This window comes from Artibeus jamaicensis, unplaced genomic scaffold, assembly GCF_021234435.1.
Source record: "Artibeus jamaicensis isolate MK-2021 breed Jamaican fruit bat unplaced genomic scaffold, CSHL_Jam_final contig_1085, whole genome shotgun sequence".
NCBI classification, from domain to species: Eukaryota; Metazoa; Chordata; class Mammalia; order Chiroptera; family Phyllostomidae; genus Artibeus; species Artibeus jamaicensis.
In genome coordinates this window covers 1,834,909-1,970,705 of record NW_026521214.1, presented here as the reverse complement: position 1 = coordinate 1,970,705, position 135,797 = coordinate 1,834,909, and the positions used below count along the sequence as shown (strand labels likewise).

At 54.9% G+C, this 135,797-nt stretch overlaps 7 protein-coding genes and 1 pseudogene across 38 annotated transcripts in view; 6 read left to right on the top strand and 2 right to left on the bottom strand.

The window, feature by feature from the left end:
- Nucleotides 1-8,646: 8,646 nt before the first annotated feature.
- LOC119035147 (ubiquitin-conjugating enzyme E2 C-like) lies at nucleotides 8,647-12,394 on the top strand (annotated as a pseudogene).
- Nucleotides 12,395-34,826: 22,432 nt separating this feature from the next.
- Nucleotides 34,827-65,045, top strand: FAM193B (family with sequence similarity 193 member B). Of its 13 annotated transcripts, none has more exons than XM_053663610.1 (12): nucleotides 35,028-35,105; nucleotides 40,856-40,916; nucleotides 43,922-44,098; nucleotides 48,935-49,177; nucleotides 49,966-50,203; nucleotides 51,466-51,853; nucleotides 53,644-53,842; nucleotides 54,703-54,942; nucleotides 60,857-61,868; nucleotides 62,002-62,077; nucleotides 62,876-62,973; nucleotides 64,653-65,045. In XM_053663610.1, the coding sequence occupies exons 4-11, from the start codon at nucleotides 49,064-49,066 to the stop codon at nucleotides 62,970-62,972; spliced, it is 2,364 nt and encodes a 787-aa protein (XP_053519585.1). In that variant the 5' UTR covers nucleotides 35,028-35,105; nucleotides 40,856-40,916; nucleotides 43,922-44,098; nucleotides 48,935-49,063; the 3' UTR covers nucleotide 62,973; nucleotides 64,653-65,045. The 13 variants fall into 13 exon arrangements, 12 of the variants coding, with proteins under 12 accessions (XP_053519574.1, XP_036982294.2, XP_036982293.2 ...); XM_053663601.1 differs by lacking the exon at nucleotides 35,028-35,105 and adding an exon at nucleotides 36,095-36,183; XM_053663613.1 differs by lacking the exon at nucleotides 35,028-35,105 and adding an exon at nucleotides 36,098-36,183 and having other exon boundaries at nucleotides 40,861-40,916.
- Nucleotides 65,046-67,282: 2,237 nt separating this feature from the next.
- On the top strand, nucleotides 67,283-72,436 carry DDX41 (DEAD-box helicase 41). Its single transcript, XM_037126447.2, has 17 exons — nucleotides 67,283-67,339; nucleotides 67,426-67,536; nucleotides 67,773-67,932; nucleotides 68,012-68,086; nucleotides 68,216-68,276; nucleotides 68,409-68,545; nucleotides 68,957-69,029; nucleotides 69,130-69,283; nucleotides 69,365-69,501; nucleotides 70,323-70,485; nucleotides 70,593-70,724; nucleotides 70,988-71,059; nucleotides 71,193-71,289; nucleotides 71,422-71,571; nucleotides 71,651-71,722; nucleotides 71,815-71,925; nucleotides 72,094-72,436. The coding sequence occupies exons 1-17, from the start codon at nucleotides 67,316-67,318 to the stop codon at nucleotides 72,228-72,230; spliced, it is 1,866 nt and encodes a 621-aa protein (XP_036982342.1). The 5' UTR covers nucleotides 67,283-67,315; the 3' UTR covers nucleotides 72,231-72,436.
- A 1,141-nt stretch (nucleotides 72,437-73,577) lies between these two features.
- DOK3 (docking protein 3) lies at nucleotides 73,578-78,765 on the top strand. Of its 2 annotated transcripts, none has more exons than XM_037126439.2 (5): nucleotides 73,578-74,313; nucleotides 75,209-75,514; nucleotides 77,428-77,527; nucleotides 77,620-77,792; nucleotides 77,904-78,765. In XM_037126439.2, exons 1-5 carry the CDS (start codon nucleotides 74,065-74,067, stop codon nucleotides 78,513-78,515), a joined length of 1,440 nt encoding a protein of 479 aa, XP_036982334.2. In that variant the 5' UTR covers nucleotides 73,578-74,064; the 3' UTR covers nucleotides 78,516-78,765. The 2 variants fall into 2 exon arrangements, with proteins under 2 accessions (XP_036982334.2, XP_036982333.2); XM_037126438.2 differs by having other exon boundaries at nucleotides 73,579-74,313; nucleotides 77,885-78,765.
- Nucleotides 78,766-85,100: 6,335 nt separating this feature from the next.
- On the top strand, nucleotides 85,101-98,477 carry PDLIM7 (PDZ and LIM domain 7). 6 transcript variants are annotated; one of them, XM_053663573.1, is made up of 14 exons: nucleotides 85,101-85,181; nucleotides 86,144-86,250; nucleotides 89,841-89,992; nucleotides 90,072-90,102; nucleotides 90,520-90,638; nucleotides 90,993-91,013; nucleotides 91,240-91,376; nucleotides 91,505-91,541; nucleotides 92,496-92,557; nucleotides 92,705-92,942; nucleotides 93,879-94,059; nucleotides 97,718-97,838; nucleotides 97,928-98,043; nucleotides 98,147-98,477. In XM_053663573.1, the coding sequence occupies exons 2-14, from the start codon at nucleotides 86,155-86,157 to the stop codon at nucleotides 98,231-98,233; spliced, it is 1,398 nt and encodes a 465-aa protein (XP_053519548.1). In that variant the 5' UTR covers nucleotides 85,101-85,181; nucleotides 86,144-86,154; the 3' UTR covers nucleotides 98,234-98,477. The 6 variants fall into 6 exon arrangements, with proteins under 6 accessions (XP_053519548.1, XP_036982325.1, XP_036982324.1 ...); XM_037126430.2 differs by lacking the exon at nucleotides 90,520-90,638 and having other exon boundaries at nucleotides 90,993-91,009; XM_037126429.2 differs by lacking the exon at nucleotides 90,993-91,013.
- An 8,133-nt stretch (nucleotides 98,478-106,610) lies between these two features.
- Nucleotides 106,611-119,316, top strand: DBN1 (drebrin 1). 8 transcript variants are annotated; one of them, XM_053663778.1, is made up of 15 exons: nucleotides 106,611-106,837; nucleotides 111,214-111,269; nucleotides 111,816-111,928; nucleotides 112,111-112,185; nucleotides 112,283-112,429; nucleotides 112,568-112,645; nucleotides 112,874-113,025; nucleotides 113,114-113,177; nucleotides 115,431-115,490; nucleotides 115,571-115,694; nucleotides 116,426-116,563; nucleotides 116,893-117,063; nucleotides 117,462-118,168; nucleotides 118,459-118,561; nucleotides 118,725-119,316. In XM_053663778.1, the coding sequence occupies exons 1-15, from the start codon at nucleotides 106,752-106,754 to the stop codon at nucleotides 118,793-118,795; spliced, it is 2,145 nt and encodes a 714-aa protein (XP_053519753.1). In that variant the 5' UTR covers nucleotides 106,611-106,751; the 3' UTR covers nucleotides 118,796-119,316. The 8 variants fall into 8 exon arrangements, with proteins under 8 accessions (XP_053519753.1, XP_053519757.1, XP_053519766.1 ...); XM_053663782.1 differs by having other exon boundaries at nucleotides 112,283-112,435; nucleotides 115,431-115,484; XM_053663791.1 differs by having other exon boundaries at nucleotides 112,283-112,435; nucleotides 117,660-118,168.
- Nucleotides 119,317-119,863: 547 nt separating this feature from the next.
- On the bottom strand, nucleotides 119,864-130,326 carry PRR7 (proline rich 7, synaptic). 2 transcript variants are annotated; one of them, XM_037126397.2, is made up of 3 exons: nucleotides 130,205-130,326; nucleotides 120,593-121,252; nucleotides 119,864-120,384 (listed from the first exon to the last, which is right to left on the bottom strand). In XM_037126397.2, the coding sequence occupies exons 2-3, from the start codon at nucleotides 121,005-121,007 to the stop codon at nucleotides 119,987-119,989; spliced, it is 813 nt and encodes a 270-aa protein (XP_036982292.1). In that variant the 5' UTR covers nucleotides 121,008-121,252; nucleotides 130,205-130,326; the 3' UTR covers nucleotides 119,864-119,986. The 2 variants fall into 2 exon arrangements, with proteins under 2 accessions (XP_036982292.1, XP_036982291.1); XM_037126396.2 differs by lacking the exon at nucleotides 130,205-130,326 and adding an exon at nucleotides 129,915-130,092.
- A 2,534-nt stretch (nucleotides 130,327-132,860) lies between these two features.
- The window catches only part of GRK6 (G protein-coupled receptor kinase 6), a 14,892-nt gene continuing 11,955 nt past the window's right edge, over nucleotides 132,861-135,797 (bottom strand). For 3 of the 6 annotated variants that reach the window (XM_053663539.1, XM_053663542.1, XM_053663544.1), the window contains exons 14-16: nucleotides 134,768-134,905; nucleotides 134,549-134,683; nucleotides 132,861-133,906 (exon numbers count right to left, since the gene is read on the bottom strand). In XM_053663539.1, the coding sequence (XP_053519514.1) occupies nucleotides 133,814-133,906; nucleotides 134,549-134,683; nucleotides 134,768-134,905 (366 nt within the window). In that variant the 3' untranslated portion in view covers nucleotides 132,861-133,813. The other 3 variants (XM_037126419.2, XM_037126421.2, XM_053663562.1) reach the window with 2 other exon arrangements.

Here is a 135,797-nt window from a genome sequence, read left to right as displayed (position 1 = left end):
CCCCCACATACACCGTCACAAACCAGGGACTGAGTTGCCCTGCCCTAGTGAACACCTAGGGCTCTTCTGCTCTAATGTAACAGGCACAAACAGACCAAAACATGGCTCAAGAACAGCTTGAAGTTCCAGAGCCAATAACTCTAAGTGACCAGAGATAGCCAACCTCCCAGATGCACAGTTCAAAACACTGGTGATCAGGATGCTCACAGAACTGGTTGATTTTAGTCACAAATTAGAGGAACATATGAAGGCTATACTAAGTGAAATGAACAGAATTGCACAGGACACCAATAGCTATGGGAAGGAAACTGGGACTCAAATCAAAGGAGTGGACCAGAAAGAGGAAAAGAATGGCCAAACAGAAAAGGATGAAGAAACAAGAATTCAAAAAATGAGGAGAGGCTTAGGAACCTCCAGGACATCTTTAAACGCTCCAACATCCGAATTATAGGGGTACCAGGAGGGGAAGAGGAACAGCCACCAGTGGAAAACTTATTTGAACAAATAATAAAGGAGAACTTCCCCAATCTGGCAAAGGAAATTGACTTCCAGGAAATCCAGGAAGCTCAGAGAGTCCCAAAGAAGTTGGACCCAAGGAGGAACACACCAAGGCACATCATCATTACATTAGCCAAGATTAAAATGAAGGAGAAAATTCTAGAAGCAGCAAGAGCTAAGGGGACAGTCACCTAAAAAGGAGTTCCCATCAGACTATCAGCTGATTTCTCAAAGGAGACCTTACAGGCAAGAAGGGGCTGAAAAGAAGTATTCCAAGTCATGAAATCCAAAGACCTACATCCAAGATTGATCTATCCAGCAAAGCTTTCCTTTAGAATGGAAGGGCAGATAAAGTGCTTCTCAGATGAGGTCAAGTTAAAGAAGTTCATTATCACCAAGCCTTTATTATATGAAATGTTAAAGGAACTTTTCTAAGAAAAAGAAGATAAAAAACAGGAACAGTGAAAGGACAGCAAACTCAGTTATTAACAACCACACCTAAAACAAAAGCAACTAAGAGGACAGCTAGATCAAAAGGGGAACCATAGAAATGAAGATCACATGGAGAGTTAGCAACAGGGGAGTGGGAGGAGAAGAGGGAAGAAGGTACAGAGAATAAGTAGCATAGACAGTAGGTAGAAAATAGGGGGAGGGGAAGAATAGTATGGGAAATATAGAATCTAAAGAACTTGAGACACATAGACATTAACTAAAGAGGGGATGGTGGGGATGGGTGTGCAGGGTGGAGGGGAATAAAGGGGGGAATAGAACAACTGTAATGTCATAATCAATATCATTCCCCTCCACCCTGCCCACCCATCCCCACCATTACCCCCCCTTTAGTTTATGACCATGTGTCTCAAGTTCTTTAGATTCTGTATTTCCCCTACTATTCTTACCCTCCCCCTATGTATTTTCTATCTACTGTCTATGCTACTTGTTTTCTGTACCTTCTCCCCCCTTCTCCTCCTCCCACTCCCCTGTTGCTAACCCTCCTTGAGATCTTCATTTTTATGTTTCCACTCCTGGTCTAGCTGTCCTTTTAGTTTGCTTTTGTTTTAAGTGTGGTTGTTAATAACTGTGAGTTTGCTGTCCTTTCACTGTTCATGTTTCTTTAACTTCTTTTTCTTAGATAAGTCCCTTTAACATTTCATATAGTAAGGGCTTGGTGATGATGAACTCCTTGAATTTGATCTTATCTGAGAAGCACTTTATCTGTCCTTCCATTCTAAATGAAAGTTTTGCTGGATAGAGCAATTTTGGTTGTAGGTCTTTGGATTTCATGACTTAGAATACCTCTTTCCAGCCCCTTCTTGCCTGTAAGGTCTCCTTTGAGAAATCCACTGACAGGCTGATGGGAACTCCTTTGTAGGTGACTGTCCCCTTAGCTCTTGCTGCTTGTAGGATTCTCTCCTTCATTTTCATTTTGGCTAATATAATTATGATGTGCCTTGGTGTGTTCCTTCTTGGGTCCAACTTCTTTGGGACTCTCTGAGCTTCCTGGATTTCCTGGAAGTCAATTTCCTTTGCCAGATTGGGGAAGTTCTCCTTTATTATTTGTTCAAATAAGTTTTCCACTGGTGGCTGTGCCTTTCCCCCTTCTGGCACCTCTATAATTCGGATGTTGGACCGTTTAAAGATGTCCTGGAGGTTCCTAAGCCTCTCCTCATTTTTTGAATTCTTGCTTCTTCATCCTTTTCTGTTTGGCCATTATTTGCTTTCTTCTGGTCCACTCCATTGATTTGAATCTCAGTTTCCTTTTCATTGCTATTGGTGTCCTGTGCAATTCCATTCATTTCAATTAGTTTCAGCTTCATATATTTGTCTAATTTGTGGCTATAATCAACCAGTTCTGTGAGGATCCTGATGACCAGTGTTTTAAACTGTGTGTCTGAGAGTTTTGCTATTTCTTCATTGCTTAGATTTATAGGCTCTGGGGCTTTCAGATCTTCTTGAGCCATTTTGGGTCTGTTTGGGCCCTTTAAGTGTGAGAAGCGGTGCCTTGGACTCCCAGGTCGCTGGCTTGTGAGGCTGTATGTGGGGGCGTGGTCAGAGTGGGGAAATGGCGACCCCCTCTGCTGGTTCTCTCCGCTGGGTGAGGAGCAGCGCCTTAGGTGGTTCACCAGGGCTTGGCCACTCAGAGTCGCTGGGTTATGACGCTATATGTGGAGGTGGGGTCAGAGCAGGGAAATGGCAGTGCCCTCCCTGCCGCTTGCTGTGGGGACCTGCTGGGTCCCGGTCCAATCACCCACTCCCTCGCTTGTCTATCCGCACACAAATGCGCGACCACAGTCAACCCGCAGCCCTGCTCCCTCGCTGTTTCCCCGGCGGTTGGTCGCTTGCTCGGTTGCTCACTAGGTCCAACACTGCACCTGGATTCCGCGCACCTGGATTCCGAGCGCCTGAGTCCGTCTGACCGAGTTTTCCTGTGCAACCCGGCTCCACCAGCTGCTGGTTTCGCCCCTTACCGGTCAGGCTGAAGAATTTGTTGTTAACAGACTTCCGAAAAGTTCAATTTTCTGTGTTCTGGTTGTGTTTTCTATTGCTAATATTTAGTTGCCTATAAACTTGGTTGTGTGAGAAGGCATGGCGTATCCACCTATGCCTCCATCTTGGCAGAAGTCCCAATAAAATATATATTTTTTAAATTGAGAGCATTCTTATCAAAGCAGGTTTTACAGGATTTTATTTTACAATATTTTATGTATTCTTTTGTTAGGCCTGATCGCCCTGGGGAACCCACCCTTTCCAGCACAGGGCCGCACTGCCCTCTGTCATTGTTTGAGGCTTAAGTCAGGCAAGGGAAGTAAGGCATCCAAGAGATTAGTAGACTTCTTGCAGACAGAATGAGGGCTCAGGCTATGTCAAAACCGAGGGGCAAGGGTCCATCACCCCCTTTTGCTATAGCCCTGAGTCCTTCCCTGAGGGTCCCCTGTGACCATGCCTGTGTTAGGTCGTTCCTCCCTTGAGGAATCTTACCCATCATTGGCTAACCAATCATGCACTGGGAGCCAGGCAGGATGAAGTAAAGAGGGCAGAGGCAGTGCCCCTGCCAGGGAGATAAGCTTTGTCTCCTTAGTGGCTTAAGGTCCCAAAGTCTCTCACTCAGCCTTAGCCACTGGGGGTGGGTGGGGTACAGCTTCTGAAAGTAGGCAGGGCAGTTCCCAGCACTTCGATTCTAAATGATAGCTTTTCTGGGTAGAGTAATCTTGGTTGTAGGTCATTTTTCTTCAGGTTTTTTTGGGGGGGTATTAAAAATATATTTTATTGATTATGTTATTACAGTGGTCCCATTTTCACCCTTTTATTCCCCTCCACCCTGCACACTCGTTCCCCACCCCCACATATCTTCACCTTAGTTCAGGCCCATGGGTCATACATATAAGTTCTTTGGCTTCTACATTTCCTATACTATCTTTTTTTTTTTTTAGATTTTATTTATTCATTTTTAGAGAGAGGTGAAGAGAAGGAGAATGAGAGGGAGAGGATCATCAATGTGTGGTTGCCTCTTGCTCGCCCTGTACCAGGGACCTGGCCTGCAACCTAAGCATGTACCCTGACTGGGAATCGAACTGGCAACCCCTTGGCTCACAGCCCGCGCTCAATCCACTGAGCTACACCGGCCAGGGCTACTTCCTACACTATCTTAACCTCCTCCCTCTGTCTATTTTGTACCTACAATTTATGCTACTTATTCCCTGTACCTTTTCCCCCATTCTTCCCCTCCCCTTCCCCATTGATAACTCTCCATGTGATCTCCATTTCTGTGATCCTGTTCTAGTTGTTTGCTTAGTTTGTTTTGTTTCTGTTTTTATTTTTGTTTGGTTCAGTTGATAGTTGTGGGTTTGCTGTCATTTCACTGTTTATAGTTTTTATCTTCTTTTTCTTAGATAAGTCCCTTCAACATTTCATGTAATAAGGGCCATGATGATGAACTCCTTTAACTTGACCTTATCTGGGGAGCACTTTATCTGCCCTTCCATTCTACTTGAGAGCTTTGTTGGGTAGAGCAATCTTGGATGTAGGTCCTTGCCTTTCATGACTTTGAATACTTCTTTCCAGCCCCTTCTTGTGTATAAGGTTTGAGAAGTCAGCTGATAGTCTAATGGGAAATCCTTTGTAGGAACTGTCTCCTTTTCTGTTGCTGATTTTAAGATTCTCTCCTTATCTTTCCTCTTGGCTAATGTAATTGTGATGTGCCTTTGTGTGTGTTTCCTTGAGTCCAACTTCTTTGGAACTCTGAGTTCCTGGACTTCCTGGAAGTCTATTTCCTTTGTCACATTGGGGAAGTTCTCCTTTATTATTTGTTCAAATAAGTTTTCGATTTCTTGCTCTTGTTCTTCTCCTTCTGGCACTCCTATGATTAGGATGTTGGAACACTTAAAGTTGTCCCAGAGGTTCCTAAACCTCTCATTTTTTTGAATTCTTGTTTCTTCATTCTGTTCCAGTTGAATGTTTTTCTATTCCTTCTGGTCCACTCCATTGATTTGAGTCCCAGTTTCCTTCCCATCACTGTTGGTTCCCTGCACATTTTCTTTTATTTCACTTTGCATAGTCTTCACTTTTTCCTCTATTTTGCAACCATACTCAACCAGTTCTGTGAGCATCTTGATTGCCAGTGTTTTAAACTGTGCATCTGATAGGTTGGCTGTCTCTGCATCACTTAGTTATATTTCTTCTGGTCCTTTGATCTGTTCTTTCATTTGGGCTTTTTTTTTTTTGTCTCAACATATCTGTTATGTAGTAAGGGGTGGAGCCTTAGATGTTCAACAGGGCAGGACAACCCATGGCGCTATATGTGGAGGAGGGGTCAGAGAAGGAACAACACTACTTGTTCAACTCTCTGCTGGCTTTCAGTCACTTCTGCCACTACCCACAAGCAAATTGGGCCCCACGGGTGCTGATTCCTGGGTGGGTGGGTTTGTGTACTTCTAGAACCCTGTGGGTTTCTCAAAAAAAAACTCTTCTGCGGGCCTGGTAATTTCTCCTGTTGCCTCAACTCCCACAGGTTTTTTAGTCAGAGGCTTTGAGACTTTATTTCCCTGAGCTGGAACCCTGGGTTGCATGGTCTGTCTCCCTCCCAAGTTGTTCCACCCAGGTTATCTGCACACAAATGTGGGTCTGCCCACTCCGCCAGCCACCATCTTGCTGTGAGTCCTCTGCCCCAGCTGCCTGTCTCTGCCCCTCCTACCAGTTTGGATGAATGTTTCTTCTTTAACTCTTTGTCAGGCTTCCATACAGTTTGATTTTCTCTCAGTTCTGGAGTTTGTTTTTAAACTTGTTGTTGTCCTTCTGGTGTGTGAGGAGGCACAGTGTATCTACCTACACCTCCATCTTGCCTAGAAGTCTGGTTGAAAGTCCTTGTTTTTCATCACTTTGAGTATTTTTTGCCAGGCTCTTATGGGAGCTCCCTTGTGCTAATTGACTGCTTTTTTCTCTTACTGCTTTTATGATTCTTTGTCTTTAATAGTTTGCATTTTAGTTTTGATGTGTCTTGGTGTGTCTTTGGGTTCATCTTGTTTGGGGCTCTCTCTGCTTACTAGACTTGTATGTGTATTTCCTTCAAGTTAGGAAAGTTATCTGTCATTTTTTCAAATAGGTTTTCAATTTCTTGCTCTCTCTTCTCCTTCGGGCACCCCCGTGATAAGAATGTTAGTATGCTTGAAGTTGTGTCAAAAGCTCCTTACACTATCTTTTTTTCATTCTTTTTCCTTTTTGCTATTCTAATTGAGTAGGGGGTTTTTGGTGGGATTTTTTTTTTTGCTTCCTTATATTCCAATCACTGATTTGATTCTCTGCTTCATTTACTTTATTGTTGATTCCCTTTCAATTATTTTTCATTTTGGCTAGTGTATCCTTCATATATGCCTGGTTCTTTTTTTTTTTTATGCTGTTGAGATCCTCACTAAGTTCATTGAGCATCCTTATCACCATTGTTTTGAACTCTGCCTCTAGTAGATTGCATCTCCATTTTGTTTAGGTTTTTTTTCTGGAATTTTGTTCTGTCCTTTAATTTGGGCCATGTTTCTTTGTCTCATTTTAGCAACCTCCCTTTTTAAAAAAATCTTTTAGGCAGAGCTGCTATGTCTCCTGGGCTTGATAGAGTGGCCTAATGTAGTAGGTGTCCTGTGGGTTCCAGTGGCACAGCCTCCCTATTCACCTGAGCTAAGCACTCTAGGTGCATCTCCCCTTGTGGACTGTGTACCCCCTCCTCTTGTAGTCGAACCTTGATTGATCTTGGCACATCAATGGGAGGAATTTACCCCCAGGCTGATTGGCTCTAAGGACTGGCTGCAACCATCAACCACTGTGGAGGATCAACTGTGCATGTGCCAACCCCACAGAGCAGGACTTACTTCAGCAGGACTCTAGTACCTGCTGAGTCCACTCCTTGAGTTTGTCACGTGTGGAAGTTGGGTGGTGCCTCTATGTGGTCTTAAGTTGTCCAGCTGGTGTGCTGGCCCTGGAGCATGCTGGGGAGTGCAGGCCAAAATCAGCTCCCACCTGTGTTCTCCCCAGGACCACCTGACATTAGTTATAAAATGATCTGCAGATGGCTGCTACATGTGCTGAACTTGGAGGTGTCCCAGAGATGCCAAGCTATGAACCAAGGCCAGCTACTGCTAGTGATGGGCCTGGGACCACTCAGTGAGAGGTGTGGGGCACACCAAGGCCAGTTGCTGCTTGTTTGAGAGATTTTAGGAAAATCTGAAGCATAAGATAAGACAATCCCTTCTTATGGAAAAGCCACTGGGAACAATTGGGGTGGACTTGCAGGTTGGATGGAGCAAGGTCTCAGGGAATCTCCAGGGCAGGCAAAGAGTGATAGCCAGGTTAATACAGCGTCCACCTGCTGGCTTCACTGGGGGAGGGTTAGAAAAGGAATAATGGCCTCTGCCAGCACTTTTTTCTAGCAGAAACCTGCCCCCAATGCAGTTCTTGCCCTAATGACAGAAAATTCAGTTCCTTCCAGTATGTCCCTGGTGCCTTTCAAGCTGCTGTCCCAGCACTGGAGCTCAGAGGGAGTGAGTCAGAGTAAGTCCATGCTTGGGCCCTTAAAGAGGAACTGCCTGGGACTCCAGAGCCCTCTGTCTCACTCAGCCACAATCCCCACTGGTTCTTACAGCCAGAAGTTATCCTAGTACTGGAACCCTGGGCTGCTGGGACCCCTCACTTCTCAGGAGGAGCCTCTGCAGCTGAGATATTCCTCCTGACTTTCAACCACTACAAGTGAGTGTGGGACCAGCCTGATTTGTGCCTGCCCCTCCTACCAGTCTTTGTGGGGCTTCTTTAAATTCCTAGTTGTAGGACTTCCATTCAGCTAGGTTTCAGGTGATTCCGAACGATCGTTATTTCATAGTTTAGTTGAAATTTCGATGTGTACAAAATTCTTTTTTTTAAAAGATTTTATTTATTTATCTTTAGCGGTGAAGGGAAGGAGAGAGGGAGAGAAACATCAATGTATGGTTGCCTTTCATGCGTCCCCTGCTGGGAATTGGCCTGCAGGGAACTGGTCTGCAACCCAGGCATGTGCCCTGAATGGGAATCGAACTGCGATTATCTGGCTTGCAGGCCTGTGCTCAATCCACTGAGCTACACCAGCCAGGGCCAAAATTATTCTTTTTTTTTTAATGGCTAGAATTTTTCCAATCTTTTAAAAATATTTATTTTTAAAATAAGTAAAATATTTATTTTACTTATTTATTTGTAGAGAGAGGGGACGGGAGGGAGAAAGAGAGAAACAAGGGTGTCAGAGAGAAACATCTATTGGGTTGCCTCTTATATGTGCCCCGACCAGGGACCAAACCTGCAGCCCAAGCATGTGCCCTGACCTGGAATGGAACCAATGATCTTTTGGTTTGTGGATGACGCCCAACCACCTGAGCCACACTAGTCAGGGCCAAAAAATTTCTGAAAGAAGTTATAGAAGACATAAATAAATGGAAGGACATCCCATGTTCATGGCTGGAAGGCTTAATATTGTTAAGATATCAATACCACCCAACAAAGCAAGCTATAGATTAAGTGCAAACCTTATCAAAATCCCAATGGTGTTTTTTGCACAAATCAGAAAACCTGTTCTAAAAGTCATATGCAGAGTCACAGTGGTATTCCCAGAATTCCTGTGCCCCTGCCAGCACTGCCCAGATGGCCTCCCAGAACCGCAGCCCAGCCGCCGCCAGCATCTCCGCTACTTGTGAAGGGGCCGAGCCCAGTTGGTGTGCTGCCCCAGGGTGGGGGTGGGAGGGCCATGGGCAAGTGGTTACAACAGAAGCTGATGACGGTCGTGATGTCTGGCAACAAATAAATTTCTGCCTTCCCTGAATCGGACAACCTTTTCAGGTGGGTAGGAACCATCCACAGAGCAGCCAGCACATTATATGAAGACCTGAGGTATCAGCTCTCCCTAGTTACCCCAGTGGCTTCCCATACAATGCACCAACAGTGATACTCCTCACATCCTGCTACCGCCCCTACATGGACACCCAGGGTGACATCTGCCCGGACATCCTGAAGCACAAGTGGTCCACCCTGTATTACATCAAGACCCTCCTGCTCTCCATCAGGAGCCTGCTCAGAGAGCCCAACATCAACATACATGCCCCTTTAACATACATGCTGCCGAGCTCTGGAAAAATCCCAACACCTTTGAGAAGTATGTGCAAGAAACCTCACGAACCCTGACCTGGGCTGTCCAGCCCCTCTCCTTGCGCTTTTTCTTTTTTTTTTGCTTTAGATGGTCTATCCTTGCCTTGGTTTTTGTATATGACTCTGTATCTTCAGTTGTGGTGTCATATTTGCTTTGTTTCTGTTTTTTAAATTAAGTCTCTGGTTGGACCCCTGTGATGAATATATTAAATAAATATAAAAAAATAAAATAGAATTCATATGAAACCTCAAAGCACACTAAATAGGCAAAAATAATCTTTGAAAAACGTGTTGGAGGCCTTACACTTTTTTAAAAATATATTTTATTGATTATGCCATTACAGTTGTTCTATTCCCCCCTTCATTCCCCTCCACCCTGCACACCGCCTCTCCCACCATTCCCCCCTTTAGTTTATGACCACATGTCTCAAGTCCTTTAGATTCTATATTTCCCATACTATTCTTCCCCTCCCCCTATTTTCTACCTACCATCTATGCTACTTATTTTCTGTATCTTCTCCCCCCTTCTCCTTCTCCCACTCCCCTGTTGCTAACCCTCCTTGTGATCTTCATTTCTATGTTTCCGCTCCTGATCTAGGTGTTCTCTTAGTTTGCTTTTGTTTTAGGTGTGGTTGTTACTAACTGTGAGTTTGCTGTCCTTTCACTGTTCATCTTTTTTATCTTCTTTTTCTTAGGTAAGTCCCTTTAACATTTCATATAATAAGGGCTTGGTGATGATGAACTCCTTGAATTTGATCTTATCTGAGAAGCACTTTATCTGCCCTTCCATTCTAAAGGAAAGCTTTGCTGGATAGAGCAATCTTGGATGTAGGTCTTTGGATTTCATGACTTCTTTTCAGCCCCTTCTTGCCTGTAAGGTCTCTTTTGAGAAATCCGCTGACAGGCTGATGAGAACTCCTTTGTAGGTGACTGTCCCCTTAGCTCTTACTGCTTCTAGGAGTCTCTCCTTCATTTTAATCTTGGCTAATGCAATGATGATGTGCCTTGGTGTGTTCCTCCTTGGGTCCAACTTCTTTGGGACTCTCTGAGCTTCCTGGATTTCCTGGAAGTCTATTTCCTTTACCAGATTGGGGAAGTTCTCCTTTATTATTTGTTCAAATAAGTTTTCCACTCGTGGCTGTTCCTCTTCCCCTTCTGGTACCCCTATAATTCGGATGTTGGAACTTTAAAGATGTCCTGGAGGTTCCTAAGCCTCTCCTCATCTTTTTGAATTCTTGTTTCTTCATACTTTTCTGTTTGGTCATTTTTTTCCTCTTTCTGGTCCACTCCTTTGATTTGAGTCCCAGTTTCCTTTCCATTACTATTGGTTTCCTGTGCATTTCCACTCATTTCAATTAATTTAGCCTTCATATGTTTCTCTAATTTGTGACTAAAATCAACCAGTTCTGTGAGCATCCTGATCACCAGTGTTTTGAACAGTGCATCTGAAAGTTTGGTTATTTCTTTTTTTTTTTTTAAAGATTTTTTAAATTTATCTTTAGAGGGGAAGGGAAGGAGAGAGGGAGAGAAACATCAATGTGTGGTTGCCTCTTGTGTCCCCCCTGCTGGGCAACCCAGGCATGTGCCCTGACTGGGAACCGAACCGCCATCCTTTGGTTCTCAGGCCCACGCTCAATCCACTGAGTTACACCAGCCAGGGCTGGCTATTTCTTCATCACTTAGATTTATCGGCTCTGGGGCTCTGAGTTGTTCTTGAGCCATGTTTTGATCTGTTCGTGCCTGTTACATATGAGGAGCGGAGCCTTAGGTGTTCACCACTGCGGGGCCACCCAGGTCGCTGGTTTGTGACGCTGTATGTGGGGGCGGGGGCAGAGAGGGACAATAGCAGTCCCCTCTGCTGCTTCCCACCACTGGGGCCTGCATGGTCTGTCTCACCGCTCGCTCCTTCACCGGTTTATCTGCGCACAACTGTGTAACCATGGTCAGCCCTCAGTGAGTCTACTGCCTTGGGCCCTCAGTGGGTCCGCCGGCTACTCCACACCTGGGATCCACCCATGGCTGCCTGGGCCCCTGGGTTGCACACCCAGGTCGGTCCAGTGGATCTTTTCTGCCTGACCCCGCTCTGCTGCTGGCTCTGCCCCTCTTACCGGTTTGGCTGAAGGGTTCGTTGTTGTCAGACTTCCGTGGAGTTTAATTTTCTGTGGTTTGGCTGCATATTTGTTGCTAAAACTTTGTTGTTTTTAAACTTGGTTGTGTGAGAAGGTACAGTGCTTCCACCTATGCCTCCATCTTGGAGGAAGTCGGCCTTACACTTCTTGATGTCAAAACTTACTACCAAGCCACAGTAATCAAAACAGTGTGGTACTGGCACAAAGACAGACCTATAGGCCAGTGGAACAGAACAGAGAACCCATTTACCAACCTAACAAGATACCTTGGAACGGCATCTACACCCTAGAGCCCACTGAAGTTGTTCAAACTAGCCAGTCCTAAGCTTGATACCTTGCCTTGCCCATTCCTTCCCATGAAAGCCACAATAATGTCTTACCCCCTCTGCATCCTGGCTGACACTGGTGATTCCCCATGTGGCCTTGTATGTCATGGCATAATGCTCCTGTTGGGAACTGTGAGTAACACATTATGTTCAATGGCAATTATCTCCTGATTTGCTGGTGTCACCACATTTAAATGATAATAAAACCTACATTTTAAAACAGAAGGAGAGGATGGAGAGAGGTGGTGTGGGAGAGCAAGTGAGGAAAAAAGTGGGGAAGGAGAGGAAGTAAATAGAGGACATCCTTGTCACTCTTTGCATTTGTCATCTTCTTCCTTTCTTCCCTCCACCTTGGTCTCCCCATCATGTCCCCTCTCCATCCCTTTCCTTCAGGTTTTATCTAATCATAGATAATGAGAGATCTTTGAGCCTGAATAATGAGGCCTCCCACATGCATGAAAGATGGAGAGAAAGTTTCCCCTTAAGGGCAGGAGAAGTTACAGGTTAGGGAACTTGATGGGAAGGGCAGGTATTCACAGAAGATGGTCTGAGAAATCTGCACCCCATGTCTAGGCTCATCTACCACCCCAGGCATGAGTGGAGGGGACCTGCCCTTGGGGTAGGTGGCTGAGCCCAGAGAGGTGCCCTGGTATATCAGCGAAGTCTGCACATTTCTTTACTTTTAATACTCTGCCCCCACATCTCTTCACACTTCTTTACTCCTCTAGAAGAGATGTTCGGAAACCGGAGACCTCTGAGCAGACTGCAAATGTTGACTGTGGGAAAATGTAAGGGCATTTTGGCTGGAGCAGAGCTGGCACTAAGGTATGCTTGTGTGTGGCTTTTGGCCACACTGCCCCAGAAGTCCTCCAAGTCCTGGGATCAAAGGCTCCTAACTCTCTGAGACTAATGCACAGCTCGGTCACTCTCCTTGGTTTGCCCTACCAAAGGGAAGCCTCACAGTGCAGGAAGGTGGGAGGACCAAGCCTTCTATTAGGGTATAGTCAGGCATAGACCTGTGGTGTGGATGGTCCAAAGCCTCAGGGAGGGGTAGCTATGGTGGAACCATTGAGAAAACTCACCAGGAGTGGAAGGGTTCTGTCAGAGGGGCCCATGTGAGTCTAGAGGGGTGGTGAAGCAGGCCCAGTGGTTGGTTTCAGCTCCAGCAGGATACTGTTTTTGATTCCGTGGATTCAACACACATATCTGCTCCCCTGCACAGAGACCATTCCTAAGTGTTCTGGGACAGAAAGCACAGAAGAAAAAGCTCTCACACAAGGGATGGTCATAAGGAATCAAAGGTGTTTTTACACTCCCAACACCAGAGCAGAAGAATTGCACGTGGCAGCTCTGATTTTATGTGCAGAACATTCTATCCATAATACATTCCCCCATCCCTAGCTCGTGATGCCTAATGGCACTGGGTTGGGAAATCACAAGAACAGCCAGGCATATATATGGAGATTTTTGGCTTTTTCTTTAATTGTGACTCACCATTGCTCTCCTTCTTTCTCTCCTTCCTTCCTCCTCCTTGATTTCTTCCTTCCCCATTCATTCCTTCCCCCTTTTCCTTCTTCCATCTTCCCTTTCTTCTTCCTATCTCCCCACTTCTCCTTCATACTCTTTCTCCTTTCCTTCCTCTCTTTCTTTCTCTAACCAAACATTCACTGCCCATTCATGGTGCTCCTAGTCCTGTTCTAGGCTTTGGGGAGCACAGAGATAAGTATGTGGCAGAAGACCGTGTCTTTATTTCTTCCAGCTATGAGCCCCTGAGGGACTTGTTTATGAATGAACAATTACAATTTGATGTGGTTAACACTGTGATAGATTTACAAAGCCCCGAGGAGCCCAGGGGAGGAAACACCTAAAAGAGTGCTGCTGTACTTGAGCCTTGAAAGGATGAATAGAAATTAAGCAGATGGAAAAGGTGCCAGGGATTGGGAATCAGGGCACCCCTAGGAAAGGGCACAGAATTTGGTAGAGGCCTGCCAGAGTCTGAGATGTGGGGGGAACCACAGAAGTGGCAAAGTAGGTGTAGCTCCCCAGTGTCTCATTTGAATCTCACACATGGAGCCTGTTCAGTGGTCTCAGCAGCCAGTGTGGAATGAGTCTCAGAATGGCGGCCTCACTGCTCTTACAGTTCCAGTCCTGTCATCTGTCATAAAAAGATTGTCCTTTCATCAACACAACACTTGTGCTACTTGGGAAGCCACGTGCCCATCCTCACGTCTGGGTTCTGGGTCTTCAAATCTTATTGTGAAGTCACTGGTGCACTCTCTTCTTACATGCATGTCACTGCTGGGCACAAGGGTTTTCCACCTTTGCCTCTTTCGGGGGCTTGTGTGGGCAAGCACTACTGACTAACTGCCATGGGGAAGTAGCACTCACGGTGTCGTCTCCAGGCCAGTGCTGTTCGTGAGCACTTGTCAGCGGTCTGCAATGAGCTAGGTATAGAAATTGAGTCAGTATTGAGGAACTTTTACACAAATTTAGCATCGATATGACACCCAGGCACGTGAGCACCCCCATTTTTTTTTATTGCGCTTCACAAAAGTATCAGTTCATGAGGGCCTGGACATTTTACTAAAAGCGAAAACAAAACCAGGCCTTTACCACAGGTGGTGCGACTGGTCTAGCAGGCAATCAATTCAGGACCACGGACAGCATCTCGGCGTCGACTCCTCCCGCAAGTGCCCCTGGAGGGAAAAAAACAGCTCTCAAATCTGATAGATGCTTATCACCCCTTTTCTTACCTGACCTTTCTAAAGCATTTGACTTCTGTGAACATCTGCATCTGTCCTTTTGTTTAAAGACCATGCCCACTGAAGAAATGCTCCCTGGGATTATGAAAACGCACACCGCCAAAACAAGGAGACAATTCCCGGGAGCTAAAACGTGTTATTAATACTAAAACCGTATTGACATTGCTCCTTTGTTTTTCAGTGAGTTCTTGGAGGACAGACACAGGTCTTGTTTGTTTTCGTGTCCAACATATTTCATAAGGCCTGGCCCAGAGTTCGTGCCTGCCACTTAGCAGCTGGATGGCCTTGGGCAGGTTATTCCTCAACTTCTGTTTGCTGCTGTTTCCTCAGCAAAAGAGCAAACAGGAGCTTCCTTCCTGTGCAGCTCCAACTGGCTCCAGGCATTCCTTGGTTTGTGTCTACATCAGTCCAATTTTTGCCTGTTTTCACCTTTTATGTCTCTGTCTTCTTTTGTATGTCTTACAAGGACACTTGTCATTTGGGTTTAGGAATCCACCCAGGTAATCCAGGAAGACCTCTCCAAGTCCTGAAATTAGCTATACTGGCAAATACCCTTTACCCAAATAAAGTCTGGGGGTCTGAGGGCAGGACGTAAATATAGCTTTTGGGAGGGGGTGCCTTTCAACCCACAACAGAGAGGAAAAAGTGTACACCCAGCAGGGTACCAAGTGACCTCACAAGAGTAAACAGAGCCCTCAGAATTCAGGGCCAGGAGAGATTCAGATGGATGGATGGATGGATGGATGGGAGCAGGACGGAAAAGGGATGTTAAGGACCATCCCTCCTTTACATCTTTGTAAAGAAGATGGTATTTGAGTGAAATGTTGCAGGACAGTCCTGGGTTGAACATGAAGAATGAGACAAATGGAGTCTACAGAAATGCAAATGTCAGAGGACTTCAATATAATTCGAAACCCCTTAGTTATGGCACATGGCAAGATAGAGGCTTTGAAGAAGAGAGGAATCAGGGAAAATAGGTTGTGTGAGAATGGGCTGAAGCCAAGAGGGAGGTCAGATCGACAACGGATAGACGTGAACACACTTACACCAGCAGCTGTGCAACCCAAGGCCGACTGTGCTCAGAGGCTGCGACAGGAACCAGAGATGTGTTTGCTTGTCCTGCACAGTTTTCGAAACTTTTTCAATTAGTTGCTAACAGTAACAATGCCACGGTTTTTGTAGTGTAAATTTTAGGAAGTACTGGTTAGGCAAACTGATGGAAGAAGCTTGAAGCCGTTTTGCAACACTTCCCGTAAATGGAGGGAAATGACGGCTGTGCACGTCAGGGGGTGGGATGATGATCACAGGAGGGAACGGGCCTCTCTCTGGAGAACGCTGTCTTAGGCGACCACTCACAAACGAAAAGCCTTCGTGGAAGTCCAGGTTTCCAGAGGAGAGGTCCCAACAAGTGGAAAAAAATCTGTTGTGACACATCGAAGGGGGTAAGAGGAGCAGTGATTTTTTTCACCTGCATCATCTGTCCCCCCCCTCCCCCGAAAGGCAACACGACTCAATGCCAAAAATCATTTTCTTACCTGGTGATTTCTCCGGCGGGAGAAAGTGAGAGCATGTGAATGAACACCTGGACTCCCCAGCCATGCAGGACTCTGCCGAAGAAGCCTGTTTCTCTCTTACTTCGTCCAGAGTCCTGAGCCATGTGAGCTACATGACTGGGGTGCGGGAAGAGGCTGGGAGAGCGGCAGACGGGACTGTCAGAGGGCACTAGAGGGGCATGGATTCTAACTGTATCACGAACTGCACAAGCTGCTGGGGACACTTTGCCTGTGGATCCCCTCAAATGGCCCACAGGCACTGCCAGGGCTCTGTGTGTTCACCTCCTCACACGCCACCCCCCATGTGAGCTCCTGATGGTGGCAAGAGAAAGCTTTGGCAGAAAGCTAGTGAGCCTTTGCAGAAAACTCACCTAAACCTGCCAGCCAGGGAGAAACTGCAAACTTGAGCTTTAGCTCCCTCCCTGGAAAAGCAAAAGGGAGGCTATCAGCATCTGGCCTGGTGCACTGCAAGACTGAGAGAAGGCATACGAGCATATGAATTCTGCCACAAGATGGAACAAGAAGTCTGGAGCAGACATATCCACAGAAGCTCTGAGAGAGCCTCAGAACCCCCAGCTGGGCTGATAAAAGGTAATTTTCTCCCAAAATAGAAGAGTAAAGCCTAGAGAAGTTGACTGCTATTTCAAATGTGAGGACAGCAACACAAAACTTCAAGGAACAGACTTCCAGTCAAGATGGAGGCGTAGGTAAATGTAACTCACCTCTGCACAAACACAGCAAAATTCCAACTGAGCTACAGAACAAATATCACTCAGAACCATTAGAAAATGAGCTGTATGGAAGTCCGATAACTAAGGAATTTAAAAAACCACATTAATCCAGATGGATAGGAAGGGAGAAGGAGCGGAGGTGCAGAGACATGAAACGGGCTGGTCCCACACCCACAGAAGGTGGATATATAATATGGAGGGATATCTCAGGAGTGAGGGAGCCCAGCCCCACACCAGAACTCCAGCCCAGGGTTCCAGTGCCAGGAAGAGAAGTCTGCATCACTTCTGGCTGTAAAACCCAGTAGGAGTTCCATTGGCGGAAGAAACAGAAATTCTGAGGCAATTCCTCTTAGAGGGCCCCACACACGCACTTACTCAGACTCACTTCCTCTGGGCTCCAGCACCAAGGCAGTACCTTGAAGGTCACCAGCGGCATATGGGAAGGAACTGAAGTGTCTGGCATGAGGGCAACAGCTGGGGGACAGCTTCCTCCCAGACAGAACTGCAGACAGCAGCCATTGCACCTTTTCTGAGCCCTCCCCTACACAGTCACAATGCAGTGGCACCATACTTGAGTCTCCATCAACCTGGCTCACACGGTTAGCCCCACCCCGCTGACTACCTAGGGCTCCACCCCATCCAATTTATCAGCTCACCCAAGCTCGTAACAGTGGTTTTCCATATAAGACGCTGGGCTAAGTGTAGGCTTCAGCCCTTCCTAATCCACTCAAACAAGGAACAGCTGAGCCCAGCCCCGTACCTCTCACTGTGGGGCCCCAGGCCCAGCACTAGCAGCAGCCACCTGCAGATCACTTTATAGCTCACAACAAGGAGCCCAGACAGAACACAGGTGGTGGCTGACCTTGGCCTGCACCACTTGGGAAACCCCAGAGCCTGCGCACCCAGTGGTCAGTTACAGACCATTTGGGAACCTTACCCAACCACCTCCAAAGACACGGAGGGAGGTAGTTGCTGGCAAGTGATAACAGCCAGTGTTACCAGCTGGCTCATCTGGGTAAATACCTCCCATTGACCTGCTGACAGCAATAAAGACTCAACTACTAGAGGAGGGCGTACTCAGCCCACATGGAGGGTGCACCTCGAGCACCCAGCTTGGGAGGTAGGGGAGTGCCGGGGTCCAGCCTCAGCAGGTCTCAGGGTCCCTGAAGGATGGACGGCACAGGCGAATGAAGAGTCAGACACCCGACTGGATGCCGGAGAACAGCCAGCCTCTGTGGGACTGACTGAACTCATAGAGTTTGATTTAGGCTTTATTTTTATAGAGATTGTTGTATAACATTAAAGCAACAGGTGCATAGCATGATCAGTTAAGCAGAAAAACCAATACAGAGGTAACCAAGAAAAGTACAAGAATTTCCATAGTTTCAGTTATGTTAAACAAAAGTTGTTTTGACCAGGAGAGCCATTAATCAGACAATTTGAAATAGCTCTATGTACAGATTTGAATGTCTTATTGTTTATTAAAGGTCTTAGAATTTGACATGGGGCAAAAAGGTACACTACACCGAGCAGAGATTAGGAAATTCATTATAAGCCTTTGTGATGTCTAACTTAGCTATCTATCTTTCTGTCCAAAATGTTTCTCTATGTACTACGGACTCTAACTCCTTGGTAATTGTATCTACGTGCTTAGTTTATAGTATCTAACAAGCTTCTCCTGTTTCTTTGCCTACTAAATTCTAATTAATATATATTCCTGTTCAAAGTAAAGGAGGGGCTGTTACTCCAACAACTTTTGGACATTCAGGGGGTATTTCACTAGAGGGAACTTTGTTCTCTGGTCAAGAAATTATTTTGTATAACTTCACTGGAATTATGCGAATCAATGAACCTGAAATACAGGCGTCTAACAACCCCAGCACCTTTTGATTACCAAAACAAACTTGTAAAGAGAGATAGATAGGAAATCCAGCCACAGTTGCCTCTGCCTTGCAGATGCATCTCAACCGTCCTGACATCTGGGTGAGGAAGCCATAATGCTTCCACTTATCCTATACTTCCCTAATTTGGTGAAGGAAATAGACATACAAGTTTAGGAAGCACATGGAATCCTGAACAAGATGGGTACAAAGAGGACCACACCAAGACACATCATAATTAAAATGCCAAAAGTTAAAGATATAGGGAATCTTATTTTTTATAGAATTTTTAAAGACTTTATTTATTTATTTTTAGAGAGAGGGGAAGGGAGGGAGAAAGAGAGGAAAAGAAACATCAATGTAAAAAAGAAAAAGAAAAAGTATGTTTGCCTCTCACATGCCCCATACTGGGGACCTGGCCCACAACCCAGGCATATGCCCTAACTGTGAATCAAACCAGCAACCCTTTGGTTCACAGCTGGCACTCAATCCACTGACCCACACCAGCCAGGTGACTAAAGAGAGAATTTTAACAACAGCAAGATAAAAGCAGATAATTACCTACGGAGGAGTTCCCAAAAGACTGATTTCTCAAAAGAAATTTTTCAGGCTACAAGTGATTGTCAGGGACCTACAACCTAGATTGCTCTATCCAGCAAAGCTATCACATAGAATCAAAGGGCAGATAAAGTGCTTCCCAGATAAGGAAAAACTAAAGGAGTTCATCTCACCAAACCATTATCATATGAAATGTTTAAGGTACTTATTTAAAAAAAAGAAGATCAAAACTAAAATTAAGAATAAAATAGGACTTCCGCCAAGATGGAGGCATAGGTGGATGTGCCGTGCCTTCTCACACAACCAAGTTTAGAGACAACTAAATATTAGCAACAGAAAACACAGCCAGAACACGGAAAATTGAACTTTTCGGAAGTCCGTTAACAATAAATTCTTCAGCCTGACTGGTAAGGGGCGAAACCAGTGGTTGGTGAAGTGGGGTGGCACAGGAGGACTCAGTCAGACGGACTCAGGCACGGAATCCAGACGCTCGGAATCCAGGCGCAGGGTTGGACCTAGTGAGTGATGGAGCGACGCAGGGTTGGACCTAGTGAGCGATGGAGCGAGCCACCAGGCGAGCGACCGCAGGGGAGACAGTGGGGGAGCGGTGCTGCGTGTTGACTGTGGTTGCACATTTGTGCGCTGGCGGACAGGCGAGGGAGTGGGCGGTTGGACCAGGACCGGGCGAGTCCCCGCGGCAAGCGGCAGTGGAGGGCACCGCCATTTCCCTGCTCTGACCCCACCTCCACATACAGCATCATAACCCAGCGACTCTGAGTGGCCCGGCCCTGGTGAACCACCTAAGGCACTGATCCTCATCCAGCTGTGAGAAACAGCAGAGGGTGCCGCCATTTCCCCGCTCTGACCACGCCCCCACATACAGCCTCACAACCCAGCGACCTGGGAGTCCAAGGCTCCGTTCCACACACTTAAAGGGCGCGAACAGACCAAAAATGTCTCAAGAAGATCTCAAAGCCCCAGAACCCATAGATCTAAGCAATGAAGAAATAGCAAAACTCTCAGACGCACAGTTTAAAACACTGGTAATCAGGATCCTCACAGAACTGGTTGATTATAGCCACAAATTAGACAAATATATGAAGGCAAAACTAATTGAAATGAAGGGAATTGCACAGGACACCAATAGCAATGAAAAGGAAACTGGGACTCAAATCAATGGAGTGGACCAGAAGAAAGCAAATAATGGCCAAACAGAAAAGAGTCAAGAAGCAAGAATTCAAAGAAATCAGGAGAGTCTTAGGAACCTCCAGGACATCTTTAAACGCTCCAACATCCGAATTATAGGGGTACCAGAAGGGGGAAAGGCACAGCCACCAGTGGAAAACTTATTTAAACAAATAATAAAGGAGAACTTCCCCAATCTGGCAAAGGAAATTGACTTCCAGGAAATCCAGGAAGCACAGAGAGTCCCAAAGAAGTTGGACCCAAGAAGGAACACACCAAGGCACATCATCATTACATTAGCCAAAATTAAAATGAAGGAGAGAATCCTAGAAGCAGCAAGAGCTAAGGGGACAGTCACCTACAAAGGAGTCCCCATCAGACTGTCAGCGGATTTCTCAAAAGAGACCTTACAGGCAAGAAGGGGCTGGAAAGAGGTATTCCAAGTCATGAAATCCAAAGACCTACAACCAAGATTGCTCTATCCAGCAAAACTTTCATTTAGAATGGAAGGACAGATAAAGTGCTTCTCAGATAAGATCAAATTCAAGGAGTTCATCATCACCAAGCCCTTACTATATGAAATGTTAAAGGGACTTATCTAAGAAAAAGAAGTTAAAGAAACATGAACAGTGAAAGGACAACAAACTCACAGTTATTAACAACCACACCTAAAACGAAAGCAAACTAAAAGGACAGCTAGATCAGGAGTGGAAACATAGAAATGAAGATCTCAAGGAGGGTTAGCAACAGGGGAGTGGGAAGAGGAGAAGGGGAGAGAAGGTACAGAAAATAAGTAGCATAGACAGTAGATAGAAAATAGATGGGGGAGCAAGAATAGCATGGGAAATATAGAATCTAAAGAACTTGAGACACATGGTCATAAACTAAAGGGGGGGTAATGGTGGGGATGGGGGGGTAGGATGGAGGGGAATAAAAGGGGGAATAGAACAACTGTAACAGCATAATCAATAAAAAATTAAAAAAACAAAACAACAAAAAACAACTGATAAGTCTCTGAAAAGAAAATAAAGGTTTTATGATTAAAAAAAGAATAAAATAAAAACTTTTAAAAAGGATTTGATGAAATTCAGTATCTTTCATGAGCATGATGCTCAATAAATTAAGTATAGCAGGAACATACCTCCATATAATAAAGGCATATAGGACAAGCCCACAGCCAACCTCATACTCAACAGTGAAAGGTGGAGAACTTTTTCTCTAGATCAGTAACAAGACACAGGTGCCCCTCTCACCACTTCTGTCTAACATAGCACTGAAAATCTTAGCCAGAGCAATTAGTAAAGAAAAGGAAATAAGTCATCCAACTTGGAAAGGAAGAAGTAAAATTGTCTTTGTTTGCAGATATTACCTTATATAGAGAAAATGTTAAAGACTACACACACACACACACACACACACACACACACCTGTTATAACTAATCTGCTATTTCAGTAAAGTTGCAGAACACAAAGTCCACATGCAGAAATCAGTTGCATTTCTATGTGCTAACAATGAAATACCTAAAAAAGAAATAAAGAAAACAATTCCATTCCACGATAATATCAAAAACAAATACTTGGGAATAAATTTAACCAAGGAGGTAAATGATCTGTGTGATGAAAACAATAAGTGTTTAGCCCTGACTAATGTGGCTCAGTGGGCAAAAGGTTGTCAATTCAATTTCCCATCAGAGCACATGCCTGGGTTGCAGGCCAGGTCCCCAATTTCTGGCATGCAAGAGGCAACCAACTGATATACCTCTTGCACATTGATGTTTCTCTCCCTCTTTCTCTCTCCCCCTTGCCCTCTATAAAAATAAGTAAATAAATTACTAGGAAAAAAGAAAACTAAGATTTTAATTAAAGAAATTATGAAAGGTTCAAGTGGGAAAATATTCCAAGTTCATGGATCAGAATAATTAATCTTATTAAAATAGTCATATTAAAATATTCATACTACTTAAAGCCGCTATAGATTCAATGCAATGTCTATCAAAATTCCAATGGCATTTTTCACAGAAAAAGAAAAAAATCATAAAATTTGTATGGAACCACAAATTACCTTAAATAACCAAAGCAAACCTGAGAAAGAACAAAGCTGGAGGCATCACACTTTTTGATTTCTAACAGTACTGCAAAGTTATAATAATTAAAACAGTATGGCCCTGGCTGGTGTAGCTCAGTGGATTGAGCACGGGCCTGTGAAGCAAAGGGTTGCTGGTTTGATTCCCAGTCAGGGCACATGCCTGGGTTGCAGGTCAGGTCCCCAGTAGGGGACACATGAGAGGCAACCACACATTGATGTTTCTATCCCATTCTTTCTCCTTCCCTTCCCCTCTATCTAAAAATAAAAAATAAAATAAAATAAAACCAGTATGGTTCTGGCATAGACACAAAAGCCAATGGAACATAAGTGAGAGCCCAGATATAAACCCCCATATATACAGTCAACTAGCATTTGACAAGAGATGTGAGCATACTCAATGGGACAAAGGATAGTTTCTTCAATGAACAGTGATGGGAAAACTGGAAAATCACAAGCAGAAGAATGAAATTAGATCCCTATTTCACATACTCACAAAAATTAACTTGAAATAGATTAAAGACTTAAACATAATACTAAAAAAGGTTAAACTCCTAGAAGAAAATACAAGGGAAAAGCTCCTTGATATTGGCCTTGGCAATAATTTTTTGGATGTGACATCAAAAGTACATGCAACAAAAGCAAATGTAAATAAGTGGAACTACCTCAAACTAAAAATCTCCTGCACGGCAAAAGAAACAATCAACAAAATGCAAAGGCAACCTATAGAACAGGCAAAAATATTTGCAAATCATGTATCCGATAAGGGTTAAATATGCAAACTATGCAAGGAACTCATACAACTCAATAGCAAACAACAAACTGCGTGAGGAAGGCCAGTTGAAGGCCGAGACAGGCTGAACACTGGGTCTCTTGTGCCTAATAGGCAAGTTGTAAATACAAAGGAAAAGTTCTTGAAGGAAATTAAAAGTGCTACTCCAGTGAACACACAAACGACAAGAAAGCGAAACAGAGTTTCGGTGCGGGATGATGAGAAGTTCTAGACATTGATGGTGATATTAGCTGTACAACAATATGAATGTATTAGATGACACTAAATGGGATTAAAATGGTAAATCTTATGTTATGTATATTTTACCACAATAAAATGACATTCCTTGTCACAATATTATGTAGTTAAATGAAACTGTAAACATGTATTTCATTTTTAAACAAGTTATGGAAACAGTGGTAACTTAATTCATAAAATCACTCAGGAAATTTAGAAAGTTTAAATCGTGAGAAATTTCACTGTGGTCCTATACAAACCAAACTATTGTGTTGACATTACTTTATACTGTAAACTATTTTTTAAAGACTCTCAATCATGCAAAAAAACTCTTTTATCTTGGAATTAAAGCTTATTATTTTGTAACAAAGGCTACTATGTATATACTTTTAAGTGACTACACACATTAAAAAACAAGTGAAAAATCGTTCTTTGTTTGTTTTGGACATATTTTACCAGTTACTTAGGGTTTTTTTGTAATCCTCACCCAAGGATATTTTTTCATTATATTTTTCAAGATTTTATTTCCTTATTTTGAGAGTGAGAGGAAGGGAGGGAGAGGACAGAAACACAGAAACATTGATGTGAGAGAGAAATACTGATTGGTAGCTTCTCTTACACTCCCCAATCAGAGACCGAACATGCAACCCAGGCATATGTCCTGACCTGGGATCCAATTGGCAATCTTTTAGCTTGTGGGACAACACCCAACCCACTGAGCCATACCAGTCAGGGCTCATTGCTTTTGAGAGGGGGAGAGAGAGAGAGAGAGAGAGAGAGAGAGAGAGAGAGAGAGAGAGAGAGAAACAGTGATGTGAAAGAGAAAAATCGATTGGTTGTCTTCTCATACAAACCCCAAGTGGGGATTCAACCTGAAACCTAGGTATGTGCCCTGACCAGGAATTGAACCCATGACCTTTTGGTCTATGGGACAACACTCCAACTATCTGAATCACACCAGCCAAGGCTACTAGTTATTTGGATTAATTATTCCTAGCATGTGAACATAACAAGTGAGGGTTCTAGGTGTTTGGGGTATTTTTTAATAAGTAATGTTTACATTTTAAATTCCCTGAAACAGAGGAACAAAGTGAGAAGCACCTGGTTTTGGATCAGTATGAAGCTGTCATTGTAAAAACTTCTTTACGTTTCTGCTACAAGAAGAGAGAAAAAGTCTAGATCTAGGAAAACAGAAGAAGCCACATCACAGGTGGTTTAGGCAGTAACTTGGGTCCTTAGCAATCTTGTTAAGTCATAACATTGAAAAACCAGCACTTATTAATGCCCAGGGGATGGAAATGAAGGAGTGGGATGCTTCCCACATTAAATAAGTCTCCTTTTCAGGAAGCATGATCTCTTCATGGGGGGTTCTTTGCTTTTTGTTCTAAGGTATCTGTTAAGTGAACAATCTTTTTAGGGTTAAAAGCTCCCCAAAATGGCCTCTGCAATTCCAAATTGTCACTGGTGAAACTGTACCAGTTAGAGAGCCAGGTGTGCAAGTTGGTGGTGTTACAGTTGAAAAACATGCTGCAGTTAAGCATTTGACTGGAGAGAGGCACGGTTTTAAAAGGACCCATGAAACTGAATGGTTCATCAAGATGATGCTTGTGTTATTTCTCTGGAGCTTGGCCAAAGGCCAACCAAATCACCACCCATCAAAGCCAGACACAAACTCCTAACTCTGGGCAGACTAAACTTAACAAAATAGGCTCAAGTGCCCAAGGACATGATTAAGGGAGAAATCCTTATAAGGATTTGAAGTAATGACTGAAGATAAAGCATGTCCAAAGAACAATGAGACCAAGGTTCCAGCCAATATGGACATGTAAATAGAAACGCTTCACTTCCTCGCACAAACAAAAGAAGGACAATAACCAATTTAAAAAATAAGAACAACCAGAACCCCCAGAAAAATCATTTGCATGGAAGTCCAACAACCAAGGAGTTAAAGAAACATTCATCTGGATTGGTGCACCAAGACAAAGAATCATGACCCAAATGAAAGAGCAGATCAAAACCCCGGAAAAAGAACTAAGCTATGAGGAGATAGCCAACCTATCAGATGAAGAGTTCCACACACTGGTAATCAGGATGCTCACAGAATTGAGCTCAATCACAAAATAAAGAAATGAAGGCTATACAATGTGAAAGAAAGGAAAATATACAGGGAACCAACAGTAAAGGGAAAGAAACCGGGACTCAGATCAAGAATGTGGAACAAAAGGAAGAAATAAATATCCAAGCGGAACAGAATGAAGAAACAAGAATTCAAACAAATGAGGAGAGGCTTAGGAACCCCTGAGACAACTTTAAACGTTCGAACATCCGTACCATAGGGGTGCCAGAAGGAGAAGAACAAGGGCAAGAAATTGAAAACATTTTTGAACAAATAATAAAGGAGAACTCCCTCAATCTGGAAAAGAAAATAGACTTCCAGGAAGTCCAGGAAGCCTAGAATCCCAAAGAAGTTGGTCTCAAGGAAACACACACCAAGGCACATCACAATTACATTAGCCAAGATGAAAGATAAAGAGAGAATCTTAAAAGCAGCAAGAGAAAAAACTACAAAGGAGTTCCCATCAGACTGTCAGCTGATTTCTCAAAAGAAACCTTACAGGCAAGAAGGGCCTGGAAGGTATTCGAAGTCATGAAAGGCAAGGACCTACATCCAAGATTAAGATGACTCTACCCAGCAAAGCTATCATTTAGAATGGAAGGGCAGGTAAAGTGCTTCCCAGATAAGCTCAAGTAAAGGAGTTCATCATCACCAAGCCCTTATTATATGAAATGTTAAAGGGATTTATCTAAGAAATAAAAGGTCAAAAAACTATGATAGTAAAATGACAAGAAACACAACTATCAACAAAACCTAAAAAAAAAAAAACTAACTAAGCCAAAAACTAGAACAGGAACAGAATCACAGAAATGGAGATCACATGGAGGTTATCAGTGGCAAGGGGGAGGAGAAGAATGGAGGGAGGTAGAAGGAATAAGGAGCATAATTAGTAGGCATAAAATACAGACCGGGGAGGATAAGAATAGTATGGGAAATAGAGAAGCCGAAGAACTTACATGTACAACCCACGGACATAAACTAAAGGGGGGGTGGAATGCTAGAGGGTAGGGGGTGCAGAGCAGAAAGGGGATAAAGGGGAGAAAAAAATGGGACAACTGTAACAACATAATCAGTAAAATATACTTTAAAATGTTTTTGAAAAAAGAAAGGAAAGAAAAAAAATCCACGTGTCAGTGGACTGGCATGGTCAAACCCATTTGCAGAAGGGTCAGCTGTACACCTTTCTCCTATGGATCTGTCCTAAGTCAATTTAGTTCCCCCACGCAGCCGGAGACCCTAAGGGAACAGAGGTCAAGTTTTTCTTCCCTACGGTGCAAAGCTCTCCATTTACATCTGGAAACCCTGAGACACTGCTGTAACCTTCATTGTCCCAGTCTAGGCAATAAGACCCAGACCCAGAGAAAACAAGGACTTCGCAAGGTCGCATATCCAGTCAGTGGCAGAGCTGAGATTGCAACCTGACTGACTCCCAAGCCTTCCAATTGCCATGCACAGAGGAGTGAGTCACTAATGATTTCAGAGAAAAGCTCCTCGGACTGGCGCTCAAACGAGCAGTACGAGTTTATCAGACCCAAGGGGGTCGGGGGAGAGAATGCAAACAGTGTTGAGCACGTCAGAGTTGTAAGATGGGGCTGAAACCCAGGCTTCAAGGAAGAGACAGACAGGCAGGGAAAGAGGCTGCCACAGGCCCTCAATACCAGGCCTGATCACCTGAAACTTACCCTACAGGTAGGAGCCTCCTGGGTTGTCTTCAGTGGGGGTGACAGGGTCGGACTTGGTGTTTTGGACAATGTGGGACAGCACAGAGCCTCTATGGAAAAGGCAGTCCCCAGTGTCACCATGCTTCAGAATCACATGGGCTGCTTGTAAAAGACACCTGGAACCCCGCTCAGAGTGGGATTCAGGGAGGCTGGAGAGAGGCACAGCAATCTGCATTTCAACAAGCTTTCCAAGTGATTCTGATTCAGACAGTCACTTAAAGAAACATCAGCAAGGGAAACAATTCCTCAGTGGCTGCCAGAGACAAATGATGAGTCCTAGACTCTAGTGGTGGCAAAGAAAATGAATGGACAGCGCCTGACAACAGTGACAGGATGATGTTTTCCTGATGTTCCCCTTCGTTTTTTTTTCTGGTAATTCACCTCCCTCCCGCTTTCAAGTGGCTGGTCCATTCTGTGCTTGTTGCCCCTCATGGTGGGAGGTGACAGGGCAGAGAGCAAAATAAGGAGTCATTCTGGTGTGATGTGTTGGACTTGTTTCACACAACACACGAGTGGGGGGAGGTTGCAGATGAATTCGGACTGGCCATGATTGCGTAACTGTGGAAGCCGAGGGATGGCCGCCAGGGGATGCATTATAGAATTCTACCCACGCTGGTCTATTTTCAAAAGTTTTATTAAGAAAAGATGTTTTAAGTATTTCTGTATTTTGTTTCAAAAAGACTCAGGGAAAAGGAGAGAAATCTCAGACCCAGATGCAAGATGCAAGATGCAAGAGGCTTCTTGATGAGTGAGAGGATGGGGAGAACTGGTCCAGGATTCAGTGAGGAGGCAGGAGAGAGTAGCTCCCTTGATGGGCAGATTTGGGGGAACATGGTACATGCTCTGCTCAGCTCTGCCTTGCCTCCTCCTAGGATCTGCCCTCCTGCAGGGGGTACATTCGCTGCCCCTCCAGGGGCCCTGGGAAGGGGGCCCACCCAGTGGGGCTGCCACGATAGGGGTACAGGGGAGTCCGCTGAACTCCGGGGCTCAGTTATCTATAAGCCCACACTGAGCAAGAGCTTGGACCTGGCCTTGGCAGTGATAAGGTAGTAAGCTGGCCTTCACCTGCCTCCCCTTTGCTCCATTTTTCAGCATGTTTCGAACCTTAGTCAGGAAGACAGCGCCACCTACTGGAGGTCCTCCAGAAACCCCAAAAAAACGAGGGCTTCAAGGGGCCTAGTGAAGAGGAAGAGGAGGATGGAGGGAAGTGATAGGAGCAGAGAGGCGTCTGAGGAAGGGGCAAAGAATCCAAGAGGGAGGGGAATGCTGCCCCCGGAAGCAGCGAAACCTGGTGTGGAGATGTCTCTCAGATGCATCTGGGCACAAAGGCCTTAGGGAACGGCAGCAGGATGCCCACAGGCCAGGGTGGCCTGAGGTGGGAGGAGAGCTGCGGTTCCAGCAGAGAGTGAGTGCAGACAGCCAGGTCTCTCCGGCAACCAGTGGGAACCAACGGCACGTCCACGAATGCCTGTGTGCACAGATCACCTTGGGATCTCTATCCTCCAACACACACACTCACGCCAAAGTACTACGTGAATCCCTGGGCCTTAACTATAATCCCAGGGAGCAGGTAAAACCCTCAATTAGTAGAGATTAAGTTTCTGCCGCTCCAGCAGAATGGGAGCTCAGAATAGAAATTAAGTTGAGTTATGGAAAGCTTTAGTTATATTTCTTACACAGGTGAATTTATGAACAGAGATTCCTTCTTGCTGGAATAAATATTTTGAAGGCAGAATCAACCAGACTTGGAGGTCAGGTGCATGAGGGGGTGGGGAAAAACAGAAAGTCTCTCTTTCCTTTAAGAGATTTGTTTCCACCTCCCCAGCCAAGTTCAAATTCTTTAACACTGTCTGCCAAGTTTTCACTCCTTCTCCTGATGGTCTTCCCTCATGGTCCTATAACATGGGATCTGATTAATTAATCATTAGGAACAGCTCTGGCTGGTGTGGTTCAGTGGATTGAGTGCTGGCCTGTGAACCAAAGGGTCACTGGTTTGATTCCCAGTCACAGCTCATGCCTGGGTTGCAGGCCAGGTCCCCAGTAGGGGGTGCAAGAAAGGCAACCACACACTGATGTTTCTCTCCCTCTTTCTCCCTCCCTTCCCTTCTTTCTAAAAAAATAAATAAATAAAATCTTTTCAAATAATAATAACAATTAGGAACAATTACCAGTCACTCTAATAAAGCAATTTATTAGAATTTTCTTTTTACATCCTAGAAAACAACCATTAAATTTGCGCAGTTCAGCGTACTATACAATGGCTGCTGTAACAACTAGGTCTATAGGGCCTGGAGAGGCCAAGGCCAAGCCCAACATGCTTCATCCACAGAGTGCCTCATGCAGGCCTCCCTGTTTCATTCCTTCCCATACCCAGGCCCTACTGCCCTCACGGGAAGCCCGGCTCTTGCCCTGGGAGTCAGGATCTTTCACACTGGACCCCATCTCTCCTCCTCCCCAGCATCATTTCATGTCCTCTAAACTCCCCTCTCCCCACACCCTCCTGCCCAAAGGTGCAAGGCCATTCTCAAGTTTAGAGGGTGGAAGATTGGAAGGGGGCAGAAGTGATTGACTCTCTTAGCACTGCTTGGGTAGCCCCAAAGAGTGCTAAGAAAGTCCTCAGTTAGGCTGAGGCCCAACTTCAGGATTCAAGGGACCCTGATCTGCCCTCCTCTGGTGGAACCAATTCTTCCCAGAAGCCGGCCTGGACAAGGATGGTGAGCTGGGTGGGGCTCGCCCATTGCACGGGAGCTGTCCGAAGCGCACCTGTGTGTGTGGCCCATGGGTGCCCACGTCACCCATGCGAATGGGCAACTACGCGAAAATGGTTATTTAGTTCACATTGCCCTGTATGATTTCCCCCTCCTTCTACTCCACTCAAACAATCACAGGCATACCTCGAAGCTGGACAGTACTGTGGGTTTGGTTCCAGACACCCACAGTAAAGCAAGTCATCATCTTCCTGCTGGCGGTGGATGCTGTCTTCAGTTTGTAAAAACCCCAACACCTGTGAGGCACAAGACCGTCAAGCACAGTAAAACGTGGGGTACCTGTACTCAGTTGTGTACCTCTGGCCTTGAGGTCGCAGTGGAACGTGAATCACAGGGTGGAAAGTAGAAGAACTGGCAAAGCACCCTGGATTTTGTGTTCCAAGGTCAGCCCTCACAGACCTGAGGGTTAAGTAAGGCCAGTGGCCTTCGGCTGTTTAGCTGCATGCTTGTAAAGTCAATTTTAAAAACTACATGCCCTCTATGCAACTACATGAATTATAGTGCCCAGAGATCGGGGACGAGGGCACACAGGCACAGAGGAAAGGCCATAAAAAAAACTATAGTGCTCAGTGCAAAATGGCAGTGTATACCCCTTGCTCAAACACGAAACTTCAAGAAGGCAGCAGCTGCCTTTATGCTGAGCTCAGAGCCCTTCTGAGCACAGGGACGTGTGGCTGTGCGGGCTGCGGGCACCTGCGGGAAGCCAGCCCTGCTCCCACACACTTTTAAGTTAAAATGTAAAAATATATCAATTCGAACAGTTGCAAACAATGTAATTTCAATATACTGTATATTGTATTCTTGCTTTAAAAATGTTTTTCCAGTTCTCAGAACAACACACTGAGCTAATGCAACACGTGAGCAGTGTCCACCATGTCTGCTCACTCGTGTCCCAGGGGAAAACAGCTGTGGCGCTTCCACGCAATGGAAGTGACAGCTGGGGACACGTGCAAGACGTGGATGAATCTTAAAATACGTATGCGGAGGGAAAGAGGTCCGCCAAAACAGAGTACATAATGCACAGAAATGCAAATATTCACAGAGACAGAGAGCGGGTCAGCGGTTGCCTGGGGAGAAGGGAAGGAGTGGGAGGGAAGGGTTAGAGCCAAGTAGAGCCACATGGCCGAATTCTCACCAATAGGATGGGAGTGTAAACGATGTACAGTCATTTCTGGGTATTGCTCATAAAAACATCCCACACAACCCTCAGTCTGTCTTCGGTCCCGTCCTCCAACAGAATGAAGAGACCGTAGATGAGAGAAGAGTCACAAGATAGAGGGGACTGGGTCCCTGGGTGACGGCATGCAGCAAAGCCTCCTTCGACTGGCATTGGACTGTGACATGAACAAGGACAGGACTATCATAGTATTGAACCTGATGTGTTGGGATGGCTTGTTTCCGCAATTAGTGAACACTGACTAATACACAACCCAAAGTAACATCCCTGCCAGACGGAGCTGGCTGGTCCCCTCAAAGTCAGATCTTGCCTGGGGCTCAGGCTGGTTCCTGGAGACTTGCAAACCAGGCTCAGTACTGACAGTGGGGAGGCCAGCCATGGGAGGGAGCTGTCTGTACTGCTGGGCCCATGCTCTCCTGAATCATGGAGCAAGCCCTGAAGTGGCTGGGGAAGGGGACCCAGAGCCACAGGAGCCACGGTGCCCAGCAGACTTTGAGAGGTTCCTCTGAATAAGGCCCTCTTCCGAATGCTCATCTTGGGCACAGCTAACCTCACACTCTGAAGCCATTCTGGGCAGACTAGTCACATTCATCTTCCTCACAACTTCCTGTCACGAAGGCTTCAGTCTATTTCCTTCAAGTCCCGAACCAACAGACTGAACCGTTATCCCACACTCAAGAATCGGTGTGTTGTATTTCAGAGCCTCCAGGTGCAGGTCCCTTTGCTAGGCCCCTCTGGCCGTCTTAGAGGAGGGCTGGGGCATCCCGGCAATCCACTTTTGGTTGGCGCCGCCTGCAAACTGGGCTTTGGATTTTTCTTCCTGTGGCAACTCATCAGAAACAACTCTCCAGAGATCGTGAACATAAGCAGCAGGGGAGAAATGTAAACCACTTGTTCAGGCAACCGACTTCACCTGCAGGACTTGCTTGGCCCCGGGCCACATATGTCATTTCCCTTTGATGATGGAGGACTGCGGGCCACCCCTGACAGTGTGGCTGGGCAGATCAGGTAACACGGAGGCTCGGATCACAGGGTCATCTGGTGGGCCATGGCCAGCTCCAGTCTGGTTTCACCAGACACCTGGAACAAGCCAGGAGCTGTTTCTCAAAAGGAGAAGAACGATTTGCGGAAGGAGATCATGACTTTGTTTCAAATATCCAATGCCTGGGTATACAAGCCAAAGGCAGAACTACTTATTCTGCAGCCCGATCCAGCGAGAAAACCACCTCTCCTTGTACAGGTCCCCCTGAAGTGAACAGCCTTCAAGCGACCCAGTAATGGGTGAAATAATGGACCTTAATTTGGTACATTTCACCACCCGCATCTTAAAAGAAACCCACCAAGTTGTATATTTCTTCCTTAGTAGTAGGAAATGTGTGTGTGCAGCAGCTAGCCCTTCGTTCTGCAGGGACTAACTCAACGAACCCCAGACTGCCAGATAGTTTACTGAATAAATAAGCCCCTGTGTATTTAGGGCTATATTATCTGCTCTCTGGCACACACAGCATGCTTACCAAGTCACCCAAGGGATCTGCTACTTCCTGTTCTCAAGGTCCATCAGGATGGTGTCAACAGTGTCACGGTAGCTTAGCCTGACATCCACTGCAACGGTGATAGGGCAGAATTAAAGTAAATTAAATTAAAAATTTAAAAATCCAGAAACTAAGTATGTCCAGAGAGTGACATACTCCTGAACCAAGACAGTAAAAGTTCACTGCTGAGGTTTGGTACAAAAGAAAAAACCTGCACTAACCCTACACTGTCTGTTAGAGGCCAACAGCTGTGCCGACGCCTCCCAGAATGACCATCCTGCGCAAGTGCCTGCAGTGGCCCCGCCAGAATAAGGGTCTCCTACCACTGTCACTGTTCAGGGCCATCTATCTTCTTCTGTCAATGTGGGAATGGATAAAAAAAATGAGCCCTGGCTGGTGTAGCTCAGTGGATTGAGCACAGGCCTGCGAACCAAAAGACCAAGGTTCAATTCCCCATCAGGGTACATGCCTGGATTGCAGGCCAGTTCCCAGAAGGGGCCAGTTCCCAGCAGGGGATGCACAGAAGCAACCATACATTGATATTTCTCTCCTTCCCTTCCCTTCTAAAAAGATAAATAAATAAATAAATAAATAAGAAAATGTGGTACGTAGATATGCATCTATACATAAAGGAATATATATAAAGTATATCTACAAATACATGAGAATGTATAAAAACACATAAAGGAGTAACATTCAGCCTTTAAAAAGAAGGCAATCCTGCGGTTTGCCACAACGTGGATGAAACCAGAGGACATTCTGTGACGTGAAACAAGCCAGTCACAAAAAGACAAATATCGCACGATCTCACTTATATGTAGAATTTTTTTAAAAAAGCTAAACTCCCAGTAACAGAGATTAGAACAGTGGTTACCAGAGGCTAGACTGTGGGGAAAATGGGAAGATTGTGTAAAAAGTAGAATGGTGGTTGACTGCCATAGGCTTGGGAAAAGCAGAGAATGGGGAGTTATTAATGAGCACAAAGTGTCAGTTTCACAAGAGAAAGAGTTCTGGAGATGGATGGTGGTGATGGTTGCATGGATTTGCTATCACCCAACTGTATACTTAAAACGGTTATGATAGTAGGTTTTGTTCTGCGCATTTTACAACCAAATTAAATACATGTAAAAAAATACCAACTATATATAGCGCGCGAACTACCCTGACTCTATCCAGTCGTCTATTGCCGCACTAATCCCTGTGCTGAGATGAAGTGTTAATGTTTATATATGTTCTTGGCAGCTAAGGAGAGCTCCAGGGCCTTCCATCAGCCCTTCCTCTCAAAATTGCCCCTGCTCAAGTTGTTTTAGGCCAATGTCAAGATTCTGCCCCTGTTGACGGCATCGGGGGCAACTCTGCCTATACCCGTCACATGGCTTCGTGCTAGCACGGGGCATGGCATGAGACAGACGGCATCCAGAACCTTTTAAAATTGTGCACCGTGCGCATGTGCTCTACAGTCAAAAAGGAAAAGGGGAGAAATCTCATTCTTAACAGTTAAATACAAAATTACTAATTTTTTTCATGTTCCATTGCATACTACTCAAAAGTCCACGTGCTCCAGTCATCCAATCTTACCACTCTGGTTGTAGTTGTGTAAGCACCCACTTTCCCCAAGAGAGGTGGAGAGGACGCGGGGCTGACTCCCGTGTCCCAAGCACCGAAAACGGGACTCCCGGTGGGCCATATATTGCAAATAAAGACCTGGCGCACATTTCGTCCCTTTCAGCTCAGGCTGTCCACGAGCCCGTCGGGCTGGATGATGCTCAGCAACCACTCTGCCTTCTGTAGCCTCGATTTTCTCCACCACAAAATGGGAACATTGACGCACGCCACTCCGTGTGAGCGCGAGAAGTCAGGCGATGGCTGTCAAAGTACCGTGGCACTACAGTTATTACTCATTCACTCCTCCGTTTAAGTGATTAAACAACCAGGGCTGTGCAGCACCGTTACTACAGCGGACACCCTCTCCCTGTGGGACCGGGAGGACGCCTCCTCACCACGTTCTCTCTCACACACTCCGGGTGGTGACCTTATTCAAAATGGCGCAGGCGGCCTCGGGGGCTAGTGCGGCGGCGCGGACTCGCGTGCCCTCTGACCTGCTGGCAGCGGCGGAGGGGGAGCCGGGCGCCGCCATATTGGCTGTTGTCCTGAGAGGGGAGCGGTGGCAGCGGCGGCGGCGGCGGGAGCGGAGCAAGGGAGCGGCGGGAGCGGCAGCATGACTCGGAGGCGGAGCAGGCCGAGCGGCGGCGCGGGCCGGCGGGAGCGGGCTCGGGCGGCGGGGCCGCAGAAGCCCCAGGTGCAGGAACCCTCCCCGCCGCCGAGCTTGGAAGCCGGAGCGGGTGCAGAGCCTCCCGAGGCGCCGGAGGAGCCCTACTGCGACGGCACCAGGGAGGAGGACGAACCCAAGCTGGCCCCTGGCCTGCAGGTAGGAGCGAGCTAGGCGAGTTCGGCTGCTGCTGCGCTTTCACGTGGCCGGAGCGGGGCCGGGATGTGTTTGGGGATGGATGATCTTACCCCCCAGGGCCGGGGCTGAGGATTTCTCCGCCGAGGCAGGAGTGGAGGCTGGACCCCTCTCTCCAAAGCCAAGGCGCGGCGCGGCCCGTTGGGTTCTCCTGAGACCAGGCTGCCTGTCCCCCCCCGCCGCCTCCCGGCTGGAGCAGCAAGCTAAGGGTTCTGGTGGTACAGCCACCCTGGGACCGAGCTCTGATCCTGATGCCACCGCTCAGCCCCCTGCCTTTCGCCTTGCCCGGGCCCGCTTGATTCCCCACCCACGGGCCAGCTCCGGGCTCCGGGCGCGGGGGCCTGGAAAGCCACAGCCTCTGCCCCCGGGAGCGGCTCCACCCCTTCCCGTCGCTGCCTGCAGCCACTGCCCCCTCAGCAGCTGTGCCCCCAGCTGTGTCTCCTTGGGGCCTCCCTCCTGTCCCTGCCCAGCGGAGCTGGTGGAGCAGACAGCAGGCTGTCCAGAAGACTGTGGTGAGGCCCCTGCACTGAGGTGGAAGCCTAGCAGAGCCCACCCTTTCTCTCCTCCGTACCCCTGACCCACAAGCCGCCTGCGCTGACCCTCACGTCCCTGGGTTCGGTGCATACTGAGAGTGAGTAGTGGGAGGACTCGCCAAAGCTTCCAGTTTGCCACCTGGAAGAAGGTCACTTTCTTTTGAGCAGAGATGTTGAAAGGTGCCCTGCCAGTGTGCACAGAGAGGCCCCGGTGGCGTGAGCCACAGTTGCTCTGGGAGGGTTTTGGCACCTGGGGATGGGTGGTGCACCCGAAGCTTGCATTGACAAAAGAGTTTTGAGTTGGTCTTTTGGCTGAGCCTGCCAGGGAAGGCAGGCTCCTGCAGGAGTCTTGGAGGGTCGGATGCGGTTCCTGATGAAGCTGAGGCGTGGCAGAAGATGCGTTTGGCTCTGCAGACACTGCATCGGGCAGCAGGGGACTCTGGGAGGCTGGTGCAGCCAGAAGGCATGGCTCTTGACAGCCTCCTAGTAGAACCTCTGGAATTGTGCATGTGAGTGGGGATGCCATTCGGGGTACCATTCCCAGAAAGCCCCCCCTCACCTACCCAGTTGGGGGAGGTGTCCCATCTCTGCCCACAGCCCCCTGTGTTCCCCTCTGGTATCACTCCCCACTCTGTGATGAAACGTTGTGCTTAATGGGCTATTCCCACACTGGACTGTGACCTCTGCAGGGGCACATTTGTGTCATCCACCGGTTTTCCACACCTGGCCCAGGGCCTTGCTGACACAGACTAGAAGGAACTAGGTGAATGAGAGAGAGTGAATCCGTGAAGAACACGTGCTTATTGTAACCCAGTTTTGATGCTGGTCTCCTTTGTGTCTCAAATCACAATAAGATTTTTAATCATTCACTAATGTCACTCGTTACTGAGTGTTAAAAGCCCCACCTTTACCTTTATCTCCTACCTTGGGCTGAGACTGGTTCCAAAGGATGAGACTGCCCAGGTTGGACCCCACCCTCATCTGGTTTCACTTCTGACCCTGCAGCTATTTCCCCTTCTAGCATTTTCTTTCCCTTCTTGGGGCGGGAGGCGGGGGCCCTAGTAGTGCTGTTACCCAGAAGGGGAATGGGGGAAGGGAGAGCCAGGGAGCTGTTGTCTTCTCTCCTCCTCATGTACACCGTACAGTACTTCAGAGTCCCCTGCCACTTGGTCAGCCTAAGTCATGAAGGCCAGCAAGTTAGGATGGCAGCTTAATCATTGTTTTTATTTAGGATGCATCTTTCCTGAGAGCTGTAACCTTCATTAACATAGTACATTCCTACCATGTTTTTATCTACTCCATTACTTGACCAGCTGTTTCATTTATTTATTCATGCCAGGCCCTTTCCATATTTCATGTCTCATATTCCCATCACCCCTGTATTCCCAGCTTTTAGCACAGATATGTTGTGTTAACTATTAGTATAATTATTGTTCTGCTTTTACTGCATAAACTCTGAGTGTGCAGGAAGCATGTCAGTCACCATTATGTCCGATGCTGGGTGATTAACAGACATTAATGAATGAGCTGAAGGATACAAATGCTATTATCCCATTTTTCAGATGAGAACAACTAAACTTTGCCCAAATAACTCCCACTGTAGGTCTCAGTGCACCCCTCCTCCCCAAAGGACACACTCACAGCTGGATACCAGAAGCAGGTTTTTGTGCCCTGGTGAAAAGCACCTGCTGAGAGGGTCAGTCATCGCTCTGCCCCCAGGCTAGGTCCTCTGGCTGCCACTGCCGTGTACAAGCCTGTAGCACGCACACAGAGTGGGCGAGTAAAGCGAAACTCAGTGTTGGATGCCGTGCTGAATCCTGAGATGATAAATTGTACCATTTCCAGTCCACAGACAGGTTCTGGTGTCCTGAGTCACACATCACTTAATTTCTGGTTTTGTTTTGATTTCAACCAGTATTTTAAAAACTGAAAGGTTTCCCACAAAACTGGATTTATGCCATCTTAAAACTCTAAAAATCTGCTACTGGACCCACATTTCCACGGGGTCGTAATCTGTGGCATCTACCCCCTCTAACGTGTGAAGGACACATGATTTGTACCAGGCGCTGGGCTAGCTAGGGATCCAGCGCCTGGTACAGATCCAGCGCCTGAACTGGACAGGGTGCCTGCCCACCAGGGGCTCAGGGTCGTAGAGGACACGTGTGTAGTGATTGCAGTAGGACCAGAGGAGCTTTGCTTCCTCTGAGTTAGTGTTCATTCATAGGGCACTCACTTTGGTTTCATCCAACCCCCTTTGTTCATTTGCATCACATGTACACATTTAAATGCAAGACCTTGAACTTAATTGGGTTCTCAAACGTCTACTTCCAATTGTTTCAGGCCACTAAACTATATTGATCTGTTCACTAAGAACCGAAATCTTCCTTTACTTCACAAGAAGACGAATAGTTACTGTCCTATTAGCAAAGGGGAAAATGTACACATCAGTTGAAGTAGGCGTAAGAAAGTGTTTAGTCAGGCCCCTTCCAGCTCTGTGACTAGACTCGTTCCACCCCTCTCTGCACTTTGTCAGCAACTTCACAAGAGGGCATGGAGCACCCCACGGAGCACCTCACACATCGAGGCTGACACAGGAGCAGGAGACAGAGGCAGGATGCAGCCAAGTGGTGCCAGGTGGCCATCTGAAGTCAGTGTTCTCACCTGTGCATACCTTCTTTAGGTTTCTCTTGTAATCCAGGTGTGCACGCTCAGTAAACCCTCAGGAGACTCGCTGGACCATGCACCAGCGGTTTGGTGGGGGCTGGGCCCATGCTGCCCTCCCCATTTCTGATCTCCCTGTGGCACTTCCTGGGGCCCTGCCCAGCCTCACTTGAAGGGGTCTGGAGACACAGTTCCCCCACTGCTCAGAGTTCGGCCCGCTCCCTCAGGGGACGAGAGCAGATGATCAGTCAGTCTTTATTGCAACGATCTCGTTATGTTTAATACACTCAGCAAGCATTACAGCTGCAGTGCCAGGATCTTTATTTGGGCCACACAGATAACCAAGGGCCTCCACCTTGAAATCAGGGCCCTCCGGCCCAGGCAGGTTCATTGGAGGTGAAATGAGTGATGCCGGGGGGCTATCCCCGCTGCCGCTGGCCCTGCTTTGTAAGCCGGCAGAGATCCCCTGTGCAGAAGTGCCCAAAGGCCTTTGAAGATGACAACTTACCTGCCAAGATTTTTTAAATGTTAATTTCTTTGAAATTTCCCAGAGCCATAAGCTCAGTATCTGATATTAGATGGATTTCTAGATCCTAACACCTTAGCTTAGTGAACCTAGAACTTGTGAGAACAGGGGTTATGTTTTAATTCGTTTCTGGGGTATTTATGGTCCTTACATGCTCAAAAAGTTGCTGTTAAACTAAATTATAATAGAAGAAGTTAGGTGTCTACCACTTTGTTGTTACCTGCCCCCACTGCTGGGCCAGGCTGGTGTTCATTTAGGCCCAGTGAGCACACTATGCCGAGTCAGTCCTTCTGTTGCCTGCCCTGGGTGTTCCATTTATTCCACAGACACCAATGGACACCCAGTCTGTGCCAAGCACTGGGCAAGCTGGGGGTGCAGAAAGGAATCGGGCATCATCCCCGCCCACAGGGGCTCATGGCCTGGAGAACATATGTACAATAATTGCAGTAAGGCTACAAGAGCATCGCTTCCTCTGAATTGAGGTTCAAATCCCAGATCCTAGTACTAGTCTTCAGAAGTGTTAAAATGGCAGTGACATCAGGCTCACATTAGGATCCAGCCAGTACTGCATGTCAAGCACAGAGCACAAGTTGTAGCTACAATGATTACAGATGCTGGGTGCTGAGGACGCACAGACTGAGCACCTAAGAAGGTTCGTGGAGGGGCTTCGAGGTTGAGAAGTTCCTCCAGAAGACAAGGTAGAAGTGTCTAAACCAATGAAGCAAGCAGCACAGAGACCCAGAGGCAAGAAGCACCCAACACCTGGGAGAGTGGCGAGGAGGTTAGAGAGCTGGAGAGGGTAGCAGGGTTCTTGAAAACCACACCAAGAAGTTGGGGCTTTATCCTGTGGGCAGTGATGAGTCAGTGAAAGGTTTTAGGTAGGAAAATAGGTGTGATGTGCCTCAGTAAGTTCTCTGATGCCATAGGCGGAGCCAATAGTTCCCAGTGGGAAGGCAGCTGTGATTGCTTGTGTCCCCGCATGCCCCCGCCCCCCAGCTCAGCCCAGTCCAGGCGTCGGGTCCTCTGTGTTTTCCTGGACCCTGTCCCAGGTGGATGGAACTGGAGTCTGTTGCTATTAAGCTGCCCAGGTGACTCTGTGGCTGGATCTGCACTCTGCTGCAGTGAGGGCGCCGTGGGGATCTATGAAGAGGCCTAAGACATCTTCAAAGAACAGGGCATCCCAGGGGGAGCTCTCCTGTGAACAGAAAGAAACGGCCTTATAGTTTTAAAGAAACAAAAATCAAGCTTTTCCTGGTTCTTCAGTAGCAGCCTTATTAGAGATGCTCTGCAGCTGCTAATCCTCCTTCGTGTGTTGGGACGTTTGCCTGTGCCCTCTTTGCCCTGCTCTCTCTGCTGAGTGACTGGGACGCGTGAGCCATGGGACACAGCCTTGGCCATGAAAAGCTCCCTGTGTTGTGGAGAAGGTAGATTTCAACGACTGGGATACCTGTGATAAACTCGGTTTAAGATGCGTGTAAAAATATAAGTGTTAGGACATTCCAGAGCAAAGCAGAGTCCATTCTGCCTGTGGTCTTAGGAGGATGTGACGCCCAAACTGGCCCTAAAAAGCAGGAGGCAGAGGGAAGGCGTGAAGGAGTGCTGTATGTATTTGGGGGAAGGTGTGGATGACGGTTCTTTGTGGCAGGTGTGCTGAGCGGAAGACTGTGCTTGTGTCCCAAAAAAGGCCCTGTGTGTGCGCCCGTCAGTTCTGTGCCCACGGTGCCGTCCCACAGGCCCTCTCTGCCCACAGAGCTTAGATCCCAGCGCTCTCTGTGGTTTCCCTCCATTCTGAAATGAATGGATAGAGGGAAACTGAGGCAGAAAAACAGGTCTGAGACACTGAACATTCTTAGGAAATTGTAGTTAAAGAGCCTAGACTGGGGGGTTCAAAGTAGGCTTGAAGGTCGCTTGTCTAGTCCTCTGTCCTGTGCTTCAAGTAATAACTCTGGATTGGGCAAGTCTCACTTAGTAAGTCTCCCTGTCGTTTTTTCCAGGACAGAAGAGGAAAGAAACTAACGGGTATTGAGCACCTACTGTGTGCCAGGCCCAGGCCAGGTACTTTGCATAATTTATTTCCTTGTGTCCTCACAACTCTGTGATATATGCTTTTATTCTAATCTCATAAATAAGGAAATTGAGGCTTGGAGAAATTGAGTAATAACCCAAGATCATGCTGAAAATGACAGAACTAGGTTTTGAACTCACAACAGTCTGTCTCCAAAGTCATACTTTTCTACCCATGAGAGCTCTGTGCTGGGTTTAGAGTAGTGGGTAAAATGGTTCCAGGTCAGTGAGCAGCCGCTCAGGCCTTCCTGTGGCTGACTGCACCCAGGAAGCAGGTTGGACAGGCGAGCCGGCCTTGGTGGGGTGGAAGGCCCTGGGGTCAGAGACACCACCGCCCTCTCCCTGGCTTGGCTCGTACAATAAGAGCAGACTCTCCACACACTGGCTTTATGGTACGAAACAGCTGTCCTGCCTCATGGGGGGCCCTGAGCTAATAGCCTGGGTGGGAGTTTGAGGGAGAGCTCCAGGGCACTGAGGTGCAGTTGCATCCGCTCCCTGAGAATTCACTGCAGCTCTGACTGCCAGCATTAAGATGGTCTGAGACTCGTGGCACTGAAGCCCTCCCAGCAGTGGCCCGGAGTGCCACAGCCATTCCTACAGCACAGCCTGCCCAGTCAGGGCCACTGCAGCTGTGTCGTGGATTCTATTCATGTAGACAGCTGACATGTGAGCCAGATGGGCTTTAAGCATTTGTTCATTTATTCAAGGAAAACATGTTCTGTGACAGGTCCAAGACAAGCCTAGGTCCCTGGGCACACTTAAATGACCAGGGTGTACTCTCTGCCACCAGAGAGCCCCCATTCAACCGGGGGTCTAGGGACGGATGGAAAATATGTCTATGGCACAAAGGAGTAGGTGCAGTACTAACAGAATTGGTTCTACTTAGTATGGTCCCACAAAAGCTTCATTGACCTTTACTAGGATTTAGGAAATGAGTAGAAATTTGCCAAAGCATAGTGCTGAGGTGCTGAGTATGAACAGAGCCTAAGGTTCTCAGAAGTGGAGCATGGAGAGGCCAGCTGGGGCCAAGTGATGAATGCCAGGGGTCAGAGAGAGCCCTGGGAGTGAGCTCAACCGGAAAGGAAGCCTGGAGACGAAAGTGAGACCAGGGTAGGAGAGAAGAGCTAAAGGAAGGCCATCAAACTGGACAGGAACTTGAGAAGGCAAAGAGCAAGTCCACATTAAGTAAGGATGTCCTGGTTGGTTGGTGGTTTCGTTTGTGTATTTCATGTGTTAATTTCCATTGTGTATTATTTCATGCTCCTGCCTGATTGTGCAAAACAGATGTGAGGCATCCTGGTGGTTTGGGGCACTGACAACAGTGTCAGCATGGAGCTACTGGTCCTTAAGTCAGGAACTCTGTGGTTTCTAGTGCCTAGCACAGTGGTCGGTTTCAGGTGTAGGGCTCTGAGAATGTTTGTTGAAGGAGGGAATGAGTGGGTGAGTAGAAGACTAAATGATAATGACTGAGCTGATGAGTTTTTCCAGGCTGTGAGTTCATTATTCTCTCTGCTTCTGAAAGGGAACATTAGCCACTACTGATGTCCTCTGCCTGCCTTGGTGACAAGAAGGCTGTTGGAGTTGGTGCCTTCAGAGCAAAGTGCTCTCATGGGTTATTTCAGAATAGAGTTTGGAAGCTGTTGCAGACCTGCTGGCTAGACATAGCACATGTCTTGGGGGACCCTCTGCAAACATGCATGAGCTCTCGGAAGCATAAGGGATCCTTGAGAAGGAATGAAAGCAGGTTAGGGCTGGAAATCAGACCCAGCTTTAGAGTAGTCCTTGACAGCTGCCCGGTCCGTGACCGGGGTCATTCCCCATTAATTCCTAAATTGTGGACAGAAAGGCTGGGGTGGAAATGTGTTCATGCCTCCAAAGAGCTGTCTAGGTGTGCTGTGACCTTGTCCCTGCGTATTGCTGCTGCGCTGTGCACCCGGTGGGTGGCAGGCACTGCTCGATGCATCACCTCAGCAGTTCTCAGAGCACTCGGTCTCGGGCCTAGTGATTATCGAGGGCCCGAAAGAGCTGTTGCTGGTTATATCTATCGCTGTCTACCAAACTAAGTATTAAAGCTGAGAATGTTTAAAAATATTAGTTACTAATTCACTTGAGAATAACAATATTAAAACTATCACATTAACATAAATAGTTTTTAATGAAAAATACGTTTTCAAAAAGTGAGGAGACTTTTGCTAGTTTCTTGTCTTATTTTCATTTTCACTAATTTTTTTAATTGAATTTTTGGGTAGATACTGGTTGACTAAATTATACAGGTTTCAGATGCACAGTTCTATAACACATCATGCAAATTTTTTAATGTCTGGCTTGATACAAAAAAACTGGATTCTTATATATGCTTCTATGTTCGAACTGTTGCAATATGTTGTTTTGGTTGAAGTATGTAAAAAAAAAAAAAAAAACTCCAGTCTCACATAGACTGGTCACATAGACCTGGTTGGAAACGGGAGTAGTATTTTAATAGCCTTTCCAGAAGATTGTTGATATTCTTTGCAATTTGAAATCTGCGACCAAATATTTGTTCACATTAAAATTGCTAGACTTTTAACCAATGTGTGATTCTCTAACATGCTGTGATCATTTGGAAAATAGGTTCACTGAGCTATGCCGATTTTCCAAAAGTTTTCCCACCTCTTTTTAACTAAAATGAAAAGATACATATTTGTTCATATGAGCCCCAGTTATGTCAGAATAGTCTTTAAGCATTGGGAAGTTGTCAAGCTCATAGTGATGGATACAAGTTTTCCAAAAGTTCTGAGTTTTACTTGAAAGGATGAATTTTATCACTTGCCACAAATATATTGTTTTCCTTGAAGTGACAGGCTTTTTTTTTCTTTTTTTTTTTTTAATGTCTATCAGTACCCAACTCCAAACAACCAGTTTATCAGTTATTCTTTCATATCTCTCTCTCTCTCTCTCTCTCTCTCTCTCTCTCTCTCTCTTCCAGGAAAAAAATCTCTCTCTTTTTTTTTTTCCAGGAAACTCTAGAATGCCCAGATGAGCAGTCTCAGGGCCTGGTCAGGTGAGGGAGCAGAGCTTGCAGAGATGCAGGTTTTAATGGCTGCACATGCCAGCGCCCTGGTCTCCGAGTGACCACAGTCTAGGGCTCCCGCTCCCTTTACTGCCTGGGGACCTGTGTGCTGTAACACGCCAGTGTGAGTAACCCGACACTCTTCAGAGATTCTGGTTTTGCTCAGAGAGTGGAGCAGAGTTGTCTTGGAGCTTGTGTGAGCAGACCCCAGCTCAGGAGAACCCCTAGAACCTTTCCTTCCTTCTCCACCTGTGTCTAGTGGAGCCTCTGGAACTGAAACTGAGGTGGGAAGGAATGGTTAGTTGTTGCCCAGAACTGCTGGGTTTAAGGATCAGTGATGAAAAAGAATGGTCGGATGTTTTATTCATTTTATAAATATTTGCTGATCATGTTTTGTGTGGGAGTTACTGTGCCAGGTGCTAAAAACATACCTAGAGAACAGCTAGTGAAAACCCAGATTGACTCCAGAGCATGAGGGGCCACAAGGATCAGGAATTTGGAGAGTGGCTGCAGATTGCAGTCAGAGGGAATCAACTCTGGACCAAGAACTTTTCTCTGCCAAAGCAGGAATGTGAAGGAACAGTAGTAGTGCTGACTGAACATACCATCTCTGTGACTGAGGGTCCTCACCACCCTCTGGCAAATAGAAATGAAAATGTTGGAGAGAAAAATCCCCAGTCCCCACCAGGCATTGTACCTCAGTGCAGGCACCAAGGCTGAGGGTTAAGACAGTTCTGGCAGCGAACTCCAGAGCTCGCTGGAGTTCGCTGCCAGAACTGTCTGGGCCCAGAAGGAACTCAAATATACCAAACTTGGTTCAGTGGATGAGCTAGTTTCTGGAGTGGACTCATTAAGAACAGAACAGCCCGGGGGCCCGCATAGCAGAATGAGCATCTACCCCGTGGACCCTTTGAGCTAAGCTTTGCCTCTCTGACATCACTCAGTCCTCTGGGCAGCCTTGTGCCATGCGCTGTAGGTGTTACTGTGTCTGCCTCGGTGAGGACTGAATTAGCTTCCCAGCCCTGTGCCTCTTCCTTTGACAGGAAAGATAGCTTGTCCTATAAAACACTCCACTTGGTGGCTGATCTCGTGTATGGTGTGTATCAGTGTGGCTCTAGGAAGAGTCACTTTATTTCCATGAACAGAGGCATCTCATTGTAATCTGCAGGGAATGTAGTCTTCCAGTCTTCCACAGTTGAGATTGGAACCATTTGGGTGAATGTCCAGGGTAGGGCGATAGCCTTTCTCTGTGGGAAGCAACAATTTCAAGCAGCATCTCACCATGGGAACGCTTAACAGGTCGGTGCACCACGGAGCCTAGGCCCTGTGCTGCAGTGCAAGGGAGGCAGGAGAGAATCAGACCTGGGGCTGGCCTTCCGGGAGCACAGCCTGGTAGGAGGGACAGAAGGTGTAGGTGGATGAGTTCCATGGAGGGCACAGAGTGTTGTGGAGTGTAGGAGGGGTGGGGGGTGATAAGAGGGCTCCCCAGGAAAGCTTGGGTGAAGTTGGGTTTCAGCCAGGCTTTTAAGCCCTTCCCAGCTCCTTATTGGTGAGTGTGAGAAGGAAGGGGATTTTAAGCAGAGCTTGAGCAAAGAAAGGCTTGAGGTAAGAGAGTACAGAGAGAATTTGGGGAACTTAAAGAATGACTTCATAGAGTTGAGGACAAAGATTAAGATGTCTCACAAGTCACCTTCAGGTCATTGCATATGAGAGATTCTTACGTTCTTGTAAAATATGATGGCCTGTATTTTAAATGCTGTTAAATGACCTGCATTTAAATACAGTCCTGATTTTAAATAGTTTTCTATCACTCCCATCCAGTTCATAATTAGTACCATATGTTGCCCTGACCAGCGTGGCTCAGTAGGTTGGGCGTTGTCCAGCAAAGTGAAAGGTCACCAGCTCGATTCCCAGTCAAGGCATCGAGCTGGGAATCATGCCTGGGTTGCAGGCCGGGTCCCCAGTTGGGGAGTGTACGAGAGGCAACTGGTCCATGTTTCTCTGTCACATTGATGACGCTCCTTCCTCTCTCCCCCCCATACACACATCATTCATTCGTTCATACATACATACATATGTACATACATACAATCATTGCACAATTAGTTCCATATGTTGAACAATATATATTACGGTCCTGGCACTGGACTTCACAGCCAACCATTCAGGTTGGGACTTGACCCCATTTTACAGATGAAGTGACAGTAAGTGTGACATGCCCCGCATCGTGCCGCAGGCCTGGGATTGCGGTCCAGGGCTGATGCCAAGGCCAGTGCTGTTTGCACTGCACCTTTTCATTCCCACAAGGGCTCTGGCACTGAATGCAGTCTCATCGAACACACACCTGACTTACAAGAATTCTGTGTTTGCTTTTAAAGGAAAACAGAAAAGAAAATCACATATTGCCAGGTACTGTATGTTATACACTTGAATTCTTGGTCATACCTAAAAAAAGTGCTGTACTTCACAGGCTATATAAAGATTTTAAAGAATAACTTTACTCATAAAAGATTTTCATCTTATGTAGTAACTTTAGAATCTAACACCCAAATGAAATGAAATTCTCTTGCAGTAAAATTACCAGTTTTGGGCATGTTGTCAGCATTACGGGGAAAGGGCCGTGGGTGTTACCGCCCCGCCCTGCCATCACCAGGCACCTTGTAGCCGTGGAAAGTTTCCTGGGCACAGGAAACTTTGCAGAAAGGCCTCCTTTGCCATAACTTCTCTGACCATCATTCTTCCCCATCCACCTTCCACCCTTTTCATGGAATCTGGGAAGGTCTGTTTTTGTTTTTGTTTTTAAATCTTTACCTGAGGACACGTTTATTGATTTTAGAGAGGGGATGGGGGAGAGAAACATCAATCTGTTGCCTGTTGTATGCCCCAGTGGGGGACCAAGCTCACAACCTGGGCACGTGCCCTGACCGGAAAAGGAGCCCACCACCTTTCAGTTTATGGGATGACCCCCAAGCAACTGAACCGCGCCAGCCAGGGCTGGAGGCCACACCCTTTTGCTGTTGCCACTATGTAGCAGCCTTGCCCACTGCAGTGTTCCCTTGGCAGAGTGCGTGCGGACTCCTAGTATTTCATGTGAGTTCCACGTGTAGGCTTTCTGTCTTTCCTGGTGCACTTTTCCAGGGTCCGTTCCCTTCCCCGAGTGTTTCCATACGTTCCTAGTACTACTGTTTGGTCCCTTTTTTTACCTCTAAAAATCAGGGACCAAGGTCAGTGTAATTGTAATGTGATAGATTTAAGGCCATGCTGATGCAAACTTGCTGTGATAAGAGGATTTTATTCAAAAAAGGGGATGGCATTAATTTTATTGGTAGGATGAGTATGATGCCCTTATTATTCTTCTGCTTAGCCCTCTGCAAACACCTGTTACCTAGTGATGGGTAAGTTTGGAAGGTATATCAGTTAACTATTGCATGTAACAACGCCCCCACTTCCCCCAAAAAAAACTTAGTGGCATAAAACATCACCACTTACTACTGCTCATGAGTCTCTATGTTGACTGGGGGTTCCTGCAGATTGGGGCCAGCTTGGCAGACCTCAGCTGTGCTTACTCATGTGTCTGATCTGCCGGCCAAGTAGCCAGAAAGACTCAGTTTTCTTCACACGTTTCTCACGTCCCTCCCACAGCTAGCCTGGCCACGCTCGTGACGTGGCAGGAGTACAAGAGCAAGCAAGCCCAGCCATGCAGGGAAGCAGGTAGAAGTGCATTCGCTTTCAAGCTTGTGCCCACAGCATGTTTACTAACACCCTGTGGGCCAATGGAAGGGATGGGACCAAGCCCACTGCCAGAGTGAGGGGGGACCACAAAGCAGTAGGGTATAGGAAAGTCATTAATGGGGGTCACTGAAACCAGTAAGTCTCCTAGTTAGTACTCCTCAGTGTGAAAGAAAACCTGTAAACATATATGTCGGGTTTCTCCTAAAAGGAAAAAAGTTCAAGTAAGAATTACTGTGTATTGGGACTATGCTGTGGGCATGCACAGAGCTGGGCACTTTCCCTGTTCACGCACCGAGCCTCACAGCTCTGCAAAGTGGGGTGGGGGGTGGATTAGAGCTTGGGAGGTTAATGACTTGCTCAAGGTCACCCAGCTAATAAGGTGGTCGGGCAGGCGTTAGAGTACATGTTGGTCTGATCTCAAAGCCCATGTTCCTAAGATGTTATTTATTTTTAGAGAGGGAAAGGGAGGGAGAGAGGGGGGGAAAGAAACATCAATCAGCCTCGTCTCACATGCCCACGTCCCAAGCGCCTGCCCTGCCCAGGAATCAAGCAGCAAACTGGGTTCGAAGGCCGGTGCCCAGTCCCCTGAGCCACACCAGCCAAGGCACTCAGGTTCACTTCACTGCACCTTCTGCTTCTCAGAAGCACCAGGGTCTGCCTTACCTTCTCTCCAGCTCAAGTTTTCAGTTCAGCTGGTGCCTGTTGAATAGCTGTCCAAACCCTTTGTCCAAAACACTGCCTTGCTCCTGTGGGAATTGTGTAGCCCACATGTCCTCCCAGGCTTGCATGGCCTGAAGTGCTCTTCCCTTCCAGGTGGGGGTGGTCTGCAGACTGCACGACGGCCCAAGGGTTGTGGCCTCTCCCAGACATGTCAGAGGAGAAAGGGTCATCTCCACTTTGACCTTCAAAACTTGGAAACATAAGGGCATCAGAGCATTTGAGCATGAGCTCTGGAAGCATGCTCACCGAGGTTTAAATCCTAGTTCATCCACTTGCTAGCTCTGTAACCTTGGGCAACTTACTTAACTTTTTAAAATCTGTTTCTTCATCTTTAAAAAAATGGGAATAATAACAACTACTTTGCAGAGCTGTTACAAGAGTTAACATTATGTATATAAAGTGCCTCACCCAGTGCATGGCACATAACAAGTGACACTGTTGTTGTTAATATGACTCCTAAGTGGAGCCATTCCCCTCCTGGGAAACCCTGTTTCTGTCTGTTGGACAGGTTCCCCACACCTCCAGTCAGTCCGTGCAGACTTGCTGCCTGCTGTGTCATCGGGAACGCAAAGGCTGGGAAGAAGGCCCTTCCCAAAACGGACTGGTGTTGCAGGGTGAGAAGCTGCCCCCCGACTTCATGCCAAAGCTCGTGAAGAATCTCCTAGGCGAGATGCCGCTATGGGTCTGCCAGAGCTGCCGAAGGAGCATGGAGGAAGATGAGAGGCAGACAGGGCCCGAGCACTCAGTGGCGGTAGGTAACCGCTGCGAAGATGTCCCTGAGCGCAGGAGGGCTGCCTGCACAGTCAGGCTGTTACGCTGTTCCATCCCTGTTCTCTGAGGCGGCTCTCTAGTGGCCCCTGTGCCCAGGTGCTGAGCTCACATCGGGGGGAAAAAGAGTGGCTGCAGATGGCCCCTGGCCCCAAGGAGAGTCTGTGCACAGTGTGAGGGCTGGCCCATAGGAATTGGGAAATAGAGAACCTGCCCCTTTCATCTGCCTTTTGGGCTACCTTCAGTTTTGTGACAGCTTAAAGGCCAACCAGTATGATGTAGAGGGCAAAGGTCAGTTTGAGGGTCTGCAGTGTGCCTTAGAAGGCCTCCAAGATGCTGGGAACCACTTGGGTCTGCCATCTGCTAAATCACAGCAGACCGCCCTCCTTTCTCACTCCCCTCTAGCCCTCTCTTTTACTCTGAACAGGATCAGTTCAGCTTCAGGACTCCTGACTTACAGACCCTCCTCTCCTTGGCAGCTCTCAGGACTCCCAAAGGCCCACAGCTGGCGGGCATTCTCTGTGCCCACTGTCCCCACACCCCTGGAGCCTCTCACCAGTGTCCACACCCAGGTTACCCCACTGGGAGCAGCACAGCCCCTCCTACCCGAGGTGCGGCCCGCACGTGCCCTGGCACCTGGAGTTGCGGGACTCAAGCTTTGGCCGCAGCACAGGGCCTAGAGGAGGCGGCACTCTTGGGTAAGCTTAGGCAGCAGAGGGTCTGCTCTGATGTTTGCTGGCTCATTACGAGCCTTGTTCTCCCGTTCTCCAGATCTCCTTGTCGCACACATCCTGCAAATCACAGTCTTGCGGGGGCGACTCTCATTCCTCTTCGTCGTCCTCTTCATCGTCATCGTCATCATCGTCGTCCTCATCCTGCCATGGGAACTCAGGGGACTGGGATCCCAGCTCGTTCCTGTCAGCACATAAGCTCTCGGGCCTCTGGAACTCCCCACACTCCAGCGGGGCCATACCGGGCAGCTCACTCGGGAGTCCTCCTTCCATCCCCGGTGAGTCTCCAAGCTCGGAAGACCAGCAGGCCTTGTAAGTGTAGACAGCTGTGTTTTCCTAACCACTTGGTTCAAACAAACCAGAAGATCAGTTATTAAGTAAATATAGAGCTGTTCTGGTGGAAGCAGAGGGGCATTCCTTTCCCCAGTTCTCTGAAGTTGAAAACACTGCTGCCGTGCGCTCAGTAATGGTTCCCACTGAAGCCAGAAGGGGGCCTACAGAGCCCTGGTTGAATAGAAAGTGGAGTCTGGGCCCTGGCTGGTGTGGCTCAGTGGGTTGAGCACCAGACTGCAACACCAAGGATCGCTGGTTCAATTCTCAGTCAGGGCACATGCCTGGGTTGCCAGCGGCGTCCCCAGTAGGGGGCACATGAGAGGCAACCACACAGTGGTGTTTTTCTCCCTTTCTCCCTCTCTTCCCTTCTCTAAAAATAAATAAAATCTTTAAGGAAAAAAAAAGTGGAGTTGAATAGAAAGTAAAGTCTAAGTCCTTTAGGAAATTAGGACCTAAGAGCCCAGCACACCTGCCCCTGCAGCAGCACAGGGGACCTTCCTGCCTCTGTCATCCTGGTGCCCCCGCTTTCCTCACCTAAGAGGTGGGTAGAAAAGGCTGCACTTCTATCCACAAGAGGTGGCAGTGCAAGCTGCCATGATTATTAGTGTGTTTCATAGCCCCCCACACCTTCTTTAGACCTCATGTGAGGGAGCCCTTAGAGACTGAAACAGAACTGTGGTTTGTTGACGCCCTGTGCAAATACGGAATTGCTGTCTGCTTGTACTCAGAGGGGCTGAGAGTTGAGCAGTACATGTTTCCAGTTGTTCTGATGTGTAAACCAGAGAGAATCATGAGAGCCTTTCCCACTCCTCTGAAGTCCAAGGCCACCAGGGAGTCTAGCACACCCTCCACCTCACTCCTTGTGGCCCAGAGGCAGAACTTCGGCCTGCTGCTCCTAGAGGTGGAGAGACCTTGACGGGCAGAGTGTGTTTCCCCTGCTAGTGCCCCAGGAGAGGTGCGTGGTCTTCCGTGGAGCTGATGCTCCTGTTGCCTTCTCCCTCGGGCCTTTGCAGCCCAGCTGCCACCTGCAGAGAAACCTCTGCAGCCTGAGCTGGTGCTGCTAGGCATTTCCAAAAGCTCCTGGGGCCACTGTGCTGTGGGTCTGCCCAGATCCCAGGAGGTAGAGGACTGGGGCGGCAGGCCCTTGGGCTCTTCTCCCTGGTGTCTAGCTCCCACTCTGATCCCTGTGTCCCCTGTGTGTCCACAGGTGAAATTTTCCCCATCTCAGAGCACCGCCGGCACCCAGATCTCACCGCTCCGCCTAACAGTCCCACGGGCCACCAACCCCAGCCAGTATCGCTGCTCCCCTCTCACTCTGGGTCCTTTGGCTCCCCGCCCCACCCACACCTGCTGCCCACCACCCCCTCAGCACCGTTCCCTGCGCAGGCTTCAGAATGCCCTGTTGCTGCTGCCACCGTGCCACACTCCCCAGGGGCATGTCAGAGCCCCCACCTGCCTTCCACCAGCATGCCACTCCTGAAGATGCCACCTTCTTTCTCGGGGTGCAGCCATCCCTGCGGTGGGCACTGCGGGGGGCACTGCGGCGGGCCTCTGCTCCCACCACCGAGCTCGCAGCAGCTCCCCAGCGCTCACAGGTAAGCGAGCGGCCTGAAGGACGCACTCCCTGCCGACTCGGGCTTAGGGTTTTGGAAAACTTTGCAAAGGCAACATTTGGGGTGGAACTTAAAGAGTAGGCTCAAAAGTTTTAAAAGAAAAATGTTTGGGTTTTTGTTGTTGTTGTTGTTTGTTTGTTTGTTTGTTTTTAGAATTTGGAAAAATTTAGAGATGTCTAAAGAAAAAATGTCCTCAACCTAAAGCTAAACTTCTAATTCTGCAGTAGCGTCCTCCTGATGTTTCTGTGTGACGTGATTAGGTCCCTGGTCGAGGGGGTTGTATTTTGTTGTTTTCTGATTTTATGTATTGATTTTAGAGAGGGATGGGAAGGAAGAAAGAGAGAGAGAAACACTGATTTGCTGTTCCACCTATTGGCACACTCATTGGTTGATTCTTGCATGTGCCCTGACCAGGGATAGGACCTGCTACCTCGGTGTATCAGGACCATGCGTCCCAGCCACCTGAACCACCCGGCCGGGGCAAGTCCCTCTTCTGTATAATTTTTGTGTAGTGTTTTGGTTTTTTTTAACATTATACCATGAACATTTCCCCAGTTACAATTCTTCAAAATACTTTCCAGTGGCCACATAATGTCTCACTGTATAGTTCTGCTGGATTAATTTTTATCATTCCCTTATTCCTGGACAGTTGTGATGGTTTTAACCATCATAAACAAGATTCTCATAAGCTTCATTGCACCCAAATCTGTGTTTGAGCTAGGAATTCCATCCTCAAGGTAGAGGCTCCCACTGCTGATGCCAGTCTGTCTTACGAGACGCCCTGAGCTTCCTCAAGTCCAGAGTCAGCAATGCCATAGGAGAGCGTGGACTTGCAGACAGACATGGGCTGAGTCCTCCTACTACTTGAGCAAAGCAGTGAAACGCTCTGAGCCTGCCTCCTCCCCTGCGAGGTGGGGACGGCAGCACCTGCTGCACAGGCCTTGGAAATGGTTAGAAATAACGTGTTGAGAGCTGGCTGGGCCGCTCAGTCGGTCAGAGAGTTATCCAGACATGCCCAGGTTGCACACACCCAGGTTGCACGTCGGGTCCCGGTCAGGGCACACACAGCAAACAACCAACGATGGGTGAGTAGGTAGAATGACAAGTTGATTTTTCTCCCCCTCCCCCCAAATCAGTAGTTTTTAAAAATTAAAAAAAATCTTTAAAGAACACACTGAGTACAGTACCTGCACCAATAATAGCTCTTTGAGTCTGGGGCCCGCAAGCTGCATTTGCTTTCCCAACCCCACGGCTCCACAGCTACGCAGCTTTGTCCACTGGAGACGGGCCCTGCTGACCTCCTTCGGGTGCTCCAGGAGGGCCATCAGGCCACTGATCTGTCCAGACACCTACGTACTGAGCACCTACTGTGTGCTAGGTTGTTATGCTACACATGGGACCCCAAATAGAGGTGGTGCAACCCTTGCCCTTGGAGAGTGCGCATTTGGTCTGAGACAAACAGGCAAACGGATTGTCACGACATCATGTCACAGACGGCAAGGTGGAGAGGTGTGTGCAGTGCTGTCAGAGTCCTGGAGCATCATGTGGGTGTGGGCAGAGGAGGCCTGCGGGGCCTTCCCAGAACTGTGCCATTGAGTTGGGCCCCCGAGGGACAGCAAAGGGCAGATGAGGCACCAACCCGCCGGGACTGCCTTCGTGGGCCATGGGGATGGGGATGGTGACGGTGGGGCTGCTGTTCCCCAGGGTCCTGTTGTGGCCTGCTCCTCCCCTGCCCTCTCACCTGTGGGCCTTTCTCTCTTCCCCATCAGCAGAGACCCAGGGTGCAAGGGGCACAAGTTTACACACAGTGGCCTGGCCTGCCCGCTGCCTCAGCCCTGCGAGGCAGACGAGGGGCTGGGCGAGGAAGAGGACAGCAGCTCGGAGCGCAGCTCCTGCACCTCGTCCTCCACCCACCAGAGAGATGGGAAGTTCTGTGACTGCTGCTACTGCGAGTTCTTCGGCCACAATGCGGTGAGTGAGCCGGCCACGGTGAGCCAGAGGGGCGCCTGCTCTCCCCGGAGACCCCTTGCTCGAGGGGACAGTGACTGCACTGGGGCCCTGTGCGTCTCCGCACCCACGTCTGCTCACTTGATCCTCACGGCAGACCGGTGAGGTGGGGATTTTTTAATATTTTGCTACCTTTGCTCTTTTCGTGGTTTCTCTTAAGATTAACTTTTTTTCTTCAGGCGGAAGGACAGGAAATGGCAGAAAGGAAAGCTATGATTCTGAGGAGTGTGTGTACGTGTGTAATCACAGAGAAGTGAAGGCTTGTGCGTGATGAAGGCAGAGTGGAAGCAAAGGCTCTCAGGCCCCCAGGTGTGAGAGCCAGCCGGGGGACAGGCCGTGGGCACAGACGGTGCCAGGAAGGACAGAGCAGAGTGCGGGCTGTCTCTGGGCAGGGGGAGGAAGCGGGTCAGAAGTCTTCTCAGGTGACGAGGAAGGGCCGCGCTAGAGGAGTGCAGTTGAGAGCAGAAGAAATGGAAGTGACGACGGTGCTAGTTGCCTTTGAGCTAGGGCTGACCCTCATTTTAGAGGTGACGAAATTGAGGCTCACAGACTCAGTGACCTGCCCAAGGTCATACATCTTCCCAGTGACGACGCCTGGGCTCAAACCCACTTTCCTGGCCCCAAGGCCAGCATGCCCCCAACACCCTCCGCCCACCGCCGCCTTGGCTCCCGCCTGGCTGGGCCAAGCCAATTGGCCTCTGAGGCTGTGGTAGAAAGAACAGCTGTCTCACTTCTCACCAAGCGCTCACCGTGCTCACCGCCAGCAGGGGGGTGCTCGGGCTTTCCAGGCCCAGGGTGTAACATCAGCGCCTCCCCTCCCCCAGCCACCCGCCGCCCCGACGAGTCGGAACTATACCGAGATCCGAGAGAAGCTCCGTTCGAGGCTGACCAGGCGGAAAGAGGAGCTGCCTATGAAGGGGGGCGCCCTGGGCGGGATCCCTGGGGAGCCTGCCGTGGACCACCGAGATGTGGATGAGCTACTGGAATTCATCAACAGCACGGAGCCCAAAGCCCCCAACAGCGCCAGGGCTGCCAAACGGGCCCGGCACAAGCTGAAAAAGAAGGTGGGTGTGGGGGGGAGCCCAGCTCTTCCACCTCTTCTCCCCGAAGAGTCTCTCGCCCCAGCCCCCAAGAATTCTGGGGGATGAATGGTGCTGGCTGCCAAAGACTTTGGCTCACTGCTCTGGGGGGTCCGAGTGAGTTTGGGAGGCATCAGGGTCAGGGAGATGGGGGGCCAGTGACTGGAGAACAAACGAGTCCTGGCCTCAGAAGCAGCTTGCTGGATTCCTCCAACCCCAGGACTTGCTTCAGTCAGTTAGTCGTTTATTTATTCACTCAGAAAACGCTGCAAATACTGGGAGCCAAAGCATTTGTTAAGTTCCCACCTGGAGAAGCACGGGCCGTGGAGAGTCTGACATACACTGGACGAGCGTGCCAGTGTGTGACAAGTACTGGCCTGAGGGAAGCCCCCTGTTTTGTCTGGGTTTCCTGGCAATGGCCACACTGAGGGGCTGGCTTGGGAGCCAGTCAGTGCACAGGTACCAGCAGGGCCCTCCCGGCAGCGGGCACAGCACAGACACGGCAGCTCAGTGTGTCCAGGGCCCACCCAGGAGAGACAGGGTGGACGGTGGAGGTGAGGCGGGGCCCGGCATGCCCTGCCGGAAGAGCTTTGACTTGACCCTGTGGCTGAGGGGAGTCACCTTAGGGCTTCAATCAAAGAGTTAAACCTGGTCGATTCCGTGTTCCAGGGTTATTGTGTGGCAACCTGGACGGTCACCTGGCAGGGTGACACTCCCAGCCAGAAAGCCAAGAGCCAGGATAGAGGTGATTGATGGTGGGGTGGAGCAGGAGAGATGGCTTTTCAGAGGAAGCAGAAGTGACAGGCTCTGGTCATCTGATTACAGGACAGGGAGATGAAGGAGTCAGGGATACACCCCAGGTGTTTGCTGGGGTGACTGGCAGGGTGGTGTCCTTTCACTGAGCAGGGAGGGGACTGACAGAAGATGGGCATTCGGCTGGGGCACGTTGCCTCAGAGCTCGCACAGGACACCCAAGTGGAGGTGTGGGGCTGGGTGCTGCCAATGTGGAGGTGTAATTGGAGCCATGGGAGTGATCCGGGCTGAGGCCGGGGAGCCCTTCCCAGGCAGCCCTGATGCCAGGCAAGCCCCAGGGCTTGGTGGTTGGTCCCCTGCCGCCTCATTACCTCTTCACCTGCCTGCCCCCAGCTGTGTCTGCATGGTGCCATGCTTAGGAGCCTAGCAGCCAAGGAGACTGGGTTTGACACCCAGCTGGCTTCAGGTCCTGGGTGGTTGGTCAAACAGCCCCAGTGCCCTGGAAAACAGCATTGGTCCTCCACCTGTGTCCAACCCAGAGGACACACCAGGACCTCGCCCTGCACCATGAAGCAGAGGGCCAACAGTCCCACCACTGCCTTCAGAAAGTGGTTTGCACTTTGTTCCTCTCACCCAGTATTGTCCGGCCAGGCGTGTCCAGTGGGCAGCAGTGGTCACTCTGGCCTCTTAAGGCGGTTAAGTCTCAGCCAGCACACTTCACAGTTCCCAGGCCTGGGGTCCTTTTCCTGCACGTGGGTGTGCTGCACATTCTCCTTCACCAGCAGTGCTCTCTTCCCTCCCCTCCTTTTCCTCCTGGCAGCTTCTTCCACGCTCAGTTCAGGCGCGTCCTCTTTCGCAGCCTCACTCCAGTCACTTCTCCCGCCGCACTCCGGCTGCACCTCGCATGTCTCTAGTCCACCATTCATCACACTCTGCTCTCCTGCTCGACAGCTCACCGCACAGTGACTGTCTGCCCGCACCAGAGGCCTTGGTCCCCGGAAGCAAGCAGTTGCATTGTCACGCAATAGCCATTACCTCTACATACATGAGCCTCCTCCCCATGTGCCTCCGCCCTGCTCCTGGCCTTATGACCTGCGGCTGTCCACCATGAACCAGCACCCCCCGGTGGTCATCCCACAGAGTGCTCTTCTGCCCCCCCTGGGGGGTGGGGGTGGGGATAAAGCCCAGTATCTTTCTGCCTCTCCAGCCTGTTTCCAGACCTTGACTTTTTCCCCTGCTCCTTTGGAACCAACCCCTGTCTCTGTCATCTGCAGCCTCCCAACCATCTTTATGCACTGAAGACTGTGACCTGCCTCCTCCTCTTCCCGGGCCAGGCAAGACCATTTACTCACTCTTACCAATACTCTCCACTCCTTGCCCCACTGCCCTTGCATTAACAGCCCCTCAGGAAAACTGCAGCCCTAGGTTTGAACCCAACACACCTCTCCCCTTCCATACTTCAAGGAGAACTGAAAATCAAGTCTGGCTGTGACACTCCGGCTGCGTAACCTCCTGCTCTCCTGAGCCCCCATATTGCCCAGCATGCCTCTGGAGAGCCCAGGTCTCCTTGTTCCTCGTCACTTCATTGTGGCCCCTTTGCCAGAACTCCGTTTTCTCCAGCTTCAGGCTTCTCCCTCCCCCCACCTTATTTTTTTGGCAAATAACCTCATTTCCTGTTCAAATGAGGCCAGTGGACAGGGACTCTCTCGTCTTCCCAGGCCCCTTGCAAAGTTTTCCTCTCGTCATGAGGACAGCTTTCCCCTTTTCCTGGCAAAGGCCCATACGGTCCTCTCTCGCCTCTTTGGCCTACCCTCCACTTGGGTCCTGTGCCTGCAGCTTCTCCTCCGGGCTCCGTCCCATCAGCTTCCCCCTGCACCCTGTTCGTTTTTTAAAGCAAACTGTTCCTTGAGCATACAACCTCTGTCCCGCCCGCCCCCCCCCCCCCGTCTCTTTCCTCTTGTCACAGCGAAATTCCTTGCAAATGTTTTCCTGAGTTCACGATGTTCTCCCATCTCCTTCTTCCACCACCTCACCCCAGAGGGCCACCAGCGCATTCTCCTGTGCCATCCTGTGTCCACTAGGCAACGTCTCGCCTTTTGTGTGTGTTCTCCCTTTTAGACATCTTTTTTCTTTTTCTTTTTTTTTTTTTTTGGCGCCTCCACCCTCAGTCGGGTGGTGCAGGGAAAGGACGGTGGGCGTGCCAGATGCAGAGCATCTCCCGCCTTCCTCTCGGCCCCCTTTTCTGTGAGCTCCCCCTCCTATGCCTGCCCCTCCCCCTGAGGGCACCTCCCTGGGAAGGAAAAGCTATCTGGGTAGTGTCGCCTCCGGTTTGGTCTGGCCACAAGTCACACTGATGTCCACTCCTGCAACCAGGCGCCTCCTTACAACTTGCATAGATACACTCAGCACATCCAAACCGAGCTTGGCCTCTTCCTCCTCCGCCGTCCGTCTAGTTGATGCGCTGCCATCCACCCAGCTGCCTGAGCCAGAGCCTGGGCACCGTCTTGGGAGGCATGCATCCTGCTGATTGGGAGGGAACAGTGGGCCTTGGGATTGGACTTCAGTTTGAAACCTGGCTCTGCCACCTTTGCTGTATGACCTTGGGCAAATCACTTAGCCTCCAAGCCTCAGTTTCTTCATCCATAAAATGAGAATAAGAGTAGAATCTAACTCAAGATTGTCACAAGGATGAAAGGGAGGAATGCAGGGGGAAGGTCCGACAGAGTGAGCGTTCGGTCCGCGGAGCTGCCGCAGCAGTGCAGTAGTTTTGGGGTTGTTTTCATGGCTCATCTTCCCCCACCCCTTGCCAAGTGTCCTGGCCCTGCTGCTTCCCGAGTAGCTCAGACCATCCACTTCTCCCCACCCTACGACCACTACTTCAAAGCCTTCAGTGGCTGAACACTGCCCTCAGAACTGAACCCAGACACAAGCGCAGCCTGCAGGGCTCTTCAGGATCTAGCCCCTGCTCAGCTTGCCAGCTTCATCTCAATCTGTCCCTTCTGGCCTTCCTGCCCGCTCCCCTCCCCCAGAAGAAAGCTGGGCTCCAGCCGTACTTGTCAGAGGTTTCCATTCTCTAAAGATTTTGTGCTTTTACAGTTTGCAGCCTTTCCACTTGCTCTTCTGCCTGGAAAGTGCTTGTCTCACTCTCTCCAGGATAATCCCCTCACCATTCATGCTCAGGGAGATCCTGCCCCAGGAAGCAGGCCTGATGGCCCAGTCCAGGTCCCCAGAGCACCCTGTGCTTGCTTTCCTATAGCTCTTGCCCCTGTCACCTAGCCGTAAACAGCCTGTTTGCACGTCTGTCCCCCAGCACAGTCAAGGCAGCTCACAGAGACTGTCCTCGGGGCCCAGCCCAGTTCCTCCCAGTCAATGGTCATGAGACGATTGTCAGACAGGACTGGAAACCTAAGAACTTCTGCAGGTCACAGCTGGCAGTGCTGTCCCAGCGCTGCCACTTACGAGCCATGTGACCTTGGGCCAGTTTCATGTTCTTTCCAAAGTTGAGTGTCCCCATCTGTAAAGTGAGGATAATGAGGCAACAAGGGCCCTTGTGAGGACTGAGCGAGACAGCTGGTGGGACATCCCAAGCTCACGGTGCCTGGCAGGAAATATGTGTCTTGTGTTTCTCCCTTCTCACCACTGAAGTTACACGCGGTTCTGTATCGCCCCGTCTGCACCCGTCTTAGACACCTTGGTTTGGCCACAGAACTCTCTCCTACAAATGAAATGCCCCATGGAACTCAGTTTCTAACCACAGCAGAGGTGTTCTGGCCCAGGGGAGGAGCGAGGAGAAAGCCCTTTGTGCATCCCTGTGGCTTCACCGTTCTGCCCGTGGCCTGGACTCCATGGTGCACAGCTGGGCACGCTGCTCCAGACGGAGCTGCCCCTCACCTGAGCACTGCAGTGCCAAGGGGCAGCCTTACCTGTGCCCAGGGGAAGGGACACATGCCTTCTCAGGTGTGTCCTCATAGCACCCCTATGAGGTAGAGGCAGGTGGTTTTTCTCCCAAATTTACAAGTGGGAATAGAGGAAGTGATTTGTCCAAGGCCTCACGGCAAGATGAGGGAATGAAAAGCATGCGTGCCCACTGGGCCAGAGAGTCCCCCTCTTTTAAGTAGTCTCTGAGGTGGTGGCAGGCCCTCATTTCTCTCCCCACTTTCCTTTTCCTGCTTCTCTTCCTTCAGTCCCAGATCAGCTGGAAATAGGCCCATGTGAAGTCATGGGAGGCATCCAGCCCCTGGCACAGTACCAGCATCCCTTCCCCGTGGGCCTTCGACGTCTGTCCCCTGTCCTCCACAGAAGGCCTGGTGAAGTTGGGGGGGGGGGGGCTCAGCCCACAGACTTTCCCTGTCAGTCTTCAGGTCCGTCCCCATCAGCACTGGTGGGCAAGGCCAGCCTTCCAGGCTGCACCAGGACCAAGGGGTTGCTTTTGTACTTTGTCCTGGGGCCCCCCGTGGCTCTCCACTGTATGCCAGGGCACACTTCAGATGTGGCCTGGGTTTCTTGAGGCTCCTGGGCAGTGAGTGGCCTTACTGTGGGATGTGGCCCTCTTCCATGGCATCTGCACGTGGCGTCAAGAGAGCGCACGATCCCAGAGTGGTGGCATCTGCCACGGCAGCCTCACAGTCCCCTCTCAGTCCCCACGCTCCTCCCTGGGGGACTGCACGCTGGCACAGCTTTTCCCCTGCACCCGGCAGGGTTGGGGGGAATGCCTCTGCAGTAGCCATGTTCGTCACATGCGTCCCCGCCTGACTCTTCATTCCAGAACTATTGTCCTCATTTTGCCAAGTCCACCTGAAACTCAACCAGTAGGCGGATTGCTCAAGCCCAGGCTTGGGAGGCAAGAATCAGTGAGCTGTGTTTCCACCCCTTGGAGTCCAGCCTTCTTGGGCCCTGGGACCAACACTGGGGCTGTGGATGAACAAGCCCTGAAAACCTTGTCTTCTGGGTATAACTGCCTCCACCCCCAGGGTGTGAACCTGTGCGATTGCTCTTCACCATAGTGATGGTGGGCACGCAGGCAGGGTTGTGAGGCCCTATCTCCAGCCCGTTAGTGGCAGAACTGGGCCCCAGGCTGGTGTGTCAGGTGTCACGTTGTGCCTGACAGCTGCCAGGCCTCTACTGAAACTGCCTCTTCTATTGGCAGGAAAAAGAGAAGGCCCAGCTGGCAGCAGAAGCTCTAAAGCCAGTGAATCGTGGTGTTTCTGGAAGCCGGGAGCTGGCACCTGCCAGGGAGAGGCTTTTAGAGTGGCCTGACCAGGAGCTGGATCGGGTCAACAGCTTCCTGAGCAACCGCCTGCAAGAGATCAAGAACACTGTCAAGGACTCCATCCGTGCCAGCTTCAGTGTGTGCGAGCTCGGCGTGGACAGCAATGGCTTCTCTAAGGAAGGGGCTGCTGAGCCAGAGACCCAGGGTCTACCCACCTCGAACCTCAATGGCTCCACAGAGCCCCGGCCTGACATCAACCTTGACCTGTCCCCTTTGACTTTGGGCTCCCCTCAGAACCACACGTTACAAGCTCCAAGTGAGTCAGCTGCCCCGTGGGCAGAAATGAGAGGCCCCCAGCCACCATGGACAGAGGTGCGGGGACCCCCGCCCGGAATCATCCCCGAGAATGGGCTAGTGAGGAGACTCAACACCGTGCCCAACCTGTCCCGGGTGATCTGGGTCAAAACGCCCAAGCCAGGCAACGCCAGCTCTGAGGAGCCAAGCCCAAAGGAAGCTCCTTGTTGCAAGCAGGAACTGCCTGAGCCTGTAGCCTCAAGTGGGAAGCTGCGGAAAGGCAAGAGACAAGGCGCCCAGGCCAAGAAGAGTGAAGCGAGTCCAGCCGCCCAGCCCTCGGCCAGCCCGGAGGCTGCCGGTGCTAAGGGCCGGACCTCTAGCCCCAGACAGCCAGGCAAGGCCCCAGAGCCTCCCAAAGTGGGCAGCTGCGCTGAGGCCACAGAGGGGGGCCGGCTGGGACCAGGCCAGGCTGGCAGCCCCAGAGCCGACAAGGAGAAGGGCGGCTCCTGGCGAAACTGGCCAGGGGAGGCCAAGGCACGGCCTCTGCAACAAGAGCCTGTGCAGCCTCCAGGCTCAGCAAGGCCACAGAGCTTGCCACAGGGCAAGGGCCGCAGCCGCCGCAGCCGCAGCAAGCAGAAATCAGCCTCCTCCTTGGGTGAGTGCGCCAGGAGTGGCGGCTGGCCTCCACCTGGCCAGTCCTTGGGGTGGAGGGCAGGCCTTGTTTGTGGGCGGCGCTGGCCCCGCGGCCTGGCTGTGGGCACTGAGCCCTGCTGGCTGTGTCTTCCTAGACGACGTGTTCCTGCCCAAGGACATGGATGGGGTGGAGATGGATGAGACTGACCGGGAGGTGGAGTACTTCAAGAGGTAGGCGTGGGGCCGCCCACACCCAGGCACTTCAGAAAGGCCTCTCCCTCGGCCCTGAGCCCTTGATGGAGAGCCGCTCCCTACCTCCCAGGCTTTTGCCCACCAGCCTACACCTGGAGCCCAGGTAGCCACTTGACAGGACATGGCATCAGAAGGTTCGAGGGACCTTGTGGAAGAGGCCTGTGTGTCAGATCCTAAGAGCTGGGTTTTTTTCCAACTTTGTTCACTTTGCTCCCCGTGTTCCCTCTGCTCTGCCTGGGCTGGGCTCTGGGGCAGAGGTGCATGGAACAGGCTAGTGGTGGGGAGCATCCAGACCGTCCGGTGGTCGGTGCTGTTGCTGGAGGAGGGATGGAATCAGGAGAGGCTCGAAGAGAGACTGCAGAGGGAGCTGAGGGGTGAGGACTAGGCTGAAACTTGAGGAACAGGTGTGAGCAAAGGGCATTTGTGACAGCGGGGTCAGCACACGCAAGGGTCTGAGGTGCAAGAAACACACTGTCCTCCAGGACAGAAGATAGCCCAGTAGGGCTGGAGTCAGGTACAGGCTGAGGAGGGGACAGTATCCTAAGGCAGTGTCACCTCTCCATACACTGTCCCCTGGGCTTGTGGGTACCCCATTCGGCTAGGCCCCTGGCCAGTGCAGCCCCCATACCTGCTGGACCCTCAGCACCTAGGAGCTGGGGGCTTGTGCAGAACTGACCTGCTTTAGAGGCCAGAACACGTGGGTTTGGGAGCAGGGTCCGGGAGGCAGGGACACAGCCTCTGATGGTGCTTCTCCTGTGTCGTCCCCAAACCTGGCAGGTTCTGTTTGGATTCTGCAAAGCAAACACGTCAGAAAGTGGCTGTGAACTGGACCAACTTCAGCCTCAAGAAAACCACTCCCAGCACAGCTCAGTGAGGTAGAGGCCCCCAGAAGTCACCTGTGCCCCTCCCGATGCTCGATGCTCTGCCAGCTTCTGTGCCCACCAGACCACTGCACTGTCTGAGGCACAGGGAGCTGGACATCCCAGTGACAGCAGCGTGGGCTGCGCTCGCCAGAGGCACAGGCCTCTGTCTCTTTGTCCCTCCTCCCTGGTCCAGGCCCTCCTGTTAGCCCTCCTGCCCATGTTCCTGAAGGGCTTCTTCCTATGCTGTCACCCCCAGTATCTCCACTGGGTCTCTACTTCCGGACTCCCAAAGTGCCCTGCCAACCGTTGGCCCCAGCAGGCCACCCCCACCCCTGACCTGATTAGTCTTGGGGTCGAAACTCACTGGCACCTCCTCGCAGGCTACTCCATGCAGGCCCTGAGGGAGCAGTGAGACACTGCCAAGTTAGGCCAAGGCCTCAGAGGTCATTTGGGAACGGAGGAGTTGGTGGGTGCGCTCCCTCAACAGGTTAGGTTCCTTGGGGAAATTGATAGTAAAGCCACCTGAAAGAAGAGGCCCCGTGCTGAGCTTTGGTCACCCTCCCAGCCATCTGCACAGTCCCTTTTGGCTGAGTTATTCACCAGTGATGCTCTGGACTGAGGACTGAGGTCAGGAGCCTGGAGAGGGCCCTGGGCTGAGAACCACAGTGCAGAAGAGAAGGGTGGCGGGCAGGCAGGCTCGGACGCCCCATTCGGGCTGCATCTCAGCCCTGAGCCGTGTCTCTGGGGTCAGGCCCTTCTGGTTGGCAACCACACAGGGCCCTTAAGGCAGCAGGACACTGGGGCAGGCGAGCTGAGTCCAGGGACCCCCAGGAGGGCGTCCTCACCTGTCCTCCTCTTTGCAGTGCCAGGGCAGCAGACCGCTGGATCCTTGGCTGAGCCTGCTTTCCCATGTGGGTCCAGATCTGCCCCTTTGGCTGCTGGCTCAGCTCCCCAGGGACGGCCTTTGGGGCTGAGCCCCTGCACACCCTGGCACTGCCCTGGAGTCTGGGCTCCCCACAGACTGCCTCTGCCCTGCTGCTCTGGGGGTCGGGCTCCCTGACCCTTTGCCAGTCTGAGACATCCAGTCCACACCCCCAAGAGCTTCTGCCAGGACGGGGATGCCCTCTTGCCTGTCTTTTCACCTCCATTGGAACCAAAGTGGCAGGGACCCCACCTTCGTCTGTTACCCCTTCTGAGAAAAAAGGGTACACCTCCTCCCATAGGCCCAATTCCCCGGTCATCCAGGAAACCTCCAGCATATTCCTCCTTTTTCAGCTGGTCTCTTTCCCAAGAAGGGAGATGCTCCCTCCCCAGAGCAAGAGCGAGGGAGAAAGCAGTGCTGTTGGCAGACGGGGACCGGCCGGGCTCTGTGGCACCGCGCCCCAGTGCCAGAGGCGGGGCTCTTCCTCCGTGCAGGCCTGGGAAGGACGTGCTGCCCACTGCTCCTCGGGGCTGGTCCCACCGCCTGTGAGGTCTAGGTTGACATTCCACACGTGAACAGCATGCCAGGGCTGTGGCTTTTTCCTGATAGGGTCTTCAGTTTCACCCTCTGCTGGAGGTGACTCCGAGGAAGTCTGTGGGAGCAGCAGTCGGAGGCAGCTGCCCCCGTTTCTGCAGGGACCCATGGGGCCCCAGAGGCGGCATGGGGAGGCCATTGCTCACCATGTGGCCACGCCCTTTTGTTTCCTCAGCCCCTGCTGGTTCCAGTATCTTCAGGGTGTCCCGAGACGCCCACCTGCCAGCTGAAGACCCACACTCTCTTCCTCCTCCACATCGCACCCACTTGCCCAAGACCCACTCTACTCCCGCCATCCCAGACCAACCAGAAGCCGAGTGGATGCCGGGCGCAGGCTGGGCCCCTGGGACCTCCACAGAGCCACCTGCTGGTGCTACAGCCCCCACACTCAGCCCCGGGGGCAGGGCTGGCCTGTGGGTGGAGGGGGGCTCTTGGTACTGCTGGCAACACTGCTCTTTTTGTGTTTTGATTATTTTGTTTTTGTTTGTTTTATTTTATTTTTTTAATTCTTTACTTTTGATACTGTGAAAATCTTTCCTGCCGAAAGATAAAGCAACATTTGGACACAGTCTGTGTGCAGGTCATTTGCTGGGTGTTTGCTGGGCGGAGTGAGGCGAGGGGTGGAATCAGAGGCATGGGGTCGCTTTAGTCACCCCGATAGGCACATGCACCATGTCAGCGGCCTGGCAGCATTGTTTCCACTCATCGCAGCTGTTTAAGTGGGACTGTTAAATGGGACAGGGAAGGCTTCGGTGGTTACAGCCTGGCTCATGAGGGTTAGAGCACGGCCTGTGTGGCAGCTGTCTCTGTCCTCCTCCTGTTCAGAGGCCTCAAATGGGAGCAGCCCTCCCCCTCACAGAAGGGGGAATTGGAGGAATGGAACTTGGTCTGTGGGCAGACGTGAGAAGGGGCCTGGGGAAGGCTTGAGGCCTTGGTAGACAGTGCACCTGCAGCCTGGGTGTCCTGGGGTAATGGGGGGGGGCAGGTGGACAGAGTGTGGAATGAGACAAAGCGTAAGTACTTGTGAGTTAAGAGGAACTGAACCCTTCTGTGAAGTAAAGCAAACTGCTCCCTCCCCCTGCAGATAGGTCTGGTCTGTAAATTCAGATTTTAGTGTAGATTTGCTAAAATTGCCTCTCACACGTGTGTGTCCGAACTCCTTGTCCCCAGTGGAGTTTTCTCAGCTAAAACCAACATTTGACCTGAGCTCATGTGGGGCGTGATGGAGGCGGTGGACACACAGTCGTTAGAATTCCTCATAGAGCTGTATTGAACCCTGCTCCCTCCTCCCACCCCATCCCCCACCTAGTTGAGCCCCACCGTGGTCTGGCTGGCTGGCAGTACGAGCTTCCTCTTCTAAAGGGAAACAGCGTTGCAATCCCTGGCCCCTGGCCTTTCCCAATCCCCAAGGAAGTATGGACACTCCGAGTAAAATCCGGAAACTCATTACTTGCACCAGCCTCCTGTCCCGCCGCTGGACTGATGCTGCTAGCTGGGCGACCGCGGGTCTGACTGAAAAGTACTGAAAAACAGTACTTTTCCTCCAGATAAGAGACCTGTGACAACACTGCTCCGCGCTCGCTCCAGCCACACCTACAACCACAGTCTGTAGCCAGGCATGGCCAGGTCTCCTGACTTTTGCTCACATACTTCTCTTTCCAGATTATACTTCCTTCATAAACCCCTGCTTATTCTTCACTTCCCAGTTGAGAAGCCACTTTCACAATGAAAACCAGTTTGCCCTGCCCTTGTGAGAATTCCAAAAGTGATACCATGTTTTTTGATACTTCTCCTTATTCAAGTCTGGTTTATATTTTCTCTCTCAACAAGTCCGTAATCTCTCAAAGCTAGGTCTGTGTCTTGCTCATCTTTTATCTGCCTCCGCACCGCATGATGCCCAAACCATGCTCGTGTTAAATATATGAAAGGGTAGCACTGACCCATCATTCCCAAACGTCCCGATGACAAACACGCTGACAATCGCCACTCTGGGTGCAGTTTACCGCTCCAACCCTTGCTCTGGCTCACCCGGCTCCAGGTGGGCCGAGTGCGCTCCTCCCTTGGGACCCGCGCTTGCCCGCGCCTAGGCCTCTCCTGCTACACTGGAGGCCTTTCTCCCTCTCCTCCCCGCTCCCTGCTCTGAGATTCCACGCCTCCTGGAAGCCTTCTCGGGTTCCCTTTGAGCTCTGTCACAGCATTTATGGTCATAATCTCTTACAAACATACGTACGTACAGATCTTCGGTTCAAAACTACCGTCAGCAGCATTTTATTTACCCCTCCCTACTCTGAGCATGTCTCACCGACGAGAACACGAGTCAGAGCGGCAGTGCTTGAGTCATTCATTCCACAAACCGCACCCTACCCCCTCGGCCCTGCGGGGATGGCGACCCGGGCAGGATCCATACCGGCCGGGTCCCGGAGCTCCCCGGCCACTAGAGGGCGCAGTGTCCGCCGGCGGGAGCGCGTGGGATGACGTCACGCTGTGAGCGAAGCTGAGTACCCAGCGGGATCCACGGTCTTCACTGGGGTGCCTGCCCCGCCACCCGGCTTGGTTTGAGCGTTTAGCGCATGCTCCAAATTCTCCAGCATCCCACAATGCTCTGCCTGACGCTTTCGTAGTCAGCCCGGCGTCAGCTGCGTGGCCACGCAGAGGGCCTTAACGCTGCGTCGCCAGACGGAGGTTTGAAGGAAGTTTGTCCCTCGGTGCGACCCGGCACTCAGAGGTCGTTGCTAGGCGCCGTTGGCCGCTCCTTCACATCTGGTTGGATCTCAGAGGTAAGGCGGGGTTTTTGGGGTTGTTTTTTTTTTGCCGTGGGGCGCATGCGTACAGAAAGGGATGGAGTCGGAACCTGAGCGGAAGGTGGGCGCAAAACTGGAGTTCGCGCGGGTGGCGAGCAGCAGTGGAGACGGGGAGGGGTGGTGGGCTTGACTCTTGTGTCTCTGCAGCGGGCTCGTGCGGACGAGGCGACTGCCGCAGGGAGCCGCTCCGAGGCGGAGGATGAGGACGACGACGACTATGTGCCCTATGTGCCTTTGCGACAGCGCCGGCAGCTGCTGGTGAGGGCCCGGGGTCTCAGGAGGAATGAGGGTAGGGGCCGGGCTTTCTCATTGGGATGCGGGGGGACGGTGAGGTGTCAGTACACGGGAGCGTGACCCTCGGCACACGAGGCACTGGAGACCTAATGTGAGGGGTGGAGCAGCTCTGCATCTCTGGAGAGGATCCTGGGCGCGATCCCGAGCCCCACTCTTTGTTGGGCTCGGCTGTGCTCTGAGGGACCCTGGTGGAACCTCAGCTCCAGAAGCTGCTGCAGCGAAGACGCAAGGGAGCTGCCGAGGAGGAGCAGCAGGACAGTGGCAGTGACTACAGGGGAGATGAAGATGACATCCCGCTGGGCCCTCAGTCCAACGTCAGCCTCCTGGATCAGCACCAGCACCTCAAAGAGAAGGCCGAAGGTGGGATCAGCAGCGGTGGGAGGCTCAGCTTGGTGCATTGCTCTGGCATCTCTCTGACATTTTCTGTCTTTTTTCTCAGCCCGCAAGGAGTCTGCCAAGGAAAAGCAGCTGAAGGAAGAGGAGAAGATCCTGGAGAGTGTGGCTGAGGGCCGAGGTATGGTTGTAGGTGCCAGCAGGGAGGTGGTCGACAGAACCTCCTCCCCCAGCCCCAGGCATGTTGTATCTCAAGGGGTCTGGCGTCAGGGAGGCAGAAGCCAGCCCTGAGCAGCATCTCTCTTTGCAGCCCTGATGTCAGTGAAGGAGATGGCTAAGGGCATCACATACGATGATCCGATCAAAACCAGGTATGCCTTTACAGGCTGTGGAAAAGCAGTTACCCTTACTTAGAGTAAATGGTTTGTGGCTGGAGATCGGCAGGGATGTGCCAAAGCCAGCCATGCCCAAGGCCTCCCTTGACCCCTGCCGCCCGCTCACAGTTGGACGCCTCCACGGTATGTCCTGAGCATGTCCGAGGAGCGGCACGAGCGAGTGCGGAGGAAGTACCACATCCTGGTGGAAGGAGACGGTATCCCACCGCCCATCAAGAGCTTCAAGGAAATGAAATTTCCCGCAGGTGCGTTAGGCGAGGGAGAGGCACCAGGCTTTGACAGTCAAACACCTGTGAGGTTGGGTCCCTGCCCCCACTGCACTCTGCAGCTACAGTGTAGGTAATGGGGATGGGAGGGGTTTGAGGAGGGGGTTCTTTAGGCTCCTTTGTCACTTGTGCCAGCTGAGCATATTCATTGTTCTGTGCCATTGGGGACCTTCACTGGGCAGATGGAGCTGGCATTAGACAGACCTGGGTGTGAACCCCAGGGGCTTTGAACAGGCCTGTCTGTCAGTATTTCTCTTCCTCTCTCCCTTTTTTGGGGGGCCTCAGTTTCATCATTTGTAACTTGTGGGAAACAGTGGCACTTTTACAAGCTTTGGGGCCTGATAAAGGACCTGGGAGATACATGGATGATGTCAGGGTTATCTTCTGTAGCCATCCTGAGAGGCCTGAAGAAGAAGGGAATCCACCACCCAACACCTATTCAGATCCAGGGCATCCCCACCATGTGAGTGCACCCCCCCGGGCCCGAGGAGGGCGGCCAGGCCGGGGGTGGTCCCAGTGTACACGCCGCCAAGCCTGACTGCAGGCCTGGCCTCTTCTGACAGTCTGTCCGGCCGCGACATGATAGGCATCGCCTTCACGGGCTCGGGCAAGACGCTAGTGTTCACTTTGCCCGTCATCATGTTCTGCCTGGAACAAGAGAAGAGGTTACCTTTCTCCAAGCGTGAAGGGCCCTATGGACTCATCATCTGCCCCTCGGTAAGACAGGCTGGCCCGCAGGGCAGGGCACCAAGGAGACTGTCCCCTAGCTGGTACCAGCCCCTGCCCCTGTTTCTGCAGCGAGAGCTGGCCCGGCAGACCCACGGCATCCTGGAATACTACTGCCGCCTGCTGCAAGAGGACAGCTCACCGCTCCTGCGCTGTGCACTGTGCATTGGGGGCATGTCTGTCAAAGAGCAAATGGAGACCATCCGGCAGTGAGCATAAGAGCCCCTCGCCCTGGGGCCTCCCCAAAACCCCTGGATAAGCTGACGGAGCCTTTGCTTTAGCCACTCTGCAGACCCTGGCAGAGGCCTAGTTCAGAGGAGTCCCCAGTTTCATGAAGAGGTTGCTTGGGGTGGGACACGGGGGTGTGGTGAGGGACTGTGGGGACACAGCAGATGGAACAGAGGTGTCAGGAAGGTCAGAGAATCAGGGCATTCCAGGCAGAAGACACAGAGGTGGGGTGCAGGGTGTCCCAGAAGGCTAGTCATTCAGTGTGTGGTCCAGCAAGCGGTCTGGGGCAATTGGGCAGGACTAGGCCCGGGCCCTTGCTGTGGCAGTCCCCAACAAACACCACCAGCTATCTAGGATCACAGTCAGGTCATCCCTGACTGTGGTTGAGAGGCATTCCCAGTCACAGGGAAGGTGTGAACACGGAACAGTTGGATTCAGTGGACCGGGACAGTGAGCCCTTCCAGGCCTGCAGAGGGAGCTGGGGCAGTGCTGGCTGAGGCCTGTCTGCAGACTCAGCACAACCCCCTCCCGGGGCAAGGAGAGTGACCTGGGAGAAGGGGAAAGGGCTTGCCAGGCAGAGGTGACCACACGGTGGGGAAGAGCTCTGGAGGGCAGAGAGCACTGGTGGAGAAGGCTGCAGCCCGCCCCAGGAGAGTCTGCTGAGCATTGGACAAGGCGGTGGGAGTGATGGAAAGGAGGCAAGGACAAGCAGGAAGGAGACCAGAGGGCAGAAATCTCAGTGTCGGCCTTTAGGTGGGGCTGAGCAGGTGGCCCTGACCCCAGGTCCCTTTCTGGTCCCCAGTGGTGTGCACATGATGGTGGCCACCCCTGGGCGCCTCATGGACCTCCTGCAGAAGAAGATGGTCAGTCTAGACATCTGCCGCTACCTGGCCCTGGACGAGGCCGACCGCATGATTGATATGGGCTTCGAGGGCGACATCCGCACTATCTTCTCCTACTTTAAGGTGCCCATCCCTGCCTGGCTGGGGTATTCCTGCCACCTTCGTTCGGGGCTGCCCAACCACTGTCCCAGCCCCCGCGTGCCCTCAGCCCCAGCTCTCCCCTTCCTCAGGGCCAGCGCCAGACCCTGCTGTTCAGCGCCACCATGCCTAAGAAGATACAGAACTTCGCCAAGAGTGCCCTGGTGAAGCCTGTCACGATTAACGTGGGGCGAGCCGGGGCTGCCAGCCTGGATGTCATACAGGTGGGTGGGTCCTGGTGGGGTGGCTCACCACAGAGGGTGGGCCTGGTGAGGCCCCTTGAAGCTGATTGGAGCCAGGTGGGTGGTCCACCTTAGGGGCACTGGGGATTTCTCTCAAAACCCCAACCCTTAGCAGGAAACATTCTTAGGGTGCCCAGCCCTTGGTCGCAAGAGACTTGTGATCACCTCCTGGCCAGGACTGTGAGTGGGACCATGGCTGGTGAGCCTGTCCTCAGGGCCACCTGACTTGGCCCCTGTGGTGGCAGGAGGTGGAATACGTGAAGGAAGAGGCCAAGATGGTATACCTGCTTGAGTGCCTGCAGAAGACACCCCCACCCGTGAGTGCCCCCGGCCAGGCTGGTCCAGGAACCCCAGGATGAGGGGAGGGGTGGGGGGGCACACTGGGGACAGGGGACAGTTAGGGATATTGGGCAGAGGCAGTCCCCGTGATGGGTTGGCCTGTCTGGACAGGTGCTCATCTTTGCTGAGAAGAAGGCAGATGTGGACGCCATCCATGAGTACCTGCTGCTCAAGGGGGTTGAAGCAGTGGCCATCCATGGGGGCAAAGGTTGGTGGTGCGTGCGTGAGCGTGGATCCTGCTGCTATAGCAGCCCCTCTCCTAACCCTGTGCCCTGCCTGGCTGGCCACTACTCCCAAACGCCCGCTGTCACGCTGACAGCTCCTGCCTGATACTCCCCAGACCAGGAGGAGCGGACCAAGGCCATCGAGGCATTCCGAGAGGGCAAGAAGGATGTCCTAGTGGCCACAGACGTGGCCTCCAAGGGCCTGGACTTTCCTGCCATCCAGCATGTCATCAATTACGACATGCCCGAGGAGATTGAGAACTATGGTAGGAGCTCGTGAGGTGGGGATGTGGGCTGGGCGCTAGGGTTGGGCAGTGGGCCAGAGGCTGTTTCCTCTCCTCACAGTGCACAGAATCGGGCGTACTGGACGCTCAGGAAACACAGGCATTGCCACCACCTTCATCAACAAGGCCTGCGGTGAGTCTGCTGCTCGGGCCACCTCACCCGTTCTCCAGGTCCTGGTTATAGGGCCCAGGGTTGGACCTGATGGTTCCCTGCTGTCCCCATAGACGAGTCAGTGCTGATGGACCTCAAAGCCCTGCTCCTGGAGGCCAAGCAGAAGGTGCCACCCGTGCTGCAAGTGCTGCACTGTGGGGACGAGTCCATGCTGGACATCAGAGGTGACTGCAGAGTGGGAGGCCGGCATTCTGAGGGGGTGGGGCAGGCACGCCATGAAACCAGTCCACACTGCACATCAGAGGATGGGGCAGGGTGGGGGGGAGGTCTGGGGCATGGGACCCAGCCCTGTTGCCACTCTAACCCCTATTTCCCTGCACCCCGTGCCCCAGGAGAGCGCGGCTGTGCCTTCTGCGGGGGCCTGGGCCATCGGATCACCAACTGCCCCAAACTTGAGGCAATGCAGACCAAGCAGGTTAGCAACATCGGTCGCAAGGATTACCTGGCCCACAGCTCCATGGACTTCTAGCCCCCTGCTGTCTCTCTTCTCCCTGAGGCCTCCATCCCTGGGTGCCAGCTGCCTGTGTACATCAGCCTTCTGGACAAGAAGCCAGCGTCCTCGGCCCAGCTGGCCTGGGCTGGGCCAGGCTGGGCCTGGCTGCCTGCCCTCGGTACCCCTAGAATTAATGTCCTTGCTTCCCTCACCTCATTAAAGCACAAGCTTCTTGAGTCTCAGCCCCAGCCCTGCCTCTGGCCTTCACCTTGCCTGCCCTGCTTCCTGGCAGCCTCACCCTCTGACCTCCAGAGCGCTTCTGAGGCAGGGCCTGGGCATCTCCCATACCCAGCGGCCTCAGTTGTCGAAGGAGGCATCTAGCTGGGACCCTGCTCCGAGTCAGCTGTAGTTGTACTTGAGGGAAGGAGGTACAAGTTGTACTTGAGGGAAGGAGGCATCTAGCTGGGACCCCCTCCCTAGACAAGAAAACCTTTGGTCAGGGTTTTTGGTCCCTCTGGTTCACTGTCATAACGTCCAGCCGTACCCCAGCCCACTCCCATTAGCAGTGTGACATTCCTGGGGCCCTTTGGGAGGCAACTTCCTGCCTCAGACCCCTTGTTCCTGGTGGGGAACCCTCTGCTGTATTGGCCGAGGGGCAGCAGCTGACAGAGGACTGGCACTGAGGCTGCAGGTGCCCCCGGCATGCTCCGTGCCAGGCTCTGCTGGGTCTCTCACAGGTGCATGGGGGAGAGACCCAACACGATGAATGCGGGTGGCAGTCACAAGCACGTTGGCAAGTGGGCCCGGCATTGCAACATCCGGCAGGGGGTGGGCAGAGGACCAGCCTGCCAGTGGCAGCTCCATGCCAGGTGCGCCGTGTGCGAGGCCACATGCTTATCCCAGCAGGACAGCAGTTGCTTAAGCCGTGTTTGTTACTTGGTGTGTGGCCTGGGGAAGGTTACTTAATGTTCCTGAGCCTTGATTTCCTCATCTTTGAAGTGGCAGCGTGCAAAGGTCTGGTGTGAGGCCGCAACTCGGCCCCATCTGGTCTGTGTTGGGCACAAAGCCAGGTGCAGCAGGCCCTTAGAAAGGATTTCCTGCCTGAGAAACTACACCCTCCATACGTGACCCCCATATTCCTCTGCCTGTTTACACATTTCATTCCAGCGGTGGTACTGAGTGGGTAACATGAGTTTGGTTCTAGAATTCAGATCCATTTCCAAAATGCAGAGTCGTGACACTGGTCTCCAGCCAGGCGAGGCAAGAAAAATGGGCCCCTAGCAAGAAGCAGAGCTTAAAAAGAGCCTATGAGTCTCTGGGGACCCACTCTGGGTGTTCCACGTACTCACAGGGGTGGGGCTACCTACCCCAGGAAGAGGCCACTGGTGCCCAGGGAGCACCGTGGTGAGGAATGACTTGGAGGGCTTGGGCTGGGGTCAGGACTCAACACCCTGAGTGCCGGGCTGAGGAGCCCGGGCTAGACCCAGGAGCAGTGGAGAGGAGAGTGGGCCCAGGTACAGCAGCCGTTCCCAGGGGAGATGCACAGGCTGGCCCTGGGCAGGGCTGTGAGAATGAAGAGAGCGAGTGTTGAAAGTACTCTGAGGTAAGAACAAGCCACCAACCAGAGCTGCAAGTTGAAAAGAAGTTTGCCAGTCCTGCTGTGGGGATGCCAGGGCCCTGGGTGCCCAGGCGACCCCTGGGGGGAACAGGAAAGGTCAAAGTCTGGAACTGAGGAGCCAGCCTGCAGGTCAGATGCTCACACCCACCTGGCCCAGGTGCAGGCACCAGTCACCTTTCCTCAGATGGTCTGAGGCCCCTCAGGCCTGGGTAGGTACCTTGGCCAGCAGGAGCCCTAAGGAAGAAATAGGGGATGCCCCCACCTCCTCTCCTAACTCCGCTACAGAACAAGGGGCTCCCCTCCCCCAGCCATGCAGCTGCCTCTCTGGAGAGAGGGAGGGGAAGTGGCCAGAAGGGGAAGTGTGAGGAGTTCCCCTCAGCCTGTCGCCAGTCTCCTCAGGCCCTCGGGGTGGTGGCCCAGGGGCCCACCGCAGCCATGGAGTCTCCAGAGACCCCCATCAAGGACGGCGTCCTCTACCAGCAACATGTCAAGTTTGGCAAGGTGGGGACCTGGGCTGCCCAGGGTAACTGCTGGGCCTGCACCCCAGCCTCAGGCAGCCCCCCTGGGAGAATGAGGATGGGAATGGGGGGGGGGGCATCTAACTCAGGTACAGGGGGTGGACAGAGCCCTATCCTCCACCTGGGCAGGCAGGCAGATCCTCCATGCACCTTGGGGAGCCCAGCCTCAGGGATGGGGAAGCTGTAAGTGGGGAGGGTCCAAGGACCCAAACCTGGGGGCAGAGCCGAGCTGGGAGGCCAGCTCACAGAACAGCCTTCCACCCACGGAGAGCCAGTGGTTGAGCTGGGGAAGCCTCCCTCAAGCAGCCCTGCTCTGCAGAAGAGGCCCAGCCCCTCCCTGCTTGTCATGGGACATGGTGGGGGGGGGGGGGTCGCTTCTCCTCGGTGGCCAGCCCTGCACCCCTGAGGCTCAGCTGCAGCTGCTGCCCAGGCAGATAAACCGTCTGTTTCCTTTGCTTGACGCTATTTGCATGTTTCCTTCCTTGCCATAGAGAGAATAAGGCCTTCCTCCCACCACAGCCCTAGTCCTGTGGCCCAAGTGACCTTTGGTGGGGAGGGGCACCAACACAACAGCAGTGTCAGGTGGTCTGTTCCAGCCACTGGGTCCTTTACAGACATTATCCAGTAGAAGCCCAACCTCACGTTGTCCTGACCCTTTGAGAGCCCAGGACACCAGTGCTTATGGGGGTGCCAGTCAGGAGAGGGTGGGGCGGGGCACTCTTGCCCCTGCTGGGCTGGCTGGCTGTGGGGGCCTCCTCTGAGCCCCCGAGGGTCTGGGGCGGCAGAGGCCGGACTGGGCGGCCAAGAGTGAGTGCTAAGTGGCACCTGCTGAGCCCCGCTGCGGTGAAAGTCTTCACCCCCATCCTCATCTCCCACAGAAGTCCTGGCGGAAGGTGTGGGGTCTTCTGTATGCAGGGGGCCCATCAGGTGTGGCACGGCTGGAAAGCTGGGAGGTCCGGGATGGTGGCTTGGGGCCAGCGGGTGACCGGCCTGCAGGTCCAAACCGACGGGGAGAGCCGCGGGTCATCCGCCTGGCTGACTGCGTGTCAGTGCTGCCAGTCGACTGTGAGAGCTGCCCCCGGGACACTGGGGCCTTCCTGCTCACCACCACCGAACGAAGCCACCTGCTGGCCGCGCAGCACCGCCAGGCATGGATGGGCCCTATCTGCCAGCTGGCCTTCCCGGTGAGCACAGGGCGAGTGGGCAGGGCATCTAGGGGTACTGCCTAGTTCGTTCCATACTCACTCATATCCTGCCACTCAGCAAACGCCTGCCACCCACCTGGGAGCCTGAGGCGCAGCCCAGAAACCACAGAACAAATCTCGGATGGCCATACATGCTACAGAGAAAGCGAGAGGCTGGGTGGGACCAGGGATGAACCAGGGTACATTAGGCGGAATGGTCCAAGAAGGCCTCTCAGGAGGGGTCAGTAGGCCCGAGTCCTCAAGGACAACCCAGCAGGCACACAACTGAGGGGCAAGCCTCGGACACTGCGGCCCCAGAGGTCCTGAACAGAGGGGGAGGAGCAGTGAGCAAAGGCCACCGCCCCCAACCCCCTCCCCCCACCCCCGCCAGGCAGGGAGCGGTTTGGATTGGCCGGAGGACAAGGAGTGGGCGGGCCCAGGAGGAGGCCGAGGCCGTAGGGTTTGGAGGGGGCGGCTGGAAACCACCATGGGCCACAGGTAGAGCTGGGGTTTTATTCCGAGGGGGGAGGCCTTTGCAGTTGGAGCTACGGGGCTGAGTCCTTGAGCTCAGCCGGATCTGTGATGGACAAAAAGCGAGTGAGTCTGGCTGCTCCTCGGTCCGAGGGAGAGTTGAGGCACGACCCAGCAATCCCAGGAGAACTGAAACACGCGTTTCAACAAAATAGTGCAGGAGCATTCGGAGCAGTTTCCAATGGCCAAGAGGGCCAAACAGTGCGAGGGTCTGATAGCTGACGATGGATAAGCCAGAGGTGGTCTGTCCACGCCGTGGGGCCTTGTTCGGTCTAGAAAGGAGCATGCTGCTGAGATGCTGCGCCACGCATGCGCCGCGGATGCACCGCGCAAGTGAGAGACTCCGGCCACAAAAGGCCACCCAGTGGAGGGTTCCATTTCCATGACATACCCAGAGTGAGCGAACCCACAGCAACGGGAAGCAGGCTGGTGTCCCCCTAGGGGCTGGAGGCAGGAGGGAGTGGTCTGGGTTTCCACGTGGAGAGATGGACAGTTCTGGAACTAGTTAAAGGTGATGGTTGCACATTCTTGTGACTTTACTAAAAAAAAAATCGTTGAATTGTACACTTTAAAATGGTCAATTTTACATTGTGTATTTAATTTTCTAATTGAAAATTTTTTATTTAAATAATTTTAAAAGATTTTATTTTTAAAGAGGAGGGAAGAGAAGGAGAAAGAGAGGGAGAGACACATGAGTGTGTGGTTGCCTCTCCTGTGCTCCTCACTGGGGACCTGGCCTGCAACCCAGGCATGTGCCCTGACTGGGAATCGAACCAGCAACTCTGGTTTATGGGCTTGCACTCAATCCACTGAGCTGCACCAGCCAGGTTTTTTAAACTTTTTTTAAAAAGAAAAGAAAAAACAAATCAACAGGAGAAAAGAGACCAGTGAGGAAGCTGCTGGTTTGGCCCTGGCCATGCTCCCGTGGGCCAGGGCAGTGATGGTGGAGGTGCTGAGCGTTGGCTGAAGGGCGTGAGGGCACTCGGGGCAGGGAGGGCTAGTGTGGATCCAGGAGTGGGTGGCCAGTTGACTCGTCCCACCCCTGAAGCTCCTGCCCCTTCATTGCTCCAAGCTATATGGGGACACACACAGGCTGGCCTGGTCCCAGGCCCAGTACCAGGCGAGGGGCCCTCCCTGTGTGTCCCTGCTTTACTACGGCTCTCACTACACCCTGGGGAGGGGGCGCAAGGGTTGCAGGGGAGCCGGACAGGCTCAAAGGGGTACCCAGGGTTGTGCATAGTGTCGGGACAGAGCTGGCACTTCTACCCGGTCCCCGAATGCATTTGCTTGTCAGAGTTCCCAGGTGACATCTCTCCCCACAAAAAGGGTGCAGGAAGAGGTGTGGGAGGATTGTCATCTGTGACCTTGACCTCATTCCTCAGGCCACAGGGGATTGTTCCACCGGAGCAGGTGAGGCAGAGGCTCCCAAGCGGGGCCTGGTCCCCATGGAAGAGAATGCCATCTACTCCTCCTTGCAGGAAGGTGAGTCGGGAGGTGCAGGGCAAGCCTCAGTGCCACCACGCCCAGGGCTGGGACCTCCGGGAGACCATGGAGGCCTCGCCCTCTGCTTGCAGTGGACAAGTTTCCAGTGGTGGTGCAGAGGACAGAGGCAGCTACCCGCTGCCAGCTGAAGGGGTCCTATGTCCTGCTGTTGAGCCAAGATGCCATCCAGCTGAGTGAGCCGGCCAGCCCGCAGGCCCTCTACACCTGGCCCTACCACTTCCTGCGAAAGTTTGGTTCTGACAAGGTGAGACACTGGGCCTGCCCTTGGGGCTCCAGAAGATCCTGGGAAGCAGGGGACCCCTTGGCCACTGACTCACCTGTGTCACCCATGACCAGGATGTGTTCTCCTTCGAAGCTGGTCGCCGCTGTGACTCGGGCGAGGGCCTCTTCGCCTTCAGCAGCCCCCAAGCTCGAGACCTGTGTGGGATTGTGGCTGCAGCCATCGCTCGCCGGAAGGAGCAACTGCCTGAGCTTGTGGGGCCCCGGCCCTGCCCTCTGCCTCGGGCCACCTCCCTACCCTCCCTGGACCCCCCTGGGGAGCTTCGGGAGTTGCCGCTGGGGCCTGAGCCTTGTAGCTCCCGTCGGGTGCGCCTGGCTGAGCCTGGGCCACAGAGCCTGCCCCCACTGCCTGTGGAGACCGTGCTGTACGCTGCCGTGTGCAAGCGGGCCAGTGGGCCCATTGTCCCCGCAGAGCACCTCTACGAGAATCTGTGTGCGCTGGAAGCCGGCCCTGCACCGCCCGACTTGGGGGCCCCTGCGAAGGAGGGGGGCCCCAGCGCCTGCAGTTCCCCGGATAGTCCCATCTACCACAACAGCGAGGACCTGGGCTGGCCCAGCCCAGCCCATGACAGCAGCATGGAGGCGCAGTACAGGCGGCTGCTGGAGCTGGAGCTTGGTGACAATGGTGACGAGGCTGGGGTCTCCGGCCGCCATGGTACTCAAGCAGGCTTCAAGGCCAAGCTGGTGACACTGCTGAGCCGAGAGCGGAGGAAGGGCCCAGCCCCCTGTGACCGGCCCTGAGTGTCCGCCAGCTATGGCCTAGCATGGGACAAGGGGGGCGAGCAAATGATGGACATCTGGGGACACGGCCCTGCATCCACTCTGGCCTTAGGGACAAGACAGGTGTTGTGAGGAGGCCTCCCAGAGCCCTGCCAGCCCCCAGTGTACAGGTCCGCTGAGAATAAAGCCTCCAGCTCCCTGCCTGGTCTGCACACAGACCCTGCCTCACATGTGTTGCAGCAGACACCAGTGCCTTCTGCTGGGTTCTGGGGACATGGATGGCCTGGACCTGACCTCTGCTCCCAGTGGTCTCTGGTCCACTCCGGCAGGCGTGCAGGATGCAGACAACCAGGGCTCCATGTGCAGAGTCAGACAGCTGGGCAGAGAAGGAGGGAGGCGCCTTCTGATTGGATCGTGGAGGGCAAGCAGGCCCATACAAGGCGGGCAGTGAGCCCTAGGGCATCCGGGCCCAGGGTGGGCATGCCAGGCACAGGGGAGAGGGGAAGAGCGTGCTGAGGGGAGTTAGTGCCCAAGCACGACAAGCCCAACTGTCCTGCGACCGTCCTGGTCTCCCCTCTGCAGAGGGACATTTGGAGCCTGGAAGGAGCAATGTGGTGGCCAGATTTGAGGGACCCCCCCAGCTGGAGACTGGAGGGGTCTGAGCTGAGGAGACAGTGCTGGGGGAGGCTGCAGGGGCTGGTGGGAGGGACTCAGCATGTGTCCACACCTGAAAACCCTGCTCCTGCTGAGACGCACAAGTGCGTAGACAGTCTGGGGAAGCCTGGCCTCAGTGTCCTCAACTGTCCGGGCTCAAGGTCAGATGACACAGTAGGCATACGTTCTTTCATTCTTTTCTGTGTGTTTTATCATGTGCCTACTGTGTGCCAGGCACTGGTGACATTGCTGTGTCCCAGGAGCCTTGACCCAGAGGGAGGTAAGCATGTCTCATGAAGACTTCAGTGCCTTCCTTACCGGCCCCCCGCCTCATGCTATTTCCTGTCACCACCCTCGGGGCCTCAGCACATGAGAAGCATGCCCTGAGGAACTGGCCTCCTGGCCCCTGACCACAGCTCTGCCTCAGCTTCCCACACCCTTGGCACATCCTGAACTTTGTCTTCACAACAGTGATGCTCCATCGTCACTTCAGGGTGACACAATCCTATTTCCACGCATCTGCCTCTGGCCACCTCCTTCCCTCCTTCCGGCCCACTTCCTCTAATGTGGCAATGCGCCTCCTCCCCAGCTGCCCAGAACTGGAGTGACCCTTCTGTCATTCTCTGCATGGCTGCTGTCCACCCTTCTGTCCTCGTCCCAGTTAGATCTGCACTCCACCCCCTCGCACTCCTCTCTCCTTCTGTCTTACTTGTCCAGCAAAGCCTTGGGCCTCGGGCAGACCCAACTCTCCTCTGCACCTGGCAGCTTCCCACAGCCAGAGATACTCTGTAGCCAGGCCAACTGCACTGTTTTTACCAGAGTGACCTCAAACCTCACACAGGCAGGCTCTCCATGCTGCCCGGAGAGCCTGCGTCCCAGAGTGGCCAGCTTGTCCTCACCGAGACCTTCACACCTTCTCCCCCTCACTCCCTGCCCATTCTTACCTTGCAGATACCCAGCAGAAGTGAGCACCTTCCACACACCTAAGCCGATATAACATTGAATGTCAACTGTAATTGAGTTATAAAAAAAATTTTTTAAGTGTTTAGCCCTGGGTGGTATGGCTCAGTGCATTGAGTGCTGGCCTGCGAATCAAAGGGTCACAGGTTTGATTCCCAGTCAGGGCACATGCCTGGGTTGCAGGCCAGGTCCCCAGTAGGGGGCACGTGAGAGACCACACACACATTGGTGTTTCTTTCTCTTTCTCCTTCCCTTTCCTTTTCTCCAAAAATAAATAAATAAAATCTATTTTTTAAAGAGGTGTTTATTTAGCCTTGACTGGTGTGGCTCAGTGGATTGAGGCCGCAACCGGGGCCTGCAAACAGAAACGTTGCCAGTTCAATTCCCACTCAGGGCACTTGCCTGGGTTGTGGAACCAGGTCCCGAGTTGGGGGTGTGTCGAGGCAACCACACACTGACGTTTCTCTCTTACTCTTTCTCCCTCCCTTCCTTCTCTCTAAAAAAAGAGGTAAACACTCTCCACCAACCACCACCTCACCTACAAGTGCACCAGCATCTGCACCTGCTCCTTCCTGACGTACTTCCTATTCCCAAGACGTGTGCTTCGGCCCTGGCTCCTCTCGCCTCACAGTTTGGCAGATGGTTCAGAGCTGTCCCTTCTCTCCTCAACCCATGGATTAACCCCATCATTTTTATCATCATCATTCCCAGCCACAAATCTGTAAACAAAACCTTTCCTTGACTTCAAATTCTCCTTCAGCACCTCCCTACTTCTCTCTTCCTCTTCCCCCCAAAAAAGTCTTCAAAAGAATCGATATCCTCTCATTTCCACTCTCTCACCTCCCATTCTCCTTTCCACCGGCTCCAGCCTCCCAGGGGTGTTCACCATTCCATTCCATGGCTTTTATTGGGGCCACCAACCTCCATGTTCCACCCCCCAAAAAGCAACCTGGACTCTTTTTGTGACTTGAACCCTCCCAACTTCTCAGCTGTACTTGACAACCCCCCTGGACACACCATCCCCCTCCGCCCAAGTTCTGCCTGGGGCTCTGAACTCCAGCCTGGTGTAGCTCCACCCTGGCTGCATGTGGAGTCCCCTGTGAGTCTTTGAGAAATGCCAGTGCCGGGGCCCACACCCAGGGGCTGGGGCTTCAGTCTGGCAGGCCATTTCCTCAGTTCTCCGGGCGACTGCAGTGTGTGTCCAGGGTTGAGAAACCGCAGTCCTACGTGAGCCAATCCCGTCTCTGTGACCCACAGAGCGAAGGCACATTCTCACCGCCGACCTCTTCCAGGAGCTCCAGATTTAAGAGTGCAACTGGGCGCTAGACTCTGGGTGTCTAAAATGCATCTCCAAATGTCATGTACAAAGGGAGGTTGAGGGGCAGGTGCTCTGTGCAATGCTGTCCCAGGGTGTCTGTGGCCACGGGGGCAGGCTGGAAGGACACTGAAGCTGTGGCTGGGGCCTAGGGAAGAGTTCAGCTCCACTTATGGATGCACCTTCTGATAATAATGTGTTCTCCTGAGCAATCCGGCTGCCTGCTATAAAGCAAGCTGAGGGGAGGATCCCATTAAGGGTGCTGCAGCAAGCCCTGGCTGGTGTGGCTCTGTGGATTGAGCACAAAACAAAGGTCGGTTTGATTCCCAGTCAGGGCACATGCCTGGGTTGTGGGCCAGGTCCCCAGTAGGGGGTGTGTGAGAGGCAACCACACATTGGTGTTTCTTTCCCTCTCTCCAAAACAAATAAATTTAAAAATTTTTTTAATGTTTTTATTTTTATTTTTTTTTAAAGATTTGATTTATTTATCTTTAGAGGGAAAGGGAAGGAGAGAGGGAGAGAAATACCAATGTATGGTTGTCTCTTGTGCATCCCCTGATGGGAACTGGCCTGCAACCCAGGCTTGTGCCCTGACTGGAAATCGAACTGCAATCCTTTGATTCGCAGGCCCTCGCTCAATCCACTGAGCTACAACCAGCCAGGCCTAAAAAAATGTTTTTAAAAGGTGGCTGCAGCAGGGACCCCTCGGCTCCACAGTGCAAGCCAGGCCTTACCTGGGATTTCTGCCAACTGAACAAATCCCAGCTCATACTGCAGGGCACCCACAGAGTCAGGGACATGGCTAGAAGTAGAACCCAGGACTCTGGGTACCCAGCCAGGCATGCTTTCCTGTAGTAAAAATCTAAGCCTCTTTGTTTCATGGCAGTTGTTCTGAGGTTGCAACCAGGCTGGAAGAGAAAGTCTTTGGAACCCCCCAGGACTTTGGGAGCCTTGCCCTGGAGCTGCAAGTGTCCTGGCCACCAGGGGGCACTGTGTCCTAGCCCAGGGCCTCTTTCTGCCCAGGGGCTGCCTGTGCTGTGAGCTCTGGTGGCTTCATCTAGACCTGAACCTTGCACAACAGGCCCAAGGAAGTGGCTGCTGGGGTCCTCTTTGCTGCGGGGTTGCCAGGACCCCCAGGCTGTCCTTCCTGTCTTTGCTCATTTGCTGTTTCACTTTCTCAATTCTTCCTTCACCCTCACTGTGTGGGATGGTAGACAAGACAAAGGAGACCCTGCTCCCCTGACGCCGACGTTCCAATGGGGACAAAGGGCAGTGAAGAAACCAACACCGAATATAATGTTGGATGGAAGTGAGTGCCATGGAGGAAAATAAAGCAGGACAAGGGATAGTGCATGATGCGGGTGAGGTTTGGGGGCCGCCGTTTTAGATAACCTGATCAGGGAAGGCCCCTTCCAGGCAACCTCTTAGCAGACAGACCTGAGCCAAGTGAGCGAGCCTGTTGTTGAGATATCTGGTGGGGGAGGGGGGGCATTTCAAGTGGAAGGTCCTGAGGCAGTGATGTGCTTGACGTGTTTGAGTGAGTGAGGAGGAGAGTCGTGGGAGTTTGAACCAATTTATTAACGGCCTGCACATCTTCAGGGTTTTCGTTTTATTTTAGGTGCAACATTTTAGGAACACCAGAAGTTAAGAGTGATGTGGTATAATTTGTGCTTTAAAAATACCACTTTGTCTGCTTCAAGGAGACAGCTACAGAGTGGACAAGGGCAGCAGCAGAGAGGCGTGAGGAGACTATTGGGGTTTCCAGGCACGAGATGATGGCGGCAACACCAGCAGCAGCAGGGATCAGAGGCGGGATATATCCCGAAGGTGGCCTTTGCAGAATCTGAAGCATGACAGAGAAGGGACGGGAAGGATAACTTCATGGTTTTTACTGGGCCAGGATGACGAATGGTGGTGGTGCCATTTACTGAGGTAAGGGAGGAGTGAGGGAGGTGAGAAAATCACAAGTTTAAATTGGGACATGATGATTCGAGGTATCCAGTAGACAGCCCAGTATAGATTGGACAGGGGTTGGCTACTAGGAGTCTGGAGTTCTTGTGGGGGGGGGGGGGTCAGGGCCCTCAGCCTGTAGGCGAGATTGAAAGCCACAGAACAGGGTGGGGTCTCAGCACAAACCTGGTGGCCAGGCTGGGAGGCAGAGGAGGCAGGAGGAGGCAGGAAGCCAGGGGAAGAGGGTGCGCACTTGCAGTGCTCCTAAGTGGGGTCGGCGGAGAGTGGAGAAAACACTACTGATTTGATAACTAGTGGTTATCTGAGAAGTTGAGAGGAGGGAATTCATTCAAAGGACTGGGGAACAAGAGCCTGACTGGAGTGGGTTCAAGAGAGAATGGGGGAAAGCAAGTCCAGACAGGGCCACAGATAACTCCTTCGAGGAATTTCACTCACCAGGGGAGTTGAATAAAAGAGCTGGGGAGGGAAGTGGGGTCAGGAGAGGATCTCTTTGAACACTAGACTCTCACAGCAGTTTTTGCCTGTGAGGGGAATGATGCTGGAGAGGGAAATTCGATGATGGCAGAGGGGGAACGGCAGTGGCCATGTTCTAGAAGGAGCTAAGGGGTGGACCTGCACGCTCCCCTCCCTGCTAAACTTCTCCCTGCGCTTGCAGTGGTGGGGGGTGGGGGTGGCAGAGTGGGGACTCTTGACACATTTCCAGTGGAGGCGCTACCTTCCCTGGGTACCAAGACATAGCCCTTCTCAGCAGTGTGGGGAACACACTGAGCCGTGGCCGGAGGGCAGCAGGCTACTGGCTGCCCTGGTGTCAGGGGGTGGAAGTCAGGGCAGGGCCAAGGGTCAGGCTCAGGATCCAGCCAAGGGCCCCCTTCGATTCCGTCAGCTTCTGCATTATTTTCTGCCTTCCGTAGAGTCAGTGTTCTGCACACCTACTTTCAAGCTTCCCTGCTCCCCGCTCAACTAATCCTACTTCAGTATGTGCCCCCCTACCAAGTCTCTCCAATTCCGGAGCTGCCAACGTCTGAGCATTACGCCAATGGCAGTCCAAACGATGGCAGCCCCAGGGCGGCCCTGCAAGGTGAGTTGTTATTATTATTTTTATTCTCTCGGGAGTACATGCTCTTTGATTTAGAGAGAGGGGAAGGGGAGGAGAGAGAGAAACATCGATTCGAGAAAGACATCTATTGGTCGTCTCTGGTATGGACCGAACCACAACCTAGGAATGTGTCCTCACCGAGAATCGAAACCCGATTTCGGTTTATGGGATTACTCTCCAACCAACTGAACCACACTGCCTAGGGCGAGGCGAGTATTATTGTCCCATTTTTCCGAGATGGAAATTAAGGTTCAGAGGCAATTGTTTCCGAAGGCTGCCTTTTTTTCACTGGCCAGCGGGAGGCACCAGCGGCTGGGCAAGCGGCGTGGGGACGGCCAGCCCACTCGACAGACCCCGACCAGGCCCCGCCCCAAGGAGGGGATTCGGCAGGCCTTGTTTTCCAGCGCAAATTGGGACCAGACTTTGTGATTGGGCAAGCAGAAGGATGGGGTGGGGCTTCCCTCGGCGAGGGAGGCCGTCCGTGGGCGGGGCATGTATGGGCGTGATCTAGGGCACCGCCCCTTTCCGCGGGCTCAAAGCGGGCAGCGGCTGCGGGGGCGGGGTCAGAACTCTGCGGCAGATCCTAAGGGGGCCCCTTGGAACCTGGCGCCGAGCAGCGCCCCGGCGGGGCAGAGCAGGTACAAGCGACTGCAAGGGGCGTCTGGGCCTGAGATAGGCAGGGATCAGGGGGCTGCTGGGGACCACAGAGGGCATTAGGGGTCGTGGCCAGCGCGCTGAGTACCTCCCGCGGGCCCGGGCTCCTGCCCCTGCCTCGGACCCCGCCTCCGCCTCCGCCTTCCTGCGGCGAAGCCGGCTTTGGCTGGGCGGATTGGCGCCTGCGCTGCTTCCTGCGCGGAGGACTTGGTCACGGCAACTGGCCCGGGCTGGGGACCAGGGAGAAACTGAGTCACGTCTGGATGGTAGCAGGCCTGTGTGGGAAGCACCACTTCCACTGGGATCCAGGATGAATCGCCTTCCTGCCCAACTTTTGGGGTCCCAACCCCCACCGATCTCCCCAGGGGCCGCGCCCCCACCGGCCCCCCCAGCCCGGCTACCAGCAGCCTCGACCCATCCCGAAACGGCTAGGACCCACTCCAGCCGTCTCTTTCCCCACCCCTCCCCCTCGTGTCCCAAGCCCCTGGGTGCTCCCTCGGCTGGCTCTCTCCACAGTGTCAGTTTACACGCCTTATATAGTCCGAGCAGGCTTCAGCCAGAGGCCTGCCTGCCGGGATCCGGGGGCGGGGGAGAGGAGCGCCGGCCCCTGACTCACCCCATCCGTCGGAGACTCAAAGTTGGCTTGGGGGGAGGTCATGCCACTTTAGCTCTGTGGCCTGCTCCTGGATGCAAAGAATCCGAGGCCTGGATGGGAGCTCTCCTCACCCTTCCCGTTCCCGGAGGAGGGAGGCTGCCCCTGTCTTTCCAAAGTGAGGGCTGCCAGCCAGCAGCCCAGCTAAACCTGACAAGGTGCTTGCTTGCCTACCCGTGCTCTGGGTGTGCTCAGCATCTGCCCATGCCTGCCTGGCACCAGTCCAGGCCTGGTGTCCGGAGCTGCACCTACCTTGCGCTGCCATGTGGGCTACTTACCTTTTTCTTCTATCAGGAGCAGGCACCATGGATTCCTTCAAGGTGGTGCTGGAGGGACCAGCCCCTTGGGGCTTTCGACTGCAGGGGGGCAAGGACTTCAATGTGCCCCTCTCCATCTCCCGGGTGAGCCTAGGTTGGGGAAGGGGCTCCCCCAGAAGCCTTTGGGTGCTCAGGTCTGAGCAAGCGGCGTCAGAAATGACGGGAGGAGTCCGAGCCAAGGCCAGTAGACCAGGAGGTATCCAGGTCCAGATGTGTGGGTGGCATTTGCCACCAGGACTGCTAACTAGGTGATGCCTGGAGAGGAGCTCCCCCCATTCCAGCACTGTACTACCAGACGCTGTTCCACAAAGCCCCTGAAGCCCCCTGTGAGGCTGGGGAATGTCTATTCTATGGAAGGGTAAGGTCTCCAGAAAGAGTCCGAGCTGCTTGAGGGAGCAATACAATACACAAGAGCCAGGCCCTGGACAGAGCACTCTGACTGCAAGATCCACTACAGCCTGGTCGCTCCCCAGGAAATAGCCATTATCATCATCCTGTTTTTCCAGATGAGGGGGGCTGAGAGGTGGAAGGGCCCTTTCAAAATCCCATGGCCAAGCAGGGTCTGGAATGGGATGGCTGTAGTTTTGGTTAGTTGGGGTGTATTGTTTCTCCAGCCAGAGGAGGACCTGCATTCCCACCCACCAGTCCCAATTCAAGAGGCAGTGGCCTTTGACCCCAAGTGGGTGTGAAATGGACTCTAGGGTGCCGACTTCAGCCCCTGAAAAGCTTGTCCTGGTAGGGGCGGAGCTGGGGGCTGGCTCCTCCCTGTGGCAGGGGGATTGCCTTATAAGCCCAAGAATGCAGCCCCACACTGGGATGGCCAACTGGCGGCTGGAGTCTGCAGAGCCAAAAATGGCTGGCCTAGGCTCGGACCCCTGAACCCATTCGGTGGGTGCATGCCTCAGCTGGTAACCACCAGGCCATAGCTCCAGCTATAGGGTCAGTTGGGGGGTACAGAGAACTAGCTGCCTGCCCGGATACAGTGAGGCCACTGGGGCTGGTGCTTCTGACTGTGGTCCCAGGGTTATGAGGGGGTGGGGAATTCCTGCGCCCAGTCGGCCTGTCCAGAGAGGCCCACCCAGGCACCCTGTGGGCAGGCAGCTGGCAGCCGGAAGCCCAGAGCAAGCACGGCTTAGCGGGGGGCCAGAAGGTTGTCCAGGCACTGCCCAGAGGCTGCGCAGTGGAGTCTGCCTGTATGAGCTGGGCTTGGTGACCATGGTGGGGAGGCCGTCACTGTTTTTTCCAGGGACTTTACCTCGGTCTCGCCTGGAAACTGCCCTGCCAGCAGGGTAACTAGCCACCATGGTCCTCCTCCCACACACACACACCCCTATACAGTCCTCAAAGCTTTTCCAGCTGTGAAAACCTACCCTGAATCCCCTCCCTGGGAAAGTGCTGGCCAGTGTGGTGGGGAGCCCTAGGCCTTAGCTGGCCTCTGAGTCTCTCATTGGTGGAGATGGGCCACCTAGTAGCCTAGGGGATGGACTTTCCAGATGTGGCCTGTTGGGGGCACTCTTGGCTCCCTTGTCAGAGGCCCCAGCATGTGGGTGGGGCCACCAGCTAAGCGCAGCTCTGGAATTGGATCTGAGCCCTAGTGGGTGGGTGGGTGGGGTGGTCTTTTATGAGCTGGACTCCCTCTCCCACTCCCCTGACCCCAGTATGGAAGGAGGCGGGAGGGGCTAGGGCTGGCTGTGGGCCCAGGCCTGGGAGATGAGGTAACGTCTGGGACTGGGGGGGTTGGGCTGCTCAGTGGGGCCCTCAGGCTGACTCACCCCTCACCCCATGCAGTGTCCAGCCCCCTGGCTTTTTTCCCCTCCTTGGTCCCTCTGGCCTCCTTGCTTCTCTCCAGCTCTCTCCGCCTGCTTCCTGCCCTCCCAGCTCTCCGGCTTTTCTCTCCACCTCTCTGACCCCTCCCTTATCCCTCTTCTGCTTCCTGTCCTCCTCACTCCCACTCCTAGGAAGGAAGTTGTCCCAACCCCACACCCCTTCTCTGGGAGCCAGCTTCTCCTGCCTGCCCCAAGACCCCCCAGCTCAGGCTCGGCCCACACCTCCCAGGAGCCAGCCCTGTGGGTAGGGAGCGGCAGAACCAGGCTTCCCTTCTCCTGACTCACCGTGACCTTAAGTAAGTCACTTCCCTGCAAGGGCGTCACTTCCCTAAGCCCATTGTGAGGGCCTTGGGCTGAACTAAAGTGGGATAGGGGGTCCAGGCTCCAGGCCCAGCCCGGGGTCAGGGAGTCTTTCCTAGTGGCCTGACCTCCGAGTTGGGCCCCACACCCAGCAGAGGTGGCCTGGTGCGGTGCAGCCTCAGGATCAAGGTTCTGGCCCTTCTTACCAGCTGGGCACGTTACTTAACCTCTCTGTTCTCCCGTGTGTGAAATGGGTGTAACCCCAGGCTCTGTCCCACAGGGTTGTGGGGGATTCAGTGTCAGTACATGGCGGCGCTAGGTGCTCAATAAATGGGAGCTGTATTCTTACTGCCCAGCAGGTGCAGAAGGAGCCACCCAGCATCTGACCCTTCCACCTCCCAAGCATGAAGTTGAGCAGTCACACCCATCCCCCTCTTTGTGCCCCAGGGCTGGTGCCCTCTGCTTCTGGTCTCTGCCTCCCCCTTTTTACTTCAGCTCAGTCTGTGTGCCTGCACCCCCAAGGAGCCTCGTGGGGCTTTGGGCAGCCTGTACCTCCCAACCCCCCAGCCTCCAGCTGTGAAGTGTGAGTCCCCGGTCTAGCATCTCCGCACAGAAGCCTCCTCAGAGTCAGGCCCTTGTCGCCCATCCAGGCAGTCCTGGAGCTTAAGCCACGAATAGTTGCGCCACTGAGCTGCCCGGCCAGGGCTGTGCAGGCCACCTCTGTCAGGGACCTGAGAAATAACCATACCTTCAGACTACTAATGGCAACTCCTGACCTCAAAACCCAGTTCTGGTTCCTTTCCCCAACCTTCAAGGCCCTTACCCGCTGGGCGAGACATGCCATTCCTGTCACCCACTTCTTCCCAGAAGTCATCCCTGATGATCTTAGCTCACGCTGGTGGTGACCATTCCTTCCAGCCTGCTATTGCCCCTCATTTGCAACAGTCACCAGGGATCTTTAACTGGAGCCCAAAGGATTGGAGAGGGTGAATAGCAATTGAAGGCTTGGGCAACAGTCATTTACAGCCAGGAAGCCATGGCTGACACTGTGGACCCCTTCAGTTAGGCTTTGTTCCTTGGGAACCTGGAGGTGATGGAGCCTATTCCTGGCTCTCAAGAGGTCCTGGCAGGTCCCTGGAGGTGGTCCCAGCCCAGGATGCTGGGAGCAAAGAGGTCAGTGAGAAGAGCTAGGGATGCCAGAGAGGAACTTGCCACCTGCGTAAACCAGGAGGTGTGTCTGTTAGAACAGCCTAGGCTAGAGGCCAGTTGGATCTGAGACACTTGGGGTTTGGCGTGAGGGTGGCTGCTTGTCAACATCACAGCAGTTTCTGGACTGTGGGGAGGGTCATGGAGGTGAATAAATAGGTCATTGTGGAACTCAGATGAGCCCCACCCTTCCCAGATCGTTTCGGTGTCCCACAGCTGTCCGGAACATGCTGGATGGAGAGGCCTCTGGGTGCTGAAGTGGGGCGGCGTCGGCAGGCCAACTTCTGGTAGCCTCAGTTTGGTCTGCAGTCTGGCGCCCTGGTGACCCTCCTGTCCCCACAGCTCACTCCTGGAGGCAAGGCTGCACAGGCTGGCGTGGCCGTGGGTGACTGGGTGCTCAGTATCGATGGCGAGAACGCGGGAGGCCTCACGCACATTGAAGCCCAGAACAAGATCCGAGCCTGTGGGGAGCGCCTCAGCCTGGGTCTCAGCAGGTATACGGGCTCTGGCCCACCCCACTGGCAGGGTGCCCTCGGCTTCGGCCCTCTGTCACCCCTTCCGGTTCTCTTCCAGGGCCCAGCAGGCTCAGAGCAAACCGCAGAAGGTAGGGGATGGTCCTGGGCCATCTAGGTGGTAGTAGGGTGGGGTTGGACCCCTGGCCGGCCTGCCCTCCCCGCACAGCCTCCCAGGTACCCCCAACCCTGTCTGGGTGTAGGGGGCGGGAGCTGGATCCCGGAAGAGTGAGGAGAACGAGGAGTTGGGTCAGGGCTGCCGCACGGTCCGACCACGCATGTCTGCCTGTCTGTCCATGCTGCCTCTGCCTGCCTCCACCCACCTGTGCTGCTCACTGCACTCGTGGGCTGAAATCATTGCTCCCAAATGGTCCCCTTAAAACCCAAGCCATCCCCTCCCCAAAAGCTGCGTCCAGATGTGTAGGAGCGGGGTTGGAGCACCCCTCTCCTCAGCGCTGGCCAAGGCCCCCAAACCGGCACGGGCCCTGCCCCGCTCTGTCTCCGCCCAGGCCCTGACCCCTGCCGCGGAGTCCCCGCGGTACACCTTTGCACCCAGCACTTCCCTCAACAAGACGGCGCGGCCCTTTGGGGCGCCCCCGCCCGTTGACGGCGCCCTGCAGCAGAATGGGTACGTCCTGCCTGCCCACCGCCCACGCTCTGTCCATCCACTGCATCTCTGTCCGCCCTGCACCTCAGCCCAGCTGGCACCGTGCGGCAGCGGCCCCTGGTGGCCGGAGCGGGGCCTTCAGGTTCAGGGCCCCTCCTGGGGGTGGGGTGTGGTCCTGCCCAGGTGGTGCCCTCCTGGAGCTCTGAGCCAGCCAGCGTCCCGCACTGGCATCCTGGGGTTGGGGTGTGGTTTGGGGCCCACTGAGCCCCAGACACTCAGTGCAGCCTTGCCCCCTGCCACTCTGACCCTTGCCATCTTTCTTCCCATGTATCTCTTTTTTCCTTTATCTGTCCCATCTGTCTATTTCCTTCACAGGTGCAGACCCCTGACAAGTCAGTGAGCCCCCTCTGCTTGTTCCTCTCTTCCTTCCTGTTGGCACTCTGGGCAGCGGCCCCTCCCCACCCCGTTTGCCCTCCTCCCCTCTCACTTACCTACTCCCTCATCCACCCAGCCTTGCCCTTCCCCATCTCCCATCACCATAGCCCACAAGTATGAACTCCAGGGAGGGGCTGCCCCGCTGCCCACCCCTAGCACAAGGTTCTGAGCCACACCCTCCCCACAGACAGCCGCTCCGACCGCTGGTCCCGGACGCCAGCAAGCAGCGGCTGATGGAGGACACGGAGGACTGGCGGCCTCGGCCCGGAACGGGCCAGTCCCGTTCCTTCCGCATCCTCGCCCACCTCACGGGCACCGAGTTCAGTAAGTGGTGGCCCAGGGCAGGGCAGACTCTCCTCCTGGCCCCCAGCCTGGGCCTGGGCTCAGCCAGGGCTCAAGGCTGGGGTGGCCCTCTGTCTTCTCTTGGTCAATGCCTGCCTCTGCCTTCTCAGTGCAAGACCCGGATGAGGAGCACCTGAAGAAGTCAAGGTAAGGAGGCTTGCACCAGCCCCTCTTTCTCATCCCTGCCTTCCCGTTCCCGCTGCCACCCAGTGTCTGCTCCTGGAAGCCCAGCCAGAACTCTCCGTTCTCCTTCCTGCTTTCCTTCCTTCCTTCCTCCCTTCCATCTCTCCTTCCTTCCACTTCCTCCTCCTTCTCTCTGCCCCTCAGGGAAAAGTATGTCCTGGAGCTGCAGAGCCCACGCTACACCCGCCTCCGGGACTGGCACCACCAGCGCTCTGCCCACGTGCTCAACGTGCAGTCGTAGCCCGGTGCTGGCCGGCCAGCTGTCCTCTCTGCCTCTCTCTCTCTGCTCCTCCTGCCCAGGGCAGCCCCTGGTGCCTCGAGCCTTTGCCTCCTTGACCCACTCCTTTCCTGCCCCTGGACTGAACCTCCTGCTGGCCTGGCCCTGGCTGCCCACCTGGCACACGGCCTGGCTTCGTCTGCCACTGCCTTCCCTCTTTGCCCTCTGGTTCTGCCGCCTGCCAGGTCTGTGCCAGCCTGGGCATGGAAATAAACACTCCCAGTCCTGCTGTCTTCTGCCTCTGTCTTCTGTCTTCACGGGCTCGGTTTACATTTGGGGGGTGGGAGTATTAGATGGCTTACACCCAGTGGGGGCCCTGCCAGCCTGGCTCTCGGTGGGAGGTGGGAGCTGACAAAGGGGGCCCTGCCATCAGAGCCGGGTATTAGGGATGAGAGGGTTCCGAGGGCTGCCCCAGAAGCAAGAGCCCTGCTCCACCCCCCAGCCCCATGCACCAGACCAGCCCGCTGGAGCCTGGCTAAGAGAGGCTGCCTCGCCCATCCCCACCCCGATGGAACCTGGAGTCCAGCCCAACAGCTGTCACACACCCAGGCATCTCCCGGGGGGCCAGCAGAACCAAGGTTGGGGGTGGGGTCTTGTTAGGAGACCCAGCCATACAGTGCCCTGAATGGCAGATCTTGCAGCCAGGTGCCCAGGACAGAAGCCCCAGTCCCAGCCTCAGCTACACCCCAGGAACCCTGGTCTGGTGAGAGAGTGGGCTGGGACCTTGGGAAGGGTGGGTAGCCTCCAGGGGCATGGGGGCAGTGGGCCCCTCCAAGCTGCCCTGGGCTCTAGCCCCTGTCTTTTGGGGTCCCTGGGCACCCTCTGGAGCCACTTTACTTGGCTCCGGCAGGCCCTGCCACCTCCAGCCCCACCAGCCGCCCACCCTGGGCTGTGGACCCTGCATTTGCTGAGCGCTATGCCCCGGACAAGACAAGCACGGTGCTGACCCGGCACAGCCAGCCTGCCACACCCACGCCTCTGCAGAACCGCACCTCCATCGTGCAGGCAGCTGCTGGAGGGGGCACAGGAGGGGGCGGTGGCAGCAATGGCAAGACTCCTGTGTGCCACCAGTGCCACAAGGTCATCCGGTGGGTGGCCCTGTTCCTTTCCTACCCTGGTCTTTTCCTGTCCTGATGCCTGGTCTTAGTGTCTTTTCCGATCACTGCTCCCCCCACCCCACTCCCAATCTGTCTCCCCACTCATCTCAGCTGCCGCCACACAAGGAGAAGGTTTCAGTTCCCATTTGGAGTGGGGGAAGGGACCTGGCCCGGGTCTTCAGATTCTGAATCCTGCCTCACATGCCCCCTCCCCACATCAGCCTCTATCAACCTTTGACTCGGTGAAACAGGAGTGCCCACAATGCATCGGAGCGGCTCCCATAGATTTGCTGCTGTTGGGCAGAGAAGGGCCCGCCCCTCTGCCTCTCCCGCCCACTAGCTCTGCTAAGCTGCTGCTCTCAGCAGACAGGCCAGGGGCCCCTCTGTCTCTGCACTGCTCCCCGGGGTCCAGCAGGGCCATAAAATGCCCACAGAGTCCATGTACCAGATCCGAGAGGCTTCCTAGGTCTCTGTTGCACCCTTGCTCTGGACTTCTGTCAGCTCTAATGCTCTGCAGACCATGTCCCTTTATCTGGGACTTCTGGGCCCCTGCCCAGGCCAGGTGGAACAGGCAGCAGGACAGGGTAGGCACCAGGATTGGCTCAAGTACCCACTGGTCTTCAGGACTCCCAGACACTGGGCCCTCTCTCCTCTGGGGCCCCAGTTCCTCCGGTTCATCTCCTTGTGCCCAAGTCTACAGCCCCGAAGTGTAGCCCTGCTTCCTGTCCCAGCGCTGCCCTGCTCCCTCATCTGCCATAAAGCGGTGCAGCTTCATTACTGTCGCATGTCTCAGCTTCTCTCCTCTCTTCTTTGGGAAACTTTCCCTTCAGGCTTCAGAATAGGTGTTCGGTAAACCCTCTTGGGCTCAGGCCAGGAGCCCCACCTCATCTGTATCCACTCCCTCTCACCGCTTTCGCCCGCCCCCAGGGGCCGCTACCTGGTGGCGCTGGGCCACGCATACCACCCTGAGGAGTTTGTGTGCAGCCAGTGCGGGACGGTCCTGGAAGAGGGCGGCTTCTTCGAGGAGAAGGGGGCCATCTTCTGCCCGCCCTGCTATGACATGCGCTACGCGCCTAGCTGTGCCAAGTGCAAGAAAAAGATCACAGGCGTGAGTAGGGTCTGTGAGTAGGGGTGGGCAGGCGAGTCCTGGCCTGTTGGCATGGAGGAGCAAAGGAGGCTGGGAAGTAGGTTTATTTTGGGTAGATGTGTGCCCAGCAAAAAGTGGCATTTCCATTGCTGTATGAGAGAATGGGTGTTACTGGTCTTCGTCATTCTAGTGACAGGTCATGGGGACACTTCCTGTGTGGGGGTATCTAGTTTCACCGTCCTACTGTGAAGTCAGTTTGGTTATTCCCTTCTTATAGATGAGAGTTTTGCCCACCCTCAGAGCCGTTTCCCTGCCAGCCTAGGCCACACCCCACTGAGCTCTTCCGGAGAATGGGCTGGACCCCAGGGGCTCCCATGAGCTGGGCGTCTGGATTTGCTTTTTATCATTTATCGATCGAGGCCCTGCTGTTCTGCCTGCATCACACCGCACTCTTGTCCTGCTTGCTCTGACCCTACAAGTCCTGAGTGGGCGGGTTCATCGCCCTCATCAAGCTGAGGAGCCGAGGCTCGCACCACGGGCTGGGTCCTGGGTCCTGGAGGAGCTTCAGTGGCAAACCCTGCTTCTGCCAGTGGTTCCACGGAGTGGTCCTGCGGCCTCAGCTTTCCCTCTTGCAGGGACCGCGGGCCCTGACAGACCCTAGAGAGTGCCCTCACCCTCCGTGGTTGGACAGGAGGCTGACCTGCCCAGCCTGCCGTGGGCTCTGTGCCCTGCCTGTGCCCGGCGCTGGAGACTACCTATCCTCTGAGCTCAGGGTGGAGAGTGGGGAGAAATGCGGAGTGATCGCATTGTTTCAGTGGGGTTGGAAGGACGTCCCGGGGGGTGAGAGAACACATTAGAAATAACCCGTCTTGATCTGGGGGCCATCCGGGACCCCCATGCTCTCAAGGCTCCCCACTCACCACCAGTCTCCTCACGCTGGTAATCCAGCTCGGGGGGGTGTGCCCGCCTCACCTCAGGGCTTTGCACGGGCTGTCCTCTGCCAGGGACGCTCTAACGCCCTCTGTACTTCATTCCTTCTCATCGGGGACTCCAGCATCATTTCCTCAGGAACACCTGCCTGGGTGCCCACCCTTCCCACCAGGCCAGACACCCCACAGCTGACTCGCTACCCCTCAGTCCTTTTGTCCCAGGTGTTCCCCAGGCAGGAGCGTAGGCTGGGACTGCGGCTGTTTTGTTCGCACGTTATTCTGTGCCCATGCATAGGTGGTGGTCAGTACACCCTTGAAGGACTGGGTGGAAGTGGCCTCTCAGTTGGATTTGAAAGGTGTAGGAATTAGCCTGGAGAAGGAGCGGGGACAGTGCTGCGGGCGGAAGGAATAGCTTGTGTCACGAGGCAGCACCTGGGAAGGTGTGAGGAGAGGTGGGCAGGGGCTGTGTCAGGAGTTTGGAGCTCAGGGCGGGTGAGACCCCGTGTGCCTCTTCAGATGGGGTGACAGTGGCAGGGAAGGGGACTGAGGCTGTTGGGGCCGGGGCTGTGGGGGTGGGACAGGCAGGCAAGTGTAGGAAACTGGGGGTAAAGTGGATGTTAGTAAGTGGTGCGCAGGCCCTCGTGCATCCCCGCGGAAGGCTGGCTCCCAGCTCCCGACCCCGCGCACTCCTGCCGGGGCCCTGTCCGTCACAGGCAGTGCAGAGCCAGCTTTGGTGTCAACCAGGTGTGGGCACAAACCCAGGTCTGCCGTCGGTCAGGGCAAGTCGCTTTCTCTGGGCCTCACTGACCTTGAGGTGGCAGTAAGCCCCACAGCCGGGTGGCCGTGGGGTGGGTGTGGGGGTGACAGATGTTGTGGGTGGCACGGTGGGCATCTGAGAGCTCGGTGCTGTCCACACTCAGATCTGGCTCACTTCACACTCCTCCACTTTTTACTTTACATTTTTTTTAAATTTCATTGATTTTAGAGAGAGAGGAACATGATTTGTTGTTCCATTTATCTGTGCATTCATGGGTTGGTTCTTTATTTTTTAAAAGACTGTAACTTATTTTTAGAGGGAGGAATGGAGGGAGAAAGAGAGGGAGAGAAACATCGATGCTCAAGAGAAGCATCCATTGGTTGCCTCTCTCACACCCCCAACTGGGTATCCGGCCTGCAACCCAGGCATGTTCCCTGACTAGGAATCGAACCAGGAACCTTTCGGTTCTCAGGCCGGCACTCAGTCCACCGAGCCACACTAGCCAGGGCTCATTAGTTGATTCTTGTATGTGCCCTGGCCAGGGATCAGACCCTCCACCCTAGTGTCACAACGATGCTCTAACCAACCGGGTTACCTGACCGGGCACACACTTCCATTTTTCAGTGAATGGCCAGCATTTAAAAGTCCAATTTCACGCCCCGGCTGGTGTAGTTCAGTGGATTGAGCTCAGGCCTGAGAACCAAAGGATCGAGGTTCAATTCCCAGTCAGGGCACGTGCCTGGGTTGCGGGCCAGGTCCCCAGTAGGGGGTGTGCAAGAGGCAACCAATGGATGTTTCTCTCCCTGTCTTTCTCTCTTCCCCTCTCTAAAAAATAAAATCTTTAAAAAAAGAGAGAGAGAGAAGCTGATGGCCAAGTCACCAGCAAGGCTCAGCCCGCAGGTCTGACCTCTGACCTCCCTCTGCCCCAGATTGGAGTGCTGCAGCCCTGGTTTTCGAGAGCATCCTGAGGTGCCCCATTGTGAGCCTCTGCTCCCCTCCCCCCCAGTGGGGCGAGTTAACTTCTCCCGCAGCTCTTGTTGACGGGCACCCGCAGGGCCAGGTGCTTGTGGGACGCATCAGCAAACAGAACAGCTGGAGTCACACACACTCCTGGACCTTACATTTGAGCAGAAAGAGGTGGGGAGAGGCAGACGGTAAGCAATAGATAGAACAGGTGAATTACCTGGTAGTTTATCTAAGTGAGAAAGGTAGTCATGGAAAAAGGAAATGCAGGGTTGAAGGCCATCAAGGGTGGTGTTGGGGAGGCGGGTAGGAGTGTGAACCTGTGCTGTCAGAGTCGGCCTCACAGAAGAGGTGACATGTGAGCAGAAAGGCAGGAGGTGAGGGCTGAGGGGACGGCAGGTGTGAAGCCCCAACATGGCGTGCCTAGTGCACTGACCACGAGAGGCTTTGAGGGGAGCAGAGGGACAGACCAGACCTGCCGCTCTCTGGGCCCCTCGCCGGCTCTGACTTTTGCTCAGAGAAATGTGGAACAGGCAGGGATTCGAGCCGCAGGGATGGGCCTGGTCGGCTCCGGCTGACCTCAGTCTGTAGGAATGGAGGGAGGCCACGGAGGCCAGTTTTATGGGGTGGCCCTGGCCAGAGATGTGAAGGCTCACGTCCCGCGTCAGGGAGGCTGAGGAGCGGTCAGAATCTGGGTGCGTCTCAGAGTTAGACCCAACGGGGTTTCCTGGGGGGCCTGATGTGGGCTGGGAGAGAAGGGAATTTGTGCAGGTGCAAGGTGGAGTGGCAGAAAACGGGTGGGGACCGCCGTGGGAGGAGCAGGTTTGGGGTGTGCAGATTTTGGACATGTCTAGTCAGAGTCATAGTGGACAGCACCTGGAGACCTCAGGGTCGGAGACAGGAAGTGGGAGGGAGGGTGTGCAGAGGTAATAGTTACCGTGGGAAGGAAGCGGGCCCAAGGCCAGCTCCCGTGTCCCGAGCTCTGGACAGGAGCGGGCTGAGCCGCCAGGTGACTGTCACCTCCTCTCAGGAAATCATGCATGCGCTGAAGATGACCTGGCACGTGTATTGCTTCACATGTGCGGCCTGCAAGACACCCATTCGGAACAGAGCCTTCTACATGGAAGAAGGGGTGCCCTACTGTGAGCGAGGTATGAAGGGGCGGGGCCAGGTGGGAGGGGCGGGGCCAAGACAGGCGAGAACCTGGCTCCTCCTTCCTCTCTGCCTTCACCCCTCCCAGACTATGAGAAGATGTTTGGCACAAAATGCCGAGGCTGTGACTTCAAGATAGACGCTGGCGACCGCTTCCTGGAGGCCCTGGGCTTCAGCTGGCACGACACGTGCTTCGTGTGCGCCGTGAGTACCCCTCAGACTCGGGTCAGCCCCCAGCACCCTGTGCTTCGCCAGCCTCCCTCCTGGCACCCCCAACCCCAAATGACAGCACCGTGGCCATCCCCAGATATGCCAGATCAACCTGGAAGGAAAGACCTTCTACTCCAAGAAGGACAAGCCCCTTTGCAAGAGTCACGCCTTCTCCCACGTGTGACCCCTCCAGCCCACTGCTGCCGCACCCTGCCCAGTGGAGGGGCCCCTGCTCCTGGAGTCATCCCACCAGATTTCTGGGTAGGGCTGGCAAAGGTCACCCCAGTCCTATCTCCTGGCTGAGCCTGGGGTTCCCTGGGTCCTGCCTCACCTCCTTTGTCTCCCCCACTCCCCCACCACCGCACATGGTGCTGACCACACCGGCCCTGCCCACGCCCAGAGCCACAATAAACCTGTATCCAGCTGTGTGCTGTCTGTGCCTCCCTGCTATGCATACGGAGTGCTGGGGTTTGGGGCGCATGGCAGGTAGGGTGAGCTGGGCTCCCTAGGGCGGACTGTCCTGGCGGACCCTGTGACGGGGACATGCAGGGCTCTCGGCGTGTGGGAGGAGAGCGATGGGCTCCCAGGCACCCGTGGGAGTGGGGCGAGCCTGGTCCGGCCTGGTGTGGAAGTCAGAGGTGAGGAGTTGAGATGGATCCACGGAGATGAGACCCAGAGGTACCATCTGCCGTCCACCTGCTGGACAGCTGCTGCCGAGAAAGAGGGGTCTGGAGAAGGAGACCCCAGGTCCTGGCAGGCTGAGGAGCTGGGACTGCCTCCTGGGGACACAGTGGGGGTTGGGGAGGCAGTTCGGGACACAGAAGTGTTTGAAGTAGTGAAGCAACCAGGTTCAACCTGTAGAAGAAGTTCTGGCCCTGAGCAGGGCGAACAGGAGACCAGGAGGACAGCTAGAGGTTAGAGGAAGAAAGGCGCAGAAACCAACACAGCGGAGGCGGAGGTGGGACCCGGCGCCAGTCCCCAGGAGCCTAGATCAGAGCCCCAGGAGGTGAGGGCTGAGGAGAGGAAGGCAGGCGAGTCTGACGAGCATCTGGATTCTACTGGCCATTGCTTACATGGTCTCCTGTGACCCTCCCAGCAACCCTGCGACGTGTCTGCAGTTACTCTCGTTTTTCAGATGAAAGGTTAGGAGACCTGACCCAGTTCGCACAGCCACCAAGCCAGGCCTGCAGCTCTGTGCTCTGTCTTGGGAGGGGCTGGCACTGAGCCCCATTCACTAGTGAGTGCCCCCTGGAAGGTTGCTTCTGCCTGGCACCTTGACACCTGGAGACTCAGGTGTTGGCCCCAACTGTGTAGGGGCTCTTGCTTCTCACTGGTGCCCTCTGCCACCCTGGGGAGATTGTCGCCGGCCTGTCCCAAGCCTGGGTGGAGAGACAGGAGAGGGCCCCAACTGGGCCAGGACGGCTCAGGTCCGTCGTGTTCTCTTGAGGACCCTGGGGAACGCGTGCTGGGCTCCCTGTGTTATTTTCACGGTGCCTCATCGGAGCCCAGGGCAGTGCCTGGCGCAGAGTGGATGGCTGAGGAATGCTTGTTGAAAGACTGAATGAGGTGCCTGTGGAACAGTCAGGAGACAAATCAGGAAATGGCTGAAGATTCAAGTCTGGATTCACCTTGGATTCCATTTGAGTTTGGGACAGGTCCAGGGCAATCACCCCAGATGCTTGTAACCGATGCCTGAGAAAGGCTGGGAGCTGCACCTGGCCCGGTCACACCAAGAGAAAGCAGGTGGGATGTGGTTTTCTTTCAACCTAGACATCCCTGGCATATTAAACAGCGTCTTTCACTTCCATGGTGAAATGTACTCTCACTTCTCTCGAACCATGAAGCCCTCAGTCCACCCCTGGTTTCCATGGATACGAGCCAGTGTGATCACAGGGGTGGAGGGTGAGTGCTGCTGGAGTCCTGGGGGAGTCTTCTCCAGGCTGGCGCCCTCGGCAGCAACTGCAGCCGAGGGCAGCCACACGGTGATGCAGAGCTGTGGCCGGATCTGCCACTTTGTCAATCAAGTTCAGAGATTTGGACTTGAATGTGAAATCTGGTATTTTAATGATGGCAACTAAGATTTCTTTTTTTTTTTAAGATTTTATTTATTCATCTTTAGAAGGGGAAGGGAAAGAGAGAGGGAGAGACACATCAGTGTATGGCTACCTCTCGTGCATTCCCGCTGGGACTGGCTCGCAACCCAGGCATGTGCCCTGACTGGGAATCGAACTGTGATTCCTTGGACCACAGGCCTGCGCTCAGTCCACTGAGCCACACCAGCCAGGGCTCTTTTTTAATTCTGTTTAAAAAATAATAATAGTCCTGGCTGGTGTGGCTCAGTGGATTGAGCACTGGCCTGCAACCTGAAAGGTCGCTGGTTCAATTCCCAGTCAGAGCACATGCCTGGGTTGCAGGCCAGGTCCCCAGTTGGAGGCATGGGAGAGGCAACCAATTGATGTATTGCTTGCATATCAATATTTCTCCCTCCCCTCCTCACTCTCTAAAAATAAATAAAATCTAAAAAAGCAAATAAAAAAATAATAGATGTGGGCCAAAGTATGAAAGCAACTAGCCCCCCCAGCCCCCTGCCCCAGACAGGAAGCCCCAGCATCACCTCTGGGCAAAGGAGGCAGGAGCTCAGAGGACAACAGCTGGGGGCTGGGGACTGGGGCCTGCGGGTTAGGGCGGGGCAAGAGTGTTTGCAGAACCTGCCCACAGACAGTGTCGACCAGGCAGATAAGGCCAGGAGCCCTGTGGCATTTCGCAACAAGGTGACATTTGCCAGATCAGTTTAGCGGAGAGCTGGGCGGCAGCCAGGGTTAGAGGAACAAGAGGCAGTGTGGTGAGGATGTGGAAGGAGAGTGCAGATGAGAGTGCAGACAGCTCTCTTAGGTTGGGCTACGTGGCCAGGAGGACCGGCAGCCCCCCCACTCAGCACTAAGAAGGGTGGAGAGTCCTCTCTGCACCAAGGGAAGGTGGCTGAAGGTAGGCACATGTAAGGGGACAATAAAGAGCAGAAAGTTTGGGATTGAACCTCAGGAAGGAGCTCCCCTGGATGGAAGCAGAAACAAGCATGGGGTCTCTGAACAGCCACCCGCCAGGACCCACAGAGCAATTACTGATACACATTTCATTTAATCCTTGGAACACACTCAAGGCATCTCCTTAAAGGCACGTTTCCGATGAAGGACCTGAGACTTGGGGAGGTAAAGCGGCCTGTCCAGTGCTGCCCAGCCAGAATGCCCCAGCTCTGCTGCTCCGAGGATCAAAGACTGGGGCTGCCCAGTCTTTGCTCTTTGGGGCTACCCCCCACCACAGAGCTGCAGGGATCAGGACTGCAAGAGAAGCCACAGTGACTGGGAACTGCCCTTGTGTGTGGCAGGGAGGCCATTAGCGCCCTTGGAGAGTGCAGTCCCCCCAGCTGAGGGGGCAGAGCCCATGACAGGGGACTGAGTGGGCAACTGGAGAGACAGCCGGCACCAGACGGGCTTTTTCCAGCTCAGAGCGGCTGGAGCTCGTTTGAAGTCAGACGTGCGGCGGAGGGTGAGGAGCTGCTTCGCCAGAGTACAGAGAACAGAGGCAGGAACGGATGATTCTGGTCCCGCCTCCTCACTGCCTTGTGGCCTTGGAACACACGTGGGTCTGCGCGCCCCCCCTCCGTGCAACCCTGCTGTGAAGGCGCTGAGCCGGAGGCACGCGGGCAGCGGCAGCCACGCAGAGTCCACAGCCCACAGTGAGAGTGGAGGTGGGGCCCTGCCCCAACTGGGGGCTGGGGGGCGCTAGGGCTCCAGGGGCCTGGTGGGACAAGAAGGTGCCTCCTGGGAGCCTGGGGAGAGTGGGGGAGGCTGGGGCCAGCCCTGGGAGGTCGTGGGTGGGTTCGCTGCACAGTGCTCAGGGAGGGCCCCAGGACCGGTCTGGGTCTCCCGCTCAAAGCCTGAGGACTTAGAAGGTGAGCTCACCTACTTCCCTTGCCACTGACAACAGTGACCACTGCTTGGGGTCGATGAGAAAGGGTTCTTCCAGCTGCCGTGCAAACGGGTTGAATTAGAAACAGGGAGAATTTGTCTCATTTAACGGAAAAGTTTCAGATACGGCGGGATCTGGCCCGACAGGCGTTACCAGCAGTCTTTATCCTCTCCCCGCGTCTCAGAGCTTCTTCTGGCCCCGTTCTCCCTGCCGTTGTCCGCGCAGGCGCCCTCAGCCAGCTCCGGCCGCAGGCTGTCCGCTCAGTGGCCCTGGTGGAGACTTTCTTAGTGACTCCAGCTAAGGTCCCTGGCTGATGCCCACTGCACTGACTTGGACCATATGTCCACCCCCGCAGCGGTCACTCGGTCACTGTTCAACATTGTGAGGGCTGCCGTACCCCCAAGCCAGAACAGGCCGGATCAGGAACGAATCAGAGACTGCTTCTCACCAACAACCCCCGCCCCTGCCCCAGCCTGTCTGATCACGCCCCCACCCCCGCCCCGCCCTCACGGCGCACCACCTCTGCAGTTCCAGGAACAGGCCATCAATTGCCTCACTGAGCAAGCATGCAAGGCACTTTCCTTATATCTGGGTAGGGGGTCCCACCCTAGTGCCCCCATCCATCCTGGTGGACCCCCCAGTGCCTGCACGCAGCGCCCAGGAGCTCATCCAGGCCTCTTGCCGCCGCAGGAGGCGCCTCTCCCCTGTACGTTCTCTTAGCGAACTCCTGGATGCATGCTGGAGTTGTCAGCCTTTTTCTTCAGTCTTCCGGCCCCAGGACCTTTTCTGGGACGGGGATGCCTAACTGTGGCCGTCCACCACACTGCACACTCGTGCTCCACACCCAGGACCCCTGCCCCCTGAGTCCTTCCTTACACCCTGCAGTTCGTTAGCAGCGGCCCGAGGAGCGCCATCTGACTGATATCCAGGCCAGGCCAGCCCCGGCGTGCGGAAGGGGGGGGGTGAGGAGGGCCTGTGGCACGCTGTAGTGATGAGAGGGGCACAGGTGGGTTCCCATCCAGACTTCATCACCCACCAGCTGTGTGCCTCAAGGCAAGTCACTGCCCCTCTCTGAGCCTCACATTTCCCATCACTAAAACAGTAATAACAGCCATCATGTCAATGGCACCTGCTATGTGCAGTTGCCGTTTTAAGTACTTTCCAGAGACTGTTTAAAATCCACAAAGATGTCCTGGCTGGTGTGGCTCAGGGGACTGAGCCCCTGCCTACAAGCCAAAGGGTCACTGGTTCAATTCCCAGTCAGGGCACGTGCCTGGGTTGCAGGCCAGTTCCCAGCGGAGGACACACGAGAGGCAACCATACATTGATATTTCTCTCCTTCCCTTCCCCTCTAAAGATAAATGAATAAAATCTTTAAGAAAAAATATAAATAAATAAAATCTTTTAAAAAATCAAATGAAACCCTCGAACAAGCCCCTCGTGGCAGGTGCTACCATCATCATCCTCAACGGCACAGGAAAGGTCAAGCAGTGAGTATAAGGCCACGTGGTCAGCAAGGTCTGGGCAGCGATCGGCTGGTCAGTCACCCAGCTAATGGGAGGCGGCCGAGCCCATGCCAGGGCCCACACCTGCGAAGAAGGAGGGGGCACTTTGTTTTAAATCTTCACCTGAGGATGTTTATTAATTTTTAGAGAGAGAGAGAGAAAGGGAGAGAGGGAAACACTGATGTGAGTGAGAAATGTGGATCAGTTGCCTCCCATATGCCCCTGACCGGGATCGAACCTGCAAACTTAGGGTGTACAGGACGATGCTCCAAGCAGCCAAGCCACCCGGGCCACAGCAGAGGGGACACTTTTGAAGGTATACTTGGTAGGAGCTTCCAGAGGTGGGATGAGGGCAGAGAAGCCTCCTCCAGCCCTCTGTAAATAAGCGCTGGAAAAAGTCCTGAGACCCACTCTCAGCCTTGAGGCCTCGCTGAGAGTTGTGGGGAGCACAGAGCAGGAAGGGGGGTGAGGCGGAGGGGGGCAAGGCTGTGAGGAGGGAAGGAGGAGCGCTCACTTTCCAAGCCTCCAATCAGTCACATTTTACTCTCACTTTTCTGTTATCAAAAAGAAAATTCAGAGAGGGAAAGCAGTGCAGCTAAGGTCAGACAGCAAGTGACCGGCTTCTGATCTGAATCCACCAGCTTTGTTGTCTTTTTCACTCCGGGGACCCACAAGCCATTGGGCCAGCACCCCAGTATGTGTGTGGGAGCTCACCCTCTGGGGGTGGGAGAGAGACCGGCGTGCCAGCGACTGAAGGGGTGGTCGGTGCTGCTAGGTCACCCTGCAGGAGGCCCCGCAGCAGGACTCCAAGGAGGACACCAAGGCTGGTGGGTGGGTTTCAGGGCGGGAAGGAGGCAGGCTCTCAGAGGGGAGTGATCAGCAGTCATCCCACTCCCACGGGTCCGTGAAGCTGAGGACTAGATGCGGCCGCTGAGTGTGGAGACGCATCAGCCACACACGTTCTCAGAGGAAGGTGATGCGGAGGGAGAAGGGTAGGAAGACTGGGGTGGGCTCTCAGGCAGGCAAGCAGGTGGCCGTCTTCCTCCCACCTATGGGGGCCTCTCTGGGCTATGGTATCTTTGTAACTTTTTTGTAAACCTAAAATTGTTCTAAAATTAGAAATGTATTAAGGAACCCTGGCTGGGTAGCTCAGTTGGTTAGAGCGTTATGCCGATAAACCAAGGTGGTAGATTCAATCCCTGGTCAGGGCACTTACAAGAAACAACCAATGAGTGCGTAAATAAGTGGAACAACAAATTGATGTCTCTCTCTCTCTCTCTCTGAAGTCCATTAAAAATAACAAAATTAGAAGTTTACTTGGGAATGCCGATGACAGAGGTGAGAGTGGGTGTGGCTGGAGGGTATTTGTAGGGGGTGGGGAGAGGCAGGAATTTGAGGACGGAAAGCACGATGATGCACGGCTTCTGCTTTGTGGACGTGGAATTGAGTGAGCAGGAGGCTGGGAAGGGAGCCAGGGAGGGGGCGGGGGAGAAGTTCTGAGCTAGGAAAAGTCAAAGGAAGCAGGACCAGAGGCCCAAGGTCCCCCTACCTATTTGTCCCAGGCCTCTTTAGCCCTGCTGTGGTGTATTCTCCCTCCCCCAAATCCTTCTGACCCTGCTGGACCTTGTTCCAACCGGGGGGGGGGGTGTGGAGAAACTTCCAGGGCCAGAGGCCCAGGGGCATAGTGGGTACAGAGAGGCCCCCCAGGCAGGCATCTGCGAAATGTTTTGAGTTTTAAGAGGGTCGCCCTACTCCAAAGCACTGGGAACTACTGGCTGGAGACCAGCGCACACACTATTCTCTTTCTGCTCTTGGCCAACTCAGAATTCAGAGACCCAGCTGAATCACCTCCTCCGCCTCCCTGGGTGGACTAGGCCATTGCTCAGGTTCCATCACTTCCCCTGGGAAGACCAGGAGGGAGACTTTGCACGTGGTGGGAAAGGCTTCCAAGAACTGGGGAGAGGGTTGCAGGGTCCCACTTCAGCAAGTACTAGCGACGCTTCAGGAGGTCCTGCCCCTCGTGCCTACTCGCCGCAGCAGACTCTACTAGGGCCCCAGTGATCCCTGGGCTCAGAACTTTGGGAAATAAAGGTGCCAGGAGGCTGATCCTGCAGTGTCCCTGGAGCAGTCCTGCCCTGGGAGTCTGGGCTGAGAGGCTGCCACTGGGAGGAAGTCTGCATGGGATGGTCCATGCATGGGCCCGAGGTTTGAGAGATAAGGCAGAGGTTTTCCTAGGCAGGTCCTACCTGAGAGGGCCCAGGAGGCATCTGGTAAGGAAGAGGGCGCTCAGTCTAGGGGTGGGGCAGGGGCGGTGGAAGAGGCTGGCAGTGCTGGGGTAATGATCTGGGTTGGGGCTAGAAATGGTCAAGGAGGTGGGGATGGAGAGGTGTGTTTGGGAACTGGGATCAGCATGGGAACAGGATAGGCTGGACTGAGGAGGGTGCAGCTAGGAGCTAGGGATGGGGTGTTGTGAACGGGGTGGGTGGGGGTTGCCTGCCAAAGCATGGGGTTGGGAATAGGGTTGGACTTGGGGTTCAGACGCAAATGGCAATGGACAGTGCCAGGGTGGTGAGGGGAGGAAGTAGGAAGGGGCCTGTCAAAGGTGGGGATGGGCCGCAGATGTGCCACGGGGCAGAGTGGGGGGAGCTGATCTATGAACTGGGTTGGGATGGGGGTAGGTGGTGAGGCCGGCCGGATAGAGATAAATTAAGCAGGGATGGGGCTTGGCCGGACTCAAATTAAGTGGATTTGGGATTGGGACTGGGAACTGGTAAAGAGAAGAATGAGGCTGGACCTACAGAGGGCTGGTGAGGTTGGGGAAGCGGCTGGGTTTGGGGCTGAGGAAGAGGGTGAGCACCTAGGCTGGGGCCATGGTGGGTGAAGGTTGGGGACTCGAGTGGGACCTGCCTCGGGGGCGGAGGGGCGGACCTGCGCGGGCCCAGGGGCTAAGGGTGAGGGGCAAGGGGGCGCCCGGGGCAGGCCGGGAAGGGGGGGCGGACCTCCCCCTGGGCCGGGCCGGGGCGGCGCTAGGACCGAGCGCGGAGGGACGAGCCGGGCGGAGCCAGCGCCCCCCGCCCCCCGCCGGCCGGCTCCCCTCCCCCGGCCGCTGGCTCGCTCTGCTCGCTTCGCCGCAGAGGCTCCGAGGCAGCGGTGGCGGTGACTCCCTCCTTCCATCCCTCCTCCTCTGTCCGTCCGTGCGTCTGTCCGTTCGGCCTCGGTCCGGCCCGCAGCATGGCCGGCGTCAGCTTCAGCGGCCACCGCCTGGAGCTGCTGGCGGCGTACGAGGAGGTGATCCGGGAGGAGAGCGCGGCCGACTGGTGAGCCCCCGCCCCCGCCCCTCGGCCCCTTTGTCCCCGCGCCGCCGCCGCCGCCGCGCCTTTGTTTCCACCCGGCCCGCCACCCGGCTGCCGGGAAGGGAGGGGGCGACCCCGAAATGGTGCAGCGACCGGGGAGGACCGGGAGGGGCTGCCTTTGTGCGCGCCGGGGGAGGGGCCGGGCGGGCCGGGCGGGGCGCTGCCGGCCGCGAGCGCCCTGAGGCCGCTCCAGGCGCGCCGTGGGAGCGGTGGCTCGGCGCCGGCCGGAGGGACTCGGGGTCCGGACGTGCGGCCCGGGCCGCGTGGCCCTGCAGGAGCCCATCCCCCGCCTCGGCCCTGGGGGACAGGTGTGCACGGGGCGGCCAAGGGCACCTTCGCTACCTTCGAGCGGGCGCGGACCGGGCGGGGACGGGGCGGGGACCCAGCTAGCGGAGCCAGCTCAGCGTGCCTGGCCCAGCCTGGACAACCGGCCACAGCACAAAGGAACGCTAGGGCGGGGGAGGAGCTGAGAGGCCTGGGGGCCCGGGCGCCCCGCCCACCCGGGGGCCTCTCGGAGTTGGGGTGTGATGCAAAGATGTTCATTGCCACATGGCTGCCGCCCAGTGACTCCTGCTCCTCTCGCAGCCGCGGAGGAGGCAGGGATCGAGGGGATTTCAGGGACTGGGCGGCTGGGCTGGGAGATGCCCAGGGGGCCGAACTCCGGTCTGGAGGACCAGCTGGGGACCCCGGGAGGAAGCCCGCGCTCACGCAAGCCTGGAGGGAGCTCCCAGGGAGGGATGAGGGGCCGAGTAGATCTTCTGAGCCCTCGGCCCCATGGCCCAGTGCAAGGGGCTCTTGGCTCCCTGGCCGGGAGGAGCTGGGCTGCCAGCACCCTCTTCCCCAGCTGTGGTCTCCCCTGGAGCTCTGGGAGGGGTGGGCCACCTGCTCTGGGGCTGTAATCTCCAAGGTGGTAGGAAAGCCAGGGGGTTCCACACTGCCCCATTCAGGAATCATTTTTCCCAAAACACTCCTCTCTTGGGGCAGGTGCTCATTCCATTTCCAGACCTCTAGTTTCCCTGGCAGGCAGGAAACTGAGGCACAGAGTGAGGGCATGCCTAAAGGACCTCCTTTGGGCTGCCCTTACGCAAGTAAGGGAGGGCACTGTGGTAGGGACACTGACCTGGGGGCTGGAGGAGGGGACAAGTGGCCAGGCATCCGTGCCACAGTACTGCAGCACTGGCGGGCAGCCAGGCCTGCCTGGAGGGATGGACGCGGGAGACAAGCTCCCATGTTCTGCAGGTCGGTCACAGGAGAGGCCGGCACAGGCTAAGTGGGCCAGCAGCCACCCATTGTCCCCGCCCTGCGCTGGGGGCTGAGATCATGGGAAGAGTCCAGGGCAGGTGGCCAGCTTGGCCTGGTGGAGGAACTGGCCTTGGGCTATGATGGCCCCTACCTGGAGAGGGGCCACCGTCCAGCTCAGAGCGCCCCACTTGCCCTCAGTCAAGGAGTGCTGTCTACCAGCACGCCATTGCCCCCGATCTCCTAAAAGCAGAGCCCCGGAGGCCCAGTGCGGGCCACACCACCACCACTGGCCCACCTCGAGCTCAGCAGAGGCCAGGCTCTCATCTCCGTGCCCTATCCATGTGGCCAAAGCTAGTTATTCATCCCTGGCGTGCGTCACCCCCCATCTGGGTTGTGTGTGGGACACACGCAGATGCAGACACGCACCCTCGCACATGCACACATTTGTTTTCAGTCCCAAGGGCCCAGATAGCGTTTGGGGAAAAGGGTGTGAAGATCACATCTTGCGGTGGGGACATGAGTGCTCACAGCCACCCGCTCAAGCGAGGGGTGCAGTGGGGTCTTGGTCCAGGGGCAGACCCCACACTCAGAGGCCGGAGGGGTTGTTGTGGGTAAAACTGCTGCCCATCTGGAGGGGCTTGTCATAGCCCTCCCCCCTGAGTGGTGGTGGTGGGGGAGCTGAGTCCTTGGAGAGGCCTCTGAAACCGACCACGGCCCAGTTACTGGGAACAGGTGACCCAGGAAGTCCGTGTAGTGAGAGAGCTAGTGCTGCCCTGGGTGTGACTTGAATCACTGTGTGACCACAGAAGAGCCTGCTCCTTTCAGGTCCTCTTGAAAAGCAGAAGAGGGGGGTTGGGCCCAGCTGTGTCAGGGACATCCAGGGCTGTTCCAGCTACGACTTCCTGACTGGGACTCTCAAGGGGTCTGCCTGCCCTCAGCCTCTTGCCTGAACTGACCCCAACACCTCTCTGGGGCTGTTCCATTCCAGCCACTGCCTCACTCTGGTCCAGTTTCTTTGGCCTAGATGGTTTCTCAGAGTTTGAGTCGGTATCACAAACACCTACAGCTGTGCGGACCAGGCCGGGTGTGAAGTATGTCTGTTGTTGACTGACTCAGACTTCCTGCCTTCCCCAAGCTTATGGGCAGGGTCTGTCTCCAGGGCTTGGAGCTGGTGAGATCGTCCCTGACTTCTCATGCGTCCTGCCCAGGCCGCCCTGATGTGGTTGAGAAGCACTGGCTGAGTGAGGTCTGGGGCGGGGGCAGAAGCCTCTGCCCAGCCCTGCTGGGCTGTGGGTCGTGGTCCGGGGCTCAGCACAGCTTCCCGGACAGCTGGCATCAGGGCCGTGAGGGGTTTCTGCCCAGGGTGGGCGTGGGGCGGGGGACAGCTCTGGCCTTTCTGTGAAGGGAAGCTCATATGTAAGTCTCGAGGGCGGGCAGTGTCGAAGACATGCTGGCGGCAGGGAGTGGTCCAGCCTGTGGCGCGGGTGCAGAGGTCCAGCTGGAAGGGCAGGTGTACAGCGCACAGCTGAAGGTCTGCTGAAGGCTTTGACCTTAGCTGTGGTTTCTGCCAGGTCAGGGCTGGGGCTGGATCTGGGAAGGTGGCTGAGGTGGGAAGGCCAGGGCTGAGGGGGAAGGGGCAGGGCAGGTGTTTCTGGGAGCAGCAAGGGCCCCCGGAGCCTCCAAGGGGCTGGCGTTCATTCCTGGGGCGTGCGTCATCTGAAGCATTGTCTGGGACCAGGGCCTTGGAGTTCCGCCTCAGTTTCTCATCTGTGGAGTTGAGAGGAACAGACCCTGCTTTTCTGAGGGCCCTTTGTTCCCAGCGGTGGTTTAGGGCAGCTGGACAGGTGGTGGGACAGCTGTTCTGGGGAGCAGCTGCCAGCGCTGGGGCCTGGGCAACAGTTGGGCCAAGAGCTCCCCGCCTCACAGCCCACCTGTGTCCCTTTTGGGCGGGAGGGATTCTGGGAATCGTGTGTGTGTGTGTGTGTGTGTGTGTGTGTGTGTGTGTGTTCCTCGCACTGGCTTGGGCTGACCCCCAGGGGCTGGGCCAGGCCTTCCTTCCTTCCCTCCTTCCTCCTCCCCTCCTTCTCTCCCTTCCTCCCTCCTTTTCCTCTCCCTTCCCTTTCTGTCTTCTTCCTTCATTTCCTCTTTATCCCTTCGTTCCCCTCCTTTCTCTTGTCTTCGTCTCTTCCTCCTCTCCCTGGTCCTTGCACTGACTCCCTCCCTTTCTCTTCTCTGCTGCCCCTCCTTGCCCCAGGCCTGTCCTCTCAGGGGGGTCCTCTGGAGCGCACATCTCAGCCTTCCCTGCCCTGAAATGGATGCTGTGGCACTGCAGCCTGGGGAGAAGAAGCTGGGAAGGAGGAGGGAGGAGGAAGGCGGCTAGGTCAGCTTCCTGGTGACGGCAAGGCCGAAGGAAAGGCTGACACTCTCGGCTGACACTCTCAGGAGGCCAGGGCCCCAGCTGGGGTGGCCGAGAGGCTGGGAGGCCAGGAGACTGAAATCACCCGTGGGCCACCGTCTGTCTGGGCAAGAGTGGCCTGGGTGACCTCATCCACCTATCAGAGAGGCTGAGATGCAGGCCGAGGGCGTGTCCCTGGGGTCCTTTGTGTTCTGGAGCCTGCAGTTGGGGTGGGCTGGTCATGTGCCAGTTGCCAGGTTGCCATGGTTACCAGGGGATGCCCTGATCAGAGTGAGCACCAGGTTCTCTCTCCTCTTTCCCCCACTGTGAGGGGAGGGGCGATGGGTACCCAGACGCACGCCTGGCAACAGCCAATGGGGGACTACCAGTGTGGTAGCCAGGGAACAGTAACCAAGGAACTGTCGCCTTGGAATCTCCATCTCACACCCGCTTGCTGGGTTGTAGGCTGCCAGGGCCGGGGCTTGGAAGACGAGGCACATGGGCAGCAGTCTCTTCCCCACCTGCCCAGGCCCCTCTACCAGCACCCCCTGCCCCCCACGAAATGGTGCCTGGCCCTCTTGTCTGGCAGTGGTGCTGGGCCAGAACCCCCTTCCTGTCCTGCCCTCTCTGTGTCCCTCCTCCTCCCTGGAGCTGTCCCCACCCAAAATTGGCAGTTCTGAGAGCCGCCCCTCCCTCTCCCCAGGGCTCTGTACACATACGAGGATGGCTCAGATGACCTCAAGCTTGCAGCGTCAGGAGGTAAGAATTCAAGCCCTTTGTTTTATTTTATTTTTTTGCTTTCTCCTGCTCCCTTCTCTGGGTGATCCCCCCGCCTTCCCTGTCTGGCTCCAGGCCGCCTCCTGGTCATCTCTGTGCTCTCCGGGTTGAGGAGGCGGAAGGCCTTGTTTCCTGCTTGAGTATGAGAAGACAGCCTCAGAGAGGGAGAGTGACTTACCCAAAGTCTCATACATCCAGGGAGGAGGGGCTGGGCAGGGGAGGCCCAGATCACCCCCACTTTCATGGGGGCAAAGGCTTTGTTTTCCCTCCCTGGCACTGTACCTCAGGAGACATGAGGGTGTGTGAAGAACAAGCGTGTCCTCATCTCTACCCCAGATCACACCCTGGGGAGTCACAGGCAGAGCTGGGTCCTGCCCGCCACTCTTTCTCACCCCAGCACAGAACTTGGGGCCTGCAGGTCCCGGGGCGGCCCGCGGAGCCCACAGGCAGAGTCTTTCTTGGGGTTCCAGGCCCTTGCGGGGTACGGGTTAGGAGATGGGGGTCCTGACTCTCTTCTGATTCCCCCAGACGGGGGCTTGCAGGAGCTCTCCGGCCACTTTGAGAACCAGAAGGTGATGTACGGCTTCTGCAGCGTCAAGGACTCCCAGGCTGCTCTGCCAAAATACGTCCTCATCAACTGGGTATGCAGCTATGGGCCGGGGAAGGGGTGGACGCTCCCGAACAGTTCCCCATCGCCCTGCGCTACCCGCTGACACCACTGGAGAGGACACCCCTGCACCCGTGGGAAGAGAGCCTGGGGCCTTGGGCTACTACTGCCCCCTCTTGTCCATTCCCAACCCCGCCTTTGCTGGATACTTTGCAGGTCGGCGAGGATGTGCCTGATGCCCGAAAATGCGCCTGTGCCAGCCACGTGGCTAAGGTGGCTGAATTCTTCCAGGTGCGAGTGGGGGGCGGGGGTCAGCCACCCGGGGTCCGTTTGCTGGTGGTGGTGACAGGAGGGAGCCATGCTGCCTGAACACACCTTCTCGCCGCAGGGCGTCGACGTGATCGTGAATGCCAGCAGCGTGGAAGACATCGACGCGGGTGCCATTGGGCAGCGGCTTTCCAACGGGCTAGCGAGGCTCTCCAGCCCGGTGCTGCACCGACTGCGGCTGCGCGAGGACGAGAACGCGGAGCCGGTGGTCAGTGTGCGTCGGGCCGGCGGGCCCCGCCCCGGGCTCGCCTGCTCCGCCCCTCTCTTTCCTCAGCTCTTTCAAGTGGGAGCTCTCAGAGCACCCGGCCTGCTGTCCCAGCTCACGCCGGGCTGCTTGACCCCACAGGGCACCACCTATCAGAAGACTGACGCGGCTGTGGAGATGAAGCGCATCAACCGCGAGCAGTTCTGGGAGCAGGCCAAGGTGCGGCTGATCCCGCAGGGTGACCCTGGGCTTATCTCCTCCCCATCCACCGTGGGTCCTGTCCTCTGGGCTCCCCCAGCTGAAGAGTGAGCTTTCTGCCGAGGGGTTCACCCTGTTTTCCCAGAAACCATGTCTCTCCCCCAGTCCTGGGTTGGGGATGGGCTGGAGGAGAGGGGTGCCCCCCCTGCCGGCTCAGGGCCTATCCTGCCTTGGCATGGGTGGTTGCAGAAGGAGGAAGAGCTAAGGAAGGAGGAGGAGCGGAAGAAAGCCCTGGATGAGAGACTCAGGTTTGAGCAAGAGCGGATGGAGCAGGAGAGGCAGGAGCAGGAGGAGCGGGAGCGGCGCTACCGCGAGAGGGAACAGCAGATCGAGGAGCACAGGTGTGCCCGCCCCCACCCCACCCCCGGCAGGTCTGCCTGGGCCCTCCCTGAGGGGTGCTGGCCTGCTTATGGCCGCTTATTGTTTCAGGAGGAAACAGCAGACTTTGGAAGCCGAGGAGGCCAAAAGGCGGTTGAAGGAGCAGTCCATCTTTGTGAGTTCTTAGCCGGGCTCCCCGTCGCCTGGTCAGGAAGATGAGGGTGGTCCCCCTGTTCCTGGGCCTCTCAAGCAGACCAGGGGCTTGGGGCCAGTGCTGGGCATTCTGGGTACTGTTGCGGAGTGGGGTGTCAGGCCAGCCATCCAATCCCGGGGTCTGGCTCCTGGCTGTGCAGAGACCTCCCTGGAGAAGCTTACACTTTAGACTGAAAGAGGAAAACCTCTGTTGGCCCATGCCCTCATGGAGCAGGCTCTTGTATCGCCTCCTGGCAGTGCCTGAGGGGCTCAGGTGGACCGCCCCTGCTTCCTGAACTGAGGGGCTCAAGATCCACCCCCACGCCAGTGCTGCAGAGCTGCGACAGTGCGTCTGGGCTGGTGCGCTGAGCATCTGACACACTCGTGGGTGGTGTCTGCTTCAGAGCAGCCCCTTTGTTCCGGGGGTGCTGTCTGGACCTCCAAACACTGGGGTGTCGAGTGGGGTCTGTGGACTAGCCCTTTGAAAATGATGGTGGACTCATACCCTCTTTGAATGAAGGCCTCCAGTAGGGAGGCCACAGTTCAGGACTGGAGGTGGGTGGTGCTTATCTGGATTGGGACCGTGATGGACATGTGTTGGGTCTTGGGGACCCAAAGGAGCCTCAGGGCTGCACCCACAGGAGATTGGTCAGGAGAAAGCAAGACCCCCTGCAGGCTCTGGCAGTAAGTGGCAGTCCTAGATGACTCCAGTCACGTCAGCCTCTGGGTGGTCGAGGTGAAGGGCAGTTGGTAAGCTCCAGCCTCACTCACTCAGCAAGGCCTTGCTACCACCGGCCTGCCGTGTGCCAGGTGTGAGAAATATGGTGGAGAAGATGAAATTAACCGATGAGCTTATTTTTAATTGTGGCAGAGTACACAGAATACAGTGTGTACCGTCTTAGCTGTTTGCGGACATAGTTCAGCAGCATTAAGTACACTTATGTTGCACAGACGACGCCACTGTTTCTCAGGCTTCTCCGCCACCCTGTGACTGAAACTGTACATCCTCCCCTCCCCCCGGACCCTGGCAGTCTCCTTGCTGCCTCTGTGACTTGGACTTCTCCGGAGTCTCCTGGGTGGAATCATACAGAGTTGTTCCTTCGGTGACTGGATGATTTCACTCAGCGTGTCTTCCAGGTTCATCCGTGTGTCAAACTGTCCCCCTCCTCTGGAAAGGCTGACAGCCTTCCACCAAATCTGTACGCCACACGGACTTTCCCGTTCAGAGCGAGGGCCTAGGGAGGTGGTGTTGCACTAGGCAGGGATAGAGTGCCCGCAAGAGCTGGCGAGAGTCCCATTTATGGGAAGGCAGGAGCCCAGTGGGCCGAGCAGCGGGGGAGTGCGGGAAGAGTGAGGTCAGAGGAGTTCAGACTTTGTTCCAGAAGATGGGAGGTTGTGGTTGCAGGGACAACCCTCCTGAAGGGGGACGTTCAGAAGGGCCATTGTAATGCACCCCAACAGAAAGTTTAAATTTTAGGTGTGTGCTCCAAAACAAAGGGGCCCTGGTACTGCACCCTCCTGTGGTGTTTTCTTCTTCCCGCTCAGTCCCGCCTGCCCCGTTTGCCGGGGCAGCAGGGGATGGGGGACATGATCCCCAAGACAGGAGGGTTCTGATGCGGCGTGTGCCTAGAACAGCTCGTGGGGACCCAAAGAAGGAAACGGCCTGAATGGGGTGGGGTCAGGTGTTTGAGGGGAGACCCCTCTCCCCTGCTGAGTGTGTGTGGTGTGCATGTTCCAGGTATGGAAACTGTCACACTGGTGACTTCAGGCCTACATCTCAGGGGGTGTGGGCAGGTCAGGGTAGGAGGGGGCTGCTGGAGAGGGCACGGTGGCTAGGTCAGTCGGCTTGGGGAGTGTGGGCCAACCACAGGGCGGGGATGGCAGCGAGGAAGCAGCAATGTCGTGATGCTGTGACCCAGGCAGCAGTGAAGGGGGCTCAGTCAGCTGGGTGCCGGGGTAGGAGGTTGCAGAAAAGTTGTCTGTGAAGCAGGGAGGGAGCCTGGGTGGCTCTGGGGTGAAGTGGCAGGAGATGCTGAACTGGGCACCCCGGTGCCGGCCGGTCCAGGCCAGAGACGAGGTACCCGGCTGAGGGCCTTGTGGGTGGCAAGCAGCTGCTGTGTGACAGAGGTGCCATCTGCGAGCCCTTCCTGCCAGATTGTGGAGCAAACATGGGCTCTGAGGAAGCAAGAAGTCCTGGGGCGGGAGTGGTGCCCAGGACACTGGCTTTGGTTTCCAGGGTGACCACCAGGATGAAGAGGAAGAGGCCCAGATGAAGAAGTCAGAATCAGAGGTAGAGGTGAGAGCTGGGGGGACAGGGCAGGTGAATCCAGCAGGGGCTGCCTTGGCCGGGCCCTGATCCCCTCCTCATGCCCCCAGGAGGCAGCAGCCATTATTGCCCAGCGGCCTGACAACCCACGGGAGTTCTTCAAGCAGCAGGAACGAGTCGCATCGGCCTCTGCGGGCAGCTGCGACATGCCCTCACCCTTCGGCCACCGACCAGGTAGTCCCAGGTGCCCCCACACCTGACCTTCACTCCTCAGATTTTGGCCCCAAGCCTCTTTGGCGCTCTCTTTTGGAAGGGAGGCCTTGCCCAGGGACCTCGGAGAAGACAAGGTTGTTCGTCATGTACGCTTTCCCCTCGCCTCCCAGGACTGGGAAGGCTTGCAGAGGGTGGTCAATGTGGGCGTTTGGCTGAGTGGGGTCAATGCTAGAGGCCCCCTGGGCAGCTCTGGCACCAGCTAAGGCACCTCTGGCTGTAGGGAGCGTTCCTGCTGGGCTTGAGCCAGGTCCTGCCTGTGGGCTGTGCCGCATGTGAGGTGGGCTGGCACCCTGGTCCCGGAGCCTGCACCCAGTCTCCCTGTTGGGGTCCTTGCAGCGTCCCCCTGCTGGAAGCACCCTTCTGCTCCCTGTTGGCTGGTCTGAGTGTTTGGCCCTGCGCGTGCTTGGCCTGTGCTGGGGCTGCAGGGATGGGGCCAGCTGCCCCGGGTGTGTGCTTTGCCAAGGCTGGCTGTGGTGGGCGGGCTCCTTCTGTGCGTGGCTGGTGCTGGTGGGCATCACTGGACAGCTTGAGGCTGCAGCCCTGCTTGGCTGTATGTGCGCCCTGGCCGAAGGCGGCTCGGACACCCAGGGCCAGATTTGGGGTGGGTAAGGCCTTGGGGCGGGGGTGGGGGAGACTGACCCTCTCTTGTCCTCTGTCTCTCTCTCTCTCTCTCTGTCTGTCTCTCTCGGCAGGTCGTCCGTACTGCCCTTTCATAAAGGCATCGGACAGTGGGCCTTCCTCCTCCTCCTCTTCCTCCTCCTCCCCTCCACGGACTCCCTTTCCCTATATCACCTGTCACCGCACCCCAAACCTCTCTTCCTCCCTCCCATGTAGGTAGCAGCCTCGGCAGGGGGGTAAGGAGGGCCCCCTTTCCCAGCAGCACCCCTGCCCTCACTCCCCAGCCTGACTGCTGCTCTCTGGTGTCTGTCCCCAGAGCAGGTACTGCCTGCCTCTTTCCCTGGCCCTGAAGGGGCACTGGCCCCCAGGGGCCTGGCTTACAGGGTCTGGAGTTGTGGTCTTGGCCCCTGAGGGGCCTGGGGAGCTCCCAGCCCCCACCCAGACTCCAGAGAAGAGATGCTGGCCAGGCCCCAAGGTGTACAGTCCTGCGTCCACCTGGCTTCCTGGCTCTCACTAACCAGCATGGGGGTTTGTTCCACAGGCAGCCACCTGGACAGCCACCGGAGGATGGCGCCCACCCCCATCCCCACCCGGAGCCCATCTGACTCCAGCACAGCCTCCACCCCTGTCTCTGAGCAGATTGAACGGGCCCTGGATGAGGTCACGTCCTCGCAGCCACCGCCACTGCCACCCCCACCCCCACCAACCCAAGGTGAGTGAAGGGCCCCAGCTGTGTGGGGCCTCTCACCAGTCCCTGTGCTGAGAACCCCCAGTGGCCATGGTAACAACTCCCCAGGGACCTGGGCCACCCAGATTGCACTGCCCTGGAGGTGGCTGTGGCAGGGAGGAGCCCTGATGTGGCAGTCAGATCTGCCCTCTGAGCCTCAGTGTATCTCGTGGCGTGGGAATCGGGCCTTCCTCCCAAGACTGCCGAGCGGCGTGCAGACACATGGTAAAGGGGCAGCGGGGCCCAGGGGCACTCTGCATGGAGCTGTTGGGGGGAGCCTTCCTTCCAGGGGACCACCGGCTCTTCAGTGCACGGGCAGGGTGGCTGCACAGGGCCTTACCTGGCGGAGCTGGTCACCTCTGTCTCCTCCGTTTGTGCTGTAGCAGAGACCCAGGAGCCTGGTCCCCTCCTGGACAGTGAAGGGACCAGCAAGGAGGCCAGAGCGGCAGCCCCTCAGGCCTGGGCTAGCCCAGTGGAGGCGCCCCCTCAGGCACCGGAGCCTCCCCAGGGGCAAGGCAGCCCCATAGAGGACTTCATATTCATGGCAGCTCCTGAGCAGGCCATCCTGGCTACCCCGCTAGAGCCTGCCATAGCCGACCCCACCGCAGCTGACACCCTGGCAGCTGCCGCTGTCGAAACCAATGTTGCTGCTGCTGACACCGCTGTTGCCAACACCGCCACCCCTGCCGCCGCTAGCCTCATCGACCTATGGCCTGACCATGGGGATGGCACCTCCGCACCCCAGGCTGAGCCTAGGTCCCCCACAGCACCGTCAGGTGCCGAGGTCACTCTGGCAGAGGTGACCCTGCTGGATGAGAGGGCTCAGGAACCAGTGCCACCAACAGGTGAAGTCTGTGCCAACCTCCTCAATTTTGATGAGCTGCCTGAGCCGCCAGCCACCTTCTGTGACCCAGAGGCTGAAGTAGAAGGGGAGCCCCTGGCTGCCCCCCAGGCCCCAGCTCTTCCCTCCACTCTGGAGGAACTGGATCAGGAGCCAGAGCTGGAGCCAGAGCTGGAGCCAGAGCAGGAGCCAGAGCCTGAGCCCCACCTGCTGACCAATGGCGAGACCACCCAGAAGGAAGGGACTCAGGTAGGTCAGGGCAGCCTGGTGGAAGGGTCAGAAGTCTTCGGAACTGGGGGACTGACCCTGTGTTTCAGGCTTGCAGCAGTACCCTCCTTTCTCTGTGACCCACATTATTAGGGGGAAGCTTTATGCCATTCCCCTTCCCAGGGCCCTCTGCTTTTGTTCCCAAGGCAGGTATCTTGTTTCCTGGGCAACCATGGAATCAATGGTTGCCTGGGAAACGGGCTCAGGGCCTGGTAGGTCAGCCCTGGTCTTGCTGGGTGGGGCCACAGTGACCTGGTGCTTTTCTCCTGCAGGCCAGTGAGGGGTACTTCAGCCAATCACAGGAGGAGGAGTTCACCCAATCAGAAGATCTGTGTGCAAAGGCTCCTCCTCCTGTGTTCTACAATAAGCCTCCAGGTATTGCGGGTATGGATGATGGGTCGGAATTAGAGTGAGGTCCTGCTTTTCTGTATGGGCGGTACCATCTCCCTAGAGAGTTGGCACAGCTCTCTGGGGTTGGGGGACACAGCTTGGATCTGCCGGCCATCTTCTTAACTCCCCTTCCTTTCCAACACCATAGAAATCGACATCACCTGCTGGGATGCAGACCCAGTCCCGGAAGAGGAGGAGGGCTTCGAGGGTGACGATTAGCAGTGGCGCCCACCCTCCGGCTGCCCTCGCCAAGGCCACCCATCTGCTCCGGCCTCTGGCCAAACGGCCCGCCGCGCCTGCACTCGAAGCAGCTCCGCCTGGCACCCACTCTGGATTCTGGCCCTGGCCGGGGACTTGGCCGCTTCCCCATCCACAGGGCCTGACTTTTACAGCTTTTCTTTTTGTTTGTTTTTTTAAAGTTGATAGGAGACTTGTACAGTTGACTGGTTTTCCTCCCGTTGGTAGTTGAGACGCTGTTGCAAATTTCACCCCCCTCTCTGCCCGGTCCAGATTGTAGCGCTTAGTCCTCCCTGCTCACTCAGCTGGCCGGGGTAGAGGCCTCACCCTGCTTGGGGCCTGGCAAGGGGGGAGCTCTGGTGGGAAAATGCCCCCCACCTCTTTTCCTAGTTTTATGTTTCTTGGAAAAATATCACTTTGTATTCTCTCTCCAGGGCTTCAGATATTTTGCACGAATTTGAAAACATGGCAATAAATGGCTCGCCGGCTCTGGTTCCCTGGGACCCCCTCCCCGCCCTTCTCTTTACCCACCTGGCCCAAAGAAGGTAGCAGGCCCAGCCGGGGCCCTTCAGCTTCCCATCCCTTTCCTGCCCCCTCCTGGGCGGGTCCCAGGCTGGAGGCCTTAGGCGCCATTCAGGTCAGGGCTATGGGTGGGGCCCCGGGGCTTGGGTGGCCCCTCCCTGACTCTTCCCTATTTGCTTGGGTTCCTTTTTCACATTCAGTAACTGTTTTTTGGAAAGCACAAACTTCTGTAACGGGTCGTGCTCATGTCTGTTAATAAAGAAATCCAGATCCCTTTGGGCGTCCTGGGGTGGATCTGGGCCGGGCCCCGACCCCCCTCTTCCCATTTATTCCAACCTCCAAGGCTCCAGGGCCACCCTCACCGCAATCTTGTAGGCAGGGAAGGTGGGGTGTGGTTAGAAGCAGGCTGACCTCGGGTTCAGCTCTGCATCCTCCAGCCACTTAGCTGGAAAGCGCGTTCAGGTGCAGCAGTGGGTATCCCCTCCACTTGTTACCAAACCGGATCACACACCTTTATTATCCTCAAAGTGTAACAAACAGGGTAAGAAATCCCTCCCACCCTCCACCCCCCGCAGTCCAAGGGAAGCATTTAAAAGGCCCCGCAGTTAGGCCAGGAGTCCGCTAGTGGGGCCCGGGTCGCCGGGTGCCCCTCTACACGGCTGTAGTCCTCCCGAACAAGGGGATGGAGACCGGCAGGCGCCAAGCTCCGTGTTCCAGCGGCTCGCGGCTGCTGAGCTCCGAGTCGGTCCAGCTGGGGAAGACCCTGCGGCCGCGGTCCGCCTGTAGGCAGAGTGCAGGGCAGGGCGCTGCGGGGCGCGGGGCGCTGGGCAGGTGCAGCGCCGATGTGTAGCCTCGGTCCAAGTAGAGCGGCTTATAGCTGGGCGGCGGCTGCTCCTGTTTCTCCGCGCTGTCGCGGCGGCTCAGAAAAGGAGTGACGATCTTGCGATAGAGGCCGCGCGTGTCTGTGAGCACCTCGCTGTAGGGCGGTGGCGGCTCAGCCATCAGCACTGCCTCTTCGTAGCACGGTGGCTTGGACATGTCCGATTCCGCTGCGGGGTGGGAAACGGCCCGAAGGCGTGAGGCCACCCGTCCCAGAATCCCGCAGAAACTGTGGCCAGCAGCCAAACCCGGGACCAGCCCGCTCCCTCCGAAGTTGGAGGAGTGCCCCGGGGAAAACCGGCGGGAGTGTCCGCAAGAGCCCTTCCGCGGCCGAGGCCCCGCCCACCCCTGCAGCCTTCGGCGTAGGTAGGCACTCACCTTGGCGGGGGTAGCTCCAGGGACGCGGCGGCACGGAGAGGTGCGGCGGCGGCGGGGGGTGCGGCAGCGCGTGGTGGTGTGCGTGGGGATGCGGGTGTGGCTGCGCGGGCCCGTGATGCAGCAACGGGTGCACGTGCACGTGCTGGTGCGCGTGCGCTGGCACTTCAAGGCGGCCGCGGTGAGGTGGTGGCGGCGGCGCGAGGCCTGGAGGGCTCCCAGCCAGGCTGCCCTCGAGCTCTAGGGGCTCCAGCTCAAGGGCGCGTAGATTCTGCTCGCGGAGTCGCTCCTCCTGGCGCCGTTTGAGGCGGCGGCGCAGGAAGCTGCAGAAGCAGCACAGTAAGACGATGAGCCCCCAGATAAGCCAGAAGCCAGCGAAGCACGTTAGGAACGTGTAGGTACCCTGGGACATAACCATGGCGGCGGCGCGGGCGGCGGGTCCTCGGCTGCTTCACTGGACACTGGGCTCCTCTACGTAGTCCCGGGCCCGCGCCACGCTCCCAGGCACCGCCAGCATCACTTGGGGACCTGCGGCCGGGGGCTGTCCGCGGCGGGCCTCAAGGCGTGCGCACTCCGGCGGGGGGCAGCAGCAGCAGCGGTGCCCGCTCTTTTCCATGGCGCCGGCGGGCGCGCGGGCGGGCCTCACCCGGGACCGCGCGGGACCTATGGGACAGACACAGGGCGCGGTGAAGGTGCGCTGTAGCCCCAGACGACTTCCCTGCCCACGCCTGTGCCCTGCGCAGCCCCGGGAAAGCCTCCTCTGCTGGAACCCCCGCACTCGTCGGGGCCCCGGTGACGTCACGGAAGACGGTGACGTCGCGCCCTGAGGTTTCCCCGATAGGGTTTTCCCGGATCTGAGATTCTGCCGCGGCCGGGGAGCCGAGGGAATTCCAGGCCTGCCAGCAGGGGGCGCAACAAGGCCAGATTCAGCCTCTGAGCAAGGGAAATTAGCTACCCGCATCCCCCGGACACCTCTCCGAGCGGGTTTCAAGCCCCTCTGGCCGACCCCCACCCACCCCAAGAACACTGAAGAGAGAAGCTTCGGTGTGGTTGCTTGGCTGCGGGGAAGGGGTGGCTCACCTAGAGCCCCTCAAGCAGTCACTGGCGCCCAGCTTCAGCCCTATCCGTGTGCTTAGCAGCCCCTGGCCCTCTAGGTCTTGTACCCACTCCCATCCTGGCTGCCCAACAAAGCCTGGAACAGCCCAGCCGACTCCGCAGCCTCCCAGTTGTCACCACTCTTGTAGCGGAGGATTGAGGGGGGTAGTGATTCCTGCTGCTACCGCACGCCACCTGCCTTTGTCTGTGCGGAACGCCCGCCCATCATCAGCCCAGCGTGGGCTGTTCCCTCTCCTCCAGGCGCCTCCGCCCTCCTGCCTGATCTCCGTTCCCTCCTCCTACCCCCAAGTAGCTGCGCTTTGCTCTGCCCTTCTAGCTCCAGGAAGTCGGGTCGCTTCCCCTCAATTCTTTTTCCTTTCTTCATAGGGGAGGAAAAGTAGCTGGTCTTTGGTACCACCTGGTCCCACATTGCTTCAGATGGGCGCTTATCGTTCTGACTCCCCTCCAGATACAGGACTGAGAGGGGAGCCTTGCATCCTAAGAGGAATGTAGGAGGGAACCCTGACTGCGGAGTGACAGGTGGCAGGCGACTGTTCACCACCCCCACAGAACAGAAATGAGCCCTTCCTGAATGCCTTGTACCCAGGGGTTTTCATATGCAACCCTTTAGGGTAACTGGAATTATTCCTATTTTTCACAGAGAAGGAGGAGGTGGAGCAATTAGCTGTGTAGATGGCAGGTGGTGGTGCTGTAGTTTCAATCCAAGCCTGGCCACAAAACCCAACCCCGGGGGGTTGGGGGGGAGAAGGCTGCTGCCTGAGCTACTTTGTGAGCCTCTTCCAGGAGTCCCACAGACACCCCTATCCTCCGCCTGTCCAACGCACACACTTTCAGGCCTGGGGAACGCGGCGGGCCGGAGCCCCAAGATCAGGGGGAGCCAGGCCACAGACCACCCCAGATGGCTCCTGTCTGACTCCACAGCTGCCTTGTGCCGTGTGTCACTTGGTGCCCGTGCCAGTCCCTTTCTCCTGGGCTGGTGAACCAGAACAGACAATGGCAGGAACAATAGCTCCGCCCACCCCCTGCACAACCCTGCCGGGAGGCTGCCATGGAGACATAGCCTGGATAAAAACTCCATGCCGCCAGTCACTAGGAGTTAATTAAATTTGTTGCTCTCCTCGTCCTTAGCCCACAGGAATTTTCAGGAATGCTCTGAGGAAGCTGGCACTAACTAGGAGGCTCCTTGGCCTGCAAAGCAAAAACAGCTCTGGGTCAGAAAAAGGCGCTTCTGGGGCTGGAGGTCATGTTTGGCTGAAGTAGAAATAGACGTACCTGCTGAGGACTGTCTAAGGCCTTGTCCTAGGCCCTTGCCAAGTAGAATCTGTGTGATCCTCCACACCACTTTCTTACTGAGGGGTCCATCTGATACATGAGGAGACCAGCTCAGAGAAGGAAATGAACTTGTCTCAGGTCACACAGCTGGTAAGCGGGAGATGGGCTATGATTTAGCCTGAGTCGGCATCCAAAGCCCATTAAAACCCCTTCCCCTTCCCTTACGTGACAGCTGAGCTGTACATGAGAAGCCTGGTACATATGAGCAGCCTCAGGGACACTGGGCAAACCGGCCAGCTTACAGCCAAAGCATGCCTTCCTGTTCCTTCCCACCAAGGCCCTGGCCCTTCTGGCCACCAGCTCCAGAGTGGGAAAAGGCTACAGGTGGAGGAAACATGGGGTGGCAGCTCCTAACTAGGAATGAAGGACAGAGATTGTGCCCTCAGGGGGCCCAGTGCAGCGGGCCTGACCTTGGGCTGTCAGGCCACACCCAAGACCAGCCGAGTGCCCTGGGGCCTGGCAGCCAGAAGGCAGGAACTACTGCTGCATTTCACCCACTAGGCCACTCTGTCTGAGAGGAGATGTCTCATGGCCGAGCTGGCCCCCAGACCCCACGCTGGCGCCAACACCCAGTCTGAATGGGCAGACCCTGCCTGCGGCCTGCCGCCCGCCCAGCGTCTGGCCCCACGGGAGCCGCGCCATCCAACCATCCCATCTAACCCACAGCGGGTGTGCTCGCTATCCATCTCATCAGGACGTTTGTCCAGGCCTTGCCACACTTGCTCTCTGACCAGGCCAAGCTGTTCAAGGGCTCCCCAAGGAGCACCCCTTTGCTCCTTGGGCCTTTGTCATGCCCCCGGTCAGCCCCTGCTGTAGCCTCTTGTCCACAGCCCCTCACCTTCCCCAGCCCCTCCTGACTGTTCATGGCGCACACCTGCCCCGTGTCTGCCTCCAGCTGTGCTAGGTGCGGTGCCTGCAGATGGACTCCTTCTTAAGCTCACTATTTTATGTTAGTTTTGTTTGTTCCCTCTTTCTTTTCTCACCTTCTCTTGAGTTATTTGAATGTGTTTTAGGATTCCATCTTGACATGTCTGTAGAGTTTGTGAGCATATTGCTTTGTACTGTTTTCTAAGGCCACATGCTCCCTGGCAGCACAGCAGGGGACGAAAGCAAGGCCCAGGGCAATGGGTTTCTTAAACTCCATATCGCCTCAGTCCCCTCTTCAATGACCATGGTGGAGACTGAGCTTATCTGTGCAAAAGGCTTGGAGAGGCTCAACAAACACGAGTGCTTCTGGAGGCTTCTGAGCTGGGGGTGCAGAGGTATGTGTGTCTCCAAGGTCAGACATACCCCGGGGCTGGGCACTGCAAGTCCCGTGGACATCCCGAGGGCTGCCAGCGTCTGTCCCGTTTCACAGAGGAGATCGCTTGGCTCCAGGAGGTGAAATGACACCCAGGATCACCTAGATCTCTCATCCTGGGCCTGACGCACTCCTGCAGCACCTGTCACACTGCCTCTCCACATGAAGAACCCCAGCCCCCCAACCTCAGGCCCCAAAGATCTGCTACTGGGTCCTTTGCAGAGATAAAGGAGAGGAGAGCATTTGATTGCTGTGCCCCAGCAATCAAATCCCGTCTTTATGCTCAGTGAGGCGGGCCTCCACCTGACTGCTTCCTTTGGTCCCCCTGCCACTGCCTTGGCCGGGCTACCTGCACATCTCACCTGCGCCCCTATTACTATGGCCACCACCGCTCTCTCTACTTCTGTGCTGGGTTCCACCCACTCTCCACATTGAGCATTTGCCCCAGGCCCCTCTGGCCCGATCATCCCCCCAGGGACTCCCTGCTGCCTTGGGGCACAGCCCAGCTCTCCAACTCGGCTCAGTGGGAGCCCCTAGAACTGCAGTGAGTGACAGAGCTGTGTGGAGGACTTGTTAAGACAGTTCTGGGCTCCACTCCCAGCGCTGGGACAGGGCCTGAGCGTTTGCATTTCTAACAAATTCCCACTGGTGCTGCTGTTGTGGGTCCAGAAAGCAGATGGTAACAGCGGGCTGCCAACCTGGGTCAAGGCCTCTGGGACGAGCCCCTGCCAAGGCCTCTCCAGCCTTCCCTGTCAGGGCTCCACGGTTCATCCTGCCTGGAGTTCAGCCTCCAGTTCTGCTTTCTCGGGTTGGGGGGCTGCCACACAGCCCCACTGCTCTCGCCCCAGCAGTCACTACTCAGCCTCCAGGCCCCGCCCGTCACTTACCTGGACAAGTCAGCCCAGAGCCACCTCACCACCGCCCCCGACCCCCTGCTGGATGGGAAGCCTGCTGATGTCACACTGCTCTACAGCGGCCAGTGTCTGGCACCAGAGGCTGCGTCTGTCCCTATCACCTGGCACACAGTAGCTCAAAAACCACTTGTTGAAGGAGTGACTGAAGGTGTCCAGTTACCTTTTAGCCGTAGGGACAAGGAACACCTCGAGAGCTGGGACTGATCCAGTTAGTTCCTGGGAACTGTTAGCCATTCACCAAAATGTCACTGAGAAGGGAGCCACCACCCAGCTCCGGGCCCTGGCAGGCAGTTCTGTACACTTGACCTGAGCCACGAGGCTGAGAAGCGACGACAGGGTGTTCTGTAAGCAAGCAAGGGCCACATGTCTACGTGGATGAAAGGAAAAGACGCCTCGCGGACACTGGCCAGGGTCTGTGGTGTGGGCAGGGGAGACCCCAAGACGCTGGGGCTCTGGGTCATGAGGTTCGCTGCCCTTGAGGCCAGAGTGGAGTGACACTGACCTACTGAGGTCAAGTGGAGTGACAGGGGACACTCAGACCAGGGGACAGAGGAGGGAGGGGAGTGTGTGTGAGGAGTGAGGGTGGGGTGGAAGACTGGCTGTGGGGGGGGAGGGTGAATGGTGACAGGTGGAGACTTGACTTGGGCGGTGAACGCACAGCACACGTAACAGATGATGTGTTGTAGAACTGTACGCCTGCAACCTGCGACTTTATTAAGCAATGTCACCCCAATAAAGTCAATTAAAAACAAAGAAAATGTAAATAAATAAATATATAAATAAATGGTTTATAGTAAAAGAAAAGAAAGTGGCTGCTGCTCTGGCCAGGTAGCTCAGTTGGTTAGAGCGTCACCCAGTACGCGGAGGTTGCGGGTTCGATCCCCGGTCAGAGCGCACATGAGAATCAACCAATGATGCATCGACAAGTGGAACAGCAACAATCGATGTTTCTCTCTCTCTCCCTCCCTCCCTCTCTCTCCAAAACCAAAGTAAATTTCAAAAAAATTTTAAAAAGCCCTGGTTGGTGTTGCTCAGTGGACTGAGCCTGGGCTGCCAACCAAATGGTCACTGGTTCGGTTCCCAGTCAGGGCACATGCCTGGGTTGCCGGCCAGGTCCCCAGTGGGGGGTGTTTGAGAGGTAACCACACACTGATACTTCTCTCCCTCTCTTTCTCCTTCCCTTCGTCTCTCTCTAAAAATAAATAAATACATTCTTTTAAAATTTTTTGAAAAAGAAGGAAGCGGCTGCTCACCCGCCCTGTGTGCCCTGCACATGCCAGGATCCCACTGGCTTCTGCACATTCACTATCTCGGTGACACCCAGGAGGTGACTGCTGCCATCCCCGCTCCACAGACCAGGAGCTGGAGCCGGCTCAGGCCCACGTGGTAACAACTCCCAGGTGACTGCGAAGTCCACTGTCCTGGCAGGAAGGGCATTTCAGGAAGGCACTGGGGACACTTTTACACTCCTCCCTCCCCGAGACAGATGAACTCAGGCCAGAGGGATGATGGGTACGGTGCCAGCTGCCAAAGTCAGCCAGACGCGAGGCTGGCCAGAGCCTCCTTCATCAGAATGCCACCGAGAGGGGAGCCACCACCCAGCTCCGGGCCCTGGCAGGCAGTTCTGTACACTTGACCTGAGCCAAGAGGCCGAGAAGCGACAGCAGGGTGTTCTGTAAGCAAGCAAGGGCCACAGGTCTGTGTGAGTGAAAGGAAAAGACGCCACGCGGGCACTGGCCAGGGTCTGTGGTGCGGGCAGGGGAGACCCCAAGCAGCTGGGGCTCTGGGTCCTGAGGTTCGCTGCCGGGGTGGCCAGAGCTACTGGTCAAGTGGAGTGACAGGGACTCAGACCAGGGGACAGAGGAGGGAGGGAGGAGCCCAGGAACCCAGGGCTTGGGGAGCTGCAAACAGGATGACACAGCCTGGCCCAGGGGCTTGTGGGCGCAGAGGTCTTATGTGGGTCCAGGACTAATGTATTCAGATCTGTCCCTCCACGGGGGCTGGCCACACCGTGAGGATGAAGACAGGGTGAGGATCCCCTCTCCTGAGGGGCAGCCAGGTCTAACACAGAGCACTAAGTGGGTGGGTGGGTGGGGGCCTGGGTTCAAATTCCGCATCCGCCCCGCCCCATGGGGCGGGGCAACCCATCCTAGCTCCTCCCAAGGCTGAGCTGAAGGCTCTTGCCTGTCACACAGTGATGGTGCCTGTGGTGCCTGGCCGAGTGAGGCAGGAGCAGAACTGATGAGGGAGGTGAAACACACGGCAAGACCACCACGCACAGCTGCATGCGACCCACCAAAAGCCAGCTCCCTGCAGCCTCAAGAGGTCTGGAAGCCAGACCGTGGCACCACATCTGCACGAGCGGCGGGGGGGTGGGGGTGGGGGGGGTGTCTGGCAAAAAGTGCCACCACTCTGCTGTGGACCAGGGGTCCCCGCCTCATGACCAGCAGGCTGGACACGGTTTAGGGGTGTGTTTGTTGGCCCACAATCGATTTTCAAAGATTAATTAGTTGTCAACATTTAGAAACCAGGAGTTTTTACATAAAAGACTGGATTTCTGGCTCGTCTTGGAAACCGGACTGCCTGGTCACACCTAGTCCCCATTCTCACCGGGCGAGTGACAATGGCTGAGCAGCTCCTTGGCACTCCTCACTCATCGCACTCCCCCCTGCACCCTGCGGGCTCTGGGTCTGCACCCACTGAGCTAGACTGAGCACCCACATGGGACAGCCCCGCACGGGCCACTCTTCGATAAATTCCTTCTCACACAGCCAGGCTGCAAGCCGATCAGGCCACAAACTAAGGCTTAGGCCCCTGGGTTTTCCCAGGGCCCTCACTGCTCGGTCTCCTCCCCGGAGAGAGAAAATGGAGGGAGTGAGGGAGGGAGCCAGCCCGGAAGCAGACAGAACACCTGAGGAAGCAAGAATCCGGCTGATGGGTCTGGAAAAAGGCAAGGTGTGCCAAGGCCAGAAGGATGGCATTTGCTCCCCGGCAGTGGGGGAGAGAAGGTTAAGAATGCCCCTCCCGAAGGCTCTACAGTTCTCTCCTGTCTGGCTCACAAGAGATGTGTAGCAGGAAGAGAGGCTGTTCCACCAGAAGTGGCGCTGGAAACCTCGCTCCACAGCGACTGGCTCTGTGACCTTGGGCAAGTCACTGCCCCCCTGAGCGGCAGGAGTTTTCAGTTCTACAGTGGACATTCGAACTTACCTCACATCACTGTTGTAAGGATTGGGGAGGACGGGGGTGGAGCCCTTGCCCCAGGTCTCACACAGAGCGAGAGCAGAAGGAAAGGGGCCTGTGAACAGTCCCAAAAGCACTGCTGTCTGTGGGGTGGGGACTTGGGCCTGGCTTAGGGCACCAGCCATCCATGGGCTTCTATGCCAAGGTCTCAAATGCCCAGGGTAATGGTCACCTCTGGTGCCACGACATTTCCCTAGATGGGAAAGGAAAGCCGAGGGTGGTGGCTGTGGGCTGTGGTCTGTGGTCGGGGCTTGTGGTCAGTAGGGGCTGGCATCTGCTGAGTCAGGCCCAGGAGAGCCGGCTGGAGGGGCAGTTGTCTCCCCAGCACACTGCTGCTGAGGGCAGGTTGGCAGGGCAGCCAGAGGTCACTTCCTCTGACCCACTGCCGTTCTCCCAGAGGAGCTCCCCTGGAGGTCCGGGCATCTCCATGTGGCACTGGCCTGCTGGCCAGCCTGCACGCCTGCCACCCAGTACAGTCTGGGCTTTGTGCTCAGACAAGAAAGGGACACTTGTGATTGAGACAAAGGGCCAGGGCACTCCCATCTGGCCTGAGGTTCAGCTTCCCGGGGTCAGCAGTGTCCTTTCCTCTGCCCCTGCCCACACTGCTCCCATCCCTCCCAGGAGAATGGCGGCTTGGAACGTGGAGCAGAGGCCTACCACCAGCCCAAGCCTCGTTTGGCACATGCTCTGCTGTGAGGATGAGGGATGCGAGCTTCTTTCGTCTCCCAGGGTAAGGAATATCATCTCTGCAGCACCCAATTTGGGTTGGGCCATTTCAAAGGCAAGTGATGGCGGGGGAGTAAGGGTGGCCAGGCACAGACCCCGGACCCAGCTTCCATGCCACCTCCTGCCACCGCAGGCCAGGGCGGCCCCAGGTTTACAGCCACCCCAAGAGCCCTGCTGCGACGACTGCAGCCACGTGGGAGCCAGATCGTGCCCACGGGGCGCTCGCCCCCAACTCCCACCATCACCGGGCTGTGGAGGGAGGCACACCAGACGAGCCAGAGAGGCCAAGTTAGCCCCAATGGAGAGGAGTCCCAGCATCCCCTATCCCCCTGCGCCCTGGGGCTGCGGCCCCGCGTGGGGTGGGGTGGGGGGAAGGGTGGGAGGGAGCGTCGCCGCCCCGCAGCCGCGTTGCCGGGGAGTGCAACCCCGTTGCTGTGGCAACCGTTTCCAAGCGAACCGGTGGCTGCTCGCGCCCCGCTCCGTCTCCCTCGCTCACTGGCGCCTTTCCTTTCTCTGCCTCCCTCCCTCCCTCCCTCCCAGCGGTGGGGCTTGGGGGAGGGGCTGGCCAGGGCGGGGGTCCAGGGAGGCGACCCGGGTCCGGGGTACAAAGACGACTCGCGGGAAGGGGCCGACCCGGGGACAGTCTTCCGCCCGCATTCCGTGTCCACCAGCTCGCTGCCGCCGCGGCGCTACTCACGGGCCCAGGCATCCTCCTCCAGCTCGTCTTCTGGCTCCGGGAGAGCGGCGCGGGGCCCACGGACAGAGCCCCCGGCCGGGGGAGGTGACGGTGGCCCCGGGGAGCTGACTGTGGCAGCGAAGGCGGCTCGGAGCGAGGGGCTGGAGCCGCGGGGCGCGCGCACGGGCGCGTCCACGGCGCGTTCTGAGCCCGGCGTGCGCGCGCGCGGCCGCCAGCAGAGGGCCCCAGCCCCCCGCGCCTCCAGCGGAGGAGACGGTTCCTTGAGCCAAAGACAGAGGACCCACACCCACCTGCCGCGCCGGGTTCCCCTTGCATAGGGAATGCGCTCAGCACGCCTCACCCCTTCTGGCAACAGGCTGTCTTGGCCGGGCACACTCAGGCAAACCCAGGGCACGCAATCGGCCAAGCACACGTCTACTCAGCCAAGCAGCTGAGGTCCAGACCACACACACACACACACACACACACACACACACCACACACTACACACCCCACCCACCCCAGCCCGGAGAGCACACGGAAGTCCCGGTATTGGTCGCGTGCCGACAGGGACTGCACTCATGCAGTGGGCACGGTTGGAGCAGGCAGGTACACCAATGTGGTGCCAACTCAGGAATCCAAAGCCTCCTCCCAACTCTAGTCTCCTCCCACTGTGTCCCCAGCAAGTCTACATCATCACATGGTTACTTAGAAGTAGCAGGAGGACAACCACATCGTTGGCCTCCACAGACCGCGCTCATCCCCAGCAACAGAAGTGAGTTCTAGCGAGGGTCCCACTGTCTAGGCTGAGCCTGAACCTGGCTGTCTACCAGCCTCTGAATTGGGTTCTTTGGTTCATGGGGGAAGATCATTGTGTCCCAGGGATGTCATCGTGGTGGCCTGCTCTCGCGATGCACAGTGGGTAGGTTTCCAGTCTGGTTATTCAGACTCCTTGGGGTTGGACTCTGGCCCAGCAGGGCAGACGTGGTTGCAGCACCTTCCTTCTGGGAGTTGTGCCCTGATGAGAACTCAGCCTGTGACTAAGACCCCAGAGCTGTCCCAGTCTGGTTCCTCCAGTCTATCACCTCCCCCCCCACCCCCCCTTTTTAACAAACATTTTCTAACTTGCAACCAAGGACCCCTAACAGCCCCACATCACACAACTGTGTGTGGGAGGCACATGTGTGCACAGTGGGTGTGAGCCCGGCCCCACCTAACTGCATGGACTGAGAGTGGGGGGTTTCCCAAAGGAAACTTGGGGTGTTTTGTACCTGCTGGGTAGATGCCTTCCACACGAGGCCCTACATCCGTAACACAGCTTGCAAAGCCCTGCCTGTCTCACTGACCTCCATGGCAGCCACTCCCTTTTCCCACCTGCCTCTCCACCACATCCCCAGCCATCCTAGACTACTAGAGGCCCGGACCACCCAGACACATCCAGCCTGTGCCCTGGGGGTCACCAACCCTGACTCCTTTGTGACCAAAGGGCCTCCCTCACTGGCCCCATGGCAGTCCCAGCCCTGCCAGATCTTGAAGTCTACCGTGCTGCTCCCACTGGGTCCCACTACTCCTGTGTCTGCCTACCAGGCTGAGCTCCACCCCGGCAGGGGCCCTGTCCCAAACTCCCAGCCCCCACCTCACACTGGACGGCAGGGAGGGGAGCTCAGGGGAGGCTTGTTGAGAAGCGATTCTGGGAGTTTCCTCTGCAGAAACGGTGCAGTGAGCTTTAGGGCAGGGTGAACCCCAGTGAAGAAGTTTCCTGGGTGTCTCCCTAGCCCAAGGGGGAGCTTGGTGTGAGGTCCGGACCCATTGCAGGTGGTGTGCCCCAGGGTCCTTCCTCTTCAACTAGCACTCACTCACCTGCCCAGGTCTGGGCTCTCAGCCACTGCATATTGATCCCTCCCAACTGCCCTCCCTTGAGCTGGAGCAGAGAGGCAAATGCATCTTGGGCCCCAACCTCAGGGGCAAGATCCAGCTTCATCTTCGGCTGGCTTCCTCCACCCTGCAAGTGGCCCACCAGCTGGAAGAGTCAGCAAGGCCCTTTCCGTGCCACTCCCCTCGAGTTAACAGAAGGGGTGGTGCACACTGCACTCACCACCCAGAGCTAGGGCAGCAGAACAGTCCGAGTGGGTGCTTGGAGCCTTCTGGCCGCCCCTGACAGAACTGTCAGCTTGGTAGCCGGCACCCACTCCCCTGGTAGGTGGGAATCTTGTCAGTGACCTCAGGGTCAAGGGGTGGGGTGACTGGCTGCTCCAGTGGTTTCTCAGAGCTGCCTTGAGGGGCTGGGTATCACCTCCATTTTCCCAGACACAGGATAGGCCTGTGTGAAGCCAGTTTGATAAGTGAGCAGGCCGAAACTCAAACTCGTAACAGCGAAGCTCATGTGGCCTCTATGGCACGTGGTACCCAGCATATAGGCAGAAATGAACCCTCATGGTGGCTCCTGGGCATCCCAGAGGTGCCCACAGCTGGCCCCCACATGTGCCTGGTACACCGGACTCCCAGCACCACCACCGTCCCATCTTCACCTGGGCCCACCTTCTGCTTCAGGGGCAGGGCAGAGTGGTGGCCCTGGGCCAGGCACCCAGCAGGTAAGACAGACTGGGCAGGTGTTTCCAATGGCAGCTCCCACCTCGCTCCCCAGGCTGCTCCAAACCTACCGCTGAAGGCCAGGCCACCATGGCCTGCAGGGGGCACTGCGGCTGAACCCACCTCTGGAGCACAGGGCCAGACCCCAAGCCTCTGCCCTCATCCCATCCACAACAGAAAGCTGAGAAACCAGGTGAATGAGCTCAAAGGCCACCAGGGCTGGGTGTCCAGACTGGAGAACGCAGCTCAAGGCCCAGCTCCTGGGCCGCCCCCAGCAGGCCTACCTCCAACCCCTTCAGGCTTCCAAACAGGGCCAGGGAAGCAGGAAGACCCCAGGGGGCACCAGGAGCAAGAAAGAGGCAGATGGGCGCTGCTGGACAGGTTTGTGCTCAGGCTGTATTCACAGACATGTGGCAGCTCACATTGGACAAAACAAGTAATAAAAACTGGCTTTAAATGTGGAAAAACCAGGGTCTTGTAACCCCATGCGACCCCAACACTGGGACCAGGACGACCTGGTCGGGGTCGGGAAGGGCTGGGCAGTCTCGGGTGTGGGCACAGGGCGTCAGCCAGTCCCCTTCACACATCCCAACACACACACGCACACACACAGACCTAGGGAGGGGTGGATTATTGCTGGCCACACGTGTCTACTGTCATGAGGGAAGTCTGGAATGTTTGAGGGTTGGCCAGGGACAACCCCCCCCTGCCTGGGAGGGGGCGTTTCTGCAAGAGGGTGTCTTCAGGGGTGGACACAAGATGAGGCGCCCCGGGAGCCGGAAGGCAGAGGCAGACCCGCCTGGGACGGCCTGGGCAGTGGACTGGTGGGCCCCAGGGTCAGCCCAGTCTCTGGTCACGCTTTGGCACGGGCCCCAGACCCAGCTCTGACCTGTGCTGAGAGGGGCCTGTGTGGGGCCCCCGAGGTGGCGGCCTGCACCCAGGGCAGCAGGGTGGGCATGAGTCTCGCTCTCACTCAGAGGTTGGCGGTGGTGAGCACAGTGCTTGGGCACCTGGGGGCCCAAAGAGCTGGGAGCTTGGCAGCGGCCCCTCTGCCAGCTCCAGCGTGGGTCTTTAGGATGCTCGAGGCGCTATATACATTCGTACAAATACATAAATACAGAAAGCCCCGAGCTCCATAGACGGGAGCTGAAGGGACGCACCGTTGTCCCCGGGACAGCCTAGGCCTTGCCAAACTCAGCCAGACCAGGGGCCGAGGGGCCGAGGGGCCGAGGACACTGGGGACAGCTCCAGCTGTGTTCCCCAGGCCATGCCTTGAGTGGACAATGGGGAGGACCACTGTGCAAAACTGTAAACAGCACTCGGAGTAGCTGCTACCGCCAACCACCGCTGGGGGCCTCAGGCTCAGGGCTAGAGGCGGGTGGGGAGCTCTTCGTCGCTGTCGCTGCAGTTCCCACAGCAATCCTGGAGGGCGGGGAAGACACGAGGGAGAGAGGCAGAGCGTGCACTGTTAGCCACCACTGTTATCACTGGGTGGCCCTGCCAGGGCAGGCCAGGAGCTGCCCAGGGCCATGCTCTGGGGAGGGGACCCCCCCCCACGAGGGGCCTGGACATCAGTGCAGAGGCTGCCAACCACAGGCTGAGGTAAGAGGGACCAGGGGGACCCCAGGCTGTCAGGGCAGGGCCCCGTCCAGCCGCTCTCCCCTGGGGCTGGTGGAGGCAGAGCATGGGGAGACAGATGCTAAGCAAGGCCAGCAGCTTGAAGGTGCCGGGGTGCAGGGAATGGAAGCAGTGGGTGTGGGGGGAGCGGGCACCGGACTTCTTTCTCCCACATCTCGCCTCTGCCATGGAAGGGCTGCCCGTGGCTCCCCGAGGCCAGGCAGAAGGCCAACCCACGGGGAGCCTACACTGCTCACCTCTGGAAAGAGAAAAGAGGCCATGAGCCCAGCCAGGGGTGGGGGACAGGTGGGAACGAGGCCAGAGACCCTGGGCACCTCTGGCACAGCTGGAGGAGGCCCACTCACAGCAGATGCGGGCACTGGCTGGCCTCCTACCCACCGTCCCCTGGGGAAGGCTGGGGGCCCAGGTAGGACACTGCTGGGGGTTACCTGGCGGCTGAAGAGTCTCTGCAGTAGTCCCTTCTTGGGGGGCGCAGGTGGCTGGCCCCTCCAGTCCAGGTCTGGGGGAACTGCACCATCCAGCCCGAAGACATTCAGCTCTTGGAAGCACTCGGTTTCCACCATCTGCCGTAGGACAGGCAGCTGTGTGGGAACTGCCCTGGGGCCACGCCCTGGAGCCCTCGCCCCCACCCCATGGGCAAGTCCCACCTCATTCTGCCAGGGGATAGGCACGCTCCCTGTGGCAAACTTCTGGTAGAAGTCCTGGTCGGTGGGCTCCAGCTCTACACCCTTCACCGTGGAGAACTGCTCAATGTCCAGGACGTCCTTGCAGTAAATGGCCTGGGGCTGGGTAGACAAAGGCTGCGGTCAGGCAGGAGCACCAGCCCTGCTCGGGAGGGGAGCTCGGCCCAAGAGTCGCTCCAGCCTCTGCATGGTGGCACTCTGCCCCTCACAGCTCTTTGGTAAGGAGTCAGAAACCAATGACGCATGTGTCTTCTAAGCATGGCAGTCCCTTCCCTTTGAGGCTCAGTTTCCGCTCTGTAAACTGGGGATCCTTCTCCCTCACTGACCCACCCCAGCCAGCTGCCTCCAGAGCCCAGTGGAACCACTACCTAGCGTCCCCTGCAGCCACACAGTGGCCTGGGTGCACACGGAGGGGGTGGGGGGGTGAGCAAAGGCTGAACCTCAGCAGGCGCTTTTGGCGGCCCCTTATGCAGGGCCTGGAGCTGCTCCATCCCCTCATGCTCCACAGCCAACCAGGGGATTAGACCCTCCCCAGCTCCCCAGCACCCTGCTGACAGCCCACCTCACTCCAGAAAGCCGCTTTCGTTTTCATCGCTACATTGTCTTCTACACTTGATCTCAGCCAAAAGGCGATACACTGTGTTCTAAATCCTACCATGAAGGGTGTCAATTAAAACATCATCACATAAAACAGCGCAGCCGATGCCCTGGCTGGTGTGGCCCAGTGGCTTGGGTGTTGTCCCGCAAACCAAAAGATCACCAGTTCAGTTCCGGGTCAGGGCACATGCCTGGGTTGCGAGCCAGCTCCCCAGTATGTGTGTGTGTGTGGGGGGGGGTACGGTCTGAGGAGACCACCCACCAATGTGTCTCTCGCACATCGGTACTTGTCTTCCTCTCCTTCCCTGCTCTCTGAAAATAAACAAACAAAAATCTTTGAATAGAACAGTCCAGCTGCTTTAGACAAGTCTGGCTATTCCCCCAAGAGAAAAGAAAA

What these genes read in the sequence shown, in the direction of transcription:
- DOK3 (XM_037126438.2), top strand. Translation starts at nt 74,065, where the DNA reads ATGCCCCCACCTCCTCTCCTAACTCCGCTACAGAACAAGGGGCTCCCC. An exon ending in AACATGTCAAGTTTGGCAAG is followed by an intron (nt 74,314 to 75,208) that starts GTGGGGACCTGG and finishes CATCTCCCACAG; the next exon opens with AAGTCCTGGCGGAAGGTGTG. An exon ending in CTACTCCTCCTTGCAGGAAG is followed by an intron (nt 77,528 to 77,619) that starts GTGAGTCGGGAG and finishes CTCTGCTTGCAG; the next exon opens with TGGACAAGTTTCCAGTGGTG.
- PRR7 (XM_037126397.2), bottom strand. Translation starts at nt 121,007, where the DNA reads ATGGTTATGTCCCAGGGTACCTACACGTTCCTAACGTGCTTCGCTGGC. An exon ending in CTGGAGCTACCCCCGCCAAG is followed by an intron (nt 120,385 to 120,592) that starts GTGAGTGCCTAC and finishes CCCACCCCGCAG; the next exon opens with CGGAATCGGACATGTCCAAG.
- PDLIM7 (XM_053663573.1), top strand. Translation starts at nt 86,155, where the DNA reads ATGGATTCCTTCAAGGTGGTGCTGGAGGGACCAGCCCCTTGGGGCTTT. An exon ending in CCTCACGGGCACCGAGTTCA is followed by an intron (nt 91,377 to 91,504) that starts GTAAGTGGTGGC and finishes CTGCCTTCTCAG; the next exon opens with TGCAAGACCCGGATGAGGAG. An exon ending in ACCCCAGGAACCCTGGTCTG is followed by an intron (nt 92,558 to 92,704) that starts GTGAGAGAGTGG and finishes TGGCTCCGGCAG; the next exon opens with GCCCTGCCACCTCCAGCCCC.
- DDX41 (XM_037126447.2), top strand. Translation starts at nt 67,316, where the DNA reads ATGGAGTCGGAACCTGAGCGGAAG. An exon ending in TGCAGAAGACACCCCCACCC is followed by an intron (nt 71,060 to 71,192) that starts GTGAGTGCCCCC and finishes CTGTCTGGACAG; the next exon opens with GTGCTCATCTTTGCTGAGAA. An exon ending in CTTCATCAACAAGGCCTGCG is followed by an intron (nt 71,723 to 71,814) that starts GTGAGTCTGCTG and finishes CTGTCCCCATAG; the next exon opens with ACGAGTCAGTGCTGATGGAC.
- DBN1 (XM_053663774.1), top strand. Translation starts at nt 106,752, where the DNA reads ATGGCCGGCGTCAGCTTCAGCGGCCACCGCCTGGAGCTGCTGGCGGCG. An exon ending in CAAGCTTGCAGCGTCAGGAG is followed by an intron (nt 111,270 to 111,815) that starts GTAAGAATTCAA and finishes TGATTCCCCCAG; the next exon opens with ACGGGGGCTTGCAGGAGCTC. An exon ending in ACGCGGAGCCGGTGGTCAGT is followed by an intron (nt 112,436 to 112,567) that starts GTGCGTCGGGCC and finishes TTGACCCCACAG; the next exon opens with GGCACCACCTATCAGAAGAC.
- FAM193B (XM_037126398.2), top strand. Translation starts at nt 34,896, where the DNA reads ATGACTCGGAGGCGGAGCAGGCCGAGCGGCGGCGCGGGCCGGCGGGAG. An exon ending in GAGTCCTCCTTCCATCCCCG is followed by an intron (nt 50,204 to 51,465) that starts GTGAGTCTCCAA and finishes GTGTGTCCACAG; the next exon opens with GTGAAATTTTCCCCATCTCA. An exon ending in AGTTCTTCGGCCACAATGCG is followed by an intron (nt 53,843 to 54,702) that starts GTGAGTGAGCCG and finishes CCCCTCCCCCAG; the next exon opens with CCACCCGCCGCCCCGACGAG.